This window comes from Salvelinus fontinalis, chromosome 35, assembly GCF_029448725.1.
Source record: "Salvelinus fontinalis isolate EN_2023a chromosome 35, ASM2944872v1, whole genome shotgun sequence".
NCBI lineage: Eukaryota > Metazoa > Chordata > Actinopteri > Salmoniformes > Salmonidae > Salvelinus > Salvelinus fontinalis.
In genome coordinates this window covers 29,190,514-29,319,292 of record NC_074699.1, presented here as the reverse complement: position 1 = coordinate 29,319,292, position 128,779 = coordinate 29,190,514, and the positions used below count along the sequence as shown (strand labels likewise).

The 128,779-nt window shown below is 43.4% G+C and overlaps 4 protein-coding genes across 5 annotated transcripts in view; all 4 read left to right on the top strand.

Annotated features, from left to right (window-relative positions):
• The window catches only part of LOC129834692 (collagen and calcium-binding EGF domain-containing protein 1-like), a 17,791-nt gene extending 9,632 nt beyond the window's left edge, over window positions 1-8,159 (top strand). The window contains exons 3-11 of the mRNA XM_055899910.1: window positions 3,233-3,285; window positions 3,635-3,766; window positions 3,973-4,110; window positions 4,370-4,503; window positions 4,736-4,856; window positions 5,014-5,153; window positions 5,328-5,363; window positions 5,597-5,632; window positions 6,245-8,159. Coding sequence (XP_055755885.1) covers window positions 3,233-3,285; window positions 3,635-3,766; window positions 3,973-4,110; window positions 4,370-4,503; window positions 4,736-4,856; window positions 5,014-5,153; window positions 5,328-5,363; window positions 5,597-5,632; window positions 6,245-6,433 — 979 coding nt within the window. The 3' untranslated portion in view covers window positions 6,434-8,159. The remainder of the gene's footprint in view (window positions 1-3,232; window positions 3,286-3,634; window positions 3,767-3,972; window positions 4,111-4,369; window positions 4,504-4,735; window positions 4,857-5,013; window positions 5,154-5,327; window positions 5,364-5,596; window positions 5,633-6,244) is intronic.
• Window positions 8,160-44,835: 36,676 nt separating this feature from the next.
• Window positions 44,836-48,853, top strand: LOC129834691 (cytochrome P450 1A1-like). Its single transcript, XM_055899909.1, has 7 exons — window positions 44,836-44,957; window positions 45,478-46,348; window positions 46,440-46,566; window positions 46,682-46,771; window positions 46,967-47,090; window positions 47,268-47,354; window positions 47,501-48,853. The coding sequence occupies exons 2-7, from the start codon at window positions 45,509-45,511 to the stop codon at window positions 47,799-47,801; spliced, it is 1,569 nt and encodes a 522-aa protein (XP_055755884.1). The 5' UTR covers window positions 44,836-44,957; window positions 45,478-45,508; the 3' UTR covers window positions 47,802-48,853.
• A 406-nt stretch (window positions 48,854-49,259) lies between these two features.
• On the top strand, window positions 49,260-85,095 carry LOC129834690 (enhancer of mRNA-decapping protein 3-like). The gene is made up of 7 exons (XM_055899908.1): window positions 49,260-49,383; window positions 49,984-50,158; window positions 50,411-50,604; window positions 63,026-63,394; window positions 72,340-72,493; window positions 80,227-80,444; window positions 81,682-85,095. Exons 2-7 carry the CDS (start codon window positions 49,995-49,997, stop codon window positions 82,014-82,016), a joined length of 1,434 nt encoding a protein of 477 aa, XP_055755883.1. The 5' UTR covers window positions 49,260-49,383; window positions 49,984-49,994; the 3' UTR covers window positions 82,017-85,095.
• A 528-nt stretch (window positions 85,096-85,623) lies between these two features.
• Window positions 85,624-125,386, top strand: LOC129834689 (tyrosine-protein kinase CSK-like). Of its 2 annotated transcripts, none has more exons than XM_055899906.1 (13): window positions 85,624-85,828; window positions 108,911-109,005; window positions 112,981-113,094; window positions 114,789-114,901; window positions 117,262-117,481; window positions 119,212-119,305; window positions 119,536-119,601; window positions 119,709-119,808; window positions 119,920-120,010; window positions 120,145-120,218; window positions 120,416-120,611; window positions 120,732-120,818; window positions 121,056-125,386. In XM_055899906.1, exons 2-13 carry the CDS (start codon window positions 108,991-108,993, stop codon window positions 121,236-121,238), a joined length of 1,353 nt encoding a protein of 450 aa, XP_055755881.1. In that variant the 5' UTR covers window positions 85,624-85,828; window positions 108,911-108,990; the 3' UTR covers window positions 121,239-125,386. The 2 variants fall into 2 exon arrangements, with proteins under 2 accessions (XP_055755881.1, XP_055755882.1); XM_055899907.1 differs by lacking the exon at window positions 85,624-85,828 and adding an exon at window positions 86,096-86,218.
• The last annotated feature ends 3,393 nt before the right edge of the window (window positions 125,387-128,779 follow it).

Sequence of the window (128,779 nt, the reverse complement as noted above, 5' to 3'; positions counted from 1 at the left end):
ACCCACACAAAGACATCAACATGACAGATATGTAAGAGCAGAAACACACACAGACACTGTGTCTCCTGTCCTGAAGTGTCGAGGGGTCCGTGACCTCCACCGAGGTCCACATCCTGTGTTTCTGACTCACAGAGCACCACATGAAGGACCATCAAGCACAAATGACACAAAAGCTACATCTCTCTTTCTTTCTCTCCTTCTCTCTCTCTCCCTCCATCCTCCTCCTCTCCTCGACGTGTCAACATCTCCCTGTCTCTTTTCCTCCTCGCAACGTTTCCTCCTCCATCGCCATAACAACCCCCTTAAGTCATCTCCCCTCTCTCTCTGACGAGTCTGGGAGTTGACAGAGTAAATATGACACATAATGTTGCGTCACAAGACGCCTAATGATACTGTTGTCTCTCTTCGCTATCTCCCCCATATCTAGAAACAGAAACGCTATCTGATGTCCAGGGAGCAATCCTGTACTGAGTGAGTGGAACTGTTAATACATAGTGACTTCAGTCTGGTTTATGGAAAGCATCCTTCCAGATTGGTCTCTGCTCTGCTGTCTCTGTGTAACCTCAGTGCTGTCTGTCCAGGCTGCAGACGGTTGGGGAGGTCTATAATGAATATCCAGTCTTTGTAGCGCATTCCTGCCACGAACGCACAAATAAATCACGCCAGCCTGGATGGAAAACAATAACATTGAGCTCTCCTCCCTGGAGGGAGACCCTTGCTAAAGTACATAATCTGGAGTGTAAAGTGATCCTGCTCTAGCCTGTACTCTGGATCCTGTCTTGCTATTTCTCCAGCGTCTCTGTGCTGTTTTTGGCAGCAGCATTGTAGTGTAGAGCCTGTGTAGGCCCTCGGTACGTCCCTCTCTCTGCAGCTAGTCACTGGGTCACCACCAGCACAAAGGAGGACCAGGGGGAGCACAGGGACAGGGATGTCCAGGAATGGTTCTCCTAAGATGGACTCGTAGCTGGGTGACTTGCATGGTCAGACGGACCTGGTGGGTCTGTAGGCACTATGTTAGAGTGTGGAGCATCAAGAGAAGCAGTGTCTAACAGCAGGAATACCCTCAGGGTGACACAGGGACTCCACTCATCTTCTGAAGAAACTTAATCAGACAATATGCTTGCACAAGACATGTTGATGCAGAATGTAGAAACACAGAAGAATCGAGTGGGCAAAAACACCATAGAATCCGACCATCAGTGTTGATAACCTGGGTGTAGAGAAAGATACACTCACTCGGTTCTTCAGCAGTACCCATATGATAACCCTTTTTGGTTACAGGTAGAACATTCTGTAGAAAGGGTTCAACATGGAACCTAAAAGAGTTCTACCTGGAACCAAAAAGGGTTCTTCAAAAGGTTCTCCTATGGGGACAGCCGAAAACTCTGTAAGGTTCTAGATATCACCTTTTTTTAAGAGTGTACTCTGCTAACCTTGTTAGTCACCTGACCTTGATGTTTGTCTGTATTGTGAAGAGTGCAGAGAACTGAAGGAAGAGCCTGGCCTGGGAGCTCTCTTCCTCAAGGCTGTGTTTAATAGTCCTGTCAGTGTCACACATCACTCTCACTAATAACCCCTGCCCTTGTTTCCTGACATGAACAAGATGCACCCAATTACTGACTGCTCTGGGCCTCAGACACACACACACGCACACACACGCACGCACACATGCACGGGGGGGAGCATGAGAAGCGGTTATCTCACTGTGGAGGACAGTGATGTAGCTTTAGTGGTTTGGTCTTTTCCCTTTAAGATCTGAGAACAGTGTTAATCAACAGAGACCCCTACATTCCCAAACATCAACAGACAGGTCATCACACTGTGTAACTAATAACCTGAGCAGTTTATACAGACCACTGAAGAGCATGTATCATCAATCAGAGACACCTCTAGCATTTCATTTGACATTTTAGTCCTTTAGCAGATGCTTTAATCCAGTTTGTGCATTCGTCTTAAGATAGCTAGGTGGGACAACCAAATCTCAGTCATAGTAACTACATATTTCCTCAATAAAGTAGCTATCAGCAAAGAGAGCTAGAAAGGGGGGGAAAGTAAAGTTAGCTCACAAAAGGCTTTTTTTTGTTGCAGGTCCCAGATCAGATCAGGGACAGTGTGGGGTCAGGTCTCTGTGTGACTGACAGGCTGTCTGTTGATGTTTGTTGAGCAGTTTAGCAGTGAACATTGAGAGCAGAGGTTGTGTGTTGATGTTATGAGTCGACACTCAGAGAGACCAGAGGCTGCCAGCCATAGCCTCCCCTTGCTGGCTGTACATCTTTAGCCCAGACAGACAGACAGACAGGGCCCACATCTGCTGTTCATTAGCCCAGCCTGGCCCTCTCCTCTCTGGGCACACTGACTGGAGGGACAGGAGGTGGCAGGCCTGGAGAGATATGTCCTTCGGGCCCCTGGCCAGAGCCCCCTAGCAGCCCCCCAGTACTGTCCCATCCCATCCCCAGCTCTCTCCATCACAACACAACACAGCTATGAGCCACAGATTAAAGCTCCAGTCCGTCATGTGGCTTTAATCAGGCCCTGGCCAGGCCCATAGTTTTGTAAGTTATTTATCATTCAAAAGAGGGAGTGGGGGAGGGTCTTAGAGGAGTGATTTAGGGTTATGTTGCATGGAGGTTGGAGAAGAATAAAAGCAAGTTGTCGTCTTGAGGGACCTTCAGTGAGGTACCATGCTAAATTCCCTCCATCAAGAGCGTGCAGTTTTCGGGGCAGGAGTTGTGTGTTCCCCCCTCCTCGTCTAGGGTCTGTGTTATTTGGGTTCTGTGATTCTATGAGTGTTCCAATATCCCTTTCCATCGTTTCTTATTCCGCAGTTCCATCCCTAATGCCTGTAACATGTGGTGTTTTGGTTTGCTGTGTGTGAGGATGATGCTCTTTGTTCAGCTGTCTCTTGACCATCTAGGCTAGTGCTGCTGGGATGTGGGGAGGGAGGTAAGGGATCTGGTGCTAATGAGGAGTTTTGGTTCTAAAGACAATTGATAGGCTGGGTGTTACCAGAGAGGAAGAGGCGAAGCGAGAGGGTTTACTCTTGTCAAAATCTGTCCACAATTAGCAGACTGATAAGCAGAGAGAAAAGCAGACTGCCTGCCTTCCCGCCTTTGGGACTACGACTCCCATTTAGTGGCTGTGTAGATCCGTTCAGTATGTGAAGGGAAGGATACAGCAGCTGGGAAATGAATTATTGGCTCATGCTACTGTCTGTCTGTGTGTTTATCCACAGGAGGAAATGCTGTGAGGGCTTCAGGTTGGTGATGGGCCAGTGCATACCTGAAAGTAGGTTTAAGAAATACAGCAGTTCTACTCACCCTAAGTCAGATACTTTACTCAGTGCCTGTAATTACACCTGGGCACCTGTACACAGACAGAATGCACATTACAACGCCAAATTAACCCATTACTGAACTGCAAATCGTTTCAAAAGTAAAATAGAATCTCATTCCATAAATTGTCAATACTCTACAATGACACACCATGACCAATAGAGGGCAACATTACACAGGAATACCCTTGAGGAATATTATTGGACATCCAGGGTTATTATTGAGCTGTTAGCTTTGCATGTAAGATCCTATCTGTGCATGTCCCTATTGAGGAACCAATCCCTCCTCTCTCTCTGCTCCAGATGTGGATGTGTGTTCTGGCTCCCCCTGTGAACAGCAGTGCACCGACAACTTTGGACGGGTTGTCTGCACCTGTTACCCCGGATACCGCTTTGATCGAGAGAGGCATCGCAACCACCAGACCTACTGTTTAGGTAAGTCCACTACCTGTTTATCTGCCAATCAGATTTTTATCAGCCTGTTTATCAGCCAATCAGCACTGTTTTCTTTTGTATAAATCTTAATTTAACATCCTGCATCAGAGCAACCGCTCTTTCTCCATCTCTCTGATTAGAGCAGCCTAAATGCAGCCTTAATCAGGTGTAAAGTAACAGCTGGTGTTGTGTCTCCCACACCACAGACATCGATGAGTGTGTGGAGTCCGACGGCAGTGTCTGTGATCACGACTGCGAGAACACCGTGGGCAGCTTCCTGTGTCGCTGTCGCAGGGGTTACATCCTGGCACCGGACAAGCACTCCTGTATACCCAGTCACAACCGTGGGTGTTGAGTATACTACTATACTTTACTCCTACTGTCTACATGAGGCTGGCTACCGCAGCTACACTACCTCTGGGCTTAGCTCACTAGTACCTTCCTGTGTGTCTTCAGCCTGAGGGTACAGAACTGTATATGTGTTTGAGAGGGTGAACATAGACTACTAGACTTTGTTTTTGTGTTACTTATTCTGTTGTGTTACTTACTCTGTGACAAGCCTGTCTCTCTGAGAGTCTCTTTGTCTCTGTGTCTTTCTATCAGTGAGCTCGTCAGGGAAGTCTGACACCCTGATGAGTGCTGGCTCCTGCTCCCTCACCTGTCAGGACTTTGTAAACATGAGGAACAGCCTGCTGCAGCTCAAACTGAGGCTGGGCAGCACTCAGTCACCTAACCAGGTACATCTACATCACAACACTAACTACTGCACATCTTACTTACACTGGTGTTCCATACAAACACAGAGATACACTAACCAGAGATACACTAACTGTAAACTAGCCTCGCCAGACTTGATGTCTCACAATGGAAGTCTGACCAAATTCCGACTACAGTGAGACATGTTGTTGTACTATACCACCTGTGTGTGTACCTGTGTGTGTACCTGTGTGTGTACCTGTGTGTGTATAGGTGTTGTCTCCTGGCCTGGCTAACGGCAGTGATAAGCCGTCTGCTGGGAGGTTGGGGAAAGGTCCTGACACCACCGCCCTCCCTAGTCCTCCTGGCTCTCCAGGATCCCGTGGGGTCCCAGGTAAGAGTTGTCTGCTCTTTCTCTGAATCTTTCTAACTCAATCTTTCTCTCTCTCTCTGTATCTCTCTGTTTACTGCCTATGTCAGCTGTTTGTTGGCTGACATTCCGAAGGTTATCTCCTTGGTTCCTCTTACATCCCTTTATTCTTGGATCTCAGGCCACTCAGGAGTGCCGGGGGAGAAGGGAAAGCCTGGAGAGAGAGGCCTGACCGGCCCCCAGGGGCCACGGGGAGACATCGGCCCTATGGGCCCCGAGCCTGACCTGGAGCACATCAAGAGGGGTCGCAGAGGAGCTGTGGTAATCTTATTATTGCTTCCCGGATAACATGCTGTTGGGTCTATTAGTCCAAGCAGACCTCAACACATCCATAGCTGCAGAGATACATCATTACAATAAATGTTGCATTAGAGGAGCTGTAGCTCCCGCTAAAAACATTTAAAACCATATTTCTGTTTCTCCTTTTTCCAACAGGGACCTCCTGGTGCACCAGGCAGAGATGGACTGAAGGTCAGTATAACAGTCTATCCATGTGTCTGTGGGTGTTTAGTACATGCGTGTGTGTGTACTGTATGTGTTTAAACTATCCTGTAAACTTTTCAAAGCTGTTAACTGGAACACTAACAGCAACACTTTTCACCCCACTCTGAGAGCTCTGAGCTGCCGATGTGGACTCTTATAGAAGTCTGTGTGAACGTTGGAAGTATGTAACTGGACGTTTCTGGATGTTTTTTTCTCTTTAGGGTGACAGGGGAACTCCTGGTCCCAGAGGTCTACCAGTGAGTCTGCTTTCTATATTTGCCAGCTAGGCTTTGAAGTATTTTTAAATGCATTATCATCATTGTCATCTTGTTCATCTATTTGTCACGAACCAGCTCAAAGCCCGTAACAAAAGGGAGACAACGTGGAGATAAGGAATAACAAAATATATTTATTAACTAAGTACAATATACAATGGTGTGTGTAATCAGTCATCAGTAGTGTAAGTGAGTGTTTAGCATGCATGAATGTGATAATGCAGGGTGTTGAAAGGTGCTAAAGCAAACAACCAAAAACCACCAAGATACACAACAAAATCTGTAAAGGTGTCTGCATGGAGAGAGTCTCCTCCATGAATGGGGAAGTGGTGTATTTATCCTGGGACACACTGGGCCCAGGTGTTTCCCATGTAGCTGACGACCCTCCCAACTCCGCCCACCGGCATCCTAATAAGGAAACAAGAACAAAGAGAGAATACGGCAGACAGTGGGAGGGTCGTCACATATTCTATGTAGTATCAGATTCCAAGCATACAATAAATCCACCCTAAAGCATGCAACATACCTTACAGATTGAAATCTAATTGACTGATGTGTGGACAGAGATATTAAAGCCTCCGTATCTTTCGCCAGGGACCTCCCGGCTCCTTTGACTTCCTCCTGGTCATGATGGCCGACATTCGCATTGACATCATCGAGCTGCAGGAGCAAGTGTTTGGGAAGAGGCGGGGCCTCTCCTTAGACAACCCGCCCCACTCCAGCGGAGAGACAGGGTTCGGAGAGTGGGGCTCCGGACAAGGAGAGCTCATGCTCAATACCTGAACTCCATAACCCTGCCCACGGCAACTGTCACTCAAAACGATAAGCCAAAAGGAACTAATTAATCAACTGGCTCTTGTAAAGCAGAGACATTGAACTGACTGAACTGACTCCTTTCCTCCAGTAAAACCTTGTCTCTAAAACCCAAATAGGACTGTATGAGGTGAGGAGATCAGCTCTCTCTCCTGTCAGAGACATAGACTATAAACAAATGGAGAGAGAGAGAGAGAATGGCAAAGATGGAACCACTGACCCTCCAAACCAAACTACTGCAAGCTTTGCCTTGCCGCCTTGATGTTTCCTTCTAGCCTGGCCTGGTCTGGTCTGACTGAGGAGAGGGGGTATGCCTTTGCGTGCGAGGCACAGGGGGGTGATGGTTGTAGCCCTGTGTGACTGTGTCTTTGTGTGCTCTGAGCTGAACAGCTTCAAACACAGCAGGGGCTTTATCGTCTGCATCTCTTCCTGTTCCTGTCAAATCTGTACAGTCCGAGGAGAGGAGACTCCGGTCAGTCGCTGCCTGACACTGCTTACCTGCCCTGCAGGGCCTAGAACCAGACTCAGGCCCCAGACTGCACCTGTCCATGCAACAACCCAAATCAACAGCTTTTATACTGCTGCCGCTACACTACAGAATATCTGAAGCATCTTTAGAGATTCAGTACATATACTACATTAGCAAAACTATGTGGATACCTGCTCATCCAACATCTCATTCCAAAATCATGGGCATTAATATGGGGTTAGTCCCCCCTTTGCTGCTATAACAGCCTCCATTCTTCTGGGCTTCAAGGCTTTCCACTACATGGTGGAACATTTCTGCGGGAACTTGCTTCCATTCAGCCACAAGAGCCTTAGTGATGTCGGGCGATTAGGCCTGGCTCGCAGTCGGCGTTCCAATTCATCCCAAATATGTTCAATGGGGTTGAGGTCAGGGCTCTGTGCAGGCCAGTCAAGTTCTACCACACCGATCTCGACAAACCATTTCTGTATGGACCTCACTTTGTGCACATGGGCATTGTCATGCTAAAACTGGAAAGGGCATTTCCTAAACTGTTGCCATAAAGTTGCAAGCACAGAATCATCTAGAATGTCATCGTATGCTCCAGAGATTTCCCTTCACTGGAACTAAGGGGCATAGCCCAAACCATGAAAAACAGCCCCAGACCATTATTCCTCCTGCACCAAACTTTACAGTTGGCACTATGCATTTTGGCAGGTGGCGTTCTCCTGGGATCCGCCAAACCCAGATTCGTCCAGAATCGTTCCTGATGGTGAAGTGTGATTCATCACTCCAGAGAACTTGTTTCCACTGGAAGTTTGGAACTTTTTAGTGAGTGTTACAACCGAAGACAGATGATTTTTACGCGCTAGGTGCTTCAGCACTCTGCAGTCTCATTCTGTGAGCTTGTGTGGCCTACCACTTCGCGGCTGAGCCGTTGTTGCTCCTAGACGTTTCCACTTCACAATAACAGCACTTACAGTTGACCGGGGCAGCACTAGCAAGGCAGAAATTTGACAAACTGACTTGTTTGGAAAGGTGGCATCCTATGACGGTGCCACGTTGAAAGTCACTGAGCTCTTCAGTAAGGCCATTCTACTGCCAATGTTTGTCGATGGCGATTGCACCTGTCAGCAACGGGTATGGCTGAAATAGCAGAATCCACTAATTTGAAGGGATGTCTACATATGTTTGTATATTTAGTGTAAATAAAAAAGGAACCATTTGAAAGTTTCAGAAAGTTCTTTGGATATGTTGGTAAACATACTCTTTTTTGTTGTCGTTAATGTTGAACTTCCCTACTCAAGATAGGTACATATATGGTGTGGAGAGGACTCTCTTATTGCTAGCTATTGGTCTACACCTTAGATCACCTTCTAAAGCATTATGTGTGTCTCTGCTTGTGTGTAAGTATGTATATAGTACACACCAGCACTTTCCCTAATGAAGTCAAGATTTTAGAGCACTGCAGGGCTTGGAAATATCTGCTAATCACAAATGGTATGCACCATTAAATCACAAATACCTAGAGTGTGGACTGTAGACAATCAAAAATAGCAAAAAATTACATAAAAAATGTAATGAATAAAAGGCCAGCTGCTTGGCCCTGGTTGAGGATGCAGGTTTCTATTCCTCTGGGTCTACACACTACAGCCAGTTACAATCACTCATGGGAACAACTCTAGACAATTTGTTTGTCTGTCGGCTTTCCTGCCTTTCAGTAAGTCTATTAGCACTTGTTGTCTCTGCAGGTATCCTATCTCCAGAGGTACTGTGTCATCTCCAGCAGAAGGAGCTAAGTCACAGATGGGGTTCAGCATCACCTAACGAGCTGTGTGTTACTAACACCACTATACGACACAGAGTAAATCATTTGTACATAATACAAAACACACAATGTGTCTGGCTTGGCAGGTAAAGATGGTGAACCATAGTGAGGTTCAGTGTAATTATGAGTGGTGTAGGTATCAGAGGTCAGGGTTCAAATGCTTTGGCAAAGACAGCTGGATGGGTAATTACAGACCCCCTGTGTTGTCAAGTCTCAACTCGTTCCCTAACTTAGCCTGTGATGAGAGTCCACATGGATGAGTTAAAAGTATGTTCTGTTCAGCCTGGGAAAATCCCCTGCACATCATGTTTGTTCTGTGGTAAAGAACACAGACTCCTTTCTGGTCTCTTTGATTCAGACACGTTGTACACTTGTCAGCTCTCTGGTGGTGATAGCACAGGTGGAAGGCTATGTGTGTGAGTGTGTGCGCGTGAGCATGCGCGCGTGCGTGACAAGCCTCCAAGCCTCTCATCTACCAGCTCCACCCCCTGCCGTGCAGCCATGGCTCACAGTAAAGACGTCGCTAGGCAACAAAGATCAGGAAAAACAACATGAAACAATTTAAGAACTATGTCAGAGAGAAAAGAGAGAGGGAGTGAGAGATTATCTCATTTCCTTCACTGCTTGTCATGCAATTGTAATGTATTTCCCCCGTTTGCCCTGTAGATGACAGCAGTGAGGAGTTCAACTGAGTTTATAATGGGTCAACAAAGTGCACTTCAGATGTGCAGTGCATACCGTACTAACCCTTATCTACCCTACCGCTGCCATATACAGGAGATGTTTAATGACATTGTGTCTAGGCTTTAGAAGTTCTCTCTACTGTGCACAATGTCATTATACTGACGAGAAAGGAAAGATGTATCATAATCTGTACTTACCTCTCTATCTCCTAGGTCTGCAGTATACTAACTATACAATGATCTTTTCCTTCCTATACATTTAATCTACCACTCATAAGTCAATGACTTTTAGAGAAATTGTATATTTCAAATATTTAGAATGATAACATTTCTATTTATTATATGTTGAAAGTTTTATTTCAATGCGGCACCTCCACCATTGTTGCACTACTGGGCGAGGTTGTTGCCACCCTAACTCAGCTATTCACTGGCAGCTGCAGTTCAGCACCAATATGTGGCAGATAAAGCTGTTCCAGAAATGCTCTCCAGGTAGCCTCAGATAGGAGAGTTATTCTCTCCCTGACACGCCATGCCCACCCAGACACACGTCTTGTCTGTGTGTGTGTGTGTGCACGTCCGTGCATGTGTGCGCGTGTGACCAAAGGCACGTAACACATGCCTAGGCAGAGGGCTCTGACATCAGGCCCGGCAGTGAGGTCACTGATGCAGGTTTGGACATACCCAGATAGATAGAAGTCTATGAAAGTGTTATATTTAATTATATTCCCACAGTGGCCTTGTAGTCAGGAATAGACACGGCACCTGGCATTCCAACAGCATAGCTAACATCCTCTCTGTTCATTCCTCAAAAGAGAAACTCAAATATGCTGGTTATCTTGTTGTCATCTGTCATTTCTGCGTTGACATCATCCAAGGGACTTTTATATCTTGGCAGGTGGGGCTGGCTACCCGAAAGGTCTGGATTTCTGACATTGTTTGATGTGCTCCATGGGTAAAGTAACTGTATTCAGCCAGGGAGAAGGGCTAACTGAATGCATGCCAGCGGCTTTTATGTCAGCATGTTGTCAGTGGTCATAACACTAAGCAGCCCAGTTCAACTCAGAGTCCAGAGTTTCCCTGTTCAGTTCATAGTTAACATAAATCCGGAACACTCAAATTAGTCTGATAAGATACATTTGGTATGGTTAAGGTAAAAATGAAAAGAGGTAAAAACAAAAGGAGGGTGGTTGGTCAGGGTAGATAGGTAGGCTTATTACGTGAACATCTAGGAACCAAAAGGTTGTGTGTTTGAATCTTATCACTGACAATTTTAGCATTTTAGCTAATTAGCAACTTTTCAACTACTTACTACTTTTTAGCAACTTTTCAACTACTTAGCACATTAGCTAACCCTTCCCCTAACCATAACAATGCCAGCTAGCTGACATTAACATTAGCCACCTAGCCACCTAGCTAACATTAGCCACAACAAAGTAATTCATAACATATCCTACAAATGGATGATGGACATTCACAAATTAATACATACCATGCAAAATGTAACATATCATACTAAATGGAGTGTCTCGGATTTACGTACAGAATAATATGAAATGCTCCGAGACCAGGTTGGTTCATGTGGTCAGTACAAAACCCTGGCCCTGAGTATTTTGTTGTTGCCAATGTGAATGAAAGCAGTAGCGGCAGAGAACAAATATAACTACCGGCCATCTTTCATCTGTCCACAGATCTACCCCTTGCTAATGAGTGGTTAGAGATGAGGAAGAGAAATGTCTTAAGTCAAAGTCTGTTATAATGACCTTAGTCTTGGTCTGTCTGCCCCGTGTATCAACACTTCCCCTGTGTGTCTCAGGTAGGGGAGAGAGATGCTCTGAGATGATACTAAACACTAAACCTGCTCTTCCTCTGTGTTGTTTACATAACCAGCCCCAACCTGTGTGTAGAGGTATAGAGGAAGAAGAGAGCTCCTCAGCGCGGCTCAGCCACTGAGGTGTTACATGACTCTGTCAATATTTAGGTGTTTCCAGGGCTGCACAGCCATTGGAGGCATTACAGATGTTGGATCTTAATTTGAGCTAGTTTGCTACAGCAGGAAATGTGAATTATTATGTGGATTATAATTAATGGACATTTTTTTAGAGGTTGGTACATTTTTCGTAGAAATTACAAACTTCAGATGCCTTTTGGAATCTCAAATTCACTGCAAGTTTTATATTTCCACCATTACAGGAAAGTCCTCCTGCAACAAGGTGATCAAATTAAGATCCTACATCTGAAAGTAAATCACAGGTGTCCATAACTGCTTGGGTATGCAGCTGCGTGCAGCAAATGAGAGAGAGAGTACACACAAGCACACACAGACAGACATGCTCTCTCTCACGCACACACAGTACACACAAGAGTTGCCGCACGAAACATAGGCATGCCACTGAACACCTGACAGGTGCAGGCGTGGTCTGTAGCGAGACACGCTATCTTGACACGCTAACTCATTCTTAAATCTGAGATACATGCCTCCGGCTGAAAACAGCACAGCTCGCTCTCTGAAGCTGAATCCCTCCTCCTCTTGCCACACCCCTTCCAATAGTACTACTGTCACTCTATTGAAGGGACTGTAAGCCTGAGACCTACCTGTACAGGTTTAGTGAATGAGTCAAGGGTCTGTTATACCTGTACACACTACATGTAAGTCTATGTCACGTTGGTCATCTGTCATCATTCCCTGTCTGTGAATGGCTACGCAACAGTTGACTTGACAATGACACAGAAAGTAACATTTTAAGTTTGAATAAGGACAATGTTTCATGATAATTAGGTTGTGTTGGATGGAGACAGATGTTGAAGTTGGTTAATGGATCGGCCTTGTCTGCCTATATGTCTGTCTTTTTATAACACAGTAGGCTACTTATTACTTCATGAAATAAACTGCTGTATGACCCCAAACTGAGGACATTGTGGGCCTATGACTATACCCATGCAGCAGGCCTTACAAATTGACAGCAGAGGTAATCAGAATTCATCTGAAAAAATTATAGGGATAAGAATAATTATTATAGGGTGACAAAAACATGATTGTAGGCCTACATGCATTATATACAATGTATGCTAAATTATGCATTTGCAATTCAATCTTTAATTCTGCACGCCAGTTACTCTTGTCAAAAGCACAATAGCAGCAACAGAATATATCTAATCTGTCAAGGGTGTAGGCTATGGGAAAAAGGGATCAGGGCCAAGAACCTTTGAATATTTTCTCAGGAAGGTTGCGCTTTATTGCCATCGTTATGTTAGGTCGGATAGAAAAATCAGAGAGGGCGGATAAATGTTAAGGTGTTGTGTAAACTCCCCTAGCCCCGGGCCCTTCTTCTCTACACCTCGGCTTCCTCTGTCATTGACAAGCTGTTCGCATGCACATTTGCAGCCAAGAACCAGGAACCGGCCGGACAGGTCTGGGGCATCTCAGTTTTTAGGAAAAGTGTGTTGCCTCTGGTTCCGAAATTGCTTGGCTTGCGTGAGGACAACTGCTTTATCATTTCATTCCCTACGACCTCTCAACCTGGCCTTTGGCGGCGGCATTTTTACGACTTTCTTTTTTCTACCCACCTTCTCATGGGCCCGCAAACAACCTATTGATGGTGACAGGTAATAATAGGCTGTCCTTCACTGCGCTGTTGTTGCTCTTTGTGCTGTCACCATGTTGAACATATACTGCTGTGGTCCATATGCCTCTGGACTAGATTCTGAAGCACAGGCATAGGCCTACTTGTGATATATTTTTGAATAAATACATTTTTCATGAATAGCCTAGCCCAGGTTATGTAACACTAAACACTGTCATGAAGTAGACAGGTTATGTCTAATTGTAAAAAACAAACACACCGTATTAGTGAAAGAATTAGCCTTGACATATCAAACAAGTAGTCTCCACGAACAAAAGGTCAACATCACACAAGTTGTCCATTTCATATTATATTACACAGCTGTTGCTGATCTGCAGTAGCCTAGGCCTCTACACTTCGTCCTTTACATAAATGCACTAATTTGACCTTTGCCAAGTTTAGAAATTGATTGTGTTCTCACACTAAGCTTTAAAATCATCCATCTGCATAATGGCTCTGTCTACTGAGTCAAGTGTTTTCCTGTGTCGGCTAAATAAGAGGACAACTTCCATGGGTTAAATAGTGGTACTGTAGTCTAATATAAATAAGCACTTTGATGAGTATCCCCTTACTGTCCTGACATTCAATATAGCAAACACAAGTTGTAACATGTAGGGGAGAGAGGGGTAAGTTGAGCCAAAGAGGGAAGTCGACCCACCCTGGTTTCTAGGAAACGTTTGACCAAATATTTAGGAAGAGGTCATCATTTCATGGAGTCTGTGAAGGAAGAAACCACATGCAAAAAAGTGGTAAGAAAGTTAGGTCCAAAAAACAGATTGTCACCAAGTCAAATTAATTTATTGTGTTAGAGGTTTCACAATGCTTGTATTTCAACCAAAATAGATCATTTAAAATTGTTCTATGCATCCGTAAGGCTCTCTATCAGCTTCTATATGAGGACCTAAAACTAGCATGAAAGTGCATCCTTGTAGAGGAATGAGCAAATAAAGTAAAAAACTTTGACTTGGGGTAAGTTGAGCTGATGGTCATGGGGTAAGTTGAGCTGATGGTCATGGGGTAAGTTGAGCTGATGGTCTTGGGGTAAGTTGAGCTGATGGTCATGGGGTAAGTTGAGCTGATGGTCATGGGGTAAGTTGAGCTGATGGTCATGGGGTAAGTTGAGCTGATGGTCATGGGGTAAGTTGAGCTGATGGTCATGGGGTAAGTTGAGCTGATGGTCATGGGGTAAGTTGAGCTGATGATCATGGGGTAAGTTGAGCTGATGGTCATGGGGTAAGTTGAGCTGATGGTCATGGGGTAAGTTGAGCTGATCGTCTTGGGGTAAGTTGAGCTGATGGTCATGGGGTAAGTTGAGCTGATGGTCATGGGGTAAGTTGAGCTGATGGTCTTGGGGTAAGTTGAGCTGATGGTCTTGGGGTAAGTTGAGCTGATGGTCATGGGGTAAGTTGAGCTGATGGTCATGGGGTAAGTTGAGCTGATGGTCATGGGGTAAGTTGAGCTGATGGTCATGGGGTAAGTTGAGCTGATGGTCATGGGGTAAGTTGAGCTGATGGTCATGGGGTAAGTTGAGCTGATGGTCATGGGGTAAGTTGAGCTGATGGTCATGGGGTAAGTTGAGCTGATGGTCATGGGGTAAGTTGAGCTGATGGTCTTGGGGTAAGTTGAGCTGATGGTCATGGGGTAAGTTGAGCTGATGGTCATGGGGTAAGTTGAGCTAATGGTTGAGCCAATGGCAGGTTGAGTAAATGTAAGTGTTTTCTTCCCAGTCATAATGCAAGGCATTATCACTGGGATATGCAACAACAACAGGGCCTGGCCTATGTTAAAAGTGTTTAACCATGATTTTAAAAAGGTAGCAGTAATATTTAATTTAGTACAGAAATTTGTCTTAACTTACCCTGTCCCACGTTATGCAAAGAGACAACTTTTTTGGACAAGCTATGTTTTCAAAATTGTTATGTTTACATGAATTCTGATTACTTCCAGGGATACACAACATCCTGAAATATATGTATATATCTTTGTTAGTATCGCTGCATTTACACAGGCAAGGCAATTCTGATATTTTTTCACTTTTGACCAATCAGATAAGCTCTGAAAAAGATTTAATGTGATTGGTCAAAAGACCAATTAGTGGAAAAAATATCAGAATTGGGCTGTCTGTGTATAAGCAGCCAAATAATACTATATTTCCATTGACAGAGTGATGCTGAATGTAAAAAATGACTCAACTTACCCCACTCTCCCATATTGTCAAAAGAGATCACACAATTTCAGCACCTGTCATATAAAATGGAAGTTATTTTGGGGCCAAGCCACAGTCAGGTGAATGACATGCAGTGGTGACATGCCTGAGAACCACTATCTATGCCACTAAATGAGGTTAGCCAAGTTCATGGTGTTTCCAGGCTCTTGATGCAGTCATACCGTCACAGGGCCCCTCATTATACTGAATACGTTTTATAATGCAACTGGTGCCATTCCCAGTTACCCCTGTTCTCTGTGTGTGTTTGTTCGCGTGCGCGTGGGTCTGTGTGTTTGTGTGTGTTCATGCTCCAACAGAATGGGTCATAATGAGTCGTGCAGGCCAGGGGTGTTTAAGTGGAGCTGGATGTGTGTATTATCCCCTTGGCTCCCACTGCCGGGCCCCGCTCAGTGTAATTGAATTATGGCCGAGGGCTGAGTGGCAGGCATTTTGAGTGTCTCTCCGTTCAGTCGCCCTGTTCAAACAGTACACCAGCCCAGGCTGACATTTTGGTCTGGGGAAAACAGGGCCTCCAACAAGGTGACATTTTGATCTGGGAAAACAGGGCCTCCAACAAAGTGACATTTTGATCTGGGGAAAACAAGGCCTCCAATAAAGTGACATTTTGATCTGGGAAAACAGGGCCTCCAACAAGGTGACATTTTGATCTGGGGAAACAGGGCCTCCAACAAAGTGACATTTTGATCTGGGGAAAACAAGGCCTCCAACAAGGTGACATTTTGATCTGGGAAAACAGGGCCTCCAACAAGGTGATATTTTGATCTGGGAAAACAGGGCCTCCAACAAGGTGACATTTTGATCTGGGAAAAACAGCGCCTCCAACAAGGTGACATTTTGATCTGGGAAAAACAGGGCCTCCAACAAGGTGACATTTTGATCTGGGAAAACAGGGCCTCCAACAAGGTGACATTTTGATCTGGGAAAACAGGGCCTCCAACAAGGTGACATTTTGATCTGGGAAAACAGGGCCTCCAACAAGGTGACATTTTGATCTGGGAAAACAGGGCCTCCAACAAGGTGACATTTTGATCTGGGAAAAACAGGGCCTCCAACAAGGTGACATTTTGATCTGGGAAAAACAGGGCCTCCAACAACATTTTTTTTTTTTTACTTTTAAGTCATTTAGCAGACGCTCTTATCCAGAGCGACTTACAAATTGGAAAGTTCATACATAATAATCCTGGTCCCCCCGTGGGGAATGAACCCACAACCCTGGCGTTGCAAGCGCCATGCTCTACCAACTGAGCCACACGGGACCACAAGGTGACATTTTGATCTGGGGAAAACAGGGCCTCCAACAACAGTGTGTGTATTCGGTCCTCTATTGAAGCTCGTTGGTAAATCTGTTTTCCTCTCTGTGTGTTTGGAGTGTGACGTCTATCAGCAGGTGCCTGGAGACTGGAGGTGAGGTGGGGATCAGGCTCAGGGAGAACAGCAAAGCTCACATAAAAATTATTGAGAGACAGTTGAAAGGCATTTTGATTTATTATCCATCATGGAAATGTTGGCAGGAGAACAGCCTCTGGTGGCGTTTCATCTAGTCTCTCTTTGATATAACTAAACCCCCTGGGGACATTGGGACATTTCCTCACCATTTTGATCTGTGAACTTCACTTCCCTACTGACAAAAAAAGTTAATAAACACACACTCATCAAACTGAAGAGCTGCAAAATGTTTAATGGTTTTGCAACAGAGAAATGTTTTGTTTCAAGATGTTGGTGGGATCTGTGGCATTTGGCTTTTTCATAGAGGGGTTGACATAACGATTGACAGAGGTCAGTGGAGGCTGCTGAGGGGAGAACGGCTCATAATAATAGCTGGAACGGAGTGAATGGAATGGCAGCAAACACATGGAAACCACATGTTTGATGTTGTTGATACCTTTCCACCCATTCCGCTCCAGCCATTACCACGTGCCCATCCTCCCCAATTAAGGTGCTACCAACCTCCTGTGAAAGAGGGGGGAAGGAGGGAAGGAGGAGTAGGGAGTCTAAGAAGATACGGTACACTCATAAAGAAGAAGCTATACCACTCCATACTGAATAATAATAGTAGTAGTGACAACACAAACCTGCTGTGCTCATAAAAGACCCAGTGACAAAGACACTAGAGGATGTAATTAAAGTCTGTGAGTGCTGCGACGTTCACAAGTATTTTCACTGAGTCTTCCTCTCTCAGTACACATAGCTAGGTTACATAACTTTGTGCAGTGGATCACACGCACACCTGGGACTCAGGTGAATGGGGGTTTCACAAGCACCTGCAAACACAGCCAGAAAATCTGTTAAGATGCCATGAAACAACCAGCCATAATGTAGGTCAAATCAAACATCAAGGTGCATCAAAGATGGCAATAGACCGATGGCAACAGACCGATGGCAATAGACTGATGGCAATAGACTGATGGCAACAGACCGATGGCAATAGACCGATGGCAACAGACCGATGGCAATAGACTGATGGCAATAGACTGATGGCAATATACGGATGGCAATAGACTGATGGCAATATACGGATGGCAATTTACCGATGGCAATAGACCGATGGCAATAGACTGATGGCAATAGACTGATGGCAATATACGGATGGCAATAGACTGATGGCAATATACGGATGGCAATAGACCGATGGCAATAGACCGATGGCAACAGACCGATGGCAACAGACCGATGGCAATAGACCGATGGCTATAGACTGATGGCAACAGACCGATGGCTATAGACTGATGGCAACAGACCGATGGCAACAGACCGATGGCAATAGACCGATGGCAACAGACCGATGGCAATAGACTGATGGCAACAGACTGATGGCAATATACGGATGGCAATAGACTGATGGCAATATACGGATGGCAATAGACCGATGGCAATAGACCGATGGCAACAGACCGATGGCAACAGACCGATGGCTATAGACTGATGGCAACAGACCGATGGCTATAGACTGATGGCAACAGACCGATGGCAACAGACCGATGGCAATAGACCGATGGCAACAGACCGATGGCAATAGACTGATGGCAACAGACCGATGGCAACAGACCGATGGCAACAGACCGATGGCAACAGACCGATGGCAATAGACCGATGGCAACAGACCGATGGCAATAGACCGATGGCAACAGACCGATGGCAATAGACCGATGGCAACAGACCGATGGCAATAGACCGATGGCAACAGACCGATGGCAATAGACCGATGGCAACAGACCGATGGCAATAGACCGATGGCAACAGACCGATGGAAATAGACCGATGGCAACAGACCGATGGAAATAGACCGATGGCAACAGACCGATGGCAATAGACCGATGGCAACAGACCGATGGCAATAGACCGATGGCAACAGACCGATGGCAACAGACCGATGGCAACAGACCGATGGCAATAGACCGATGGCAACAGACCGATGGCAACAGACCGATGGCAACAAACCGATGGCAACAGACCGATGGCAACAGACCGATGGCAACAGACCGATGGCAACAGACCGATGGCAATAGACCGATGGCAACAGACCGATGGCAACAGACCGATGGCAATAGACCGATGGCAATAGACCGATGGCAACAGACCGATGGCAATAGACCGATGGCAACAGGCCGATGGCAACAGACCGATGGCAACAGACCGATGGCAATAGACCGATGGCAACAGACCGATGGCAATAGACCGATGGCAACAGACCGATGGCAACAGACCGATGGCAACAGACCGATGGCAATAGACCGATGGCAATAGACCGATGGCAACAGACCGATGGCAACAGACCGATGGCAATAGACCGATGGCAACAGACCGATGGCAATAGACCGATGGCAACAGACCGATGGCAACAGACCGATGGCAACAGACCGATGGCAATAGACCGATGGCAATAGACCGATGGCAACAGACCGATGGCAATAGACCGATGGCAACAGACCGATGGCAATAGACCGATGGCAATAGACCGATGGCAACAGACCGATGGCAACAGACCGATGGCAACAGACCGATGGCAACAGACCGATAGCAATAGACCGATGGCAATAGACCGATGGCAATAGACCGATGGCAACAGACCGATGGCAATAGACCGATGGCAACAGACCGATGGCAATAGACCGATGGCAATAGACCGATGGGAACAGACCGATGGCAATAGACCGATGGCAACAGACCGATGGCAATAGACCGATGGCAATAGACCGATGGCAACAGACCGATGGCAACAGACCGATGGCAACAGACCGATGGCAACAGACCGATAGCAATAGACCGATGGCAATAGACCGATGGCAACAGACCGATGGCAACAGACCGATGGCAATAGACCGATGGCAACAGACCGATGGCAACAGACCGATGGCAATAGACCGATGGCAATAGACCGATGGCAACAGACCGATGGCAATAGACCGATGGCAACAGACCGATGGCAACAGACCGATGGCAACAGACCGATGGCAATAGACCGATGGCAACAGACCGATGGCAACAGACCGATGGCAACAGACCGATGGCAACAGACCGATGGCAATAGACCGATGGCAATAGACCGATGGCAACAGACCGATGGCAACAGACCGATGGCAATAGACCGATGGCAACAGACCGATGGCAACAGACCGATGGCAACAGACCGATGGCAATAGACCGATGGCAATAGACCGATGGCAACAGACCGATGGCAATAGACCGATGGCAACAGACCGATGGCAATAGACCGATGGCAATAGACCGATGTCAACAGACCAACCAAAGAACAAGCCTCCCAATGGGAACAGACGTCAGTTCAACATTTAGTTTTGATTTACATTTGGGTGAGTTGTCAACTTCACTTTGAGTTATCAAATTCACCAGGTCATTGGATTTAAGTTAAAAGTTGTGTGGAAAAAAGATACAATTCCCTGACGTTGCTGACTTTTTTCAAATTCAATCAGTTTTCCACGATAATTCAACATCATGAGATAGATTTTTTTGGGTTGAAATGACGTGGAAACAACATTGATTCAACCAGTGGGCTGTGGTCTTGGAAAAATGTCAGAAGCTTCTATGTGAGTGACTGTAATCCTTTCATGTTGACTTTAATCTGAGATACATTTCCAGAATTCACCGAGCACTTCCACTTCATCCTGATGTGGAGGCTATCTCAGGTTGCATTGAGATCAATGAAGCGTCACACGCTTGATTGGGGACACTGCCCTGTGTAGGGTGCTGTCTTTCGGATGGGACGTTAAACGGGTGTCCTGACTCTCTGAGGTCATTAAAAATCCCATGGCACTTATCGTAAGAGTAGGGGTGTTAACCCCGGTGTCCTGGCTAAATTCCCAATCTGGCCCTCAAACCATCATGGTCACCTAATAATCCCCAGTTTACAATTGGCTAATTCATCCCCCTCCTCTCCCCTGTAACTATTCCCCAGGTCGTTGCTGCAAATGAGAATGTGTTCTCAGTCAACTTACCTGGTAAAATAACGGTAAAATAAATAAAAAAATATAGGAGATCGTTATCTGATATTTCTTGGATACACACACACTTAAACACATTCTCTCCCCCTGAACATGCACCCTTCTTCTCTCTCTCTCTCTTTCCGTCTCTCTCTCCCTCACATGCACTGTCCTGCCCTCTGAGGTACGTGTAATGATGGATAGGTGATACAGTGGCGTAAGAAGCAGCTCCAAGATGCTCGCTCAAGACAGCACGTTCCTGGGTTGCAGGTAAGCTTTAAGCAGGCAATGGCGTTTTCGTACTTGTGTGTGTGTGTGTGCGTGCGTACGAGCGAGAGAGAGAGAGTTCCTCTTCCATCTCTCTTCTCTCCTATCTGCTGGACATGAACATGAACTTGTAGCTTCACACAATTCCCTGTTCCTGAGATGAACCCAACCACTGTAGTACTTCTCAACCTGACTTGCAGCTGGGCTGAGGTGGTTAGAGGGAGGAAAGAGAGAGCGAAAAAGAGATGCCATTGTCATTCACAAAAGTTAGCCTCTTTAGTGAATGGGAGTCTCCCTGAGGTTGTTTAGTCAGTACTGACTTTGAAGCACTTGTAAATTGGAACACAGACCACACACATTCTAAGTCTGAGTAACTACATTGAAAAAAGAGCATAAAGTACACAGACAAAATGGTGCATATCAGGAGCATTTCTGTACTACGTGTCAGGTATGATTTACAAGCCTGAAGGCATGAAACATCATTGAGTTTCTGCAGATGACAGTAAGAAACACTGACATAAGTCAAGGTACCATACATTTAATGGGGATTGTGTTGCAGTACATCCTGTAAAACCATATTAGGGCGATTCCATGCCAGCGGGAGCAGAAAATATTTTTGGTTCTTCTCAGATTGTTCTGGCAATTCTCACATAAAAACTTATTTGGGAGGAAGGATGTTTGAAATGATTTTTATATTTGTATCACAAACCATTTTTAGAAAATCATGATGAAAGTGGCAATTTCAGGCCCTTTTTAGACCTATACATGCCTCCTGTAAGACCCTATGATCTGTGAACTGTACATGATACAGACAACATATTGGTCTTGAGCTTATTGCCAATTTCATTATGATTTTCAAAAAATGTGTTTGTGATACAAATGTAGAAAACATGTTTAACATCCGTCCTCCCAATAAATTTACTATGCCAAAACAAGCTGAGATACCAAAATTATTTTGGGAATCGCCCATTACTCTTACACCTGATGTTGTAATATTCAAAGTAGAGACAAATAACAAAAAGGCGGTATAAGCTGAAATACTGATCGCCTCTTGTACCCCTCCTCCTAACCTGGAAATCCACAAGTCCTGTATCACATCAGAATCGCTTGATTATTATTATCATCATAATCACTGTAATTCAACTCACTTCCATCTCTTTTATGGGCTACCTTATACCACAGCTTAGCATTAGTCACAGCTAAGCATTATTTTGTGGACTGTTCAATGGCAGTGTTAGTCATGGTCCTGGCTATTACTCATGCTAGAGGAATCATCATGTAATGTAGCATACCTGTCCATTTACTCACTGCTCTCTCTCTTTCTCTCTCTCTCCCTCTTTCTCTCTCTCTTTCTCCCTCCATGTATACACCAAACAAGCTGGTCCACATGAAGTTAGCAAGGGGAGAGGTGGGGATGGTCAGTTCCCCACCCATGCATGTGTTTCATCTTCTTATCTTTTTTCCTCCTGTCTCCTCTCCTTTCACCACTCTCCTCTCCTCTTCCTTGACCACTCAACTCTCCCTTGACCACTCTCCTCTCCCTCCACCACTCCCCTCTCCCTTGACCACTCTCCTCTCCCTCCACCACTCTCCTCCCCCTCCACCACTCTCCTCTCCCTTGACCACTCTCCTCTCCCTCCACCACTCTCCTCTCCCTCCACTACTCTCCTCCCCCTCCACCACTCTCCTCTCCCTTGACCACTCTCCTCTCCTTCCACCACTCTCCTCTCCCTCCACTACTCTCCTCCCCCTCCACCACTCTCCTCTCCCTTGACCACTCTCCTCTCCCTCCACCACTCTCCTCTCCCGCCATCACTCTCCTCTCCCTCCACTACTCTCCTCTCCCCCACCACTCTTCTCTCCCTCCACCCCACCTTTCTCCTCCCCTCCACCCCTCTCCTCTCCTCCACCCCTCTCCTCTCCTCCATCACTCTACTCTTTCCTTCCACCACTCCTCTTCCCCTACTATTCTCCTCTCCCCCACCCCTCTCCTCTCCATCACCACTCTCCTCTCCTCCTACTACTCTCCTCTCCTCCATCACTCTCCTCTCTCCTTCCACCACTCTCCTCTCCCCCTACTACTCTCCTCCCCCTCCACCACTCTTCTCACCTTCCACCCCTCTCCTCTCCTTCCACCACTCCACTCTCCCCCTACTACTCTCCTCTCCCCCCACCACTCTTCTCACCCTCCACCACTCTCCTCTCCTCCATCACTCTCTCCTCTCCTTCCACCACTTTCCTCTCCCTCCACCACTCTCCTCTCCCACCACCACTCTCCTCTCCCTTGACCACTCTCCTCTCCCTCCACCACTCTCCTCTCCCTCCACCACTCTCCTCTCCCTTGACCACTCTCCACTCCCTCCACCACTCTCCTCTCCCTCCACCACACTCCTCTCCCTCCACCGCTCTCCTCTCCTCTCCCTCCACTACTCTCCTTTCCCCCCACCACTCTTCTCTCCCTCCACCACTCTTCACACCCTCCACCACTCTCCTCTCCCTCCACCGCTCTCCTCTCCCTCCACTACTTTCCTCTCACCCCACCACTTTCCTCTCCCTCCACCACCCTCCTCTCCTCTCCTCATCACTCTCCTCTCTCCTTCCACCACTCATCTCCTCCTACTATTCTCCTCTCCTCTCCCCCACCCCTCTCCTCTCCTACATCACTCTCCTCTCCTCCATCACTCTCCTCTCTCCTTCCACAACTCTCCTCTCCCCCTACTACTCTCCTCTCCCTCCACCACTCTTCTCACCCTCCACCCCTCTCCTCTCCTTCCACCACTCTCCTCTCCTCTTTTTCCACCACTCTCCTCACCCTCCACCCCTCTCCTCTCCTTCCACCACTCTCCTCTCCTTCCATCACTCTTCTCTCTTCTTTCTCCTTCCACCACTCTCCTCTCTCCCTACTACTCTCCTCTCCCCCACCACTCCTCTCACCCTCCACCACTCTCCTCTCCCTTCCCCACTCTCCTCTCCTCTCCCTCCACCACTCTCCTCTCCTCTCCTTCCACCACTCTCCTCTCTCCTTCTACCACTCTCCTCTCTCCTTCCACCACTCTCCTCTCTCCTTCCACCACTCTCCTCTCCCCCCACCACTCTACCTCTTCCCAGTTCAACACAATCACACACTTGATTTATGCAAATATATACAAAACGTTGTCGTGCCTTTGGCATCATCAAAGGTGAAGACTGTTATTTTCTCAAATCAATTCTCTGTCATTATTATTATGTGATTAAACTAAACATGTAAATGTAATTAACTCGGAAGTCGGGGCGACACGGAAATTCTTCAGATTACAAAGTTAGAATCTTCAGAATATAACTATTCAGATATTTTAATATCTGATCAATTAGTCTTCTATTAATGAATTATTCTTTACCTCACGTCAGTCTCATCTGAACGTCATAAATTATTGGTTATCTGCACGAACCCAGCTGTCACGTTCTGACCTTAGTTCCTTTTTTATGTCTTTGTGTTAGGTTGGTCAGGGCGTGAGTTGGGGTGGGTAGTCTATGTTCTTTTTTCTATGTTGTTATATTTTCTGTGTAGTGTCTGTTCACCTTGCAGAACTGTTTCGTTTTCTCCTCGTTGTTATTTTGTGTAGTGTTCTGTTTTCCATTAAATTATGACGAACACTTACCATGCTGCATTTTGGTCCTCTTCTCCTTCACCAGACGAGAACCGTTACACCAGCCTTTACTATAAATCATCCATACACCAATTGGCCTAATCATTTATTTACTAACTAACTAAATAATCACAGAAATGCATAAACAAACAAACAGTAGATATTGGTTACCAACAATGATAGGGAATATTCCCTAGTGGGCTAAACCAATATGGCGGCTTGGTGGGTAAAGGGAAGGGTGTGTGGACTGAGAAAGAGCGGGAAAGACAAAATGGATTCATTACACAGTCTATAATTAGATACATTGAAATGCTAATCCTTCGCACATGAATGGCCGCTCATTCGAGAATAATTGAAGTACATATTTATGTTGTATGTCATTGTTGTCTTTTCTGTTGGAATCCGGTCCGTCTGCTGGAGAGTTCATCCGAGTCGCTCTCTCTTTCTGTTTCCCTGAAGATCAAAGTCTTTCATGGTTAGAAAGGATACTTCAGAGTACCATTCAGAAAAGTTTGCATAGTATAGATGTTTAGGCGGTTGTCGGTATTCGCATCACAGGTTTACATAATTTCCAGCTGCAGACTAGTAATTAGTATCCAAGATTTGCTCTTAATCTGTAGGGATCAATAGTCTCAGAGTTTAACCATTTCCAGCCGTAGTAAATGCTCCACGTGGTTTGGTTAGGAATTCAACAACCATTGCAACCTTAGCTTACACTGAGGTTTTTGTGGTCTTAACTATTCGCAATCACAGCTCACGCTGTGGGTTTACTTAGTCTTGGTACGCAAACCTGTGCCACCTCAGCTTACACCGAGCTATGCATGGTCTTAACTATTCGCAATCACAGCTCACGCTGTGGGTTTACTTAGTCTTGGTACGCAAACCTGTGCCACCTCAGCTTACACCGAGCTATGCATGGTCTTAACTATTCGCAATCACAGCTCACGTTGTGGGTTTGCTTAGTCTGAAGAGGATTTTCTTAGGAGGGGCTTTTATTCGTAACAGTAGAAGAGGACTGTTCAATGATGCCTGATCATGTCTGTGCTCACTGGGATGGGCCAATGACTTAGTTAAACTTTAAAGGGAATACAATTCTCTCATATTAAAGGTTTAACGTCACATTACATCATTTTACAAATTGTTTAATCTTTACTCATTCATTTTATACAAGAATTAGATGCAAACATCATAATTGAGAAATGTACACATTCAGAGATATAGTTATGTGTTTCCTGTCCTCTCTGAGGTCACCAAATGAAACACACTCAACATAACTGTCCCTTAAGTGTCCACGGACCATTCCCACATCCTCACAAGTGGACATATAGTTTCATTTTCCCATTCTGGGGATTTAGGAGTTTGGCCACGTGAAATCCTTTGTTCACTCTGTGGTCTCTCTCTGCATGAAAAGGGGTAGAGAGTCTCCGCCAGGAATTTATGACCTGAGATAATAGAACCTGGTTGTAGGAGAGAGTGAGAGAGGGGGAAGCCACGATCTACACCCATAAAAATGGGCCACATCATGACAAAGTATTTCAGCAGATTTGGTGTGTTTTTGTGTGGCTTAATTCGTGTGAAAAGACAAAAAAATGTGAAAGTCTTAATTCGTAGGAAAATACACACATTTTTGTATGACTTCATTCATAGGGAAATAATTTTGGGGGGGGGGGGCAAATTTCGGAACAATCTTTTGAAAGCTGTTAGAGCAATGCATGATGGGCAATGGTGTCCCACATTTATTTATATATATATTAAAAAAAACATGTTAACAACCCAATATTGTTAATCAACCAGGTTGTCAACGTAATAATCAAAATATAATAGTAGCTACAAGTTGTTTTTTTGTTTTATTAATGCCAATGCTATTTTATATTCTTGTTTTCGCTTAATACTTTGGGATGCTGGTGAACTAGTAGTCAGAGAGGCCCTTTTTTTCGTGTTGGCAACAGTAGGCCTACACGATTTTCTTCATAATGCATTTCAAATTTCGTGGAGCCTACATTACCCAATTTTCTTTCATAATGCATTTCATACAAGGCTATTTCTAATTTTATGAGGGTTGCCAGTTTGTTTTTTTGTGGTACAATGAAGGTATTTTATTAGGGAACGGGGATACATTTTTATGATGGGAAATTATAATACACACCATAATATACACACACAAACACCTACACACATATACACACACTCACTTTGTTTGTACTGATGTTGTAGCAAACTCTTGACTTTTGTATTAATTATTTTTAATAACATATTTGTACATAGTTGTCATGTTATTTTAATTTTTTATTTAACTAGGCAAGTCAGTTAAGAAAAATTCTTAATTACAATGACGGCCTTCCCCGGCCAAATCTGGACGATGCTGGGCCAATTGTGCGCCACCCTATGGGACTCCCAATCACAGCCGGATGGGATTCAGCCTGTATACATTATCTTTAACTGGTTAAATGTTTGCAGTTTGCATGTTTCAGTAATGATTAACATGATTAAATAGTCATAAATCTCTGCTTGATTTAGCTTTGGTATATTTTGAATTTTATTTTATACATATTCTGTATTTCCACTGAAGAAAGCAATAATTAATCAACACACTACTATAAATAAATGGACAGGGCTGTCCAATGTCAGCAGCAATTTCCAGTGAGAAATGGTCAGTCTGAGGCCATTCGGCTATGGGTTTCACAGCCCTATACAGTGGCTTGCGAAATTATTCACCCCCGTAGCATTTTTCCTATTTTGTTGCATAACAACCTGGAATTAAAATTTGTTTTTGGGGGAGTTGTATCATTTGATTTACACAACATACCTACCACGTTGAAGATATGTTTTATTGTGAAACAAACAAGAAATACGACAAAAACAGAAAACTTGAGCGTGCATAACTATTCAAACGTGTTTGGTTATTTAAGGCACTGTAATAATGATACTAGTTATATCACTTTAAAAAGGGTATAACATGTTGGGCAAAGTGGAATAAGAGAGTCTGACATATAACGCCTAACTCAGTTAAGTAAAAATACTTTTAAGTACTACTTAAGTAGTTTTTTGGGGTATCTGTACTTTACTATTTATATTTTTGACTTTCACTTTCACTTTACTACATTCCTAAAGAAAATTATGTACTTTTTTACTCCAAACATTTTCTCTGACACCCAAAAGTACTCCTTACATTTTGAATGCTTAGCAAGACAGGAAAATTATCCAATTCACGCACTCAAGATAACATCCCTGGTCATCCCTATAGTCTCTTATTTGGTGGACTCACGAAACACAAATGCTTAGTTTGTAAATTATGTCTCAGTGTTGGAGTATGCTCCTGGCTATCCGTAAATTTAAAATAAAAAATTGTGCCGTCTGGTTAGCTTAATTGTAATGAACACGATGGGAGACAGAGAGCTGGTTTCAAGCGCAGGGCGCAGTAGATGTTTATTTGTAAAGGACCACAGGAGGAGGCAGGTAGCTGGGTCCAGGGGCAGGCAGAAAGCCATACACAGGGGGTCCAAAAAGGCAACAGTACAGGCAGGGAAAGGGCTAGTAACGTCGTCCGGGTGATCAGGCAATAGATAACAGGAAATCCGACAGGCTAAGGTAAAGGCAGGAAATAGGCAAAAGGCATCGTTAGTGAGGCAGGCAAAAACTATCATACACGGGAGGATTAAATTATGGGAAAAACAGATCACCGAATATAAGTGTGTCACAAAACAAACAATACCTCACAATGACGGGGTGCAAAGAACTGAACTAAATAGTGTGTGGTAATGACATACAGGTGTGTGAACAGGTGATCAGAATTCAGGTGATTGCGATCTGGAGAGTGAGCTGCGTTCAGGGGATCTATGTGTTTGAGAGTGTGAGCTGGAAAGTGGGCTGGAAAGTGAGCTGCGTTCAGGGGATCTATGTGTTTGAGAGTGTGAGCTGGAAAGTGGGCTGGAAAGTGAGCTGCGTTCAGGGGATCTACGTGTTTGGGAGTGTGAGTTGGAAGCAGACGTTACATTAATATAAGAAATGTTAAATAATTTATACTTTTACTCAAGTATATTTTAGCAATTGCATTTACTTTTTATACTTAGGTATATTTAAAACCAAATACTTTTAGACTTTTACTCAAGTAGTATTTTACTGGGTGACTTTCACTTTTACTTTAGTCATTTTCTATGAAGGTATCTTTACTTTTACTCAAGTATGAAAAAAAGGTACTTTTTCCACCACTGCCCTAACTTGACTTCAGTCTTCGCCAATGAGAACCAAGAGGGGCCTAGCTTTGTCCTTCATGACTGGAAAAGGTCTCGATTCTAGGCCTAGAAAATCTTATATCCATCTCATTAGATCAGAACAGGATGGATCAACAGTGATTCATATTATTGGTTTGCATCCTAAAAAAAGGATAACACACTTACATTATTTGTCTACCCATATGATGTGGATCATTGTCAGGTTATTAGACGTATATGCTTCAGTAACAACAGAACACCATGGTTGTAATAACACTTTAAACAGGTCCTTTGTAAATGTGTAGAATGTGTTTGTTTTGGGTCCACACTGGTAAATGAGACAGTCACAGAGGATTTTCTTCTGAATAACTGGTCAGGGCAGAGCACTTATCATTCAGCTTCAGGCAACTTTGATGTAAGGCTTGATCACACCTGTAGTGACTACTTCTATCCGTCACGCCCATTGCTGCTTATTCATTGTTCACTAGATATATCAATGTAATTACACCCAACACAATGTTGAAAAACAGAATGCTTCCCACCGCTAGATCACATAACTAGATGTGAGCTGGATGTGATTCCAACGCTGCCACCAACACAGCGGAAGAGAGTGAAATCTGCAACAGGCTCTAACCAGCGCTCATACGTGGCAAAGTGAGCTCTAACAGCTGTTGCCATGAAAGTAGGCCTCTGGGCAGAGACAGTAGGGCCTACAATGCTGGCGTATGTCGTGTTACAATAGTGTCACGGCTCCTCCTCTGCAGTGCAGGGGGCGGTTCCTCCTGCAGGCAGAGGAGGGTCGTTAAGTGATTGGAGCCACCTGGGCTCAGGGTATAAAACTGCTTACTAATCACCTCTCCCTCTCTTGCTCTCTCTCTCTCTCTGCTCCTCCAGGTATGCTCATGATTTGTTTGTTCCTTTTTAGTTTTGCATAGTTTTCACTCAGTCATGTTCACACACACATATTCATGCACCCATGCACTTTACATACACCTTACATTATGATACATCCACACCTCATTCCTTTTTCTTAGTTTAAGTTAATAGTTTGTTTAATAATAAAGAACACTTTTAAATTGGCCTATACCTGTTGTTCGTGTCCTCTCATTTGTCACAGGCTATGAGCCGGCTTGTGACAAGTGGGGGCTCATCCGGGATAGTAGTTAACTTGGGTGTTGGGGTTAGACCTCAGTTGCCAGTAGAGGGAGTACACATGATTTTGGGGAATGACTTGGCAGGTAGTAAGGTGTGGGCAGATGGCAAATTAAACATCTGTAAGAAGCAACCTTCAGTGTCCCCTGCAAGGGAATCTCCGGATCAGAACTGTGTGTCTCCTGAGGTATTTCCAGTTTGTGCGGTTACCCGCGCAGCCTCTCGTAAGGAGATTGAGAGTAGGCCAGAAAGTCTTGAGTTGCCAGTCAAACTCCAGACAGAACAGTTGACTAGTTCTAGAGATTCATTGATGGCTGAGCAAAAAGCCGATACTACTTTGGCTGATCTGTTTGATAAAGTGGTTCCTGATTCAGTGGTGAGGAATAGTGCTCAGTGTTATTTTCTTCTTGATGGGCTGTTGGTCAGGAAATGGGTTCCACACTATGATAAGGGTTTAGGAGAACCAGTCTTTCAAATAGTTGTACCTACTACTTTGCGAAATAAAGTGTTGCAAACTTCACATGGTGATGTGGCAGGTCATATGGGTGTTCGTAAAACTTATGATCGCATACTTCGTTATTTTTTCTGGCCACGTTTAAAGCGGGATGTATCTCAGTTTATTAAAACTTGTGATACGTGTCAGAGCACAAGCAAGCCAAATCAGGTTGTAAAGCCTGCACCGTTGTATCCAATACCAGCCGTAGGGCAACCTTTTGAGCATCTTATTATCGATTGTGTTGGGCCATTACTAAGGTCCAAATCAGGTCATAGCTACTTATTAACTGTTATGTGTCAAGCAACCAGATATCCGGCAGCTTTTTCCTTGCGTACCATAACTTCAAAATCAGTAGTTAAAGCTTTAACTCAATTTATTTCAACATTTGGGATTCCAAAAACCATCCAGTCAGATCAGGGGTCTAACTTTACCTCTCATTTATTTGCTCAGGTTCTCAAACAGCTTAAAGTTAAACACAACAAGTCTACTGCGTTCCATGCCCAGAGCCAGGGAGCTTTGGAACGTTTTCATCAAACTTTAAAATCCTTGCTTCGTGCATATTGTACGGAACTGTCTGCCGACTGGGAGGAGGGGTTACCTTGGCTGTTACTAGCTACTCGTGAAGTAGTGCAGGAAAGCACAGGGTTTAGCCCAAATGACTTAGTGTTTGGCCATAAGGTGCGTGGGCCTTTAGCAGTGTTGCAGGATGGTTGTTTGCCTGAGGAACCACCTCGGAACCTTATTGACTATGTAAATGGCTTTAGGTTGAAGTTGTATAGGGCTGGTGAACTAGCGAAAGAAAAACTAAAATGTTCTCAACGGAAAATGAAACTGAAATATGACGGACAGGCTGAGCTGCGTGAGTTTAGTCCCGGTGATCGGGTACTTGCTCTTCTGCCTCTTGTAAGTTCACCTTTTCAGGCAAAATACTGTGGTCCTTTCACTGTGTTGCGTAAAGTGTCAGATCTGAACTATCTTATTGAAACCCCTAGTCATAGGAAGTCCTCTAAATTATGCCATGTGAACCTGTTAAAATGTTATCACTCCCGTGATGTAAGCAAAGTTGAAGGCACTCCAGCAGTGAGGTCAGTGTTGACTGCTGCCCCAGTCCCTGCATCTTGTGGCTTTAATTTGGTGGAGGGGGGAGAAGAGGAAGTTAAAGTTTCAGATGAGGTCTTACAAGGACGGTTGAAAAACTCCCAGACTTTGCAAAACCTTGGTTTTGGTAGATCATTTAGACTCTGAGAAACGTGATGAATTGGTAGCTCTTATTAGAAACTACCCTGTTTTGTTTTCTGACACTCCATCGCAAACCCACTTAATTGAACATGATATAGACATCGGAGATGCTAAGCCTATCAAACAGAGATTTTATCGTGTGTCTGAGGAGAAGAGATTGAAACTGGAAACAGAGGTGCAGTATATGTTGGACAATGGTATTGCGGAGCCATGTTGTTCAAATTGGGCTTCACCCTGTCTATTGGTCAAAAAGTCTGATTCTACTTTCAGACCTTGCACTGATTATAGAAAAGTTAACAATGTTACTAAAGCAGACCTTTACCCTCTTCCTAGGATGGAGGACTGTATTGATCAAGTAGGGTCAGCAAAGTATGTTAGCAAATTTGATCTTTTAAAGGGATATTGGCAAGTACCCCTTACCAAAAGAGCTTGTGAGATTGCTGCCTTTATAACTCCATCTGGTTTGTTCTCTTTTAAAGTGATGCCTTTCGGCTTGCGGAATGCTCCAGCCACCTTCCAGAGGCTAATGAATCGGGTGGTCTCAGGTCTGGAAGGGTGTGCCGTGTATTTGGACGACGTGGTCGTCTACTCAGACTCCTGGGAGGAGCATGTTCGGAGAGTGCAAGGCCTGTTTGAAAGACTGGTGTGGGCCAGGTTGACTATTAATTTGGCAAAATGTGAGTTTGCCAAAGCTACAGTCACATACCTAGGCAAGGTTGTTGGTCAGGGATTTGTCTGTCCCGTAGAAGCCAAGGTTCAGGCTGTGAAGCAGTTCCCACAGCCCTCTACAAAGAACTGATGCGCTTCCTGGGAATGGCGGGGTACTACCGTGCTTTTTGTAAAAACTTTTCGGTAGTAGTGTCCCCACTGACCAATCTGTTGAAGGCCAAGGCTGAATTTATCTGGTCCACCCAGTGTCAAGAGGCATTTGATGCAGTTAAGACTCTTTTGTGTTTGGCACCTGTGTTGGCAGCACCAAATTTTGGGAAACCTTTCAAATTGCAGGTAGACGCCAGTCAAATCGGTGCTGGGGCTGTGCTTCTCCAGGAGAATGACGACAAGGTTGAGTGTCCAGTCGGTTTCTTCTCCCGAAAATTTAATAAGTATCAGAAAAACTATTCTGTAATTGAAAAGGAGGCTTTAGGTCTCATTTGGGCTTTACAGCACTTCGAGGTCTATGTTGGTTCTGGTTTGACCCCTTTAACTGTGTTCACTGACCACAACCCACTTGTTTTTCTGAGGTCTCTGCAAAACCCAAACCAGCGCCTGATGCGTTGGGCTTTGTTCTTGCAACCTTTCAACCTTGATATTAGACACATTAGTGGTAAGGATAATATCATTGCTGATGCTCTGTCCCGTGCTCCTTTAACCTAGCTTGTAGCTTTTCTCTGCTGACCCCTACGGGCTGTCTGCGCCTCTTTTCTCTTAAATTGCTCCCCAGGTACCAGGGCTGCTGAGTTTGAGGGGCGGACAGTCAACTGGGGGACACGGGGCTACTGCTAGGAGCCGGGATTGGTATTTTTGTTGTTTATTTGTTTTTTGGGGAAATTTGAATTATTTTGAATATGTTGGGTTGAGGGTGGGACCCTCATTTTAAGGAGGGGGGTGTCACGGCTCCTCCTCTGCAGTGCAGGGGGCGGTTCCTCCTGCAGGCAGAGGAGGGTCGTTAAGTGATTGGAGCCACCTGGGCTCAGGGTATAAAACTGCTTACTAATCACCTCTCCCTCTCTTGCTCTCTCTCTCTCTCTCTGCTCCTCCAGGTATGCTCATGATTTGTTTGTTCCTTTTTAGTTTTGCATAGTTTTCACTCAGTCATGTTCACACACACATATTCATGCACCCATGCACTTTACATACACCTTACATTATGATACATCCACACCTCATTCCTTTTTCTTAGTTTAAGTTAATAGTTTGTTTAATAATAAAGAACACTTTTAAATTGGCCTATACCTGTTGTTCGTGTCCTCTCATTTGTCACAGGCTATGAGCCGGCTTGTGACAATAGCCTAAGTATATAACATGATTGACACGAGCGTAATAATCATCATGAAACAGCATTGGAAGTGCCATAAGTGTAAGGCAACATAATTCATTATTTTACATTAACCTGTTTAACTGCATTGATATGGCTTAATTGATCATAGTCCAGACTCGTTATAGTTGCAAATAGCATACAGTTGCACCAGGGAATTTTTGCAGGTCTTCTGTTTCCCCACATATATTAATTAATTAATTTCCCATCATGAAAATGTATCCCCATTCCCCAAACAAATACCTTCATCAATACCACAAAAAAAACAGCCAAATCAGCTTTTTACTCCAATCTTGCAACCCTCATAAAATCTGACAAAAGCGAAAACAAGCAGAGAACACTGAGAACAGAGAGGGGTATGTCTGTGCATGCCACTCTGATATTTCCTGCCCATATCTCCTGTACCATCTTGTCCTGCATGCAGGATTTAACACTACTACGTACCTACGTACCATGCATGCCCCTCCTGTGGCTGGAGAGAGAGGGGGGAGGGGGGGTAAAGGGAGAGAGGGTGGGAAGAGAGAGAGAGAAGAAAGCAAAAACAAATGTCACAGTATCCCCAGGCAAGCTGAGGCTGAACAGTAGCACATGGGCATTTATTTTTTTGCAAGTGTTATAATTACAGCTGCTTTTATTTGGTAGGTGGCGGTTGGGAGCTGGCTGAGAATCAAATGGGAATAAACTGTTCACACCTGACAGGCAAAGTAATAGGGCTGTTGGCAGATTGATTTGTAGCCCAGTTTGATGGGACACTGGAAGGCAACATCTGAGAACTGAGAGTCCAGGGGCTTTCTACTCCATCACAATAGATACCTAATCACATATCTATACTACAGTGTAGTTAAAGGGGGTTTACTCTGCCCTGTAACCATTATAAAGGGGTACGCTCTGCCCTGCACCTATCATGTTCCTCCATACGGCCCATCCCTCAGTCAGTCGTTAACTAACTAAACATAACAACAATACTTACTTTTACTTTATATAATCAAACTACTGATTTGCTGCCATTCTTCAGCGGGTTGATACAGGGCCAGGACAGAGAACACTGGTTTGACTGAGTGTATTCATCTCCTCTCAGGAGCAGGAGGCCTGCAGGGGGTAAAGTGAGGGGATGGTGCCAAGCAGTTAGTTAGACAGACAAACATAACGTTGCCTCCCTGTATATGTTACTGTATAAGCTACTGGAGGAGGAGGAGGTGGAGGTTGTTTTTCTGTTTGGGATGCTTGCCTTGTAGCCCCTGAGTCAGAGAGCTGAGGTGGGGTGGGTGGATGGGGAACACCAGGGCCCTGCGGGGACAGGTGTTTATTCAGGACAGGTAACACCCATGGGCATACACAAGCACACCAAAGCAGGGAGAGTCTATATGTTTACCACTTTCTGACTGTCACTCCCTTCCTCTCACACGCATACACATACCTACATCAGCTACCATACATAAACACACACACAGGAACACACACACACAAACACTCAGTAAAGGCTGGGTATTGCTCCATCGCCATGTGTACCATTGACCTTGTGGCATGGTGCCCTCAGAGGTCGTGACCCGCGGTGCTGTGTCTCCTTGGTGGTTCCTTATCACAGTCAGCATCTTTAATCTCCTGCTGTGTGGGGCGGTAGAGGCTCACAGGCCACCGGATTATAGTTTCTCCTTCACACAGCACAGGCAGGATAGCGACTGCACTGCAGTCAATATCACTCTCTCTCACACACTCTCTCTGTCTTTATCTCTCTCTCTGTCTCTCTCCCAATCTTTTTTTCTCCCACACAATTATGCAAAAAAATAAATCTGAGCATACACAGAAAGATATAAAGAAAGTGTCAACCCAACATGCACGTGATCAGTTGAGATCAGGAATATTGTCAAAGAAAACCCTTCCCAAGTAAACCACATGATTGTCCAAACCTGTGTAGCTTTGTAGTAATCACACACAGCATTAGCACCTATCAGGTCATTAAGCTTATATTTTCCCTCTGCGTGTAATGAATCCAATGTTTCTAAGTCTTGGCATGCACAAATGATTAACTGGTGGTGAACACAACTGATTAAAAGATAAAGCCTTAGCACACAATGACTTTCAGCACTACATATGGTGTGTAGTACCTGAGAGACCAGGCCTCCTCACGCAAAGAAGATATTTACCTTTTCAGTTAACCCTCTTACATCCTCACACACAGATCTCCCACATTGCACCTCCTACAAAGGCTAAATGTGGAAAAGAAAATGTGATGTCATGATGTGTGTGTGTCACAATTACATGGGTTACAATGGTAAATGTAAATTTAATTTAAGTTCAATGAATGCTAAAGCTGAACCTATAAACATTTTGCGTGCTGTTGTACCTTGTTTGTTCACAACAAGTGTAACGTCCTGACCAGAGTTCGCATGTGTTTTGCTTGTTTAGTGTTGGTCAGGACGTGAGCTGGGTGAGAATTCTATGTTGTGTGTCTAGTTTGTCTGTTTCTATGTTGGGTTAAATGTGTTGCCTGATATGGTTCTCAATTAGAGGCAGGTGTTTGACGTTTCCTCTGATTGAGAACCATATTAAGTTAGGCTGTTCTCACTGTTTGTTTGTGGGTGATTGTTCCTGTGTCAGTGTTGGTGCTACACGGGACTGTGACGGTTAGTGTGTTTTGTCAGTTTGTATAGTGTCTTGTTTTGTTTAATTAAATTCATTATGTCTAATTACCACGCTGCACATTGGTCCTCTGATCCTTCTCGCCTCTCCTCGTCCGAGGAGGAGGAAGAGCTAGACTGCCGTTACAACAAGTTAAACAGAGTAAGCCGGGCGAAGGACCACAAACCACAGCGGTTATGAGAACTTTGGATCAGAAACATATGAAACCGAGAGGTGTGAGTGAGGGGCAAAATGAGTGTTGAATTTCACAAGTGGTAACTGGAAAGCAGTGAAAAACTATCACAAAATTCTTGTGTGAGGTGAGAAAATAATCAGTAAAACAATAAACTCATATTGCTGAGGATAACAGTCAGGACTATTGTCAGGACTCCTCCTATATCTAACGTTACTGCAATCTATAGCTGCTCACCCTGGGGCCACATCCTCAGAGCTGGTGTTGGGGGACCCATAGAGGAAAGCTGCAGCCCCAGCCACAGTATAACGGATGTCAGGGGTTCTGACACAATACCCAATACTATTAAACCACATGCAATGACTCAGAAGACTGGCCTTGATGATGGATTTAGTCACTTTGATACCGCTGACTCTTGCTATAGGAAGTGTTCCATTGCACACATTATTACTGATTGATCCCTTTGACAAGTAGAGCTAGACCTAGTCTCTTGTGACTTATTTGGTTGTGGGTGCAGAGATGAATCTACAACAACATTGCGAGTCAACCCCCCAAACAGTCATAGTAGTGATAACACACGTGTGTGAGTGTGTAGGCTGCTCACTGCTCGCACACATCCACCCACTCAGTAGCCAGTGGTGTCAGACATCCTGTCTCAGTAGGGTGAAAGGTATTGTTATGCTTGAACCCGGGTTCAGTCCATTACTCAACATGGCCCTGGGGATAAGTCTTCTGTGCTGTCCAAGAAAAACACTGCATGGTGCAGATAGATGCCTGGCCACAACACAACACTCTCTCTTCCACACACCGTCCCACAGACTAACAGAATGCACACAAGATGAAACAACTCAGACAAGAGATTGTTTTGATCATCCTGTCTCTGTAGTATCACTCTTTTGGCAAAGCAAGAATGTTGAAATTATTCTAGGTCATTTAGTACATTTTTTGTGAGAGTAAATCTGCACATGGCACAGACCTTGACAAATATTAACACTTAAAGTGTAGGCCTAATACTACAAATATTAACACTTAAAGTGTAGGCCTAATACTACAAATATTAACACTTAAAGTGTAGGCCTAATACTACAAATATTAGGCATATTGAGCATTTGTGCTTCTAATATTAGTTAATCTATTTGTTTAGAAATATCCCTTTTTATTTGCTATTTATACAAAAAACACAATTGAAGAATGTAGGGAGATCTTTCTGTAGGCCTACTTCAATATCTTACGATTTTTTGGTAAATATTTAATGTCAGTTTCTTTTATGGCCAAACACTGATGGAAATATGCATTATAATGCACTGGTTTCTATAGAGGAAATCCATATTTGAGTCTGGCCAATCTCTGCAAACTGTTCTATTTACACAACAGTAGCGTGCTTGCCAAAAAACGGTCGGTGACTGTTTTGATCAAAGGGGTGACCCGCGAGGTTGGCTGATGCCTCCCCTGCTCTCTCTGTACACAACCTCGCGACCTTTGGCACAGCCAGAGCAAACACAGTCTGCACGCAATGCCGGGTCTGTGGCACAATGATTAACCCGTAAATGTGCTGTCAATCCGCTCCGTAGCCTGCAAAGCCCACTGAGAGAATTGGAGGGGGGCAGACGAGGTTCATTTGTTTCATGGCTCGTGTTGCGTGTCAAGCATATCCATATCTTCTTTCACTATGTGGTTGTATGTCTGTCTTTGTACACGCGTTTCATATTTTCCTTTATGATATGTCCTCTTTATTTTTTTCGCTCCCACAGTTTGAGTCAGCGTAAAAAAGCGCATGGCACCTTCGTGCGTGACAGAAAGATGGATGACCGAGATATTTCCGCACGCAACTATTGTTTTTCCCGGTGAGTATTTTGAACTTTGGCTTGCATAAGGACAGAGAGAGACCAGGACTGTTAGCTCAGTTACTAATCTGGTATTCACTCCAATCCGTGAGGGGAAGGCGATACAATATGGGGACCTGCCCCCTCCTCTCCCTGTTCCTAAACCCTGCATGCCTGTTTGTGCACTTCGAGCCGGCCGCGGGAGCGAGCGAGGCAGAATGTTGCTCAATTACAGTTTGTGTATAAAGTAAGTGATTGCGTGTTGACATACTCAAGCCAGAGGGGGTTTGTATGAGGTCACAGTCACACATTCATGAGTAGTGTCATGGCCTACATTCGTAGAAAAAAAGGTTCCAAATGGGTTCTTTGTAGATGGATAGCGTTCTACCAAGAACCTTTTACATCTGAAGAATGAACCCTTTTTGGAAGACAAGGGTTCTTTGTTAGGCAAAGAGTTAAACCTAGAACCCTTTTCATTATAAGAGCCGATTTTGGAAGAAATGGTTCTTTGATGATTCTTTGGAAGGCAAGAAGTGTTCTACATAGAAGCCTTCTGAATCTGTAGAAGCTATTTTATTGTATTTTTTCATTATTTTAAATTGTGCCTGAGCAATAATGTTTGGAGTAACGTAAACCAGTTTTTAATCTTCAACATCAGGAGTTTGAGTAATCAGCTAAATTTTAAAAGATAGCTGTGAGAATAGTTGTAACTGTATATGGTAATATTTATGCATGTACTGTATCTGGTATTCCCTTAATCATTTTACATATACAGTACTGACATAGTTGATATCTTTGCCATGATTTCTGGTTTTCAAATGAGTATTTTCTGTGAATTTATTGAGCAGAAAGTAGGAGAATAGAAGGGAGTATGAGTGAACCAGCAATGTATAGTATGGTACACAGCAAATTGGCCAGTTTTACCTAGTGTTGATTTTTCAGTGTAAAATGTCTAGTGTTGATTCAGGAGTTACATTCGACACTCTGTAATGTAAAAGAACCCTGTGTTGGTATTAATAAACAGAGTTGAGTGTGATTGTCATTTTTATCTGTGTGGAGTAAAACACTCAAAAACACACCCATCATTATCATATTTCCCAGCATGCTCTATTTCAAGTTGATTTTCAGAATTGTTTGTTTCAATGTCTGTATTTTGGCATGCACATTGATTGGTTGATTAAACTTATGCTACACAAAGATAAATAACATACATTTTATAAACTAATCCAATCTGTTAGTATTTGTACTTACTGCACCTGTTACTGAGATGGTTGTCCTAGTTTATCCAGAGTGACTTACAGTAGTGAGTGCATATATTTTTTTATTTTTGGTGTTGGTCCCCATGGGAATCGAACCCACAACCCTTGCGTTGCAAGTAGCGTGCTCTACCAACTCAGCCACACGGCTGATTTCCCACTTTCCCACTGATCGATGCATCGCTCCCCGCACTTAAAAATAACTACACATTCTTCCTTCTTAGAGTTTGGGCTATCTTCAAGTCAAAAGAAAAGACGGAGGCAAACCCTCTCAGGTGATCATCCCTAAAACCTAAAACATCTGCATAGTAGGAGGTGTCATTAGCTTTTTCAGGGTAACAAGTACTGCCCTAGGGGTTTACGTTACTCCATAGAATTGGTAATAACAAAAGTGGTAATAACACAGTAATAACATGATAATAAAACACAGTAATAACATAGTATAAAAAGTAATACCATGTTAATAAATAAGTGTTGTGTGCTTTGGCATTATGTGTATGAACAATGGTGATATTGACTCTCTCTCCCCTCCTGTCTCTGTTCATGCATGTTTTATTTTGCTGAGAGTTCAAAGAAGACACTTCCAAATCTCTGGTAGCACAGACTGTTCTGTCTGGTGTTTACAGACTAGAATAAAAGACTGAGAGATGAGTGCACCAACCTGACCTGTCACCTGAGTGGTTAATTGCTCTAACTACCAGTCTGTGTACAGGGGTTAGTTGACCTCCTCCATAACATTCACACACAACCACACGCCCTCACACACATGCAAACCCACTCACGAAAAATTCCCTCACACTCACACACACATACCTGGTTTGAAGGTGTGTGACAGGTGTTTGGTTGTTGCGTGCCAAAGGACTGAAGACTTCAGCTGCCTTTACAGTCATTACTCAGAAAGGGAGATTCTTCAAGGGAATTTCAATTTGCTGTGGGCTAAACAGTGTTTTGGTTATGATGTGAGCTCTGTAAATGGACATCATGGATGTATGTGTGTGACCCTAACGTGACTAAATAACAGACTACTTGAACATTTCCTATTGATATTTGTCACGTTATTGTCCTCAATGGCTGCCCTATAGACTTGGAATCACTGGCCACTTTAATAATAGAACACTAGTCACTTTAATAATGTTTAAATAATGTTTACATACTGCTTTACTCATCTCATATGTACAGGATATACTGTATTATATTCTACTGTATTTTAGTCAATGCCACTCCGACATTGCTTGATCTAATATTTATATATTTCTTAATTCCATTATTTTACTTTTAGATTTGTGTGTATTGTTGTTAACTGTTAGATACTACTGCACTGTTGAAGCTAGGAACACAAGCATTTCGCTACAACCGCAATAACATAAATATGTGTATGTGACCAATAAAATTTGATTTGATTTGAATTTACTCCCATGTAATTGCAAAGGGGATTGTTAGATAACCGAACCTGCGTGGCAATAAGAGGTCATACCAATTGTTGGAGGTCATTGATCAAGTCACTAATGCTGAGCAGGGAGTGGCGTGTTAGCCATAGCCATATGAACAGAAGCCTATTTCAAACGGGTGTGATCCTGGTGATGTTTACGTTGAATGCTGGACTTGTATGGAATGTCCGTCCCATGGCCTCTCGCGCTATCGTCTCCCTCTCCTCTCACAAAGCTGTGCGTAATGCTTAGTGTGATTATATACTTCATGTGTATGCTTAATAAATCAGACTTTGACTGTGTCATGCTGTACCAGTGAACATTCTCATTTGGAGAACGTGACTTTGTTTTTAAACAGCTCTTTGAAATGGCATAAAATGTTTTCCAAGTTCGTACGTGAAGGTTATGCAGGTCAATTGGTATTTGGTGGATTTAAGCAGTTGACTTCAGCCAGCCAGTTGCATGCCTGCGTGAAGCCTGAGTGGTAGATCGCATGACTCCAAAGGCCAAGATCCTCGCATTTACAGAAGCTATAGCGCGCGAATATGTGCACCTCCGTGACCCTTGTGTCTTTCCAGGTGCTGCTGCCTTCGCTTGACTGACCAAGCAGATTTAGGATTGTCCCGAAGACCAAGCCCACCCCTCCATGCCGGAGCTCCGCTTTCTCACGCGAACTGCGGGAGCAGGGACGAGTGGGCGAAAGCCCAGCGACTGGCATTATCCATCATATTGAGCATAGTAGGCCTATCTCGGAGGATAAAAAAATAAACGATTTAGAGCGTCTCTCAATAATGTTCATATGCCTCAAACAGTGGAAAAGTAGCCTATTGTTTTCCAGAATTTAAATTACACGTTGGCGTCTTTTAACTTGGCTTTGGAGTTACACTTCACTTTCCTCAAAAGCCTGCACATTTTGGGTTGCCTACTAGTTGTAATCCAGGATTCCAGGAATGATCATCCAAATGTTTAACTAATTAGGAAACTAATGGTGAGGCTCTCTAATAGCCATACACTGAAATCTGCACTTAAATGTCTTGAGACATCTTCAAGTTGAATTATGCTAATTATTTAAATTGAATAATAAAGTTAACTCATTGTGAATGATACAGTCCTACTGTATAACACATTAGGTCTTGGAAGTTGAAATACAAGACAAAAAAAATAGAGGCATATTGTCAAGTAGACAAAAGCCAATTAATATAAATCCATGTACATGATGAAAATTATGATATAGAGAACAACTTAAATAAAACAACAAAGAGATACGCGAATGCTTAAAATATAGCCTAATTAACCATAACTGTCTTCAATAAAAACGTAATTAAACATCCATGCCTTTTCTATGGCCTATGCCTACAAACCAATAGTAAACCATTTCAGCGTGTTTATTTGTATATGGACAGGCCATTGTGGCCCGAATGATAGAGATATTCGTGGATAAAAACGCATGTCTGCGCGTAAATCCTGCATTGATAGGAGATTTGGTTAAATGTCTAATTATGCATGTGGATATTAAGTTGGGAATTTGTCGAGTGAGATTTCTCAGCAACAAGTTCTGTTTATCAATCAAAGCATATAGGCTAACAGCCAGGCTAATATGATGCTGGTTAACAGGAAAAGCTTATATGCATCCAAAATACGTTGTTGAAATAATATAATTTCATTCTGAGTCGATAGGCTCACTACCGCTGTTTCAGTCCATGGTCCAACTATGTTGGAAATCCCTCGTATTGCTGTGCAGAGTCGATATATATTCACTGTCAGTGGGCTATCTGGAATAGGATGTACATTTCCTAAAAGAAGAGAGACTGTAAGGGTAATGAACTCATTCACCCTTTCACCCCTGCAGTGCTGACAGAATACTCCCCCACCCCCCAGCATCCTTAACCAAGGGCTGGGGGAGGCGAGGGCTTGGCCAAAACGCTCTCACGCAACTTGGCCAATCTTTAACTTGACTGCTAACAGGTACACGCACGCGATGGCATTTGCCTGTTTTTATCATGACTTGTTTCAAAACAGACCCCGCTCAGAATGGTGTGTTGTAGATGGTGAGGTCTAGAAGACTATATTCTAGGTTTTAATACATATACCTTACATTTGAGTAAGTTCCAATTGGGATATTGATTAACACAACAGGGATCCGAAGTCAAACACTTTGGAAAGCTTACACAAGCAGACAAGACAATATAGTCTCTTATCTCAATCGAATGTTTTATCCTCCATGACACACTTGATAAGTAGGCTACATTTGTTTCCTATAAGTTAATAAGACGCACACGTCTTCCCATTGTCCTTATATGCACCACCGTTATACTGTTGACAGGTTGGTTGAGTGAGATGTATCAAACTGCCAAAGACGAGTCTCTTGATTAAAAGTACTTCGGGGCTGTAAGTTCTCCCGCTTGGGATAGGCTACACCTTTGCACGCTATCGAAATCTGTTGCAATGAGTAGGCCTAAAGGAAAGATTGCCAAAGGGTTTATGACTTAATAACCAATGCTTAACAGTTTCCTGTTAATTAATTTATGGAACAAGTATTTAAAGAAGAAATGTTGATGTTTGCTAATAATAACATGTAAAAAGGAATACCACTGGAAACAGATTAGACACTGATGGTACATTTACTTTTGAAATTATTGTGGGCCCAAAGTGATTAAGCTTATGTCCTTAAATTAGTTGTGGAAGAGTTCATGTTCAATAGATCATTGAGAATAAATATTTGGATCAGCCCTAAAGTACTGTCATCCTTATACAATGTGCTTTATATAACTGTTTTCATGAATATGTTCCATATATTTTTAAGATAAATAGTTCATAACATGATAAGGAGTGGACGAATTGCCTTTTTTTCAATATGGCTTATTAGCCTACTGCCTACCATAGCCTGCAATATTAGGCCCAATACCATAACATTCATGGTAATAAATTAATAATAAAATACATATAAATATTTAGGCCTAAACAAATAAATTAAACAAAATATACCAATATAATTACCACATCTATAACATTATAAGTAAGATGTGTAGTATGATGAATAGGTATGATAGTGATTATAGGTCTACATCTACATGGTTGTGCTTATGATTATGATGATATAATATGATTAAAAGTTAAGCTGATTGTATTATTGTATTGTTATTACACAATAACACATTTAACACGCTCTACGTCAATTGCAAATATCATTGGTGATCATTCCACAAATCAATATATTCCTCTTACCTGACTGGCTTCTTCTATATAGTCTGTTTTATAACTCCCTCCAACAGGCTAATGAACATCTGAAAAGCGACTCATCCAATCATTATGATATGAACCTAAAATCATATCTAAAAATGTTTAAAAATTAAAAATGTAAAAAAAAGTCATCTGAACGTCGAATAGCCTACTGAGAACCAATTGTTCGAAATTAAACAAGCAGTCTATTAAATTTCTCTACGGTTAGACATTCTAAAATATTTTTATAACAAACTATATGAAATTGTATGTATATATTTTTTCAATAGGGCCCATCACTGATATATCAGTGAAAGCATGCACTCTTAGAAAAAAATATCTTACTCCTTAGACGTTTCTTTTTATAATAAAGGCAAGCTTACATTGTATATACACTACTCATTGATGTTTCCGCTTGATATTTTATTACACCTCTCCTTTCTGAGACAGCCGCTGCTGCTGGCAAGCCAAGAGAGAGCGAGAGATTACGTCACTCAGACATCAGCCAATGGAGCTGAGAAGCGCTCTATAAAAGAAGTTCCCATTCTTACTTTTAAGTACAGAGAAACGGAGTTCTCTTATAGCAAGAGAAAAAGCTTTGTATAAATATAACATCACCTGCAAACTTTTTCGATCTCCCTGCAAGACGGCTCATTTGGCTCATAACGGAAGGTAATAAAAATGACAAATTCTGCATGTAATATATTTACATTTAACGTAAGAACAAGTAAACGTATGTTGGAATAGCAGGTGTCTTTTTGTTGTGAATGAAGTGTCGAAATAACATTTATTAACTAGTTTGCACATAATATTAGTACAGTTTTTTTTTTTTTTTTTTTTTTTTTTTTACAATATAACAAGCTCCAACACGCATTATATATTGTTATCTTGTACCGTTTATTATTGAGTCTTCTTTTTAGTATAATCTATTCGAAAAAATGTACGTACGTGTAGGCAATATAACAGTTAAGTCTTCCATTTTTTTTAACACTATACAGCCTTTTCTGTAGCCTATGTTTAATGGTACGAGACTGGTAGAGTAGGGTGGTTTGCAAAAGCGTGAAAGGTGTGACTGCACCATGCGTACAATTCATGTAATTTTCGAACAATGTTTTCGAGCAATGTTTATTACTCAGCTGGAGTATCTTTCTCGCTCAATATTAATCTCTAAAACATCTACCTCTCCTTACAGATTGTGCAGAAGCCACAAAAAAAACATACAAATGGTTCTCATGATACTACCCATTATTGGCTCAGTCTCTGTGTCTGAGGGGCTGGTGACCATGGTAACACTATGCCTGTTGTACATGATCATGAAGTACATGCACACAGAGATCCCAGAGGGACTCAAAAGGCTCCCAGGACCAAAGCCCCTGCCCATCATCGGGAATGTGCTGGAGATGCACAACAACCCTCACCTCAGCCTGACTGCCATGAGCGAGCGCTACGGCTCAGTCTTCCAGATCCAGATAGGGATGCGGCCTGTGGTTGTTCTGAGTGGCAGCGAGACAGTCCGCCAGGCTCTTATCAAGCAAGGGGAAGACTTCGCCGGGAGGCCCGATCTATACAGCTTCAAGTTCATCAACGACGGCAAGAGCTTGGCCTTTAGCACCGACAAGGCTGGGGTGTGGCGCGCCCGCCGAAAGCTAGCTATGAGCGCCCTTCGCTCTTTCGCCACCCTGGAGGGATCAACCCCAGAGTACTCCTGTGCCCTGGAGGAGCACGTCTGCAAGGAGGGAGAGTACTTGGTAAAACAGCTGACCTCCGTCATGGATGTCAGTGGCAGCTTTGACCCCTTCCGCCATATTGTTGTATCGGTGGCCAACGTCATCTGTGGAATGTGCTTCGGCCGGCGCTACAGCCATGATGACCAGGAGCTGTTGGGCTTGGTGAACCTGAGTGATGAATTTGGGCAGGTGGTGGGCAGCGGCAACCCTGCAGACTTCATTCCCATCCTTCGTTACCTACCAAACCGCACCATGAAGAGGTTTATGGATATCAATGACCGTTTCAATACCTTTGTGCAGAAGATTGTCAGTGAGCACTATGAAAGCTATGACAAGGTAAATAATACATTGCATCATGTTTCAAAAAATATTTGATCTATTGCTGTTTGTTGTCTGTGGTACTGATTGTCCATTGTTCTGTTTTCAGGACAACATCCGTGACATCACTGACTCCCTCATTGACCACTGTGAGGACAGGAAACTAGATGAGAACGCCAACATCCAGGTTTCTGATGAGAAGATTGTGGGCATTGTCAATGATCTGTTTGGGGCAGGTCAGTTGAGTTAAAATAACGCAACAGTTATGCTGAGTCACGCCATATCATTGAAACATTTTTACATTTGTAGGATGTTTTAATTATGCAATGCGGCTTCTGTCTCCCTCTCAAGGTTTTGACACCATCAGCACAGCTTTGTCATGGGCTGTTGTGTACCTTGTGGCTTACCCAGAGATCCAGGAAAGACTGCATCGGGAACTGAGTAAGTTGAAACTTGTTAGTTTTAACAGATAGTTCTGTTGCCTAATTTAAATGAGTCATTCACAGAGAGATCCTATAAATCAGTTCTATATGTAATTCTATGGAGTCATGATTCAAAATATTGTGGCTTACTAACCTGTCACTACGTGTCCCATTTTTTTTTGATAACCAATGTTCTCTATTGTCCTCCCAACAGAGGAAAAGGTGGGAATGATTCGCACTCCCCGTCTCTCAGACAAAACCAACTTACCTCTGCTGGAAGCCTTCATCCTGGAGATCTTCCGGCACTCTTCCTTCCTGCCGTTCACCATCCCACACTGGTGAGTTGCACTTGCACCTGCTAGAAACACAAATTTACAATATCAGCCAAACAGACATTTACAATATCAACCAAACACACATTTGCAATGTTAGCCAAACAGACATTTACAATATCAGTTACACATTATAGACACATATGGCATGGTCTGACTCTGGTATTGTCAATATTTTTTCAGCACAGTCAAGGATACATCGCTCAATGGCTACTTCATTCCCAAGGACACCTGTGTCTTTATCAACCAGTGGCAGGTCAACCATGACCCGTGAGTAGTATTTTTAAACTAAAACTTCTCAACTCCATTACTATGCAACTACTGTGCAACAACAGTGTTGTTACTGTAGTAATTACAGTGTTACTACACAGGTATAACACGAACCTAATGTAAAATGTTACCTTTGTGCTCTTCAGGGAGCTGTGGAAGGAGCCTTCTTCATTCAACCCTGACCGTTTCCTGAGTGCTGATGGCACAGAACTCAACAAACTGGAGGGGGAAAAGGTGCTCGTATTTGGCATGGGCAAGCGCCGCTGCATCGGTGAGGCCATCGGACGCAATGAGGTCTACCTCTTTTTGGCCATCCTGCTGCAAAGGCTGTGCTTCCAGGAGAAACCTGGGCACCCGCTGGACATGACCCCAGAGTACGGCCTCACCATGAAGCACAAACGCTGTCAGCTGAAGGCTAGCCTGCGGCCATGGGGGCAGGAGGAGTGAGGGCTATGGTCACATTTATGATTCTCAACATCACTATAACTGATTTATAGTTAGCCCTACATACTTGATGGCATGAGCTGAGTTCAGATATAAAAGCCAGAGGGTACATTTTCTCTCTAGGAAAGACTGGGCTTGACACCTCTCTTGATTCATAGGAGAATTAACAGTGAGGGAAAACTGAGTCAAATTGTAGACAATTTGAAATCGATAAAATTATAATCTGAAACACGGTTTGTAGAGGGATTCCAAACAAGTGTTGAATTGGATAAAGGACCTTCACAAACTCATAGAGTTGATTGGTTTCTATGACCAGCATACTACAGGCCCTTCTAGAGTTTGTCAGGTGTTTTTTCAGGAGATATTAGGAGAGATTATAGCTGTTTAGCTGCCTTTTTGTCTACATCATTGTGTTTTACTTCTCCTCTTGCCTTGATCACAGCTCATATACTGTATCAGATTGCTTTAAAGAGGATGAATCTATAAAACATACACATAACCCCATGGTGGGGTGTTAAAGAGCATTGTTCTATGTTTGGGTAAAACATTTTGCTACATATTTTTTTGTGGCAAAAATGTTACAACCTACATGATAAAGTACCTGTTCTTGTACTTTTGAGTTATTGTTCAGGTGGTCATAGATCACAGACAGAGTTGAATGGATGTATACTCCCATTTCTAAGCTAGATATTTTTATTCCACTGAATAAATCAGTCAAACGTGGACACAACACACTGAAGCTATGTTTGTATGCCACCAACATGTGATTGATTGTTTGTGTACATATTTAAGCCTAGATGTATTTTGGAAAGTCCTTTTGTGAAATGTGCCTAAAATGTGTATATATTGTGGTGACTTATTATGGTGGCTTTGTATGACTTCATCAGAATACTAAAATACGTATGTATTACTGACTGTGTTATAAATGTCAACATTTTATAATGTAACGAAGGACTCTTGTAAACTAAAGCCCAAACTGTATACACTATGCATTGTGTTGTTGGTAGCTATCTAGGTAGCTACTGAAATAAAAGCTGAAAATGATAGAAAATCAATTAACTTGTGCTCTCTTTTCTTGGGTGTGTTGGCCTATCTCATTGGCAACCCATGCAACCATTCACAAGCTAATATACACTGGCCAACCATTAGGAGGACGTCGGTATTTGGCTGACCAAAGAGTAAATCTGTGACACTACTAGCTAGATAAGATAGGGTTGGATATCATCACTGACCTGTGTACAAGACTTGGACTTCTACTATAAAAACAATCAGCACACAAACTGAGCACGTTTTATGAGTAAATAAGCTATAAACTTGCCATTGGTGCAATGATTTAAAACAACATTTGTTGGCATTATATATAATGACTTAATTGTTTATAATAAGTGCATTTACCTTAATACACTTTTGCAACAACATGTGCCCTCATTGGTGCCCCCCGCATAAACAATCAATGAACGCTGGTGGGGAAAGCTAAGGAAGTGACGCTGTGAACAGGAAACAACACGGAATCTTCGAGTTCAGAAAGTGTTGTTAGCAAACTAGAAAATTCATCACAAAAAACTCTATCATACACAAAAACAAGGTATATTATTTTCAATTTTACCAGACAGCGTTTAATGAATAACAAAATGGTGGAGAGGATGGCTATATTAATAACCGACGTTAGCCGTGATCTCTGATTTAGCTACGCTAACGTTATTTAGTTAACGTTAGCGTTCACAGCAATTTGGCAGTAGCTAGCTATTTAGTTAGCTAGGTAGCGTTAGCTAGCCATCTTTTCGAATGGAACAGCTAGCCAATTACGTTATTACGTTATTTGGTTAGTTAGCTAGACACAGTGATAACTAACTACTTTAACACAGTGATATCTAACTAGGGTATTTGACAGCTACATTTTTTGTTTGTTTCCTACCTAGCTAGCTAGCTAGCTAACGACGTAATTGCCAGAGTAGGTAAGTGATGAGTGAGTAGCCAGTTTACGTTAGATAGCTAACATTAGTAGTAATCTACAAAGTGCGGTGGTTACCCCCTGCTGTTAGCCCATTGTATATTCAATGTAACTGTGATGGAACTCATATTTTAGACCTGTAACTAAGTCCTTAGACTGTTCCACCATTAATGTCCCATTGTTCAGAAAGTTATAATGTATTGGTGAAGTTGACTGTCTTCCATATATGCCTAGATCCAGAGAGAATGGCTGCAGACTGGCTCGGCAGTCTGGTGTCAATAAACTGTGGACCAACCCTGGGCATGTACCAGGGAGAAGTGTCATCTGTGGACCAGACTAGTCAGACCATCTCTCTCAGACAACCTTTCCACAATGGGGTCAGGTGCCCTGTCCCTGAGGTCACCTTCAGGTAAGGCTTTCACATGGCGAAGTACAGAAAGATTAGCCTGCATCACAGATTTCAGGAAATAATTTGCGGTGACAATGACATAGGAGAGGAGTTGGCATTTGGCAAGATGGCACAAACAGATCTGAGACTCGTGCTACAGACATACTAGTTACATTCTGTGCATTGATCTAGTTATTTCACAAAGACATAGGGGCATACTTATTTGTTTTAAGCAATCTGCTGTTAACATTTCAATGTTTACATTCTGTGCAGTGCTATGGACATCAGAGAGCTCAAGTTCCTGGATATCCAAACACAAAGTGGTGTCAGCAGAGCCAGTGCTGGACAGGGGATCTTGTCTGATCCAGGCGTCATTTCTTCAGGGCAGAGTGGTCAGAATAGCAGAGGTGGTTACCCTGCCAACAACACCCATTCCACCACCGCTCCTATTACCATTTTACGCAAAGGTGAGATGAGAGGACTAGTTTGGGAGTTTTATTTTTCAAACTGGTTGCAAGGCCCTGACGCAACATCCCCTCAGGTAACAACAATTGGGCTGGGGGACTTTTTATACACTGATAGTGGATCACCACCTTCTATCAGCAGTTCTCCAGAAGCCACAAAGAGTGCTGTCTGACTGAGTGCATTTGAAAAGGCCACGGGCTTCTTCAGTGTATTCTGCAATGGCCACAGCCTTTCTTCTTATGCACAGTGCAATCGGGAAGTATTCAGACCCCTTGACATTTTCCACATTTTGTTACGTTACAGCATTATAAAATGGATATTAAAAAAAATCTACACACAATGTCAAAGCAAAAACTGTTTTTTAGACATTTTTGCAAATGTATTAAATATCAGAAATAACTTATTTAAGTATTCAGACCCTTTGCTATGACTCAAAATTGAGCTTCGGTGCATCCTGTTTCCATAGACCCCCCCCCCCCCCCAGTCTAAACTGAGCTATCGGGGGAGAAGGGCCTTGGTCAGGGAGGTGACCAAGAACCCAATGGTCACTCTGATAGAGCTCCAGAGTTCCTCTGTGGACACTCCACCAATCAGGCCTTTACAGGTGTGCCAAGCTTGTAGCATCACACCTAAGAAGACTTGAGGCTGTAATCGCTGCCAAAGGTGCTTCAAAAAAGTACTGAGTAAAGGGTCTGAATACTTCTGTAAATGGTATATTTCTGTATGAAATAAACGTTCAGGTGATGGGAGAAGGGCACAACGGCCACTGGCCGCAAAAGGCATGGATTGCGAAAGAACAAAGGAGAGCTCATGCCTTTCAAGCAACTTTTTTTCAAATCATCATTAGAGTCGCATCGTGCAATGTATTAAAAATCAAAACATATAGCCCAACGTTTGTAGAACATTCTTATGGCTGCAGTCCCATTAACGGGATCGATATGACAACAGCCAGTGAAAGTGCAGGGCGCCAAATTCAAACAGAAATCTCATAATTAAAATTCCTCAAACATACATGTATCTCATACCATTTTAAAGGTAATCTTGTTGTTAATCCCACCAAAGTGTCCAATTTCAAATAGGCTTTTCAGCGAAAGCACCACAAACGATTATGTTAGGTCACCACCAACTCACAGAAAAAGTAGTCACAAAAAGCACAAATAGAGATAAAATTAATCACTAACCTTTGATGATCTTCATCAGATGACACTCATAGGACTTCATGTTACACAATACATATGTCTTGTTCGATTAAGTTCATATTTATATCCAAAAACCTCTGTTTACATTGGCGCCATGTTCAGAAATGCCTCCAAAATATCCGGAGAAATTGCAGAGAACCACGTCAAATAACAGAAATACTCATCATATACTTTGATGAAAGATACATGTTTTACATAGAATTAAAGATACACTTGTTCTTTTTTTTTTTTGGGGGGGGGGGGGGGGAGTGGATCAGCTTAATATTGCGGAAAGAATGTTGCTTCCAATGTAATTGTCTGCATCATTTCCAATCCCCCATATTTTTTGGGGTAAATATATATATCCATTCACGTATGCATACATATACACATATATACATACACATACCTACATAGACATACATACTTTTTTTAAAGAGTATACCTTTATTATTATTCCCCGCAAACCCTACCACCGATCCCCCAATTGGAGTAAACTGATAAACATTTCTGTTTTTACCTTCAATTTATACATCTTATACACATTTTACAGACACAGTCTACTTTATAATAGTTCTCTCTTGTTTGTTCTTAGTCCTTCCTCTATTTCTGTTGTCCATCCAGTTTGATTTCCACTTGTAACTGTGCTATTTCACAATAGCTCCGCACCTATACACATTTCACAGATCCCGTATGCCCTACATTGTTTATCTTGTTATTAGTCCCACCCTTCAGCTCCACTCAACCTTTCCCATCTATCTTCCAACATCATCCATTTCGGATTTTTATTTGCCATATATTTTTCAACTGTGCTGTGATGCTTCACAAAAGATTTGAATCTTCCTATTCTCATAGCTTCCACGGATTGTAAATTAAAAATAAACATTTTTGCTAAAATAATTATTATATTATTGATTGATTGACTATGGCTTTTCAAATCCCCCAGTATTGCTATCTGTAGCGTTAGTTCTACGCAAATGTTGCGATTCTTCAACCATTCCTGGACCTGTGACCAAAAACGAGCTACATGAGGACAATACCAAAATAAATGGTCTAATGACTCTGCCTCCTCACAGCAGAATCTACAGAGCTGGGAAGATTGTATCCCCCATATATATAACATTCTATTAGTTGCAAGAATTTTGTACAATAATTTAAATTGAAAAATTCGAAGTTTTGAATCCGGCGTTGTTTTGCGTATCAATTTATAAACCATGTGTCATGGAATGGGTACATCGAAAATCTCTTCCCAACTATTTTGCAATTTATATGGCACAGCTGTAAGTTTTTTGGTCCTTAAATGAAATTGGTATATGTTTTTATTTATCACACTTTTCTTTAACCATTTATGTTCTTTAATATAAGGCCGACATACAAGTTCCTGACTTTTATCCCCTTCTACCTGCCTCTTCCATTTTTGTGGTAATGCTGCAATTAATTGGTTGTAATTTTGGGTAGAGCAGACATTTCCATATGTCTGTGTTAGCTGCATGTGTGACATAACTCCACCAGTCCTATTTATGATATCATTCACAAATTATACTTTTTTTTAAACATTTCTTCGATAAATACAGTTTTTTTAACAATTACTGTATTTGAATTTAACCACAAGATTTGTTGTACTGTTTGTTCCGTCCTTTCTGGTGGATTAAACTGAAATTGCAACCAACTTTCTAAGGCTTGTTTAAAAAATAAAGATATTTTGGAGATTATTTCCTTTTCAAGCAACCGAAAGTGAGCAGGTGTAATCTGAATAAATGGAAAAAGGCCCTTCTTGAACATAGGATGAGACATTCGTACCAATCTACTAGAGAACCAGTTTGGATTTAAGTATAACTTTTGTATGACTGATGCCTTTAGTGAGAGGTCTAATACTTTAATATTTAATAATTTCTGCCCTCCGAATTCATATTTGTTATATAAATAGGCCCTTTTAATTTTATCTGGCTTGCCGTTCCAAATAAAATGGAATATTTTTTGTTCATATAATTTAAAAAGCAGGTCACTAGGTGTAGGCAAAACCATAAGCAAATTGGTAAACTGTGATATGATTAAAGAGTTAATCAGGGTGATTTTCTCACAAATAGACAGGTATTTTCCTTTCCATGGTAGCAAGATCCTATCTATTTTTGCTAACTTTCTATAAAAATGTATTGGAGTGAGATCATTTCTTTCTTTTGGGATTTGTATACCGAGTATGTCCACATCTCCGTCAGACCATTTAATTGGTAAACTACATGGCAATGTAAAATGTGTATTTTTTAGTGATCCAATACGTAATATGGTACATTTATCATAATTTGGTTTTAATCCAGAGAGGATAGCAAATGTATCTAGATCCTCTAAGAGGCCGTGGAGAGATTCTAGTTGTGGTTTTAAAAGAAAACATGAATCATCAGCGTACAATGACACCTTAGTTTTTAGGCCCTGGATTTCTAATCCCTTAATATTAATGTTTGATCTAATTTTAACAGCTAACATTTCGATGGCAATAATAAATAGATATGCCGATAGTGGACAACCTTGTTTTACTCCTCTAGATAGTTTAAAACTTTCTGAGATGTAGCCATTATTTACTATTTTACACCTAGGGTTACTATACATAATTTTTACCCATTTTATAAGAGATTCCCCAAAATTGAAATATTCTAGGCATTTATATATAAACTCCAGTCGTACTTTATCAAAATCCTTTTCAAAATCAGCTATGAAAACCAGGCCTGGTGTCCCCGATATTTCATAGTGTTCTATTGTTTCCAGTACTTGCCTTATATTATCTCCAATGAATCGTCCATGTAAAAACCTGTCTGATTAGGATGAATAATATCTGACAAAACTTTTTTTATTCTATGCGCCAAGCATTTTGCTAGGATTTTTGCATCACAACACTGAAGTGTAAGAGGTCTCCAATTTTTTAAATGGACTGGATCTTTATATATACCACTTGGGTCCTGTTTCAGTAATAATGATATCACACCTTCTTGTTGCGTGTCTGATAATCTATCATTTATATAGGAGTGGTTAAAACAAGCTAATAATGGTCCTTTGAGTTTATCAAAAAAAAAAATGTATACTTCCACTGGTATGCCATCCAGTCCTGGAGTTTTCCCATCCTTAAAGGCCCCAATTGCATCAAGTAGTTCCTCCTCTGTAATTAGGCCTTCACATGAGTCTTTCTGTACAGATGTTAATTTTACATTATTATTAGGGAAAAAATCCATACAATTAGTTTCAGTTAGTGGAGATGGAGGAGCCTGAAACGAAAACATATTCTTAAAGTACTTTACTTCCTCTTTCAAAATATCATTTGGTGAATCATACGTGACTCCATCCTTTGTAACAAGTTTTAATACGTTTTTTTTGGTAGCATTTCTATATATTTTTATTTTATTTTTTATTTTACCGTTATCTTATTGAAGATTTTATTGAAGATTGAAAAAGAATTTGGTGCATTTTTCCCCATATTCCATCCAGTTCGCTTTATTTTTATAATATATTACACTGGAACTTGTTCTTAATGCAACCGCTGTGTCAGATTTCAAAAAGCTTTACGGCAAAACACAATATTCAATAATCTGAAAACAGTGTTCCGCCACAAAGGCAAGCCGTACAGTTACCCGCCAAATTGTGCAGTCAACAAAACTCATAAAAAGCATTATAAATCTTCACTTACCTTTGCTGATCTTCGTCGGAATGCACTCCCAGGACTCCCACAATATTTTTTTTTTCTTTTCGGTAATGTCCATCATTTATGTTCAAATAGCTATTTTTGAAGCGTGTTTGGTAATCAAATCCAACGTCAGGGAAACGTGTTCACTAAAACCTGACGAAATGTCCAAAAGTTCCGTAACAGTCCGTAGAAACATGTCAAACGATGTATTGAATCAATCTTTATAATGTTTTTGACATATCTTGAATAATGTTCCAACCGGAGAATTACATTGACTTCAGATGAGCGATGAAACAGAGCTCCCTCTCATGTGAACGCGCATGGTCAAAGAATGGTCAGGTCATGGCAGACCTGACTAATTCCCCTCTCATTCGGCCCCCCTTCACAGTAGAGGCATCAGACAAGGTTCTACAGACTGTCGACATCTAGTGGAAGCCGTAGGAAGTGAAAACCCATCCATATCTCGATGTGATTTCAATGGGCTCTTGGTTGAAAATCGACCAGCCTCAGAATTTCCACTTCTTGTTTGGATTTTTTCTCAGGTTTTTGCCTGCCATATGAGTTCTGTTATACTCCCAGACATAATTCAAACAGTTTTAGAAACTTCAGAGTGTTTTCTATCTAATACTACTAATAATATGCATATATTAGCAACTATGACTGAGGAGCAGGCCGTTTACTCTGGGAACCTCTATGCACCTTTCATCCAAGCTACTCAATACTGCCCCTGCAGCCATAAGAAGTTAATAACTCTAAATTAAGCATATAGGAGTAGCTATGTTAACCGCTCAACACAGAATAGCTGCACTTGCGCACTCCCTCAAATCATTTGGAGAAAATATTTATATTTTATTCAGCTATGTTGAATTGTATTCTTCATACTATAAAATAATGGCACAGAATTCTAAGAAAATCTTGTTGCTAAATGAACTAGTGTAGACTACAGCTATTTGGCATAGCCAGATCAGGGCCTAACATAAGGACAACTCAGAGTATGCTATTCTGTTCTTCTGAAATTAACTACTTTTTTATTCATATCATGCTTCTTTAGACTTGTCTAAAATAAATAATAGATTTATTGTGAAGGTGTAGGCTATATTACATGGATTTATTAGACTTTTTCTAATATAGATATTCCAAAGGTCTGCATCGGTGGCTTGTAGGCTATGTGTGGAAGCCAGGAGATGCTAAATGTGTTTGTTAGTTAACGGTCAATTACCGTGAGACCGGCCAGTTATTTGCTTGACAATCACCGGCTGATTAAATTTCATGACCGCTACAGTCCTAGTAATGTAACAAAATGTGGAAAAAGTCAAGGGGTCTGAATACTTTCTGAATGCACTATATATTGCACCAGACTCTTACACCATTTATTTAACCTTTTTATTTAACCATCACACTCAATGACTACATAACTTTTTATCTCTGCCTCTGTTGCTTATGTGTGCTAGATGTAGGCTAATACATTTGACCTGCACTATATTTAGCCACTTCATGTGTTTACTCATTGAATTTGGTGCCAACTGTAACAGTTAATCCCATTTAGAAAGTACACTCAACACATTATCACATTGGGAACGAGGCTATTTCTCAATTATGACATGTTTATATAAGATAGTTTAAGCACAGTCATGAACATATTTCTCACAATCTGACTGTGGTTATAGAGCAGAAAGTTCTCATTGTTGATCTTTTTCCTTATTCAGTGACAGGAGGAAATGTGAAACTACAAGAATCAGTGTCACATGTAAATCCACTCCCTAATCTCTAGGCTCTGCACAGTTTGTCAGCAGTCATTGAAGCCAAGCCAACACATTGCTTCACCTGGCATTTTTTTCTGTTTTTGATCATAGTAACATTGATGCACTTGTCTTTTCTGAGAGACACCTAGGCTCTGTGGGTAGGAAGGGAAAGGTTACACTGTTTTCCTGACCGGCACATTCATACATTAAGGGCTTCTGTTTCTTTTGTTTGGTCCCTGCTCTGTTATTTCTGTTTATCAGACACAGAAATCTCTGTTTTGGCACAAATGTTTTAGTAAATTATTAACCTCGGATGTACTATGAGAATACTTTTCTGTAACTTCTGCCTGGTAAAATAACCACAACCCATAATCAAATCAAATTTTATTTGTCACAATCGCCAAATACAACCTTACAGTGAAATGCTTACTTACGAGCCCTTAACCAACAATGCAGTTAAAAAAAATATGGATAAGAAATAAAGTAACAAGTAATTAAAGATCAGCAGTAAAATAACAATAGCGAGACCATATATAGGGGGGTACCGGTACAGAGTCAATGCGCGGGGGCACCGGTTAGTTGAGGTAATATGTACATGTAGGTAGAGTTATTAAAGTGACTATGCATACATGATAACAACAGAGAGTAGCAGCGGCGTAAAAGGGGGGGACAATGCAAATAGTCTGGGTGCCATTTGGTTAGATGTTCAGGAGTCTTATGGCTTGGGGGTAGAAGCTGTTGAGAAGCCGTTGAGAAGCCTCTTAGACCTAGACTTGGCGCTCCGGTACCGCTTGCCGTGCGGTAGCAGAGAGAACAGTTTATGACTAGGGTGGCTGGAGTCTTGGACAATTTTTAGTGCCTTACTTTGACACCGCCTTGTATAGCGGTCCTGGGTGGCAGGAAGCTTGGCCCCAGTGATGTACTGGGCCGTTCACACTACCCTCTGTAGTGCCTTGCGGTCGGATGCCAGGCAGTTGCCATACCAGGCAGTGATGCGACCAGTCAGGATGCTCTCGATGGTGCAGCTGTAGAATCTTTTGAGGATCTGAGGACCCATGCCAAATCTTTTCAGTCTCCTGAGGGGGAATAGGTTTTGTCGTGCCCTCTTCACGACTGTCTTGGTGTGCTTGGAGCATGTAAGTTTGTTGGTGATGTGGACGCCAAGGAACTTGAAGCTCTCAACCTGCTCCACTGCAGCCCCGTCGATGAGAATGGGGGCATGCTCGGTCCTGTTTTTCCTTTAGTCCGCAATCATCTCCTTTGTCTTGATCACGTTGAGGGAGAGGGTGTTGTCCTGGCACCACACGGCCAGGTCTCTGACCTCCTCCCCATAGGCTGCCTCGTCGGTGTTGTGTCATCGGAAAACTTAATGATGGTGTTGGAGTCGTGCTTGGCCGTGCAGTCATGAGTGAACAGGGAGTGCAGGAGTTGACTGAGCACGCACCCCTGAGGGGCCCCTGTGTTGAGGATCAGCATGGCGGATGTATTGTTACCTACCCTTACTACCTGGGGGCGGCCCATCAGGAAGTCTAGGATCCAATTGCGGAGGGAGGTGTTTAGTCCCAGGGTCCTTAGCTTATTGATGAGCTTTGAGGGCACTATGGTGTTGAACGCTGAGCTGTAGTCAATGAATAGCATTCTCACATAGATGTTCATTTTGTCCAGGTGGGAAAGGGCAGTGTGAAGTGCAAATGAGATTGCATCATCTGTGGATATGTTGGGGCACTATGGAAATTGGAGTGGATCTAGGGTTTCTGGGATAATGGTGTTGATGTGAGCCATGACCAGCTTTTCAAAGCACTTCATGGCTACAGACGTGAGTGCTACGGGTCGGTAGTCATTTAGGCAGGTTACCTTAGTGTTCTTGGGCACAGGCACTATGGTGGTCTGCTTAAAACATGTTGGTTTTACAGACTTGGACAGGGAGAGGTTGAAAATGTCATTGAAGTCAGTTGGTCAGCACATGCTCAAAGTACACGTCCTGGTAATCCGTCTGGCCCTGCGGCCTTGTGAATGTTGACCTGTTTAAAGGTCTTACTCACATCGGCTGCGGAAAGCATGATCGCACAGTCTTTCGGAACAGCTGGTGCTCGCATGCATGTTTCAGTGTTATTTGCTTCGAAGCGAGCATAGAAGTGGTTTAGCTTGTCTGGTAGGCTTGTGTCACTGGGCAACTCTCGGCTGTGCTTCCCTTTGTAGTCTGTAATGGTTTACAAGCCCTGCCACATCCGACGAGCGTCAGAGCCGGTGTAGTACAATTCAGTCTTAGTCCTGTATTGATGCTTTGCCTGTTTGATGGTTCGTCGGAGGGCATAGCGGGATTTCTTATAAGCTTCCGGGTTGGAGTCTGCTCCTTGAAAGCGGCAGTTATAGCCTTTAGCTCAGTGGGAATGTTGCCTGTAATCCATGGCTTCTGGTTGGGGTATGTACTACGGTCACTGTGGGGACGATGTCATCGATGCACTTATTGATGATGCCAATGACTGATGTGGTGTACTCCTCAATGCCATTGGAGGAATCCCGGAACTTATTCCAGTCTGTGCTAGCAAAACAGTCCTGTAGCTTAGCATCTGCTTCATCTGACCACTTTTTTTATTGATCTAGTCACAGGTGCTTCCTGCTTTCATTTTTGCTTGTAAGCAGGAATCAGCAGGATATAATTATGGTCAGATTTGCCAAATGGAGGGTGAGGGAGAGCTTTGTTATGCGTCTCTGTGTGTGGAGTAAAGGTGGTCCAGAGTTTTTTCCCCTATGGTTGCACATTTAACATGCTGATAGAAATTTGGTAAAACGGATTTAAGTTTCCCTGCATTAAAGTCCCCAGACACTAGGAGTGCTGCCTCTGGGTGAGCGTTTTCTTGTTTGCGTATGGCGGAATACAGCTCCTTCAATGCTGTCTTAGTGCCAGCCTCAGTCTGTGGTGGTATGTAAAGAGCTACGAAAAATACAGATAAACTCTCTAGGTAGATAGTGTAATCTACAGCTTGTCGTGAGATACTCTACCTCAAGTGAGCAATAGCTCGAGACTTCCTTAGATATTTACAAAAATACATAGTCTGCCGCCCCTTGTCTTACCAGATGCCGCAGGCCTGTCCTGCCGGTACAGTTTATAACCAGCCAGCTGTATGTTGATTGTCGTCGTTCAGCCACGACTCCGTTGAGCATAAGATATTACAGTTTTAAATGTCCCGTTGGTAGTTTAATCTTCCGCGTTGGTCATCGATTTTATTCTACAAAGATTGCACGTTTGCTAGCAGAATGGCAGGAAGTGGGGGTTTATTCGATCGCCTACGAATTCTCAGGAGGCAGCCCGCCCTCTGGCCACTATGTGTCAGCCTCTTCTTCACACAAATCACGGTTATCTGGGCTTGTTCCCGAGAAAGCAGAAAATCATTCACGTCGGGCTCCTCAGACTCGTTAAAAGAAAAAAAGGATTCTGGTGAGTAATCGCAGTCCTGATGTCCAGAAGTTATTTTCGGTCATAAGAGACGGTAGCGACAACATTATGTACAAAATAAGTTTTAAATGAACAAAAAAACACAATCGGTTGGGGACATGTAAAACGTTTGCCTTCTTCTCCGGCTCCATTGTTACAGAAAGCAGCGACCCTTTTAAAATAGCTACTTAATAGTTATCTGCTTAATCAGTCTAGTTTATTTCTGTCTGTCTGGTGAACCGGTGTCCTTTCCTCTAGTCTATGGTTTCACTAGGTTACTGTTAACAAGCCTGTGCGTTGAAGCAGCCAGGCACTGTTTGCAATGCTGTGACTTCCCCAGATTCCCATAGCGTGCAAAAGGCTTGTACCAAAGTTCCTCTTTACAATACGTGTGTGACTAAGATCAATAAACATTCCCCCCTCGCTGTGCCTTATCCTAAAGAGGAGGTTATGCAAGGCCTGGCTTACGTGCCCTTCTGTTCTCAGTCTCCTCACCCTCCCTCTCTCCTGCTCAGAACAGGACCTCCCCACAGGAAGCCATGTTGTCCCAGTGGCAGTATGCTTGGAAGGGGCCAGGCCATATCAATTGTGGAAGCACTGTTTACTTTTGGATTTTTTATTTTAATCTCAAGATTCTTGGGCCAACAGCCAAGGGAGCTAATGCACAAATTGCAGGAGCCTGAAGTGCTGAGTGGCCGGGGTTGGGCTAACCCTTTCACATCAATGCCATGCCCCTAACCAGCCCCTTAGCAGGGGGCCATAGAAAGAAAGGGAGGTGGGGTTACAGACTACTTATGCAAGAACATGGGCTATACAAATGATTTGTAATTATCTGACAATATTCTGGGAGATTTAGGATGGGAATGTAGTAATGAAATGAATTATGCATAGTCCTCTGCAAATCAAGTGGATTATCTTGGATCCAAACAGACCGTGATAAATTAAGAGGGTAATTGGGGGGGGTAAATAGATTAAAAAAAGAAATCCATATAAACATGTTCCTATACATGCTATCAGTCCTTTGTTTTTCCTGTGCCCCTGGTACATACCATTAAGTGTCCAGTAAAGCTCTTCCTTCCTGTTCTTGATTGGACTGTCTCTCTCTCTCTCTCTCTCTCACACACACACATATACACACACACACAAACACACACACAAACACACACACACACACACACACACACACACACACACACACACACACACACACACACACACACACACGGAGTTGTTGCGGCTGACTGACATTGTTTTCCTTCTGTCAGTCTTACCTTGCATGTGAAGACATTTCTCTCCAGGTAACACAGCAACATGTTGACAAGCCTCACACGCTGTCACAGCACGCTGTCACTCACTGCAGTTTTGCGCCTGTGTGTGATTCATTTTTCTGTTAGAGTATTGGCCAACATTTGCTTGTAACATGTGTAATATGGGTCATGTTTAATCATTCTTTGAAATGTAGTTCACCGTGTAGTTTCAGTCAATTATTTTTCACATGGCTCAAGTTCATGTTTTGTTCAAATATCTCAGCTGTCATTGAACCTAAGATTCTTACAGCTCACATTTTCACATTGCTTCTATCAGACACTAGTACTAACTTGGTGTTCATTATTCTCTGCTTGACTTGGAGCGTTGCCCAGTGCATTCAGGCATCTGATTCACTGAGATTTACAATAGACCTGTAGGTAATTATACTCTGTGTGGTCTCATTGTAAAATGTTTACCTATGTTGAAAAGCCAATGCACACATATGAACAGATTTTTTTAATGCAGTCCCTCACTCCCCTCCATTGTCGAAAATACATTGATATAGTAGCAGGTCTCAGATCAGTCGGTGTGATCGGGTGACAACGCCATTGTGACAACAGTAGTGTGTACGTGACTTGACTGAGAGTCTTGGTGTGTATCTTGCGTGAGAGCCTAAAGTACCTAGCTGTCAGAGTGACACTTGCGTGCGGCTGTGCCTCTCTCTCTCTCTCTCTCTAGGTTAGCGTGAGACCTCATCACGGTGAGGGTTGAACACCCGGTTTTTCCAGTTATTTTTTTTCTCCAGTTGGTTCTTTTTGATTTGTTAGTGCGCCATGCATGTATCTAAACGTTGTGTGTTGAGGATTGTGTGTTGATATTAAACTACTAGCCTGTATTATTAATGTGCTATTGATGTTGCTTGTTATGTAACTGTAGCTCCTGATACAGCCATAGGATAAGATCAGTATTGGCGACACATTAGAGAGCAGACTGGAGTCCTGACAGAGATTTATGGACTCCAGTCTGAAATATTACCCTCTTAACTGGGATTAATATGCACCATAATTGCTAGTCAGGCTATAGGCATATGTATTGTAAAAATAATTTGGAGTTAATCATCCTCCTAATGTCTTGATTCATATTCTTCAGGTCCTCCAGCATCATCTAGTAACCGAGGGCCAAAACAGGCCACGCCGAAGAAGAACGGAGTGAAGAACGGAGTAGGAGGAGGTGGAGGGCAGATGAGGCTCAGGGACGACGAGTGTTTTGGTGCTGACATGGACGAGGGTCTGGACACAGACTTTGACTTTGAGGCAAACCTGGCACTGTTCGACAAAGCAGCCGTGTTCTCGCAGATTGACGGCACAGATTGCAATGGGGCACGTTCCCGTGGTACGCCCGGTGGCGAACGCGGTACACCCACACGTTACCGTCACGACGAGAACATCCTGGAGGTCAAACCAGTCGTCTACCGGCAGATCACGGTCCCACAACACGGGGGCAAGGAGTACTGCACTGGTAAGAGAGAGAGACAACACAACACCCTCCATTGGCTCCATTCACATTCACCATGGGAGAGAGAGCGAGCACACTCCTCCATTCACATATATCACACATCCACATCTAGAAACCTGCTGCCCTGAGGGTTAGACTGATAGAGCACTCTCCATTCACATCTGTCATCACACATTCACTTCCAGAGGCCTGTCTGCCAGTGCCCTTAGGCCCTGAGTGTCTCTCACCCCAGCCACTGGATCTATTGAGGCTACAGTAGACCCATGGGTTTGGCTAAGCGAGCCAGACTAGTGGAGAGACAGGACATTGTGTACAGGTCTAAAATAGGCCTTAAACTAACAGGCAAGAAGAAAATTGCCCCAGTAATTGGACGCAACCGTGAGGAATTACAACAGTGTCGGTATTCTCAGTGAAGACCATCGGGCTGGAGATGTGATGGGGGAGAGATATTGGTTCCGGTCACAGCCCAGCCCATGTGCAGCGTGCGGTGAAGAGGCTGAGCCTCTCCCTCTCAGTAATCACTGCTGGCTTCTCCCTAAGGAGTGACACACCCACCGTGCACACACACCCACCGTGCACACACACACCTAATGAGCTAGTCTTCTCTGTCCATACAGATACTAGAATGTTTTTTGTGTAGCTCAGAGATGGGAAAACGACTGTAGATTGGTGACCCATTCAACCAAAGAATCGGGATTTACCATGAAAAATATATATTTTTTGTCCCTCTAAAATTCATAGAATTGATGACCGACACAACAAGTTCTACCCTCAGGATGTTTTCTGTTGCATGCGTGTCTTGCGGACCGGTGATAATGAGTGTAGTGTTTCCTTTGGAAACGAGTTGAATTCCCCCTCCATGTCAGTGTTGACTTTAGACAGGAATAGTGTAAGTTCTCAGAGTGACAGTGTGGGTCTAATGTAGACCTACCTCTTGTGCTTCTGCGACGCAACACTGAAACGCTTTGCTGGGTGTGGGTTTGACTGTCTCCTATAGGCCAGAGAGGGCCACCTCCCACTTCCGCAATGTGCTGGGCTGGCTGGGATCCTACTCTGGTTGCTCTTTTGATTGGGGCAGCAGGTGACTTTTGAGCTCACTGCCCCACCACACCATGCAGTCCCAGTCCATCTCTGGGAAGAGGAGCTGCTCTTCCACACCTCAACAACACTCTTTATATGTGTGTTACATAATTGGTTTCATACAGGAGATAAGTGAATGGCACACTATGCTAGGCCCCTGGCCTGGATTCCAAGGTGTGACAAGAAGAGCAACACCTATCACTCTGGCTCTGCTGGACCAATCACTACTCTGTAGGGATAGGGGATCAGTACCAGTCAAATCTGGTTTCTGGTGTTGGCATAAAGTGATATAGGTCTAAGTGGAACACAAGCACACACACGCTCACACACACACTCACACACATGCTCGATCTCTCATTAGGGAAAAGAGGATAGCGATGCCAATACCATCGCTATTAGTCATAGAATGCATTCTGTGCCCCCATGGAGATAAGAGTGTTATGCTTCTGTTGCCAGCTGACTAAATACTCCCAGACGAAGATACTACACTGATACACCTCGCTGGATAACTTAATCCACTACATGAAATGACTCACTACATGAATGTGAGCCCTAGCCTCAAATAGCCCGCTACACTATAGTACATACTGTACCGACATACAGGTATGTGCAAAGTGCAGCAGTTCTTAGAAAGGGTTATGACGTTGGCACTTTTAGCCAACGTAGCCTAACATGGCCGCCAGCCAGTGTTATCATGGCGACAGCAGTGCGGTGACTATGAAGACAACAATGCGGGCCAGGCGGCCATTAAAAGCCTTGCCCCTGGTGCTGAGAACTGGGAGCTGAATGTGGACGCTTTTGTCTTTTTTTAACCAAACGGGCTGGGCAGGTCTGCTACCTCTGCCTCTTTCTGCCTGAATGCTGTCATGCTAAGCCCCATCTTCTGTACCTTGTAATTATCAGACCGCTCTGAGCTTTACATAAACAGCACCTCTCATAGTCACACACAGGTTACCACTCAAATGGCACCCTATATAGTGCTCTACTTTTGCTAAGGGCCCATAGGGAATAGGGTGCCACTTGGGATGCAACCACACTACAAGTTGAACAAACCCTTACCCTACTCCAGGCTGCTCTCACCTGAATCCATTCCTATCCACTGTAAACATTTAAATCAACAACATGAGACAACAGAAAAGGGGCTAGGAAAACAAATGTTTGGCGTTGGGATAACATATTGTCTGTCTGCACGTAGACAAGTCTGCATCATTGGCCTTATTATTCTGTTTCGGTGGAAAAGGCACAGGTCTACTCCTTTGCTAATTCCTATGTGTGTTAAACCACTCCTCATCTACACGTTGGCACCTTAGTTCGGGAGGACGGGCACGTGGTAATGGCTGGAATGGAAAAAGTGGAAATGTATCAACAACATCAGACACATACAGTTTCCAGCCATTATTATGAGCCTTCCTCCCCTCAGCAGCATCCACTGCTACACATGTACTCAAATCTCGTCACTGCAAACACACTAAAGCCACAGAACAAATCACTGCCCTGCAAACTACCTTTGATTTAGAGGACGAGGACGAGTATGTTATTCACAACTATTGATTCCCCTGGTCCGGTGGCATGAGAGCAAATGGAACTTAAATTTACATTTTTTTACCTTTTTCTCCCCAATTTCGATTTTGTCTCATTGCTACAGAGCGTGATGAGCCAAGTAAAGCCCCAAACCCTCCCCTAACCCGGACGACGCTGGGCCAATTGTGTGCCGCCCTGTGGGGACTCCCGGTTGTGACACAACCTGGGATGCAGTGCCTTAGAACGCTGCGCCACCCAGGAGGCCCTCAAATAGAACTTTCTAATCAATTGACCTGCATTATTCTTAGTTATGAGGGCTGAGGTTATGGAGTGTCTGGAGTGTTAGAGGCTCGCAGCCCCTTGGTACTGCAGCAGTAACAGGCCTGTAGTCTGGAGGAGCCTTGTGAAACTTCACTCCTTGTTCTCTCTCTCTCTCCCCCCTCCCTCTCTCAGCGCCAGCCCTAATCACCCATGGCCCGCTTCCACCCTGCGTGTGTGTATTGATTTCAGCTTCAATGTTCTCGTTGTCATGCTTGAAGGATTGCTTCCAGCTGAGTTTTTTTTATTGCCGCTGTGTGCTCCTGGCTACCCGGTTGAGCATTGTGTGTGTGTGTGTGTGTGTGTGTGTGTGTGTGTGTGTGTGTGTGTGTGTGTGTGTGTGTGTGTGTGTGTGTGTGAGAGAGAGTACACAGGATCGGGGTGGGGTGCTCTAGCAGGGGAATTCCTTACAAACACATCTAGCTGGGGGGATGGTCAAAAGGCAATTAGATCATAGTGCAACTCCCACCTCTCCCGTTCCCTCTCCTCAGTGGCAGGTTGCATGACAAGGAGCAGTTAACTTTGCTGTGTGCTTATCGCTCACGTGATTGTCCGAGGAACGGCGCAGCAGAGTAGACTGGGTTTCTCCCACCCCACTGTAACATATTACCTGTCTTTGTACTGGAACAGTGGGAGGGATGTGGAGATACGAACAGGGAAGAGATGAGGTTAATTTCACCCAGGCACGACATCCGTCTATCTGCTGTTTGCAGGTGTGTGTTTGCTTGCATGTCACACTGCGTGTGTTCTGCCTTGAGTGATATGCCTGTGTGTTTCTGATAGCTGCATGCGTGCCTGCATGCACACAATACATGAGGAGCGAGGCCACGCTGAGCACTCAAATGCCAGGCCAGCGCTTTGGAACAGGCTGTTAAGGTCTTACCTGCTTCACTATCAAAGGGATATTGAGCCGTGCAGCCCCTCCAACTTGTCTTTGTTCCTCTCTAGACTAATGTGCCATGTGCTATAGGTAGAGATTAGCACAGGGCTCTCTAAAGGGCTCCGTGAGCAGCTACCAGAATAATGACATGGTTGTGGCAGTACCTAGGAACCATGTTCCCTGGGCTGGTCTTTCCTAGATATCCTCTACTGTGTTGACACACAGACCTGACCAGAGCAGTAGAGATATAGATAGATATATCTATATAAACACACACACACACACACACACACACACACACACACACACACACACACACACACACACGAGTGTATTCGGAAAGTATTCAAACCCCTTGACTTTTTCCACAGCCTTATTCTAAAATTGATTAAATATTGTTTTTCCTCAATCTACACGCGATACCCCACAATGACAAAGCAAAAACAGGTTTTTAGAAATGTTTGCTAATTTAAAAAAATTGAAATATTACATTTACATAAGTATTTAGACCCTTTACTCAGTACTTTGTTGAAGCACCTTTGGCAGCGATTACAGCGTTGAGTCTTCTTGGGTATGACGCTACAAGCTTGACACACCTGTATTTGGTGAGTTTCTCGCATTTTTCTCTGGGCTTTGGCTGGGCCAGTCAAAGACATTCAGAGACTTGTCCCGATCCACTCCTTCATTCTCTTGGCTGTGTGCTTAGGGTCGTTGCCCTGATGGAAGGTGAACCTTCAACCCCAGTCTGAGGTCCTGAGTGCTCTGGAGCAGGTTTTCATCAAGAATCTCTCTGTACTTTGCTCCGTTCATCTTTGCCTCGATCCTGACTAGTCTCCCAGTCCCTGCTGCTGAAAAACATCTGCACAGTATGATGCTGCCACCACCATGCTTCACTGTAGGGATGGTGCCAGGTTTCCTCCAGATGTGACGCTTGGCATTCATGCCAAAGAGTTGTTGGTCATCGGGTTGTTGGTCACCTCCCTGACCAAGGGCCTTCTCCCCCAATTGTTCAGTTTGGCCGGGCGGGCAGCTCTAGGAAGAGTCTTGGTTTTTCCAAACTTCTTCCGTTTAAGAATGATGGAGGCCACTGTGTTCTTGGGGACCTTCAATGCTGCAGACATTTTTTGGTACCCTTCCCCAGATCTGTGCCTCGACACAATCCTGTCTCGGAGCTCTACGGACAATTCCTTTGACCTCATGGCTTGGTTTTTTCTCTAACATGCACTGTCAACTGTGGGACCTTATAAAGACAGGTGTGTGCCTTTCCGAATCATGTCCAATCAATTTCATTTTCCATAGGTGGACTCCAATCAAGTTGTAGAAACATCTCAAGGATCATCAATGGAAACAGGATCCACCTGTACCAATCAAAGGTTTGGACACACCTACTGATTCCAGGGTTTTTCTTTATTTTTACTATTTTCTACATTGTAGAATAATAGTGAAGACATCAAAACTATGAAATAACACACATGGGATCATGTAGTAACCAAAAAAGTGTTAAACAAATCAAAATATATTTTATATTTTAAGATTCTTCAAAGTAGCCACCTTTTACCTTAATGACAGCTTTGCACACTTGGCATTCTCTCAACCAGTTTCTTGAGGTAGTCACCTGGAATGCATTTTTCATTTTTTAATTGAACCTTTAACTAGGCAAGTCAGTTAAGAATAAATTCTTATTTACAATGACGGCTTACCCCGGCCAAACCCGGATGACACTGGATAAATTTTGCGCCGCTCTATGGGACTGCCAATCACATCACGGCCGGATGTGATACAGCCTGGATTTGAACTAGGGTGTTTGTAGTGACGCCTCAAGCACTGAGATGCAGTGCCTTAGACCGCTGTGCCACTCAGGAGCCCAATTAACAAGTGTGCCTTGTTAAAAGGTAATTTGTGGAATTTCTTTCCTCCTTAATGCGTTTGAGACAATAAGTTGTGTTGTGACAAGGTAGGGGTGTATACAGAAGATAGCCCTGTTTGGTAAAAGACCAATTCCATATTATGGCAAGAACAGCTCAAATAAGCAAAGAGAAACGACAGTCCGTCATTACTTTAAGACATGAAGGTCAGTCAATCTGGAACATTTCAAGAACTTTGATAGTTTCTTCAATGGCAGTCGCAAAAACCATCAAGCACTATGATGAAACTGGCTCTCACGAGGAATGCCACAAGAAAGGAAGACCCAGAGTTACATCTGCTGCAGAGGATAAGTTCATTAGAGAACAGCCTCAGAAATTGCAGCCCAAATAAATGCTTCACAGAGTTCAAGTAACAGACACATTTTAACATCAACAGTTCAGAGGAGACTGTGAATCAAGCCTTCATGGTCAAATTGCTGCAAAGAAACCACTACTAAAGGACACCAATAAGAAGAAGCTTAGGCAAAGAAACAAGAGCAATGGACATTAGACTGGTAGAAATCTGTCCTTTTGAGATTTTTGGTTCCAAACGCCATGTCTTTGTGAGATGCAGAGTAGGTGAATGGATGATCTCCGCATGTGTGGTTCCCACCGGGAAGAAGAGAATTCAAGGAAAAGCAGCCAACAAGTACTCAGTCTATGTGGGAACTCAAAGACTGTTGGAAAAGCATTCCAGTTGACTACCTCATGAAGCTGGTTGAGAAAATGCCAATTGTGTGCAAAGGTGTCATCAAGGCAAAGGCTGGCTACTTTGAAGAATCTGACATCTAAAATATATTTTGATTTGTTTAACACTTTCTTTTATTTACTACATGTTTCCACTTGTGTTATTTCATAGTTTTTATACCTTCACTATTATTCTACAATGTAGTAAATAGTAGGAATGTCCAAACTTTTGACAAGTACTGTGTGTGTATTAATGTGTGTGTGTGTGTGTGTGTGTGTGTGTGTATATATAGTCTGAAGTTTACATACACTTAGGTTGGAGTCATTAAAACTAGTTTTTCAACCACTCCACACATTTCTTGTGAACAAACTATAGTTTTGGCAAGTCGGTTAGGACATCTACTTTGCATGACACAAGTCATTTTTACAACAATTGTTTACAGACAGATTATTTCACTTATAATTCACTGTATCACAATTCCAGTGGGTCAGAAGTTTACATACACAAAGTTGACTGTGCCTTTAAACAGCTTGGACGATTCCAGAAAATTATGTCATGGCTTTAGAAGCTTCTGATAGGCTCATTGACATCATTTGAGTCAATTGGAGGTTTACCTGTGGATGTATTTCAAGGCCTTCAAATTCAGTTCCTCTTTGCTTGACATCATGGGAAAATCAAAAGAAATCAGCCAAGACCTTAGAAAAAAATTGTGGACCTCCACAAGTCTGGTTCATCCTTGGGAGCAATTTCCAAACACCTGAAGGTACCACTTTCATCTGTACAAACAATAGTATGCAAGTATAAACACCATGGGACCACGCAGCCATCATACCGCTCAAGAAGGAGACGCGTTCTGTCTCCTAGAGATGAACGTACTTTGGTGCGAAAAGTGAAAATCAATCCCAGAACAACAGTAAAGGACCTTGTGAAGATGCTGGAGGAAACGGGTACAAAAGTATCTATATCCACAGTAAAACTCGTCCTATATCGACATAACCTGAAAATCCTCTCAGCAAGGAAGAAGACACTGCTCCAAAACCACTATAAAAAAGCCAGACTACGGTTTGCAACTGCACATGGGGACAAAGATCATACTTTTTGGAGAAATGTCCTCTAGTCTGATGAAACAAAAATAGAACTGTTTGGCCATAATGACCATCGTTATGTTTGGAGGAAAAAGGGGGAGGCTTGCAAGCCGAAGAAAATAGATGGCATTATGCGGATATATTGAAGAAATTTCTCAAGACATCAGTCAGGAGGTTGAAGCTTGGTCGCAAATGGGTTTTCCAAATGGACAATGACCCCAAGCATACTTCCAAAGTTGTGGCAAAATGGCTTAAGGACAACAAAGCCCTGACGTCAATCCTATAGAAAATTTGTGGGCAGAACTGAAAAAGCGTGTGCGAGCAAGGAGGCCTACAAACCTGACTCAGTTACACCAGCTCTGTCGGGAGGAATGGGCCAAATTTCACCCAACTTATTGTGGGAAGCTTGTGGAAGGTTACCTGAAACGTTTGACCCAAGTTTAACAATTTAAAGGCAATGCTACCAAATACTAATTGAGTGTATGTAAACTTCTGACCCACTGGGAATGTGATGAAAGAAATATATGCTGAAATAAATCATTCTCTCTACTATTATTCTGACATTTCACATTCTTAAAATAAAGTGGTGATCCGAACTGACCTAAGACAGGGAATTTTAACTCTGATTAAATGTCAGAAATTGTGAAAAAATGAGTTTAAATGTTTTTGGCTAAGGTGTATGTAACCTTCTGACTTCAACTGTGTGTGTATATGTGTGTATGGGTGTGTGTGTCTGTATGTTCTTGGAACTGAGTTTTCACTCAAGTCAAGCTGCAACTCTCCCACACACGCTAGCCATCATCATTGCACACAGGTGTACCAACGAGTACACCTTTAACCACCTGTTTTCAAGTTTCCCCTTTGTCATGGTACCCTTATGTTTTGGTGGCGTTCTCTGTGAGGTGTGGCGGTAATGTCTGTGGGCCCGGGGGGCTGCTGCCGGTGTCTTTCTCAGCCAAAAGCTGTGGTTATGGGGGATGCTGAGGGAGCTCAGCAGGGATGAGCTGGAGCGTGTGAACCCAGCCCCTCCAGAAGGCCGTGGGGGATAGCTAGGAGAGGCAGTTCACAGTTTGCATCCTTATGTTTGTCATATTTTGTAAAGGGCTGCCAATCTGTTTGTTGTTGCGTCAGACAACAGTGAAAAATGAGAGGGGAAGAAAGGAATCCTCCCTCTGTGATGGGAAAGAGATCAGGTAAAGGGAAGAGGCTTTCCCAAGGGAACTGGCTCCTCACGTGAGGTGATGTGCTGCTTTTACATAAACTCCTACTCCTTGAAGAGTTCCTGTGTGTGATTATGAGGATTCTATACAGTTCTATTTGTACCATTTCCATATATTTTTGGGAAAAATCTGTAACTTTTTAAAAACTTCCAGTCTCTCTCTTATCATAGCTACATATATTATAATCTGGCACAATAACAACTAATACATGTTTATTTTCCCCTGTTGTCTCTCTCGCTCCTCTGACTGTAGACTCTGGCCTGGTTGTCCCCAGTGTGTCCTACGAGCTTCACAAGTGTCTTCTGGCCTCAGCGGAGCGGCATGGCCTGTCTCTGGAGCGGAGGCTGGAGATGACTGGTGTGTGTGCCAGCCAGATGGCCCTCACTTTACTGGGGGGCCCCAACCGGTGAGTGGCTGGGTGGGCTCCCTCTACGGTGGTCACATCACATGCAACAGGCTTCATTGATATCAGAGTTGTGTTCAATAGGCACGAAACTAAAGAAAATGGTTTGAAATGGGGAGGTACAACAATATCTGAACTTGCCCAATAAGAGATGTTAGTTTTTCCTTCAGTTCCAAGGCATTTTGCCCTAATGAACACGACCCAGGTTCATACAAACATGCCTTTGTTCTCCTATTTTTTTTCTACATTGTTTCTTGTATTGTTGCCATGGTGATAAACTGTAGTGAGGTGTTTTAAACAGGCAAATAACCTTGGGGTGCTCCCTGTAAAACACTGATCAATGAAACTCTGAATGTATTGGCCAATTAGAGGTTTTGAAGCCACCGGTCGGACATATTGGTAGTCCTCAGAAGAAGCAGTCCTCCATAGGAATGAATGGAATTATATGTATTTTGGGAATGGGCAGAAAGCCAAATAATGCTTAGATTTTTTTTATGTTCAAAAGCTTGAATAAGTAGCTACTGGTCATCCAATGTGATGCAGCCGTAACAATATTGCACCTTTAGCTTTCGCTGAGAACCCCTCTATTCATTGGTTTTAATTTTACTGTTGGGTCGGATTTTGTGCTGCTCGTAATGAGGGACTTGTTTCCGTCTGTGAGGAGGCAGTGCTCAGGGATATTCTAACGGGTAGTGGTATGATAGCTAGCTAGCTTACAGACCTGAGGGACAAACAACCTGACCCAGCAGCAGCTACTCCTCCTTCTAAGCCAAAGAAACTGAGAACTTTGGAGAGCTGACAGGCGAAAAGGGAAAACGATAGAGCCCGGGCCAAGACTAGAGTAAACCTCGGATTTGCGTTCACACAGTGGAGAGAACAATGAGAGTTGAAGGGATTCAAAACCGACAGTTTGCATTTTTTCTACTGAAAAGGTAAGACATTGTTAGGTAGATAATACGTCTTTCTAGATATAAAGTGAAATGATGGTTTTGCTATTTAGTTATAAATATGTATGCAAGTGTTTATTTTGGATTACTTATTTTGATTGTTGTTTTCAAGCCACGCATCCAATAGTTTGTAAACTCAGCAAAAAAAGAAACATCCCTTTTTCAGGACCAAGACATTGTTAGGTAGATAATACATCTTTCTAGATATTAAGTGAAATTATGGTTTTGCTATTTAGTTATAAATATGTATGCAAGTGTTTATTTTGGATTACTTATTTTGATTGTTGTTTTCAAGCCACGCATCCAATAGTTTGTAAACTCAGCAAAAAAAGAAACATCCCTTTTTCAGGACCCTGTCTTTCAAAGATAATTCGTAAAAATACAAATAACTTCACAGATCTTCATTGTAAAGGGTTTAAACACTGTTTCCCATGCTTGTTCAATGAACCATAAACAATTAATGAACATGCGCCTGCGGAACGGTCGTTAAGACACTAACAGCTTACAGACGGTAGGCAATTAAGGTCCTAAGTTATGAAAACTTAGGACACTAAAGAGCCTTTCTACTGAAAAACACCAAAAGAAAGATGCCCAGGGTCCCTGCTCATCTGCGTGAACGTGCTTTAGGCATGCTGCAAGGAGGCATGAGGACTGCAGATGTGGCCAGGGTAATAAATTGCAATGTCCATACTGTGAGACGCCTAAGACAGCTCTACAGGGAGACAGGACGGACAGCTGATCATACTCGCAGTTGCAGACCACGTGTAACAACACCTGCACAGGTTCGGTATATCCGAAAATCACACCTGCGGGACAGGTACAGGATGGCAACAAAACCTGCCCGAGTTACACCAGGAATGCACAATCTCTCCATCAGTGCTCAGACTGTCCGCAATAGGCTGAGAGAGGCTGGACTGAGGGTTTGTAGGCCTGTTGTAAGGCAGGTCCTCACCAGATATCACCGGCAACAACGTTGCCTATGGGCACAATCCCACCGTCGCTGGACCAGACAGGACTGGCAAAAAGTGCTCTTCACTGACGAGTCACTGTTTTGTCTCACCAGGGGTGATGGTCGGATTCACGTTTATCGTCAAAGGAATGAGTGTTACACCGAGGCCTGTACTCTGGAGCGGGATCGATTTGGAGGTGGAGGGTCCGTCGTGTTCTGGGGTGGTGTGTCACAGCATCATCGGACTGCGCTTGTTGTCATTGCAGGCAATGTCAACGCTGTGCGTTATAGGGAAGACATCCTCCCCCCTCATGTGGTACCCTTCCTTTAGGCTCATCCTGACATGACCCTCCAGCATGACAATACCACCAGCCATACTGCTCGTTCTGTGCATGATATCCTGCAAGACAGGAATGTCAGTGTTCTGTCCGGATCTCAATCCCATTGAGCAAGTCTGGGACCTGTTGGATCGGAGGGTCAGGGCTAGGGCCATTCCCCCCAGAAATGTCCGGGAACTTGCAGGTGCCTTGGTGGAAGAGTGGGGTAACATCTCACAGGAAGAACTGGCAAATCTGGTGTAGTCCATGAAGAGGAGATGCACTGCAGTACTTGGTGAGCACACAAGATACTGACTGTTACTTTTGATCCCCCCCCCCCTCCTTTGTTCAGGGACACATTATTCAATTTCTGTTAGTCACATGTCTGTGGAACTTGTTCAGTTTATGTTTCAGTTGTTGAATCTTGTTATGTTCATACAAATATTTACACATGTTAAGTTTGCTTAAGATAAACGCAGTTGACTGTGAGAGGACGTTTCTTTTTTTGCTGAGTTTATTAGCTTGTGCAGCTTATTAGCTGACTTTGACATTATTATTTTTTTTCATTTGAATATAACATTTAGCTTCACTAGTTAGTCCTAACTAGCTACCTAATTTATGTGTGTAATGTTGCTTGACCTTGTGTTATATTTCTGTGGTCTGAAAGTCACGCTGTGATATTAGCTAGCTAGCTATTTCACACACTACTCTACTGGCACGGAGTAGCCATGATCATAAAGTTAATTTCAGATACACAAGTTGAGACACAATGGAACGGTTTGTTTGATCAGAAGGATCTAGTTTTAGAACCTGTCATTTCGTCGGCTGGATTTTCCAAGATTCATTGACGAAACGGTGTCAACTTCACGTCTCTTCTTCTTGATCTGAATGCCCTGTCTTTAGTCAGCTGTTGTACAATACAACAATTTAAAATTAGCTAGTTTTGTCTGCTGTTGGCTGTTGTATCTGAACTGGACTTCATTGCTTGACATCAAAGCTCTTGAAAATATCTTTAAACCTGAAATATTATTTTTCAGTCATGAAAGGAATAAATTGCCATCAACACCTAGCGGGCCTGTTTCCAGCCCCACCATCGTTGAGTATTGAATCAGAATCAGATCGGTAAGCACAGACTTTAGCTAAATATTTTTCACCATGTTGTCTGTTCCATCATGTTGTTTCCCCTAGCTAGCTAAGAACAATAAGTAGCATATTTTAATGCTATGCATCTATCTAGCTAAGCTGTTTAGGAAAATGAACTGCACAGGATTGACTTTGATTATTGATGACATTCTAGCCCAACATTATCCTACTGCATAGAGATGTTACTATGTTATTCCCCGTTTGAGCTGTCTGGCTGAGATGTAAACAGACAGCCCAAAATATATACATGCATTGAGTGTAAGACTGTAACATTACATAAAATGACTGGAAACATTAAGTCCTCATTCTGTCTAATAGCCTACTTCTCCCATTAATGTATTTACTCTGAATATCTAAGACTGATGGTTATCAAAGGCAATTCTTTCATAGTTGTCATATGGTAAAATCGTATTCCAAATTGGGATTGATGGGGAATGTTTTATTTGATGTCTGTCTAGGTCAGGGATGGGCAACTCCAGTGCTCTGGGGCTTGATTGGTGACACACTTTTGCCCCAATCCCAGCTGACACACCGGACTCCAATAATCATGGTCCTTAGTTTAGAATGCAATTTGTTGAATCAGGTGTGATTATTATAGGACTGGGGGAAGGTGTGAAACCAATCAGGCCCCCGAGGATGGGAGTTGCCGTCTTAACTCATTTCTACCAGTCACGTGCAACTAGAGGCGAAAAACTCTAGACCACCTTTACTCCAGACACTGAGACACATATAAAGCTCTTCCTCGCCTTCCATTTGCCAAATCTGACCATTACTCTATCCTCCAGATTCCTGGTTAGAAGAAAAAACTCAAACACGAAGTACCAGTGACATGCTCAATACAAAAGTGCACCGATGAAGCGGATGCTAAGCTACAGGACTGTTTCGTTAGCACAGACTGGAATAGGTTACGGGACTCATCCGATGGCATTGAGGAGTTTACCACATCAGTGCATTGATGATGTCGTCCCCACAGTGACTGTATGTACATATCCCATCTAGAAGCCATGGATTACAGGCAACATCCGCATCCGCACTGAGCTAAAGGCTAGAGCTGCCGCTTTCCAGGAGCGGAACACTAACCTGGAAGTTTATAAGAAATCCCGCTACGCCCTCTGGCGAATCATCAAACAGGCAAATTGTCAATACAGGACTAAGATCGAATCCTGCTACACTGGCTCTGACGCTCCTTGGATGTGGCAGGGCTTGCAAAACAGATCTGCGTTCCTACAAACATGAATGCATATCTTTTAAGCAGGAGAATGGAGTTATGGTCTGATTTGCCCAAGGGAGGACATTGTATGTGGAGTAAAGGTGATCTAGAGTTTTGTTGCACGCTACAGTTCTGCAATGATGGTAATGAAAATCTATAGACAAAATACTCACCAAATATTATTCTGTCTTTCAGCTAAAGGAGACTCTACAATAAGCCTTGAAGGTGGAGTGTCTACGCATTGAAAACTGCACAGGACTGCACTTACATCCCTGAACTTCAGGGAGCAGTGTTAAGAACACTGGGCTCTCAATTGTGGCTATCAAGGGGAATGATACTGAGATCCGATGATCCAAGACCCCCTGAAGTGCCACCAACAACGGATGACCTGCTACAACTTCAAGGAGACGTCGACATGCAACACAGGATGCAGTTAGCAAAGCTTTGAGCGGGGAAGGACCTGAGCTTTCGGTTTTGTCAGACTTGGTCGTTCCCGGGAAGTGTGAAAACCTATGGAGTACTTAGAAATGTTGTTGAAAGAGTTGGGCCTACAACCAAACATATATAAATCATATAAATAAGGGATGTTAATGTGGGCAACAAACTTGTGTGAGAAACAACATTTGTGCATTCTTTATTTTGCAAATTGGTGTCATTATTCTATTTTTGGAATGGTTTTAGAATTATTTACTTAACTGTTCTGTTTTCCTGGATATCTATGCACTTGTCGGTTTTCACTTCAAATTAGCAGACCCACAGGTGGGTAGATGTCCAGAAAGATGGCTGGACCACAGTGGTGTAAATACAGTACAAAACTAGTCGGTCTGATTACACAGATCAGGTCAAATAAAGTTTTATTAGGGAGATGAACAAAAATACAAGGTAGTATCTTTAAACTTCTTGAAATAACAAAAGCACTGTGTCATGAAAACATTCTGATAAAGTACTGAACTGATGTCACCCAGACCAAGGACAACATTTAAAAAAGATTTCTAAAAATGTCACCAAATTTAGTTTTTTTCTTAATTGGGATCCAAATGAATAATAAAGTACAGTGTTGTCATGGAAAGTGTTCAACTGTTATGTAAACATACTTGGTAATAAATAACTGAAATAGTGCAGTTGTGAGATGGCAGCAGGTTGTTTTGTACGGTGCAGGAGTCTCCCTGCAATTCAGGAAGTTGCACCAGCAAGATTGTCCGCAATGTGGGATGTCTGGAGATCCTAGGATAGCTCTCCGGTACTCCATGTTAACAAAAACAATTCCAGTTAAACTGGAAGCATGAACTTAATTACAGCGTGCAGCCAAAATTTGTGTGATATGTTGTGAAACAGGTGAACAGTGCCACAAGTGAAAGGTTTTTACTAACCTTCATCTCGGGCAGCCTCTCTTCTTGTAGTCGGGCAGATCTTTTCAAGTTCTTTTTGTCCAATTCTTTCTGCAGCCCTGCCTGTGCCCCTGGACAGGCTGTGGCTCTTCAAAACTGGAATCCTACAGAAAAAGACATGTACACAACACTATTAGGATTGTAATGTTTACTACATTTTCACGCAGAAGGGTCGAGTATCACACTTCTGCAATCACTGCACAACATCTTCATATGTAGCAATAGCTCTCGAGAATCAAGGGGCCATCCCAATAATGTTATTAGCTCGCTAGTATAGGAGTCCGAAGGGCAATGGACTAAATGCATACAAATCCAAGATTATTTTACATGAATGCAGGTCTATGAAAACAAAAACATTTGACACTGCTTTTTGTAAGTTAGCTTGCTAGCTATCATCAGATTGCTATTTAATATTGTACCAGGCAGGGAAATTCACGGTAACTATTCTCAACCTGCTAGCTACCTTGACATTGCTAACATTGCCTTTCTGACTGAAACAACAATAATATTTTTTATTCGAATATAAAACCGAGGATTATAGTCGGCATATTAAAAGCCCCCTAGTGGGCCCAGGACAGAGTTTGGGAAACCCTGCACTAGATAACACAGGAGGTTGGTGGCACCTTAATTGGGGAGAACGGGCTCGTGGTAACGACTGGAGCAGAATCATTGGAATTGTATCCAATGCATCAATCACATGGTTTACAGGTCTTGGATGCCAGTCCATTTTTTCCGTTCCAGCCATTATTATGAGCCGTTCTCCCCTCAGCAGCCTCCCCTGCTTGATAACACCGCCACAGCGGATGTTGATGCTAAGTCATCCCATCTGTGACTACCGATGAGTACTGGGGTTAACATCTTGAAAGAATACAGCATTCTTGCCAGAAGGGTCTCCAAAAACATCTGTACACACAGTTACGCAGTAAAGAAAAAAGTATTTTTTTTTATTTTTGTGGTGGGGACAATAACATTATTACTTTCTAAAAATGATACTTTACAGAAATGTTTATATATATATTATTTTCTGTGTGTTTTTGTTTAGCTCACAAAATATAATAAAAAAATTATAGAATAAACATTGTAAAAACAAATGTAGACATTAAGAAATTATTTACATTTTTTACAATGTTGGGGGAGCACCAAAATGGAAGCGTGGCTTCAAAACAGCGCCCCCCCTGTTCGTCATCTAGTGTATCTAAAAATTCATTCTCACTGTTAATTCAAGAATGTCTGACAGGCTGTGAATCTTCCATTTCCCCTCTGCTTTAGGCTTTTTTCTTTGTGCGTGTGAAGGAGTCAATGCAAATGCCATATTTATGATGAATAGACAGTAGCTTTAGCAATTAATCATGACAGAAAGCCAATACTTTGCATGGAAAGGTGTAGCAGCCTATTGAAAGCGTGAGGTGTTTATGATCGACATAGGACACAATGCTCCACTGATCTTGATTACAATGACTGCAGATAAAGGCTTCCTCTGGTGTTTATGCTGTAGTTGAAGAAGTGTGTTTTTATAAGAAAGAGAAACCCTTGCATAACAACCAGTTTATTACCCATGCAGTCCTGAGGTGATGATAATGCTCCTTTGTTTGCTGTGTGTGGAAACTGCATGATGTTCAGATCAGTCATGATTGTATTCTGCACAATTAATTATCTCAATGAGGACAAAGTTTGTCTAATCCATCAGTAATCACATATCCCCGGCATTGGCTAGTACTATTTGTATTGATAAGAAATCAAAATAAGACAACAAAATCACAGTTGTCTCTTGGATGTCCCCAGGCTGACACCTAAGAATAATCACCAGCGTCCCACGGTGGCCCTGCTGTGTGGCCCCCATGTCCAGGGGGCCCAGGGCATCAGCTGTGGACGGCACCTGGCCAACCACGAGGTGGAGGTCATCCTCTTCCTTCCCAACTTCGTCAAGATGCAGGAGTCCATCACTAACGAGCTCGCCCTCTACAGCAAGACCAGCGGCAAGCAGGTGGCCAGCATCAAAGGTACCGACTTATCCTGACTTACAGATTTGTTCTCTGTCCACAGATATTATCAGCTTTTGAAATCATTAGATGTGATGAGACTGTAGATGGAAAGGTAAATGGACTGTAGATAGTGAAGATGGTGAATCCACTTCCTTGTAGTGTGTTTTCTTGTTTGCATGAGCTGTATAAAAAGACCATTGTTTTCTAATCTAGAGTAGACTGTTATATACTGAACAAAAAATATAAACACAACATGCAATAATTTAAAAGATTTTACTGTTTATATAAGTAAATAAGTTCATTGAAATAAATTCATTAGGCCCTAATCTATGGATTTCACATGACTGGTCCAGAGCATCCCAAACATGGGTGACCTGTCTGAGTGTGCAGGCCATGGAAGAACTGGGACATTTTCAGATTCCAGGAAGTGTCTACAGATCCTTGGGACATGGAACATCATCATCATGCTGAAACATGAGGTGATGGCGGCGGATGAATGGCACGACAATGGGACTCGTCATGGTAACTCTGGACATTCCAAATGCCATCGATAAAATGCTGTGTTCGTTGTCCGCACCTTATGCCTGCCCATATCATAACCCCACCGCCACCATGAGGCACTCTGTTCACGACGTTGACGTCAGTAAACCACTCGTCCACACACCAAATTCTCAAAAAAACGTTTGAGACAGTTTATGGTAGAGAGATTAACATTACATTCTCTGGCAACAGCTCTGGTGGACATTCCTGCAGTCAGCATGCCATTTGCACGTTCCCTCAACTTGACATCTGTGGCATTGTGTTGTGACAACACTGCACATTTTAGAGTGGCCTTTTGTCCCCAGCACAAGGTCTAGCTGAGTAATGATCATGCTGTTTAATAAGCTTCTTGATATGCCACACCTGTCAGGTGGATGTATTTTCTTGGCAAAGGAGAAATGCTCACTAACAGGGATGTAAACAAATGTGTGCCCAAAATTTGAGATAAATACGCTTTTCTTTTGCGTACGGAATATTTCTGGGATGTTTTATTTCAGCTCATGAAACATGGGACCAACACTTTACATGTTGCATTTATATTTCCGTTCAGTATAGTTAGACACAAGGCAAAATTAGCTAGACACTGTCAAATCTGTGCTGCTTGTCTGCTTTTAACAGCGGTACACACTGAAACGATGTTGCCCTCTGCTGGAGGTCTAGCTACTCAGAAGCTTTCAGTTCAAACCCTGATCTCTATCCCTCTCTCTCCTCCCAGACCTGCCGGTCAGCCCAGTGGACCTGGTCATTAACTGTCTGGACTGCCATGAGAACGGTTTCCTAAGGGACCAGGCCTGGTACCTGGCGGCTGCGGACTGGGCCAACCAAAACAGGGCTCCGGTGCTCAGCATTGACCCTCCCGTGAATGGCCAGAAGCAGGCCGTGGAGGCCAAGTGGACCCTGTCTTTGGGCTTGCCCCTGCCTATAGATGGTGGGGAGGCTAGGGTCTACCTGTGTGACATCGGGGTGCCCAAGCAGGTGTTCCAGGAAGTGGGCATCAACTACCATTCGCCCTTCGGCTGCAAATTCGTTATTCCTTTACACTCTGCATAGCAGGACCTGCTACAACCTATCAGCCCTGGCTGTGAACAGGATTGTGTTGTCATTCTAGTGAAATACAGAAGGCCTTCTTAGGGGGTGATGTGTACACTTACTGAAAAAAGGTTATGGGGGGATTTCAGAATGTGCACTTAATTGTATTGCTGGTTGGTATATGTTTTTCCTTTGCTCCCGGTAAAGGGAGAAGGGTAAAGCTCCAAGAGGAGGGCTTCCTGATAAGGGCTAAGTGTGTGTATTGCCCTCCTCTAATAGCCCGTCTGAGTATGTTATGTTTACAGAGAGCTGACTAACCACTAGGAGTCAGTCTCTATCTATGACCCCTGACCGTGTGACCAGCCCTGGGCCTGAGACATACTTCCTGTTTCCTACTGTAGATTGTGTGGACTGGAGACCACAGGACCTGGCTGACCCAGTGCCCCACAGCAGAGCTCAATCTCTCTCGCCTTTCTGGGATAAACCCTATGATCTGAATTGGAGATTTTGGTTGAAATGCCATATTCTCACAAAATTCAATTGGTGTGTTTTTCTTAAATGCCACTTTTTCGATTGTAGCGATTTTCAATTGAAATGTGTAATTTAGCTAGCACTAGTATCAACTCGAAACAAACCAATTTGTTTGTACTCTTTTATCTAAGAAGAAAATGTTTAAGAATTTGTCTGTTTTTGATAAATAGGGAAAATATTTTGGATTTGTTTGAGTGCATATATTTTCTAAGCTGCATCTGGGCTATATTTTTAACAACACTGCAATGAAAGATGTAAAGTGGTGCTCAACACTTTTGTTTCAGTGTATTTGTGTTATCGTACAAACAAATAGTTTCTCGTTTTTTTGCCCTTCTCATATGAAATCTCATCTTTGTTTGACACCTGTCAGATAAGGCCACATACAGTCTTATAATAGTTTACAAGGGTATGCATATGTATCTGTTAAGTAGCTATACACAGTAGAAAGGTACACATGCTCTACCTCTGCTGCCGTGACTGTCTTCTTGCTTCAGGTTTTGTAAACATGTCATTTGCCAAGCAGTACCATTTAGTTTACACTGAGTATTACAGCATTTGTCAAGAAACAAAAAATGTAAGTTAGTTTTCCTAGTAGTAGCCATTGTACCATTTTTAATTCACTTTCAGATAGGCTTGGGTTTGTATTTAATTTGTGTTGGCAATATGCCATTTCAATTCTGAACACAAGTGTTAGATGTGAAGCTAAACTGAGGGGCCACAGTAGATAAGACTAGGATTTTTTTTTGCAATAATTTTGAAAGCGGATCTTTAAATTCGCTTTAGCCAGACTTGGATTTGTGTGAGACATTCGGTGGTTGTGTAAACAGATCTGTGATTGCAGACCTGTTTGGTCACATACTGGCCAGGATGTCTGAATTATGTTTGCAAACAATTAGCAATTTTTGCAAACTCTCGGTGCATCTTAGTATGGTCTTAGTATGGAGTGCAGACATTGTGTTTTAGGGAGCTTTTGTGAATGGGTTAGATTTAGGTTTGGCTATGTTTCTCCAAGGGCAGTTTTAAATCACTGGGCAGTCATTGAGGCTGACTGCTTTCTTAAACTGTATTATACACTTTTTTATTCTAAATACAATTATTGGTGTGTTTGCACATGTTTATTTTCATGGGTAGTCGATGAGGATTGATCTAAATTGATCGGGTTACAACTTTGCAAACATTCATATGACTTGGAAGTACTGTCTTGTCTGTGTATCTGCTCTACATTTCCAAACGACTAAATCAGACTATTGTTAATAGTGCATACAGTTCATGTAATACAGTGAATCAATGGCATCTGTTGCCAATTGTGTTCTAGCTGGTAAGACTCTTTGAGTTTTCTTTTATTTTTGTTTATCTCTGGTAATGTTGCTCAACAATGTCGTACAATGAGCTTTCTCACTTATTACAAGTGTATGTAGCCTATTTTTGTAAATGTATGCCATCTTACTTGCAGTATCTGTAGTTGGCACCGCAGTATTGACATAACATGTTATGATGTGAGAATATAACAACACAATGTATCTTTATAAAGTATCCAAATCACTTATTTTAGCCTAGTTGTTGGGCTCCTTGAGGCTGCTGCAGTTGTCAGCTTTGAGAGGAATGTCATCAGATGGCCTGTTCCTGCATGCGATGCCAGAGAGTTATGGATGATGAGGTGAGAAGTCTTACAGGAGATTTTTTGTCACCTAAAAGTTCTACTTTCAGAAATATTTCCCAGGGAAATGATGGTCTTGTATTGTGACACTCCAGCCCAGACAGATTTATTTTTAAGTGATTTATGGTCATATTGTTACAAAAGATTTGCCAGAAAACAGGCCATGTTTTCACACAGCCAGTTAGTCATACTCTTAAGGACTCTTTAGAATTGTTTTTGGGAAGTGTCCTCTTGGTAGCTAGCAATGGGATAGTGGTTAACCTCATATGATGTCATGATGGAGGAACTAAACCATTTTTGTTTGATCATATCATTACAGATTTCATCAGTTTTTTTTCTTCTTTTGTTTCCTTAAGTTTATTTTGGGAGGAATTGGTGTGTAAACTGTAATAATAAACGTTCTCCTTTATCATAAAGGAATTTCAGCAAGGCAGATTTAGCATGTTACACAAGTATTTGTAACTGTATGCAGGTCTGATCCAAGTTGACAATGTTCTGTATACTGAGATCAAGCTTGAGAATTCTTGACTGATAAACATTAAATGTGACACTGCATAGAAAATATTCAATTTTTTAAAGGGACTCAATTTTTCAATTGCTGTTAACCTGTCTGTTGTAATAAAGACCACTTCATCCATTTTTATATAGAAAATACAGAGGGGCAAAATGTGCCACATGCACTACTTTTGTAGGAATTGAATCTTGAGAGCACATTTGATTTATTTTATTTGAGCTATAGCTAACCCACAGACCACAGCTACAATTTTGTTTTGGGTGGAAAAACGTTTGTCACAAGATCATGCGTGGGAGTATGTATAGTAATTGTTAAAGTTCTCCAAGTCACACTTTTTATTTAGCTGCAGCAAATGTACAGTCTTTTTGTTTATTAAATGGTCATGTGGCTACTCTGCATGTTTGTGTTCACATTATTTGTATGGTGGAGTACTGAGGATGCATTTTCACAGGTTGTCCACCAGATGGTTCTATATAGCCACAACCTGAGGAAGCTACAAGGTAGCCTATGTGCTGTGCTGGGGTGATTGGGCGATGTCAAAAGTTTGCCTGTTTCTCTTTTTACATTTATAATGGGAAATCCAGACATTTTTAATAATGCTTAGTGCTGGCAGCTTTGAGATGAATGCAATAGGTGGCAAAAGTCATCAGAATTGATACTGCCTTGTGGAAGATCAAGCATTTCATTCAAATGGAGAAAAAAAAAACAGAGTTAATGACATATCAGTAGTGGAGGACCATAGCATTAGGTATTCTTCTCTCTCGATATATTTTTCCTACAAACTGCAACTTGGCCGCATTCTGTTGGAGATATTATTTTTGCTTCCACATCACTGGTTTGACCACAAGGTCGTGCTAACAGATCACACTTCTTCAGTCAGCTGAAATTCCCTTGTGTGTTGCTGCCAATAAATTAGCGCATGCGTATTGCTGCTGGTTGGAAGGAGGGGGAGGCCATCCATTTCATTTACGAGGCCTGCGCGAACTCGGCATAGAGAGAGCGTCCAAACGTCAAATTGGGATATTCTTCTTTTTACTTCAGACAAACTGGATGCTCGCAATAACATACATCTTCATGGCCTGCCGCGTTAAGTTGTAAAGACATCTGGTCAACATAAAGCGATAGCTTACGGTGAGTTGATGTACACTCAAGCAGTGTCTCTATCGCTGTGCTGCAATACCATCTCAGCCCGGAAAGCTTCCCAATAATTTGAAAGAAAATGTTTGTATTTTTGTAATTAGTTTCTTACCGCCGTTATAACTACATCTATTAGCTTAATATAATTCCAAGTGGTTTTTAATGGCTCAACAAACGGCTCAACCCATATAACCGGTGCTATTAGCTAGCTACATTAGCGACCTCCGCGTTCCTTCGATCAGTCGCATTGACTGACTGGTGCCCGGACGTGAAGGGTCAGCCAATTGATGGAACCAACGGGTTATTTGACGGGTAGTTTGTCTGAGTTTTCTGTGTTGTGGCCGCTGACAGCTCAGCATTAACGACAAGCAAGACAGGAAGTGGGTATGTTACTGTCCGTAAGGCAAAATGTTACTGCATGCCTGAATTATATTGTTAATCGCCTGGCCTCGTGCACAGCTCAATCTAGTTACACTGTTGTGGGTGACTGGTTCTGTGTTCCAAACTAATATCTGTCAATTCGGGATTTGTTCATTGTTGTGATTTAGGATGTTGTGGTAATCAATCCTCTATCTACACATGTTTTGTAACATTGTTGTCCCTAAATGTTGCAATGTAACCACATGTTATCGCTTACTGTGGCACGCCTGTCTGAAACCATGTAGCCTCAACTTGTTGTGCCACACTTCGCTACAACCTTGTCTAAGTTATTATGAGCCGTAGCGATAATCAGAAGCTATAGCATTTGGTTATTTCCAGTTGTTTTGATTGTCTCTTGTGGCATTAGTTAGGCTGTAGGCTTACATGACATTGAAAGTATAATATTGTGAATGTGACAAAGCACCAGAATCTCGTTGTACTTGGCATGATGTGCTGTCAGTTACATTTTAAAGAAACAGGCGTCAAAAGCCTATAATGAATGCAGTGTGAAATATTTGGTTTACTTTTTAGGGGTCATGGGCGGTCACATGAACAATTTTGGCATCACAGAGGAGTAATTAACAAAATCACTTCTCTGCCTAACAAATGCCCTATCTTCACTATCTGGTTATTAAGTGCAAAGTGTAATGTAGCATGCTACTGTAGCTTTGGGTTTTCCATTAGAGAAAAATCTGTTATCAAGATGGTGGGAGGAGATGATCCTGGCATTCATTATCCTCCAATGTATTTGGAAACCAGACTGGAACATGTTTGGGATCTGTATGTTGTCTGAGCTGGGCCTTCTGCAGCCTTTTTGGGGTGTCCACGTGGTGCATGGAGGCTGAGTAAGTGTTTGCGTCCCATTTATCCCAAAGTGTGCTCTTGTGCACTCTGCTCCTCAAGGTAAGTGAACAAGTGTGCACTTATGGCATAAGGATAGGCTGTAGAATTGTTATGCAGTGAGTGAAGACAAGGCTGTCCTCCTCTCTAGCTGTAAAGGCAAGCAGACCATCTACTGATACCCTGATGAAGGCAGTTGTCGAAAGGCATTGTTTTTAAAAAGTTTGCTTGTAAACTTCTATTGTGCTACCCAGAGTTGCAGAATAGATAGGTTAGCTGACAACGTCATGACGTGCACGCTTCCATGAGGCAGAAGTCAGCGTGTTGTGATTATGGATGGCCAGATTGCTTGCAAGAATGACAAGAAATGACCATGTGGGAATTGTAAGTGGCTCATTTCATCTTACTGATCCCATGTCTTTGTTTTGAGGTGTTTTAACTGATTTTATGTTGGTGCTAATATGGCTGAAATTCTTTAGCTAGTTAACCAACAACTGTAGCAATGTATTTGAGACAAGTGCTCATTGTGTAATTATTTTATAAACATTGGACCCAAAATATACACTGTCTACAATCTAAGCCAACCCTGTCTGTTTGGCTCCATAGTTGAGCACTCCTCGGGTTTTGTTCCTAAACAACCAACCAGTCTGTCTTTCACTTTGCTCCAGTGTTCATGCACCTTGGTTTGATAGTGAGCTATTGACAAAGAGCAGAGGAAGGTGTATTGGTGGTTAGTGTGGTCGATGTATTCCGTACCTGCATGGGTCTACCTCAGGGACAGACCCCATCTACTGAGGCAGACCCATGCAGGTACGGAATACATCGACCACACTAACCACCAATACACCTTCCTCTGCTCTTTGTCAATAGCTCACTCTGCAGTATTGATTGACTGATGGTAAATTGCATTAGCCACTGAGCAGGGCAGGCTGAAGAAGACTAGAGGTGTCAGCTGAAGCTAATTTCTGCTGTCCCTTGTCTCTATGAAGTATTTAGTATCTCAGAGCTCAGCTTACACACTCAGCAGGAAGGGAGGCTGCTGCTCCTCTGTCTGCTGCACACGCTCTCATTAGACATCTTAAGACTGGCCAACAGGCCAAGGACCCTGACCTTTAAACAATTACCACATTCTATTTTTTTTTTTCTCCTCCCAAATGTATCTTCCTCCCAAATGCATGTTTGTTTTTGTTTTGTAGATTTGTGTAGTCCTCAATTGAAAGTGGCATTAACATGATCTGGTGGGCACTAGACTAGCGTACCTAGATGTTTGTGTTTTTATTCCCTTTTACCTCTATTATCCTCAGTCAGTTTAAGCTGGCTTGGCAAAGTTGTTTTTAGAGGAGCAATGACATTTTGAGATTAATGAGTTGGTTAGTTGTTGCTTGTCTGAGCAGTGCCTGTGCGGGTTGTTAGTGGCCGGGAAGGAAAATAAATTGCCCCACGCCCCCTGTTGTTTCGTTCAACAAGGCACTTCAGGGGCATGCATTTGAGCTACATTCTGTTTCTTGAATATCTAGCAGTAAGATGGTGAGAGAAGTAGCCTAGGCCTAGATGGTGTTTGACATGCACTCTGACCCTTGGCTTCTGTATGTGGTGGATCATGCTAGGATCAATTTAAGTTATCCAATCAGAACCATGTCATACTAACAACACGTTTTAGTAGCACCACCATAAGTGTACTACAATGCACTATAATTATTTTCACACACTGCAGTCAGTGTGCAGCTTTCAAAGAGCCTGGCCTTGTAGCCATTCAGCTTCATATTATTCAGCTTCATATTATTCTATGTCATTAAAACAACCCTGTCACTGTGGTCTCTATGTAACATGGGAGTAGAGGTGGCAGAGCCATATTAGCCCTGCTCTCTCTTTTCCTCTGTTGCTCCTATGTCTCCTTCTCTGTCCAGCAGCTGTGGAAGGAAGGAGCAGTGTTGTGTTGGGGCCCACCGGGAGGGCGAGACCCCTCCGGCCCTGCCTACCGCCCAGCAGAATGGGGGCATTGTGGTGGCGGTCTGAGGCACAAACACAGTGGGCGAGCATCTCCATCTGGGCAGCGGCTGGCAAGGCAGGCTGCTCATTGAGAGATGGGCATGGATTTCCTGCTACTGGACCTGCTGGACAGCCACAGGGACCTTCACACTTCTAAGGAGAGCACAGCCGCTGGCCTGACACACACACACTGAGACCCAGTGAGACTCACTCCCTGCTGAGAATCATTTTACACCAATCTGACCCTAAACCCAGATTAGAATAACTGCTTAAGGTGCTATTTGTCTAATTGAGTTTTTACGTTGTTGTGTGAAAGCACACATCTTCTTTACTTCTATAAAAGTTCCTACACAGATTTTGGTAGTGTGGTTATTGTTTTAAGACACAGGTGCACTGACTAAGAATCACATTCACACCACTATTTTCAGTAACTGTTGCCTTCCCAGGTCAACCGTTGTGTGTATGTCACCGAGAAAGGGTGACATGGTGAGAATGCCCCCAGAGGTGAGGGTAGTTAACTTGACAAGCCGACAGCAGCACTGCCTGCCATATCTGAGACCTGCTGCAACCCACACTTTTTTATCTCAGTAATCACTCTCAACAGGAAGTGATGCTTTAAAGACAGCACTGAGAGACATTCCAAAGCTCAGTATAGTTGACAGATTTATAGGAGAGGTGATTGAAGTTCAGTCACTGAATGCCATCTATCCCTTGTTGCCTTTCTCTCCTATGTTTCCAACCTGTTTTAAGACAAACTTGTTTTAGAAAACCATTGCAACCCCCTATTGTGTGAACTGTCAGGTGGCCACAGTTAATTATTCAAATGTTTGGCTTTGGAAGGCATTAGTCAGGGTTTTGTGTTTGTGGGAGCTGATTTGAATTAATGAGCAAAAGATAAATGTTGAGCCGATGGGAACATAAGGTCACTTCCTCCTCCAGACGGAGCCATGCAGAAGGGCTCACATTAAGACACTATGTTGGTACGTACTGGGCTGACTAACCTGACTGACTGGCTGTTAAACTGATGAGGATGATGGCTGACCCTTGTTTGGCATCATGGACTCTGATCGTGGCATTTGATCTGGGAACGGGCATATTATTGAAATGTTATCAGTAGCTAGGCCTAGCCTGCACGTCAGCCATATTGAGTGTTTTTGTCAAATTGCTCTGGTCTGGGGGGGCTTTGCCTGTTTTAGTCATTCTATTTCTGTTGGGAATGTGGTATTAATAAGTGACCCTCATTGTCTTGTCCACACAGGGCTGAGGTTGTTCTGGCCCTGTGGTGACCAAGCTAGCAGGAAGTGTTGTGAAGTCACTGCAGGGAAGAGATATATGCTGCTTGCCTGTCCTGTATTTTAGCCTGGGGTTTCCCCTGCTTTCCCCGCACTTCCCTACGAGCAGCTCTATGGTAGATGCGTAACTTTGGATTTGAGGAGCCCTCAATGAAAGGGAGAGAATATGATGTTGGTGGTTATGTAACTGATGGGGCTGTGGGGGGGTAGACTCATATAGCCTAACTATACTGTTGTTGTTGTTGAGACTGACCTGTTTGTATGGAACACGGAATAAGTCCTAGATGATACATCTGTCTGTGGGGAAGCCATCTACTTTCATCTGCTGTTTGATGGATTTCAGGCCAACTTGTACAAGCTAACTTCAAATAACAACCAGCATCAAAGACAGTGGAATTCTCAACAATGGATCAGTAGATGCTTATAAAAGTCTAGATTTTAATTCTTTTAATAGTTTTACTTGACACGCTCTTTGATACTGATGCAGGTTACAGGCTAGGTTTACTTCCTGAAAGCAGATAGGCCTATTTGTCCTGATATGATTTCAACAAAGGATTTTATCAGCTTACAAGTCACCTCTGAACTTGATGTAGCACGTTTGACTCAACAGCAGTCCAATCAGGCTGAAGGCAGCCCTCATCCAAGGGCTAGCTGGCCAATCAGGATGAACCAAGACAAGAGCTCAAACATGAGAACGGTTTCTGGGAAAACAAGGAGAACTTGCAGCAGCTATTGATTAATACAAAAGGAGGACCGTTGCTCTGGTAGTCCGAGCATGATTAGTGATGTGCTTGTCTGCAGTCTATCTTTTAGACTACTCTGCTATGGTGGCGGGCTGGTCATGTTCTCTGTGAAAACCTACCACTGTACAGCCACGTTGTGTTATCACCCATATTACTAAGAAAAGCAGCACTAGTTTAATTCTCTCAAAGCTCTCTTCAGTCCTTGACTGGGGTACTGAGTGTGTCAACTAGCAGTGTCATTGACACCTCAAATGGCTATAATTACTATTTGCAGTAATTGTTACTATTTCAAATGCAACTCCTGAAACGTCTTCAATTTTGAGAGTGCTAATTTTGTTTCCTGTGTCTAAACAAAATTTGCTTCAGGAAATGAGTTGACTGTCAGACACTGCTCTTGTAGTGGTTTATGTCTGGTATTGGACAGTCCACCTAGCTGGGGTGGAGAGCTGATGTCCAGTTTGAACAGTGCTGCTCTGCTATTTACACACACACACACACCACACACACACACACACACACACACACAGCATTCTGCTGACAGGCTGCCTAGCTGCTACATCTTTCCAGGCCTTTGCATTACTTTATCAGGGTCAGCTTTGGGGAAAATAAACCCCTGCCATCGCCAGTTTCTCCCCAAACAACTCCTCTGAGCCTCTGGGAAATGTTATAATGTGCCGGACAGTCATTCTGCGTGTTTTGACCCTGGTAGATGTTGGTTGGTTTGTTTTACAGCATTAACCTCATTGGGGTGAGGCAAGGACTCAGGTAGAGTTTGGGTAAATGTTAAAGCTCACACACTGGTAGGATTGTCAAACGTTTGCCTGTCGACAGCACTTAGCATCTCTGAACAGTGTGTCGGCGGTCAATCCCTTTTTTTTGTGTTCACACAGCAAAGACCTTGGAATTCGTCAGCCACTCAGCCTTGTTAAAATACTCTAAACCAGAAGGTTGCAGTAGCATTGTTTGGCAATTCCTATCCGTGCTTATGGTCTAGATTCCAAGCTCTGCGCTAATGTTGCTTTTTTGGTAAAAATCCCTTGTTGATACTAGCCACATGGCCACAGCTAGATAACTACCTAGCAAGATAATGACGAAACAATTTAATTCACGCTCCATAATCCCAAACTGCCAGTGCCAGCCCATAACCAAATGTTTTGCTAGCTAATGTTAGCATATTCGCTAGCTAGCACATCAGTGCAGTGTCCTTATTAACTAGCTAACATGGGCAGCTGTTTAATGGGAACAGGCTAATCCATTGTGAATTAATTACGTCAGTGCTAAACTCAACAAAAAAAGAAACGACCCTGTCTTTCAAAGAGAATTCGTACAAATCCAAATAACAATTCTTCATTGTAAAGGGTTTAAACACTGTTTCCCATGCTTGTTCAATGAACCATAAACAATTAATGAACATGCACCTGTGGAACGGTCGTTAAAACACTAACAGCTTACAGACGGAAGGCAATTAAGGTCACGGTTATGAAAACGTAGGACACTAAAGAGGGCTTTCTACTGACTCTGAAACGCACCAAAAGAAAGATGCCCAGGGTCCCTGCTCATCTGCGTGAATGTGCCTTAGGCATGCTGCAAGGAGGCATGAGGGCTGCAGATGTGGCCAGGGCAATAACTTGCAATGTCTGTACTGTGAGACGCCTAAGACAGCGCTACAGGGAGACAGAACGGACAGCTGATCGTCCTCAGTGGCAGACCACGTGTAACAACACCTGCACAGGATCGGTACATCACACCTGCGAGACAGGTACAGGATGGCAACAACAACTGCCCGAGTTACACCAGGAATGCACAATCTCTCCATCAGTGCTCAGACTGTCCGCAATAGGCTGAGAGAGGCTGGATTGAGGGCTTGTAGGCCTGTTGTAAGGCAGGTTCTCACCAGACATCACCGGCAACAACGTCACAAACCCACTGTCGCTGGACCAGAGAGGACTGGCAAAAAGTGCACTTCACTGACGAGTTGCGGTTTTGTCTCACCAGGGGTGATGGTCGGATTCGTGTTTTATCGTCGAAGGAATGAGCGTTACACCGAGGCCTGTACTCTGGAGCGGGATCGATTTGGAGGTGTAGCGTCTGTTATGGTCCGGGGCGGTGTGTCACAGCATCATTGGACTGAGCTTGTTGTCATTGCAGGCAGGCAATCTCAATGCTGTTCATTACAGGGAAGACATCCTCCTCCCTCGTGTGGTACCCTTCCTGCAGGCTCATCCTGACATGACCCTCCAGCATGACAATGCCACCATGCACAGAATGAGCAGTATGGCTGATTTCCTGCAAGACAGTACTGTCAGTGTTCTGCCATGGCCAGCGAAGAGCCCAGATCTCAATCCCATTGAGCACGTCTGGGACCTGTTGGATGTGAGGGCTAGGGCCATTCCACCCCCAGAAATGTCCGGGAACTTGCAGGTACCTTGGTGGAAGAGGAGGGTAACATCTCACAGGATCAACTGGCAAATATGGTGCAGTCCATGCGGAGGAGATGCACTGCAGTTCTCAATGCAGCTGGTGGCCACACCAGATACTGACTGTTACTTTTGATTTGGACCCTCCCACTTTTGTTCAGAGACACATTATTCCATGTCTGTAGAACTTGTTCAATTTGTCTCAGTTGTTGAATTTGGTATGTTCATACAAATATTTACACGTGAAGTTTGCCTAAAATAAACGCAGTTGACAGTGAGAGGACGTTTCTTTTTTTGCTGAGTTTAGCTACAGCGGTTAGCTAGCTTGAAGTTGGTAGTGTTTTGTTCATTGTGTCTGTGGATTTAGCTAGCTACCATCCTATGGCCTACATTGTATATGAAGTGTGACTGTCTCATCTGTAGACGTATGGGGGAAAAATTATCTTTTTGTTGGATTTTTACCCTAGATCCACTTCAATTTGCTTACTGCCCCAATGGGTCCACAGACAATGCAATCGCCATCACACTGCCCTATCCCATCTGGATGAGGAATACCTATGTAAGAATGGTGTTCATTGGCTACAGCTCAGCATTCAACACCATAGGACCCTCCATACTCGTCATTAAGCTTGAGACCCTGGGTCTTGACCCCGCCCTGTGCAACTGGGTCCTGGACTTCCTGATGGGCCGTCCCGAGGTGGTGAAGGTAGGAAACAACAACATCTCCGCTGATCCTCAACACTTGGGCCCAACAAGGGTGCGTTCTCAGCCCCCTCCTGTACTCCCTGTTCACCCACGACTGCATGGCCATGCACGCCTCCAACTCAATCACTCAATCAAATTTGCAGACGACACTACAGTGGTAGTCTTAATTACCAACAATGACAAGACAGCCTACAGGGAGGAGGTGAGGGCTCTGTGTGGTGTCAGCAAAACAAAATAGATGATTGTGGACTTCAGGAAATAGCAGAGGGAGCATCCCCCTATCCACATCAACGGGACAGTAGTGGAGAAGGTGGAAAGTTTTAAGTTCCTCGGCATACACATCACTGACAAACTGAAATGGTCCACCCACACAGACAGTGTGGTGAAGAAGGCACAACAGCGCCTCTTAAACCTCAGGAGGCTGAACAAATTTGGCTTGTCATCTCAAACCCTCAATAACTTTTTCAGGTGTACAATCGAGATCATCCTGTCGGGCTGTATCACAGCCTGGTACGGCAACTGCATCTCCCACAAACGCAGGGCTCTCCAGAGGGTGGTGCGGTCTGCACAGTGCATCACCGGGGGCAAACTACCTGCCCTCCAGGATAGCTACAACACCCAACGTCACAGGAAGGCAAAAAATATCATCAAGGACAACAACCACCCGAGCCACTGCCTGTTCACCCCTCTTCCATCCAGAAGGTGAGGTCCGTACAGGTGTATCAAAGCTGGGACAGAGAAGCTGTTTTTCTATCTATCTCAAGGCCATCAGATTGTTCAACAGCCATCTTTAACACAGAGAGGAGGCTGCCTACTTTCAAACTTGATATCATTGGCCACTTTTTAATAAATGGAACACTAGTCACTTTTTAATAACGACACTTTTAAGAATGTTTACATATCTCACATTACTCATCTCATGTGTATACTGCATCCGACACGATCTATTGCATCTTAGCCGCTCTCACTGCTCATCCACATATTTTATATTTATATATTCTTATCCCATTCTTTTACTAGATTGTGTGTTAGGTTTTGTTGTGGAATTGTTGATATTACATGTTAGATACTGCTGCTCTGTCGGATCTAGCAGCATAAGCATTTCGCTACACTCGCAGTAACATCTAAGAATTTGTTCTTAACTCAATTGCATAGATAAAGGTTAAATAAAAAAATCTGCCAACCATGTGAATGTGATTTTATTTCATTTAACCGCAGTGCTTTGTCTTAACTGTCATGCATTGCAAAGCATATAGCTAAGTCTACCTATGCTTCCATTGTAGACATGGAAATGCCAGTGGCCTATGTTTATGTTAAGTCTGGACCAGTGTTTGTGCATAAGGTTATCTTCACCCACAGTATGTGAGACTATTGTGCAGTCATAAATAGAGGATGACCGATTATGATTTTTCAACACCGATACGATTATTGGAGGACCAAAAAAGCCGATGCCGAATGTTTTTATTTATTTTTTGTTGTTGTTGTAATAATGACAATTACAACAATACTGAATGAACACTTAATACACTGCTCAAAAAAATAAAGGCAACACTTAAACAACACAATGTAACTCCAAGTCAATCACACTTCTGTGAAATCAAACTGTCCACTTAGGAAGCAACACTGATTGACAATACATTTCACATGCTGTTGTGCAAATGGAATAGACAAAAGGTGGAAATTATAGGCAATTAGCAAGACACCCCCAATAAAGGAGTGATTCTGCAGGTGGTGACCACAGACCACTTCTCAGTTCCTATGCTTCCTGGCTGATGTTTTGGTCACTTTTGAATGCTGGCGGTGCTCTCACTCTAGTGGTAGCATGAGACGGAGTCTACAACCCACACAAGTGGATCAGGTAGTGGAGCTCATCCAGGATGGCACATCAATGCGAGCTGTGGCAAAAAGGTTTGTTGTGTCTGTCAGCGTGGTGTCCAGAGCATGGAGGCGCTACCAGGAGACAGGCCAGTACATCAGGAGACGTGGAGGAGGCCGTAGGAGGGCAACAACCCAGCAGCAGGACCGCTACCTCCGCCTTTGTGCAAGGAGGAGCACTACCAGAGCCCTGCAAAATGACCTCATAGACTTCATAGACTTAATTATAACATAATAACACACAAATACGAGCCTTAGGTCATTAATATGGTCGAATCCGGAAACTATAATCTCAAAAACAAAACGTTTATTCTTTCAGTGAAATATGGAACCGTTCCGTATTTTATCTAACGGGTGGCATCCATGAGTCTAAATATTCCTGTTACATTGCACAACCTTCAATATTATGTCATAATTACGTAAAATTCTGGCAAATTAGTTCGCAAAGAGCCAGGCGGCCCAAACTGTTGCATATACCCTGACTCTGCGTGCAATGAACGCAATAGAAGTGACACAATTTCACCTGGTTAATATTGCCTGCTAACCTGGATTTCTGTTAGCTAAATATGCAAGTTCAAAAATATATACTTCTGTGTATTGATTTTAAGAAAGGCATTGATGTTTATGGTTAGGTACACGTTGGAGCAACGACAGTCCTTTTTCGCGAATGCGGTACTGCATCGATTATATGCAACGCAGGACACGCTAGATAAACTAGTAATATCATCAACCATGTGTAGTTATAACTAGTGATTATGATTGTTTTTTATAATATACGTTTAATGCTAGCTAGCAACTTACCTTGGCTTCTTACTGCATTCGCGTAACAGGCAGGCTTCTAGTGAGGCAGGTGGTTAGAGCGTCGGACTAGTTAACCGTAAGGTTGCAAGATTGAATCTCTGAGCTGACAAGGTAAAAATCTGTCGTTCTGCCCCTGAACAAGGCAGTTAGCCTAGGAACGGTGGGTTGTCATTGAAAATAAGAATGTGTTCTTAACTGACTTGCCTAGTTAAATAAAGGTGTAAAAAAAGAAGCAAAATCGGCGTCCAAAATTACCGATTTCCGATTGTTATGAAAACTTGAAATCGGCCCTAATTAATCGGCCATTCCGATTTAATCGGTCGACCTCTAGTCATAAACAACCTGTTGGCCTTGCAGGTTACTTTGCAGAAATCCTCTAAGCATCTCTCACTAGGCTTATGATCTCAGATTTTCACACACACCTTCTCTGATGGCCTCTTTTTATGCAGGTCAGACAAAACCAGGCCTCAGTGCAGCACGCACTCCATTTCTCAGCCTGGGGGATCTCATGTAGCCTATCCCTCTTCTCTTAATGGGATCAATTCTGCCTGCCACACAAGTCACTTTAATACAGTCATTGGGTGTAAGATTGCTTTCATTTTACTACCTTTGGGCATGTTTTAAGTTCTCTCCAACCCTACCTGTCTTCACACCATTGAGCATTGAGACATCTGCTTGCTTTTTTTCCCCCTAATATTGTTATTTGTTTCTCTTAATGTTGGTTGCTTGAGATTCAAATGAAGACTTGTCCACACATTGCTTGGCGTCTTGGCACCTCTGTGTGAGGAGACTGCATGCAGCCCCGTGGGGTATAATAATGTAATTGAGAGAAGGATTCTTTATATCAGTAATGATGAATGGTTTGCCTCTGAGATGAGCTCTTCACAGCTCCGCTCATACAAAGTCAGTATTAAGAAAATAACTGAATACCAAAGCATACGATGCTCGCGTGTCTGTTCTGGTATATCTTTGTGTGCATCTTTCTGGCTGTGTGACAGTATGTTGAGTGTGATGTGACTTGATGTGGGCTTTGAATCTAGGCCATATGTAGAGACTAGAGGAGATATAACACACTTCAGCACACTGTCCTGACCTGGAGCTCAAGGACTTGCAGTCTTGCACTCACTAAACCCTAATGTCTGCACCATTTGACCATTTTCATTTCCCTATCAATAATGCGTTGCCTTCATTACAATGAAGCATGTTTATTCATTCTGATATTCATTTGTTGAATATCTTTATTGACATTATCTTTGTCTCACAAAGATTTATATTAGATGTATTGTAGCCTACCACAATTAACTTTTATCTCATCAGGAGCCTAGTCTGTCTTTTTAAAGAGGATATATGAGGAAGAGAATTCAATTCCACTCTGTGAGTGTGCATGTGAGTCTCTGTGGAGGGTGCTAATGGAAGTCTGTTTAGGGATTCATTATTCACAGGCTAGCTGTGGGGGTGTGGCTCCATTATTCATGTTTAGTGTCAGAGTGAAACAACTCTCACGGGACCAGTACAGAAAAGTATGAATATGTACGCACTCACTACTGTAAATCGCTCTGGATTAGAGCCTTTGCTAAATTACTAAAATGTTAAGGACTCACTGTCACTGCAGCCCTGAAGCCTTTACCACAGCAGCATGGGATAGGCCTTCACCCCACAACCTCTCTTCTCTGTACATCTTCCTCACTTCCTCTGTATCTCCTGTCACTCTTCTTCCCTCACTCTCCCCTGCCACAGTCTGTCAGTTGGAGATGAGTGATTTGCGTTGTATCAGGGCCCTGCTCTGCTGAACCCTCTCATTGCTGTGTGTGATGAGGCTCTTTGTCACCTATTACTCTGGCTTCTCCTGTAGATGGAGTCGGGAGCTGTGCAGTGAGGCACATTGACTGAGGCAGGCAGACTGCTTCTCTGCGTGTTTAAGACACTGCAGCAGTCTATTTGGCTGCTAGTGCCGGTACCCTTCTGTCAGAACCGAGCGCAGTCATTTCTCTCTCTCACTCGCTCTCACACTGTCTCAGCCTCCCAAATCCCCTTTCATGGCTCAAGCTCCTTCTGCCTCGATTTGTCTCTGTTCAATGAACTCCTTCGTCACCCTCTCCTTAGCGTGCATTCCTCCCCTTTCCTCTGCCTCCATGCTGCTTGACAACTAGGGGTTCCAGCCCCCACCCCCTCCAGCTGTCTGCCCACCTTCCCCAGAATAATTTCCTTTGTAGCATCTCTGTCAGTCTGTGGGTGGAGAGAATCCCCTCATACGTACACACACACACCTAATGTATGCAATTATGAAAATGAATGCAGTCTCACTTTTCCTGGATATGCAGAGGCTATAAATAGAATGAGATTAGCAAATTGCCTGCATGTGCTGAGTTTAAGACCACAGCTAAGAGAGCTGCTGTGGCGGCTCTGCTGCTGCTAACACAATAGACGGTCTCTCGTCTGCAGCTTCTGAAGGGAACGGGTTTCTTGCTGCCTTTCACCTTCTATGACTGTGCTGTCAAAATAGGCTACACATTTACTCAGATCAACCCCCTCCATTTCTTCTGCATGACATACTGTACTGAACTCAAGTGCATACTGCTGCCTACATGTCGTTCCTGTGAGACTTTCTGACACGCTCACTCTACACCATGTTTTTCTACAAATGGAATAGAGGATGGGGAATTTTATTAGTGATGGGGGGGGCGGGTTGATATACAGCTCCTTAACGATATATTGATACTTTGACTCCGTGTGTGTAGCCTAGGCTAAATAAATAATACAAATAAAATGTTTTTTTTTTTTTGTAAGGTAGAGCTAGTCGGCTGTACCGCTGCCAAAATTCTGGTATGTTGAATCCTATGGCTTGTTCTCCATAATATTTTAAAATGGGGAATCAACATGTTTTCAGCACTTGTATTTCCATGACAGATCAAAACTGTCTCATGCGGTCTCTTGTTTCTCTGCAGCAGTGAGCAATATGTTTGGAACATCAAATCGCACTATTGAATTGCAATACATATAGAATCGCAATACATATCGCATCGGTACCTAAGTATGGTGATAATATTGTGAGTTCCCTGGCAATTCCGCCTTGGAATTTATGGTGTTATATTGGAGGTATTAAATGCCCAGTGCAGACATAAACATGATTTTGCTATTTTATATAGTTGAAGTCGGGAACTTTACATACACTTTAGCCAAATACATTTAAACTCAGTTTTTCACAATTCCTGACATTTAATCCTAGTTCCCTGTCTTATGTCAGTTACGAACACCACTTTATTTTAAGAATGTGAAATGTCAGAATAATAGTAGAGTGATTTATTTCAGCTTTTATTTCTTTCATCACATTCCCAGTGGGTCAGAAGTTTACATGCACTCAATTAGTATTTGGTAGCATTGCCTTTAAATTGTTTAACTTGGGCCAAACGTTTCGGGTAACCTTCCACAAGCTTCCCACAATAAGTTGGGTGAATTTTGGTCCATTCCTTCCGACAGAGCTGGTGTAATTGAGTCAGGTTTGTAGGCCTCCTTGCTCGCACACACTTTTTCAGTTCTGCTCACAAATCTTCTATGGGATTGAGGTCAGAGCTTTGTGATGGCCACTCCAATACCTTGACTTTGTTGTCAAGCCATTTTGCCACAACTTTGGAAGTATGCTTGGGGTCATTGTCCATTTGGAAGACCCATTTGCAACCAAGCTTTAACTTCCTGACTGATGTCTTGATGTTGCTTCAATATATCCACAATTTTCCCTCATGATGCCATCTATTTTGTGAAGTGCACCAGTCCCTCCTGCAGCAAAGCACCCCAACACCATGATGCTGCCACCCCCGTGCCTCAAGGTTGGGATGGTGTTCTTCGGCTTGCACGCCTCCCTCTTTTTCCTCCAAACATAACGATGGTCATTATGGCCAATCAGTTCAATATTTGTTTCATCAGACCAGAGGACATCTCTCAAAAGTACGATCTTTACGGTCTGCAACTGCACGTAAGGATAGTCTGGCTTTTTTATGGCGGTTTTTGAGCAGTGGCTTCTTCCTTGCTGAGTGGCCTTTCAGGTTATGTGGATATAGATACTTTTGTACCTATTTCCTCCAGCATCTTCACAAGGTCCTTTGCTGCTGTTCTGGGATTGATTTTCTCACAAGTACGTTGATCTCTAGGAGACAGAACGCGTCTCCTTCCTGAGCGGTATGACGGCTGCGTGGTCCCATGGTGTTTGTACTTGCGTACTATTGTTTGTACAGATGAATGTGGTACCTTCAGGCATTTGGAAATTGCTCCCAAGGATGAACCAGACTTGTGGAGGTCTACAATTTTCTTGGCTGATTTCTTTTTTATTTCCCATGGTTTCAAGCAAAGAGGCACTGAGTTTGAAGGTAGGCTTTGAAATACATCCACAGGTACACCTCCAATTGACTCAAATTATGTCAATTAGTCTAAAGTATGACATTTTCTGGAATTTTCCAAGTTCTTTAAAGGCACAGTCAACTTAGTGTATGTGAACTTCTGACCCACTGGAATTGTGATACAGTGAAATAATCTGTCTAAACAATTGTTGGAAAATTGACTTGTCATGCACGAAGTTGATGTCCTAACCGACTTGGCGAAACTATAGTTTGTTAACAAGAAATGTGTGACGTGGTTGAAACACTTAGTTTGGGAGTCATTAAAACCCGTTTATGTAAACTTCCAACTTTAACTATCTACTGTATATTGCCACACTGAGATTGGAGTAATACTAAAAGGGTGAATGTCCTTTTTAGTGTAAGAGCTGTTTGAAAATACCGCCTACATGTCTGTCCGTTTTGATGGGATGGAGTTTTGGCCTGCCTGGTTACATCACCAGGCAGTAAAGTAGTTAATAGACCAATAAGAAAGCATTCCAAACCTCTCTGCCAGTAACAGCTAGTTTTTTTTCCCTCCCCACTCGGAATACTCCCAGACAGTCCTAGCAAAATCTTGCTTGAGAAATTGGTCTCTGCTAAGAAGCTATTTTAGTTTGTTTAACACAATGGTCAAAAATAATCACAGTAAGGTACATAGTTGTTACCCAGAAATGATTTTGATATGGATATAAAAATGGCTGCTATGGGCCTTTAATACAACTACAGTACCTTAGGCTATTTGCTGAGTGTAGGTCTCATGCTCAGATGGCCACAAGAAAAGCATCAGCTCTCTTGTACTGTCTCAACCTTTAATCTGTGGGTAATAGTAATATGGTGAAGGTCTAGTAGTGAGTATTTGTATGGGCTTGGAATACCTAGCCTAGAGTACTGATGGGCCTAGATGAGATCCAGTCAGGCCAGGCTGACAGTTGAGCTGAAGACTGAAGCGGTCAGGTCAGGACCTCGGCAGTTTGAACACGAGCTCTCTACCTCTCCTCTCACATGTAGTCAGCCTGTTGTTGTTCATCTGTCTATCCCCCTGAAACGAAGAGTAGGAGAACAAGATAAACAACAGATGGGTCCAGCCGTTTCAGTGGGACTGCGAAGAACGGACCATGTCTAAAAACGAAGAGAATTGAGCGACGGAAAGGTGGCGTGCAGCAGATGGCAGAGCCAGGCGTGCTCTGTTTAATGAGGTGGAGGAGTGGAGTGGAGCACCACGAAGGGATGCCCACATACCTCCCTCTGTCTTTCTATTTTCCTGTAGGCCTCTCGCTCGCTCTCTCTACCATCTTTTCCTCTGTATTTTCCTTTCTCTCCCTCAGATGGCTTTCTCCTCCCATAGCTGCTCCACATGACTCTTGAACAGAGGAATTCAGATCTAGGCTGATCACTTCACTCAAATATAATCATTCTATTCTCGCTGTTGCGCTTGTTCTACTTTTAGCCTTGTGTATTCCCCACAATCAAAGGCTTGTGTATTCTATTTGTATACCGAAACTAACCCAATTGTAAGTATAGTGTGTCCCTTGTGGTGCCTTTATGTAGACGTTGACAAACACCTAGCCTGAGGAAGCTTGCCAGCTTTTAAAACAGTATTTTGCCAGAGAAATTGCCATGTGAGATATTCGGAGTCACCTGTGTCTGTCTTCTCTGTGCTAGGGGTGCTGACCTGGTCCTGTCGTGGAAGTGCCATGTTACTCATGAGCTCACGTTGTGTTTGTTCTCTCTGTGATGCTGGGGCAGTGGGACACAGGATTAGGGCAGACAGATGAAAAGAACAGAAGGGCATATTAGACTCTGGGAGCCAGGCTGCTTTATCTCAGGGCACATCGTGTCTCACTGCGCTAACACTAATTGTAGCCCACTTCCTGGTTCCTGCTATTAGGGACAGTAGGAGGGATGCAGCAGACAACACCGTGACAGCCAGGCATGTGCCTTGTCTGACTGGAGCAGTTTAGCACCCTGATACTGTCTGTCAGTGCCCTGCTTTAGAACCACCAACACTCGTAACAGAGCACAATGCCTCAAACTTCCACTGTGCACTCTGCTCTGCAAGGGAGGGTCCATGTTCAGTTCTCCTCACTCAGTAAGGCTAGTAGAATGTAGATGCTGTGAGGACACCAGTCATGACACTGGACACTGTGCTTCTCACCATAGGATTGTTTACACTATGCGTCTGTGCAAAGAGACTAATGATCTCTCACTTGTGTGCATAGCACTTGTGATTTCCATACTCTGTGCAATGACATGTTTTATAGTTAATTTATCTTGTGATTTTGCTGTGGTTAGGCTAATCAATAGTGAAAAGATTTTTTCACATTCAAAACTTATTGAGTCATCTGTTGTGAACAGTTATGCACTTGTTGTCTCGTCAACATCGGACCCCTCCACTGAGCTGTGAATGTGTGTACTGTAGTGTGAGCTGTTGCTCTGTATTTGCATAGTCAGGAGGTCACATTTCCATATTTCTCCCTGTACCTTTCTTTGCTGCCAGTAAACTCTACAATACCAACTCTGTGCTACAGGCCCAGCACACACCAACACACCTGCAACCTCTGAGCCTACCATGAAACTCCTCCCAACATAACATCAACATGTCACCAAATAATTGATTAAAACACACTGTTTTGCAATGAATTTCTACAGTAGCCTCAACAGCACCCTCTACGGTAGCACCATGGTGTAGCTGGAGGACAGCTGTTTTCCGTCCTCCTCTGGCTACATTGACTTAAACAACTAGTAGGCTCATGGTTCTCATCCCCTTCCATGGACTTGCACAGTAATTTTGACTTCTGAAGGAAGTCGTCCAAGCGATCAGACCCCTTGCAGTAAGAATTAACATCTTGTCCATCCAATCAAAGGATCAGGTTATGAATCTAGTACAGCTATAGCTCTAGCACTGTAGTGCATAAATTCTGGAGAGTAGTTGACTCAAAGATGATAGTTGAACAATTGTGAACAAATTAAGGAGATGCAGGGAGAGTGAGCGCTAGCTCTATATTTCTTAGTTTACCTTTTCATTTACCAACTAATGCAGTTTAATAAAGCTACTCGACAACCTGACTCTGAGCGGAATGCTATTTATGTTTGCTAGATGGCCAAGGCTTTCCAACACTGCAACTCTTCCAAGTGAAGCCAAGGTAAGCTTTCAGTTGTATTGCCACCAGGGCCTGCCGGTGTAACTGCTTGTTGTACTGTGTGATTGTCCACTTGGTTTTGACTGTGGGATTACTAACAGGTAAGTTCTTTTTGGTTGACTATAACGTTAATATGGTTACAACTAGGGCTGGGATGATACAAGTATTTAGATATCATTAGTATTGTGTTAAGGAAACTAAGTGGATTTAAATTGTGTACGATAGCTTGGAAAATGACTCTGGATGACAATGTTTTCCTAAAGAATTTAACATACAGCAGGTTTTTAATGGCCCAAAAGGTCAGGGGTGTATTCATTCTGCCAATTCTGCTGCAAAAATGTCTTAAATGGAAGCAAACGGAATAAAACTGGGAGGGACCTACCTGAATTTGTCCAAATGGAAACTCATTTTTGTTTTCATTTCAACTGTTTCGACTAATGACTACACCCCATATCAGCTAGATGCAGGCAAGAGTGTTCAAGACCGTATTGAATGTGTCACTGTCTCACCTTGATTACTCCAATTTTGTCTCTTGACCTGTGCACCTATGTTATGAACTTTCATTTGTAGGCTACGTTGTAGCAACCTCATGATGGGTAAAGGTTAAATTTAGAGTATCATTTAGTAGCCTAAACCTATCGACGTTACGTTGATATGGAATATGAAGGACAGGCAGCCAATATGCTTTAATAGAAATAAGGCCATGCTCAGTAAAAACAAAAGTTCCTCCCTAATCTTGAACGGCACCGACCGCCACTGCCAGACACTCGGGTCATGTAAGGTAGTTGAGTTCTGAAATGTGAACTCACCTCTGTGCACCATCCATTTCTACCTGGAGCAACCTGCATATGCTGTTGAGAAACAATAGCTTACTACTCAGAATAGAGTTTTCACAATGTGGTACACACGCAACACTGTCTCTCACTGACATAGTTGTTACATACTGTAGGCCTAATAATGGTTTTTGTGGTTGTTTTTGAAAGTGTGAATTACTGTTCACTTCCGACCAGCTGCAGCCATGGAGACTTCAGCCAGCACAGGAAAACAATCAGCACGCTGACTGCACAAGCAGAATGATCTCTCTCCACCTGAAGAAGACTTCACATGTAGCTGAAGCAATGCTATCCATCTGGGGAGGCTCTTCTGGCAAACATGTATACAGTACCTACTTGCTTAGTGCTTGTTGACCACACATAAGCATGACATGGTAGAAATAATAGATTTGCTGTGGATACTATGTCAGTGTTCATTCAACACTAGATGGCTAGAGAAGAGTACTGAGAGGTTTTGGATTGATGGCTTTACTTTCAGATATTTCTTTTTTTGTACACTTGCTGGAGAGTGGCGTAAAGTTTTTCCGACTAGTTGGCTCAGCAGAGCGCTGTGCTTGTAAAATGGAGTTTATTTCTGGTTGTCTGTAGTACGGTGTCGCTTTCTCAGCAGTATTTCTTGGCTCTGAATGAGTTGATGTAGACCTAGTGTGAATGGATTGATGTCAACCGGGCTAGACAATCTGGACCCTTTCTTTCAAAAATTATCTACTGAAATTGTTGCAACTCCTATTTACTAGCCTGTTCAACCTCTCTTTCGTGTCGTCTGTGAATACCAAAGATTGGAAAGCAGCTGCGGTCATCCCCCTTTTCAAAGGGGGGTCCCTCTTGACCCAAACTGCTACAGACCTATATCTATCCTACCCTGCCTTTCCAAGGTCTTCGAAAGCTAAGTCAACAAACAGATTACCGACCATTTCGAAGGTCCTAAACTTTCTTAACCGCCATCGTTAAGAAACAAAACATAGCAGCTCTGGGTATACCAGAGCTGCTATATTTGGCTCTGTCAGTTTGCATACAGATTTGCAATTAGCCAACTTCCTGTTTTAAAACAGGATGTAGGACTAGCAGTGCTCTGCTGTGCTGTGAGGTCATTGATACACTAGTGGTTGTATGGATGAGGCCAGCCAGCCCACCCAGGCCTTCTGGTCATGCATAGAATTCTACAGTACATTTATGGAGTTCCGAAAGCACTGGGTTACAATCAGTATCTGGCTGGATGGGGCTGCTGTTCATAACATTGACAGACTGGACACTACCACAGCCAAACAGCAGCACTATTAAAACAGGTTGACAGTGAATAGAGTCCCTGGTCACAGTGCCAGTGCCTCCCTTTTTTCTGTCTGTAGCGAGGTGGGGGGCACTGATTGCCCACCACACCAAGCCATCGGGGAAAATACGAGTCAGCCACTTCCCCTTCTCACTTCCTGTTCTCGGGCGGTCTGAAGTGAGGGGCGCGTTAGATGAGGCAGTGTGTTGACTGGTGAGCTACTATACTGGCCCTCCTGTGGTGAATTGACCATGCTGTGTGTGCCTTTGTCTGATGCAGCATGAACCATATGGCCTTGTTGTGTGCCTCCAGTATTTTCTCTGTCCTCCCCTTTCTCATCCTCAGGGACAGACCACCAAGACACCCTTCAGGCCAGGCATCTGCTGTGTTCTGCCTGCATACTGTAGCCTAGATCCAGCCAATACAGATCATACTGCTCACTACTGTAGCCTAGATCCAGCCAATACAGATCATACTGCTTACTACTGTAGATCAGATACAGATCATTCAGCTCTCACAGCACAGAGGCCTACCTGACACAGATGAGCTGAGATAGTGGTGGGTTTAGCTTTAGAGATCAGAGCAGTGGGCAACAGGCAGAGGAAGGCTTCATTTCCTTTGGGAGGATCAACTCTCCTGCATTCGCCTCACTCTGAAGGTCACGGTGGAGAGTAGAGGTCGACCGATTGTGATTTTTTTTCAACGCCGATACCGATTTATTGGAGGACAAAAAAAGCCGATACCGATTTAATCGGGCGATTTAAAAAAATATATATATAATTTTTTTAAATGATGTATTTATATATGTATCATTCACACACACACACATTTTTGTAAAAATGACAATTGCAACAATACTGAATGAACAATGAACACTTAATGTATTTTATTTATGTATTATATTAAGTTTAGTCTCAAATAACATGAGAACATATGTAAAAACGAACCACCATCTTTCATGGGTCTTCAATATTCCCAGTTAAGAAGTTTTAGGTTGTAGTGCAGAAAGCAGAGCTTGTCAGCATGGTCCCCTGTCAGTCTGCTCCTCCACAAAACACAGACCTTATTTGAAGTAGATCAAGACATTCTCTATGGAAGACATGAATGGTAAAATAACGAAGGAACCCCTTTCAAGTTCAGCCGAAAGTTATTACAGGAATTATAATGCGTCGACTATTTCTCTCTAAACCATATACCTTTGACTAATCCGGAAACTATCACCTCAAACAAAACGTTTATTCCGTTCCGTATTTTATCTAACGGGTGGCATCCATGAGTCTAAATATTCCTGTTACATTGCACAACCTTCAATGTTGTCATAATTACGTAAAATTCTGGCAAATTATTTCGTAAAGAGCCAGGCGGCCCAAACTGTTGCATATACCCTGACTCTGCGTGCATTGAACGCAAGAGAAATGACACAATTTCACCTGGTTAATATTGCCTGCTAACCTGGATTTCTTTTAGCTAAATATGCAGGTTTAAAAATATATACTTGTGTATTGATTTTAAGAAAGGCATTGATGTTTATGGTTAAGTACACATTGGAGCAATGACAGTCATTGATTTGTTTTTTATAAGATAAGTTTAATGCAAGCTAGCAACTTACCTTAGCTTACTGCATTCGCGTAACAGGCAGGCTCCTCGTGGAGTGCAATGTAATCAGTGTTAGAGCATTGGACTAGTTAACTGTAAGGTTGCAAGATTGGATCCCCCGAGCTGACAAGGTTAAAAATCTGTTCTGCCCCTGAAGAGGCAGAACGTTCCTAGGCCGTCATTGAAAATAAGAATGTGTTCTTAACTGACTTGCCTAGTTAAATAAAGATTAAATAAAGGTGTAAAAAAATTATAGCAAATCGGCGCCCAAATATACAGATTTTCCGATTTGTTATATGAACTTGAAATCGGCCCTAATTAATCGGTCGACCTCTAGTGGAGAGGCACAATTATTGGCACTTAGAAATGCTTATCTGCATAGAGCAGTCTTATTTTTTTTGTCCTATATTTCACTCATTCTAGTACGTAGGCTATTGCAGTCTATAACAGCACATTTAAGTGTGTTTTTTTTGTGCAGTAGATGAGGTTGTGCCAGTGTTCATGCACCTTGGTTGAAAAACAAGGTAGTGACAGTAGGCTATTTTTTTCCTCTGCATGTGAATCTTATTCACAGCGACTGAGTTGACATACAGTAAACTGCAGATTGAAGCTGTTTAACAGAACTAAGCAGAGTAACATTTTAAATCTGGTTCTCTTTTGTTTACTGACCAGACCACATGTGGTTGTCTACCAGGCTGAGCATGCATCCTGTTCCAGTGTGGTGTTAGTCTGTCAGAGGGAACCACAATACGTGGTGATTGACGATCTTCTCTTCTGTTGTCCTGCAGCTCTGATGGTACCAGCTGACCAGTGACACTTGCCCGAGGACACCTCACCCGCTGCCCCCCTCTCCCCCACCCCCTTTACCATGTCTGGGATCCAGGTGAGAGGAACACACCTACACACGCGTGCTAGTAGTGCACAAGTCAGCTGTTTGTTCACCCCTGCTTGCAATTGCTAATAACCCATCCGCAACCATCTGACTATATGTGAAAATCTAAAGCCCAATAACATTTTGCACATATTCTTGATGAACGTTAATAATCTCACTGGTTTGTGACCACACAAGCAACCAAAATAGTGCTGCTAATAGCTCTATATTGCAAATGTGGTTGAAGAAAAAAAATCTGCGATTTAAATGTATAATGTCATTTCTACACACTTTCTTACCTGGCCATTTACGTTTAGACTGGAGTATTTCTTCATAAATTATAACATTTATCTATTAGATTTCTTTTTTGGGGGGTGGACACCTACAACCCACTCACAACCACCCAACAGTTGAGAATCGCTGCCCTAGAAGACTAAATAAATCCTTGCTCACCATAATGTCTTAAATCGATAGAATGAATGCTTCAATCTAGTTGACATCGGTAAAGTTCTGTCATCCCTGCTTCTTTTGCGGAGAAAAGACATTTAGGGACCAGGTGAGGGATATAAAGTTAAATAAATTGAGATCTCGCTATCTACAGTGGGGAGAACAAGTATTTGATACACTGCCGATTTTGCAGGTTTTCCTACTTACAGAGCATGTAGAGGTCTGTAATTTCTATCATAGATACACTTCAACTGTGAGATGGAATCTAAAAGAAAAATCCAGAAAATCACATTGTATGATTTTTAAGTCATTAATTTGCATTTTATTGCATGACATAAGTATTTGATCACCTACCAACCAGTAACAATTCCGGCTCTCACAGACCTGTTCGTTTTTCTTTAAAAGCCCTCCTGTTCTCCACTCATTACCTGTATTAACTGCACCTGTCCACACACTCAATCAAACAGATTCCAACCTCTCCACAATGGCCAAGACCAGAGAGCTATGTAAGGACATCAGGGATAAAATTGTAGACCTGCACAAGGCTGGGATGGGCTACAGGACAATAGGCAAGCAGCTTGGTGAGAAGGCAACAACTGTTGGCGCAATTATTAGAAAATGGAAGTTCAAGATGACGGTCAATCACCCTCAGTCTGGGGCTCCATGCAAGATCTCACCTCGTGGGGCATCAATAATCATGAGGAAGGTGAGGGATCAGCCCAGAACTACACGGCAGGACCTGGTCAATGACCTGAAGAGAGCTGGGACCACAGTCTCAAAGAAAACCCATTAGTACCACACTACGCCGTCATGGATTAAAATCCTGCAGCGCACGCAAGGTCCCCCTGCTCAAGCCAGCGCATGTCCAGGCCCGTCTGAAGTTTGCCAATGACCATCTGGATGATCCAGAGGAGGAATGGGAGAAGGTCATGTGGTCTGATGAGACAAAAATAGAGCTTTTTGGTCTAAACTCCACTCGCCGTGTTTGGAGGAAGAAGGATGAGTACAACCCCAAGAACACCATCCCAAACGTGAAGCATGGAGGTGGAAACATCATTCTTTGGGGATGCTTTTCTGCAAAGGGGACAGGACGACTGCACCGTATTGAGGGGAGGATGGATGGGGCCATGTATCGCGAGATCTTGGCCAACAACCTCCTTCCCTCAGTAAGAGCATTGAAGATGGGTCGTGGCTGGGTCTTCCAGCATGACAACGACCAGAAACACACAGCCAGGGCAACTAAGGAGTGGCTCCGTAAGAAGCATCTCAAGGTCCTGGAGTGGCCTATCCAGTCTCCAGACCTGAACCCAATAGAAAATCTTTGGAGGGAGCTGAAAGTCCGTATTGCCCAGCGACAGCCCCGAAACCTGAAGGATCTGGAGAAGGTCTGTATGGAGGAGTGGGCCAAAATCCCTGCTGCAGTGTGTGCAAATCTGGTCAAGAACTACAGGAAACGTATGATCTCTGTAATTGCAAACAAAGGTTTCTGTACCAAATATTATACTGCTTTTCTGATGTATCAAATACTTATGTCATGCAATAAAATGCAAATTAATTACTTAAATCATACAATGTGATTTTGTGGATTTTTGTTTTAGATTCCGTCTCTCACAGTTGAAGTGTACCTATGATACAAAGCATGTAGAGGTCTGTAATTTTTTAAGTACGAAAACCTGCAAAATCGGCAGTGTATCAAATACTTGTTCTCCCCACTGTATATCTAAAAAGAACGGGGAAGATTTTCTGTGTAATGTTTCCAAATGACATCAGTTTGACTGGTTGTAAGGAAATAGAAAGCTATGAATACGACCCATTGTGTTTATGATCAGATTTAGTTCTGCTTGGGTGCATATTTTATGTGGTTGAAATACTATCTGCTTTTATGATTCCAATAAATATACCCCCTGTAGACGTGTGATCGAACTGCGCATTCGCTTAAGATGCTGAAAGAAAATCATATCTGCACTCCTGTTCCTGAGTAAAAATGTGGCCAACAATTGCATCATTTTACTGCAAGAAATGCTTACTTCTGCGGGAGTGCATATTAAGGCTATGAGAGGTTGTCGTGTCCAGATTTCAGTTTCCATTTAACCCATCTGAACAGTAGGCTACAGTTCCCTTGACGTGCCATAGGACTATTTGATGTCCCCATCTTCTGACTGTCGAATTTGTACAGATCCATCACACAACACTGCTATCATCCTCTTACCACTTCACAAAATCTTTCCCAAACATTACCTTTCTGGCCCTTACTTCTCTTTATTTTCTACTCTCCATTTCACAGCTTTTTTCTTATTGAATTAAACTCTAAGTTTCTCTGCCCGTTCTCGAAAGTATTTTGTGATTGGCGTGTAGGCTATTTGACACGCGTACAGCTGGGCCCTAAAGCTCAGGCTGACATGTTAATGCCATATAGCCTAAAATAATGAAAGGGAACCTCAATGTAGCCTATTGATATAAATTGCACAAGAATTCTATCTTTAAAAATAATTAAATAATTCTAAAGGTATTGTTTTCTCTTTCTTCAACCTGCCACCCTTCAGCCACGCAGATACAACCACAGGGACTGCAGGTTATGAGTCAAACCATGCATCACTAACGAACGCACGCATCCTACTTGCACACACATTCTAATGTGCACTGCCCCTTTCAGACGTGTCATATTTCCTGACTGACATTAGTGCGTCTGATTGTCATCTGCCAGCGGCTGCATAGCATGACTGGCATCCCCCGTCTTCACATTTGCTTATCAACCCAAATTATTTTAATCTTTGGCACACAGCAGTACATAACTCTCACATCGCTCCCTCTGTGACGCTTGTCTCTCTTTGACTCCTATCGGGAAATGATTGAGGGATGTGTGTCCTGATAATGATATCAGACACACACAGCTGTGTGTAGAGCGTTGCTTCAGGAATACACCAGGTTATATGAGGATAGTGGCTGCGTCCCACCCTATTCCCTGTGCACTACTTATGACCAGAGCCTCTAGGGAATAGGGTGACATTTTGGATGCACCTTGTCGGTCTCTCTCTCTCACACACACACACACACACACACACACACACACACACACACACACACACACACACACACACACACACACACACACACACACACACACACACACACACACACACACACACACACACCTGCTGCTTTGTACTGTCATTGCCTCTAACTGATAACATCTTCACAGGGGTCATGGTTGTATGTTATTTTACAACACTGATGCCACAACACCACCGGTTAGACGAACATCACCGGTTAGACGTGGGAGCCTCAGTTAATGCCTAAAGAATAGGCCCACATGCTATATGGTCTGAACAGTGTATAGGACAAACCAGCATAGCTACCTTTTGAATAGTAGACCTTTTATATGCTTGTAATAATGTGTTATTGTAACCCGATGGCAATTGAATTTTCTCCCTGGAGTGTCAATGACAAATGCAATTCACTCGTCCAAACTATGACTATCTGTAACCTTTTACTGTAGTCAATCTCAGTGTTTATAACAGCTCCTCTTCACTCGTGACCTAGGTGCCATGGTTGCCTGGCACAGAGTGTGTAGCCAAGTACAACTTCCAGTCGACGAATGACCAGGACCTGCCTTTCTGTAAAGGAGATGTGTTGACCATAATCGGAGTCACCAGGGTAAGCAAGGCTCACCTTTCTATACTGTGTAAAACCGTTATGGTGCTGGAATTGTGTAGTTATACAGCTGTGTTAAAAGCTTAAGGATTGGTCTCTTTTCTTCCAATTTTCACCTAAAATGACATAGATTTGGGTAATTCAAATCAAATTTGTTTATATAGCCCTTCGTACATCAGCTGATATCTCAGTGCTGTACAGAAACCCAGCCTAAAACCCCAAACAGCAAGCAATGCAGGTGTAGAAGCATGGTGGCTAGGAAAAACTCCCTAGAAAGGCCAAAGCCTAGGAAGAAACCTAGAGAGGAACCAGGCTATGAGGGGTGGCCAGTCCTCTTCTGGCTGTGCCGGGTGGAGATTATAACAGAACATGGCCAAGATGTTCATAAATGTTCAAATAATAATAATCACAGTAGTTATCGAGGGTGCAGCGAGTCAGCACCTCAGGAGTAAATGTCAGTTGGCTTTTTTAGCAGGTCCGGTGAACAGGTCAGGGTTCCATAGCCGCAGGCATAACAGTTGAAACTGGAGCAGCAGCAAGGCCAGGTGGACTGGGGACAGCAAGGAGTCATCATGCCAGGTGGTCCTGACGCATGGTCCTAGGGCTCAGGTCCTCCGAGAGAGAGAATTAGAGAGCATACTTAAATTCACACAGGACACCGGATAAGACAGGAAGTCCTCCAGATATAACAAACTGACCCTAGCCCCCCGACACATAAACTACTGCAGCATAAATACTAGAGGCTGAGACAGGAGGGGTCAGGAGACACTGTGGCCCCATCCGATGATACCCCCGGACAGGGTCAAACAGGAAGGATATAACCCCACCCACTTTGCCAAAGCACAGCCCCCACACCATGAGGGAAATCTTCAACCACCAACTTACCATCCTGAGACAAGGCCGAGTATAGCCCACAAAGATCTCCGCCACGGCACAAACCCAGACAGGAAGATCACGTCAGTGACTCAACCCACTCAAGTGACGCACCCCTCCTAGGTACGGCATGGAAGAGCACCAGTAAGCCAGTGATTCAGCCCCTGTAATGGGGTTAGAGGCAGAGAATCCCAGTGGAGAGAGGGGGTAACTGTTAGGTCAGGGGGTAACTGCCTGTAGCTCAGGACCTGAAGCAAAGATATGCATATTCTTGATACCATTTGTGAAAGGAAACACTTTGAAGTTTGTGGAAATGTGAAATAAATGTAGGTGAATATAACACTTTAGATCTGGTAAAAGATAACATGAAAAAAAATGCATGTTTTTTTGTTCCAACTTTGAAATGCAGGAGAGGCCATAATGTATTATTCCAGCCCAGGCGCAATTTAGATTTTGGCCACTAGATGGAAGCATTGTATGTGCAAAGTTTTAGACTGATCCAATGAACCATTGTATATCTGTTCAAAATGTATCAAGACTGCCCAAATGTGCATAATTGGATTATTAATACATTTTCATGTTCATAATTGTGCACTCTCCTCAAACAATAGCATGGTGTTCTTTTACTGTAAATTGGACAGTGTAGTTAGTTAGATGAACAAGAATTTAAGCTTTCTGCCCATATCAGATATGTCTATGTCCTGGGAAAATGTTTTTACTTACAGCCTCATGCTAATCACATTAGCCTACGTTAGCTCAACTGTCCCGTGGGGGAGACACTGATCCCGTAGAGGTTTTAAAGGGTGTTTCTGCTGCTATTTCAGGATCCCAACTGGTACAAAGCGAAGAACACAGTGGGCAGAGAGGGCACCATCCCAGCTAACTACGTCCAGAAAAGGGAAGGGGTCAAGTCAGGGGGAAAACTCAGTCTTATGCCGTAAGTACACGACAGTACCTTGCTGCTCTGTCACGTAAGATGTGCCCTTACCTGTGAAGTTCCCATGTTTCACTGTATAATAAAGGTATGAATATGGGGCTTAGTTCATTAGAGTTGGAGTGTTACAAAGGCCTGATAGGAGACGTTGGTAATTGATTTGTTATTTTTTGCCGCTTCTGTCTCCTCTGCTCTCTGGGTGGCTGCATGCCACTGTCGGTGGGTGGGGCTAACTGGCGCTGCGATTTGAATCGGGCTCTTTGAAGGGACAGCTATTTCAAAAGAGGGAGAAAAAAAAATGAGAAACTTATGCAAATGGTATAAAACTGGAGGCCAGGAGGAAATCAGAGTTCTCATATACACACACAGGACAAGGCTGAGGTTGCTGCACTCAAACTTGTTGGACCAAAACACACTGATAGGGGTGTGTGTCTCTCACACACACACACTGCAGACTCTCTCCCCCACCATCCCCATCTTCTGAGCTTAACCGCCCAGCTGAGCAGAGGAAAGCTCAAGCAGTGTGGGGAAGGGCGACTAGTCAAGTGTTACAAGGAAGGACAAAGGCAAGGCTACTCCACTGGACAGGGAACTGACTAGAGGGAGTGAGTGGGTTTGCTGTCCTTATGAAGTCGAGGTCAACAGTGGAGAGACTGGGCAGAGTCCACTGCCCTCATACTCTCCTTCAGCTGTAGGAGAGCCAACTCTGTAAATACAGCAATGATACATCAGCCCTGTGGATCCCCTCAGAGAGGAGTGGTTAGTGGTGTGAGTCCGAGGGGGGTTATGTTATTATGAATTGGTAACAGATGTCTTGGGGGAAACGCTCCCTGTTGGCTTATATAACTAACAGTCAGCTGTGTTCTTGGGTATGTTGGTCTCCACACCCTGAGAGATGCTGCTCTTTGACCTCGCAGCTCACTGCTTCCACCTGCTGGTAATCTTCTACTCTGTTGGTAAGGAGAGGGAATTATAGCACCACCCTAAAGAAGACTGTCAAAAGGCCTCAGTCCCCTCCTCACTGCAGTCTCTCCTACCTCCTTCCACACTGTCCTTCCTTACTCTATTTTCCCCTTACTTTTAGCAGCCTGTTTTCCGTTTCTCCCATCGTATGACTAATGAATAGCACAAACTGCAACAAATGACATATTACATGCCCTGCTTCCTCATTAAACGGTCTGACTGATTGCTCATGTGTGCTCCTCCTGTGTTTGACTGGTTGGTCATATGTTTGGCTGGTAGCTCCTGTGTGCTCCTCCTGTGTTTTGGCTGTTGGTTACTCAGTGTTTGGCTGGCTCACTGGCGCCTGCTCTCAGATTAATGGGAGTTAGGGAGGCTGCTGTCCATGGAGAAGCAGCTCCGCTGATCTAATCAACTCGATCCTCTCTCCGCATTAAGCCGCTTTGCACAGGCCCTGCTCTGTCTCTGTCTTGGTGCTGGGCAACAGAGGGAGGGAGGGAAGTGTGTAAATCAATTACACACTTTGATTACCCTTAACTCACCAGCCCCCAGAGAGACCCCTGTGGACCTCCTGCTGCTCCTGTTTCCATACTGCTGGGGGATTCTGTGTTCGGGTCTACTACAGATAAGAGATGAATGATCTTAAGGAAAAAGCCAAGAAAGGGGTGGAGTTTATCCAGTAGAAGCCTGTAGATCTTGTACATGAGTTGAGATGGAGGCCGTGTTTAATAGCTTGAGCAAAAACACAGAAGGGAACCGCGTGTGTTTTCCCTAAGAGAGCTTTTTAAGTCCAGTGTCCTGCAGCTTGCCTTGCGGTCAGCCGGGGGCAGGTTTCATAGACTGTGTTCTGAGGGGATGAGAGACTCTATGCTGCTCTCTCTAAAATCCTCCTCTCCTCAGTGAGGTCTCACCTCTCTGTGATAGAGGTCTGGCAGGCCCTGCTCTGTGTCTTGCCTTCCCTGTGCCGCTTTGCATTTTCCTGTTATTGCAGAGCCTGTGTGTCAGTTTCAGACTCTGCCTGCCTGTGTTTATTTGTCGGTGTTTCCTGTTTACGCCAAGGCACTTTCTCACTGGCTCCTTGAGAAACAGACAGGCTCACTGCTCTAAGCACAACTGTCTAGAAATGCCACTGCCTTACATTATGCTGATCTACTGCTGTTGTCCCCTTTACCTTGTCTATTGCTGATTTGTTTATCAACTCTTTTAATAGGGCTTTGTATGTGTGTTACATGGCCAACATTGCATGCTTGCAATAATAATAATAATGAGTAGATCTCCCCTCTACTTATAAATTTGTCTTTTTGCCCTTTTGATGACCTTGGTATGTTAATTTTCTGTAGTCCATTAAGTCTCTATGTCCTATCCCTCCCCCTCTCTCCTCTCCTCCTCGTGTCCATCCCCAGATGGTTCCATGGTAAGATAACGCGGGAGCAGGCAGAGTGCCTCCTCTACCCCCCAGAGACTGGTCTGTTCCTGGCGAGGGAGAGCACCAACTACCCCGGGGACTACACCCTGTGTGTCAGCTGTGACGGCAAGGTTGAGCACTACCGCATCATCTACCACAACGGCAAGCTCAGCATCGACGAGGAGGAGTTCTTCCAGAACCTCATGCAGCTGGTGGAGGTAAGGCGGTGTCAGCCTGTCAGTCCCAAACGCTCCCTATTTCTTACTGTTTAGGCTACTCCCTCCCACTCTGCCTATCCTGTATGGTGGTAAGGTACTCGTCAAGGATGCTTAGTCACATAGTTAGAGAAGGCGGTGGAGGTTATTGATGGGAGAGCGACCAATATTATTTTGGGAAATGTATTATATTGATACTTTGACTCTCAAGTATTGATTTAAGTTAACGTTAGCAAGCGCTAGTCGGCTATACCTGGTATTTTTTTCATCCTATAGCTTGTTCTGTCTTTTTAAATAGGGAGCCAACATGATTTCAGCACTTATTTCCATGACTGATCAAAACTCCTTTTCCTGAGCTCTCTCGTCTCTGCAGCAGACCTATAGTGAGCAATATGTTTGGAACATCAAATGGCAATACATATATAATCGGCACCTAAGTACCATGATATCGTTCGGTCCCTGTAATTTCCCAGTCCTAGTGGAGGTAGACCTCCGTCTACTGCGTGGTCTATTAGACAGCTTCTACTACAGCAGTAGGGCTGAGTCAGTGTGTTAAGGGAGGAAGGAGGCCATGGTGGGAAATGTCTCTTCCCCAGAGATAAGATGCTCCATCAGGCTTCTAGCTAGATTGTTTGCAATCACACTTTAATTAACGCTCATCTCTTTCCCAGAGGCGCTGCTGGGATCTAGGCATGAATCTGCACACTGGCATCGAGGACCATCTAACTGGCACACTCTATCTTATTATCACTCTACCACAATCCTCCGCTTATTCCTTCTGCGCTTTCTCGCTCTCGCCTTACACCCCCCCCCCCCCCCCCCCCCCCCCCCCGCTCTCTCTAATAGCGCCTGTGACTGGATCTCTCTCATTCTTGTGATTTTTTAGCTTGTTATTTTTCACCTTACTCTCACTAGCCTGTCACAACAGGCTCCATCCACATTGCTACACACAAGTTGTTCTTCCCTGTCAAAAGACCCACATTTGTGTTATTAACCACATAATGGAAATCAAACACTGTTGCATTTAAGGGATTAGTCAATCACATGTTAAGTACTTGGGTTGTTATGGATGGTGGGTACTTGTGTGGCGATTCAAGTGTGTATTCAGGCACATTGAGTATTTTTGTATTGTCCAAATATCAGTTATATAACCTTGGTTTCATGACTGCAAATATGCAGAAATGTGTTAATTTGATAATGGTTCTTTAAAGATCAAATACAGTGTTGACATGAATATATTTGTTTAGTAGCTTGTACAGAGGCAATAGTTCCTATACCATGCTGCCCTCTGGTGGTTGTGAATGCTGCTCACATGTAAAACAGACAGTGGCAGTCAGATTACACTCAATGACTGAGTGCTTCTCCATTGAGTAACAAACTAATCATAGGTCAAAAGGATGGCCGGTGTGTTTGACTGGTTAACCTGATCACATGTAGATCAGTTGGTGTCGACAGGATTATGTATCAAAAGTGAAGGTGTGGTTAGTGACCTCTCACCACCAAACACACAATCCCCATGCTTCTCCTGTTAATTAGCAGAGTCCCCTCTAGCCCTCCAATCCCAGCATCCTTTTTACCCCAGACTGCTGAGACCCTTCTTGACTCCCGCTCTTTGTTGTCTGGTCTTTGACATATGGTTGACATGCAGTTCTACCTCCTCAGTGTGACTATAGAACCTGTTAATATACACACTATCCAACTCACCATGTTCTCTCTCGCCTATCTCCATTCAGCACTACACTAAAGACGCCGACGGCCTCTGTACCAGACTCATCAAGCCAAAGCTGATGGAGGGAACGGTGGCTGCCCAGGATGAATTCTCCAGGAGTAAGAACACTTTACTAACCTTGTGTTTCCATTCTGAGTCACTCTTGGTCTGTAAGAATACACAGTGACTCAGTCTGTCTTCATCTTCTGTAGTACAGGAAACCTGGGCTTAATCACTTGAATTAGCAGTAAGTCTTTAACCTTGTGCTTTGCTCTGTCTGGGGAAGGATGATGTTTCATTAGTTCTGCTGGAACCAGAGTCTGACTTTCTCTCTGTTGCTGCTCCACAGGCGGCTGGGCCTTGAACAGAAAGGAACTCAAGCTCATCCAGACCATTGGCAAAGGGGAGTTTGGAGGTAAAGACCCTAACTGAGACCAATGCTGATAAAGAAGCGTCTCTTTCCATCCCCGTGTGAGGTCTGTGTGTCGTTGTCCAGTGTTACATCTATATGTATCTGTTCAGATGTGATGGTGGGGGACTACAGAGGGACCAAGGTGGCAGTGAAGTGCATCAAACACGACGCCACGGCCCAGGCGTTCATCGCTGAGGCCTCCGTCATGACGTAAGTCTCAACCATTCTGTTTTATGGTCTTACCCACTTAATCTAAAACCTTATGACTGTGTCTGTACACCTTAGTGCGTAGCTATGTCACTTAAACTCTCTTCCATGCAGGCAACTGAGGCACAACAACCTGGTTCAGCTGCTGGGGGTGATCGTAGAGGAGAGGGGCAGTCTCTACATCGTCACAGAGTACATGGCCAAGGTACTTCAGTCTAGTCTATTGCTGGACCAGGGACTACTCTATCTAGGCCGTGGGCTGGAGTCCACTGTCCCTTTATGATGGGGTCTGTTCCTACTTCCCAGTTTGACAGCCATCCCTCTCTCCCCCCACCACAGGGCAGTCTAGTGGACTACCTCCGTTCTCGAGGACGGACCGTGCTGGGAGGAGACTGTTTGCTCAAATTCTCACTGTAAGTCATCCTCAGGAACTTCTGCAGTATTGGATTTCTTTATTCAATTATAATGTGATTTCCCTGGAGAGGATGCCGGAAACCAAAGTATTTTAAATGGCTATTGGTATCACTTATCTACAATGAAATGAGTTATTTGTCTTAGCTGAGTGATACATTGTTTCTCTCTTTATCTGTCTCTCACATCTGCTGTGCAGTGACGTATGTGAAGCCATGGAATACCTGGAGGCCAATAACTTTGTGCACAGAGACCTGGCGGCCCGGAACGTGCTGGTGTCTGACGACAACATCGCCAAGGTCAGCGACTTTGGTCTGACCAAGGAGGCCTCGTCCACACAGGACACTGCCAAACTGCCCGTCAAATGGACCTCCCCCGAAGCCCTGCGAGAGAAGGTAAAGGTGGAAAAGAGGGGATTGGACGAAGGAGGGAGCATGTTTAAATGGTGTAGTCTATGCTTTGTCTGTGGTGTCTTGTGTAGTTGACCTCAGCCTCTCTCTCTGCTCCCTCCACAGAGGTTCTCCACTAAGTCAGACGTGTGGAGTTATGGTATCCTGCTATGGGAGATCTACTCCTTTGGGCGTGTGCCTTACCCCAGAATTGTAAGTATGACATTGTGAGGTGACTCCAGCAAGGGGCATCAGCCTTATCTGTATTGCTTTCTCCAATGCAAGGCAAAAGGGCTATCTTGATGAGTGATGTATTTCGTATCATTTAATAGCTGTGAAGCTTGTGCACAGGCAGATGGGTTGAGGCCACTGTTCAGACAGTGGAGGATGTTAGAACGTAATAGGAGAGTATGTCGTTGGGTTGATAACGCCCTCCCCTCCGCTCCTCAGCCCCTGAAGGAGGTGGTGCCGCGGGTGGAGAAGGGTTACAAGATGGACGCCCCCGACGGCTGCCCAGTGGTGGTTTACGACGTCATGAAGCAGTGCTGGACCCTGGACGTGGGGCTGCGGCCCTCCTTCCGCATGCTGAGAGACAAGCTGTCGCATATCAGAGCCAAGGAGCTCTACCTGTGAGGGGCAGGGAGGGAAGACACAGCAGACTAGAGCGGAGGGAGGGAGGGAGCGTCCAGGCTGGGGGAAACTAACTGGAGCAGGACCGGAACTCCTCATCCAGCCTCACCTGTAGACCACACCCTACCTGACCTGTACCTGTTTTCCTCTGGGACTGTAGTAAACCCTCCCCTGTGTTACCTTCCCTCTCTACTCTTCTGAAGGAAAGGAACAGAAGTCCTATTTGTTGTATAGCTTTCTGTCAGCTGGTTGTCTTCCTCCTCTGTCCAGCCCATCAGACTCCCTCTACCCCCTTCCTCCTCCTGTTCTCCCAGTCTCTCCACTGTGGCGTTGTCACCTCAAACTCTTCTTATTTTCTTCTCCAAAACGTGATGATAATGGGGGAGGCTGGCCTTTTCCTCCACATGTTTGTCAGGTGCTCTCAATCTCTCTCGGTCTGTCTCTCCGTGCCCTGATCATTCCTGTATCTGTGTTGGTTGGTAGTGTGGCGCTGCATGCTGTCTGTCCCTCACCCTCCTGTGTGGGGCCTTACTTGGGGCATTGGCTCTGTGCCAAAGTGCTTCCAGTATACAGAGCTCCAGACCCCCTCAGCTTCCAGAACCTACTCCTCCACTCGGACTATTCAGTTTTTATTCCTTTTTTTTAAAGAAATCTTTTTTTAAATAATTTTTCTGGTGGGAGGTTAGTTGTGCAGTTGTCTCCCTCCGGCTCCAGAACAGGTTCTTCTATGTCCGTTAAAGAGAACGTGAACATTTGAGAGGAAAAGAGGCCAGTACATAAAGAGCCTCCACTGGGAAGCGCCTATCTACAACTCCACACAGGACAGGGGAGGGAGGCGCACTTCTCAACATAGTCGATTCATCATATGTGGGGTTGTTTTATATTAAAATATAATTAAAGGATAAAAAAAGAACCAAATGAAGCCAAGGAAAGACAGACTGAAGGATATAAGAATGTTTTAGTGTAGCGAATGCTGGGGTTGGGTGTGTGCATGCCGTGCGAGAGGCCTTGGGTTTAACTGTCAGTGCGTTCAATGTTTATTATGCTACCATGATTATGAATAAATCATTCCATCTGAATAGTGTGGAAAGAACGTCAACAGTCCACACTGACATCACAGGGAGAGGGGGCTCCCCTCTGAAAGCACCTGGGTACTATTCAGTCATGTGAATGTCCTGGATGATAGAGGTAACAGCAGGGCAGTGGGCCACTAGGGATGCCCTGGGTGTTTGTTCCATATGAAGTGAACCTCTAGTCATTATGCTATTACACACACACACACACACACACATTCCCACACGGTAAATATTAATTTACACAGAGGTAATACAGCCATTCCACACACTTTACATACCCACTGTGTTCATACATACATTTGGGCCAATGAATCTTATTTGACTGAACTGTGAATAAGGTATTCTAACTGGATTGGTCCTGTGGTCTTCAAATCACATTTTTATTGGTCACATACACATGGTTAGCAGATGTTATTGCGAGTGTAGCGAAATGCATTTCAGAACCTGTGACTTCACAGATTGAGCCTAAAATAATTTCTCACACAGCTCTGTTTTAGAAGTGTTTATGAGGGTGTGATAACAGATATAGCTGACGTGCCAAAAGAGTCTTCAAGCTGCAGTGTTCTGTGTCAGCTGATCTGTTCCATTTCCAGTGGTTAGTCAAATAGACTAAAGCTCCTCATCATTTCATTCTCTTCTCCATTCTTTCCCCTGGAGTGGCTGTTCCTCCACTCGTCTCCAGTGATGTTCTGCTGCAAACAGGGCACACACAGAAGGACTGAGCAGAGCTCAAATAGAACAGCTTTAAGGGCCTTGTCTGTGTGACAGTGTATTTTTTTTGTTTTGTAAAGAAAGAAGAAAAAAAACATGATTCAATTATCTTCAGCTTTTGTCTCTTTCTTTCTGGCTCAATGCCTTCCTTTGCCCATGTGTCTTTCTGTTTCCATCCCTCATCCTATCTCGCCAGCCCTGTTGCTTCCTGCACATAAGGAGCCAACAGTTGTCCATGGCCCTGGCTGACTGGCTCAATTTGATTCCTGTGAATGTTAACGGCGTTGACAGTCCAGAGTGGTAACAATGGGCTGGTTACACAACACATGGCGCTCTCAGCCAAGACTGCGCCTCTGCTTAGCTGTCAGAACCCATCGTTACACTGGGCCGTCACTCCATCTCACATTTACAGTGCTGCTGAAAACACAGGAGGATCAATGCTGGAGAGGGACCTCTCAGATTTAGATGCATGTTTTGATGTGTCCTGTCTCTATGGCTTAGGCTACTATAAGATTGCAACAATTAATCTTACTCACCCAGTCATGTGATGGTTGTACCACTACCATGGATCAACACCAGCTGGCACCATGTAGTCTACTCCAGTAGAACTCATGGATGGAGATAAATATGTTACATCAGGCCTTCATTGTAAAGAAGAATTTGTTTTTAATCAATCTGCCTGGTAAAATACAATGCATCAATAAAAAGCCTGTGTGATATACTGCTAGTGTTATAGTGGTAACAACATAGTTAGTCACCCCTCTTGCGTGTTCAAATGTAGCCGCATTAGGCTACTTGTGAGTTATAGAGATGTCATCCTACCTTGGAAGGGTCATAGTTCATTCCAGGACTTTAGCGTATGATTCTCATCTCACACTGACACACACATTCACAATTAAATGCCACAATCCTGTCAACTACACACACACACAGTTCAGTGCGTGTTCTTCACTATCCCAGATGAGTGGAGGAGGATGCATCCTGTTTTATTCAGCTTTTGATACGTTGTCAGCAGAGATCCATAACTTATCTCCAAAGCCTGATATTTCTTGACAGCAACAAATTAAAACTCACCATGAATTAATCTGATTACACCAACAATTTTTGTTAAATCCAGGAGGATTCTGATGTTTGCAGGCTAGAGGCTAGTGTGGATTGTAGTGCCTGAGCCTCTGGGCCATTTGAAGTAGTTGAGTTGACAGATGTACATGTGACAGAATGTGGCCGAGGTCATCTTTCTTCTACTCCATGTACTGCAGCTGTCTGCTATGACAGGAAACCATATCATCATGGATACCTCATCCAATTCGACATGCTGCTGTGATCACAATCCAATTATTAACTGGGTGGTTTGACCCCTGAATGCTGATTGACTGAAAGCCATGGTATATCAGATCTTATACAACGGGTGGGTCTAATCCTGAATGCTGATTTGTTAAAACCGCGTTCAATCTGGTGTCTATACCACAAGTTACCACCGACTAAATCTATGACTTTAAAATGCCTATTCACTCTGTTCCATGTGACTGTGCAATCCACTGTTTTATCAGCCCAGCCAGGTAATTTATAAACTTGATCTCCACTATCAAAAACATCTAGACATTTTCTCACATTTCTTTTAGACTAACATTTAGTTTTCAACAGCGGAGAGTTGTATAAACCTTGCTGTCTGTCTCTGACATTTGCAGCATTGTTCCAATATTCTATTTCCAGCTGTCGCATAGTAATGGACGTGTCGGGATGAGACAGACAGGCAGGCAGCTTTTCTCAGCCATTCGAAATCATGAATCAGTATCATTTTTATAGATATATAAAAATAAATGTCAATAGAAAACAAGTCAAATGAAACAAAGTGCAGCTAGTTTGCGGTCTTTCCAGCTTCAGTGATTTGATATAGATCTGTTGTTGACTAGCTCCTGTAAGAAATTGTATTAGATATTGGTAACTTGTTTTAACAACTTCTCAACATTACCTATAAGTTGACACAACATACACACCCCCTCTTTCTCTTGGACATATGCTGGACACATAGGACATATACACGGCACCCACAATTCCCCTCCCCCATGACAATCACACAGACACACCCAACCCATGGTTGGACCTCAGGACAAAGAACTCTCAGGAACCAATGGAACGTGGACACCAGGCCTGATCAGGACTACCCAAGACCCAGATCGACCAACCGGAAGGCCGGACTCGCAGATCTACCTACTTTGCTTGTTGACTATATAGTACTGAACATTTCTGGAAACTGTCTCTTTTCCGGACGATTCACTAGGAGTCAGACTGAAAGAGCCTTGCTGCAAGATTTTACTAAGATATCTTTACATGTAATTAAACGGCCTTATTATAAAATATCCACCTCGTCCTATTGTCTCCTCTTGTTCTCCTGTCAACAGTAAACGTTTTACTAACAATATCCACCTCGTCCTATTGTCTCCTCTTGTTCTCCTGTCAACAGTAAACGTTTTACTAACACTCCTGAACAACAGTGTCCTGACATAGAGAGCACATTTTCTATGCTAGGTGAAGTCGTGCCTCTTTAGCTCATTGTTATGGATGTATCCAAATAAATGTCACTAGAGAACAGTTATTGCAAATGCAGCTACTTTGTTGTTATTCTGGCTGCACCGTTTGACGTGGTTGTAAGTTAGCCGTAGTTGGCAAGCTAGCAAGCAAGGGATAAGAACGTTGCCTGCCAGTATGGCAATATAACATTTAGAATGAATGACTGGGGAGCGCCCATAGATACAGAATGAATAAATTCATAAAAATAACATTTTTAATAAATGTGTAAATCATTATTTGAATATGTTGGTAACCCGTTGTATAAAAGTGATCATGCCCGAGAAGCCGGTGTTAGGAGGATATATTGGTACGGTTTGCCGGCACTCGACTTTGTCATGGGCCCGACAACACTCATGCCAATATATCCTCCTAACACCGGCTTCTCGGGCATTACCACTTAAGTATACCACGGTATGACAAAAAAAAGTAATTACATTGGTAACCAGTTTATAAATGCAATAAGGCAACTCAGGGATTTGTGGTATATCGCCAATATACCATGGCTAGGGCTGTATCCAGGCACTCCGCCGAGTTGTGTCCAGTTAATCTGTGTTGCATCGTGCATAAGAACAGCTCTTAGCCGTGGTATATTGGCCGTATACCACACCTCCTCTAGCCTTATTGCTTAATTATTTCACCTGATATGGTTGCCATAACTCTCAAGACTGGAGACACTGAACATGTTCTAGAACATAGAAATAGAAGCCCTAGATAAGATATATAATAATGCTATACTTTATACAGCACAGAGGAGGTTATTTTACTGGGAGAAATATGCAGAGAACAAAGACACTGATGCCAAAATGGGTTAATTTGTACTGGAACAGCAGCAGGACATGTGGGGGAGTTTTCCGATTCCAGCCCAATTCGGTGACAACAGGAACTTAGTGAGGTGATTGGTGCTGAAGGGAGTAGTCAGGCTGATGTCAGGCTGATGTGGCTGCGATGTGTGGCTGTCTCAGCTGTCCACATGGGCCAACTGTGCTCCCCACTCTGTTGCTCCCTGACAAATCCCCTTCCACAAAGCTCCATCAATTCCCTTCCTTCCCCTTCGTCTGCTCTGGTCTGGGATCAGATCTCTCGCTCTACTGAACAGCCCCTAAAAATAATCTGTTGCTTCAGTTGATGTCTCAGCAGCAATTAGCTTCTATTTGTGGCCATGCGTGCAGACATCTCAGATGGGACCACAGTGACACCCGTAGCTGACTGTCTGGCCGGGGCATTGTTTTGTGTCTGCGGACTGGGAGGTTTATGCCCAGTGGTCTATTGGCTCGGCAGCTTTTGCCTTTGTTATAGAAAGGCTTAATAACGCAGTTGTTGGTGTCTTTTGGCAGCCTTGGTTATTATTAGTTGGTCGTAGTAGTATGACAGCCTTGTGCCACATTAGTGAGTGCAGAATAATTTTTCTGTAATCACATTCTGAGGTGGTTGGATGGACTAATGGGCTGAGTAATATTCTGTAATGCTATTCAGTGGTTTGTTATTGTTGTAATTGTGCTCTTCAGTATGGGAATTTGTTCTTAACTGACTTGCCTAGTTAAATAAAAAAATGTATATTCTTAGTTCAAATCAAAATTTATTTGTCACATTCGTGAATACAACAGGTGTAGACCATACAGTGAAATGCTTACTTACAAGCCCTTAACCAACAATAGAGTTTCAAGAAAAATACATTAAGAAATAAAATAAACAAATAATGAAAGAGCAGCAGTAAAATAACAATAGAGAGGCTATATACAGGGGGTACTGGTACAGAGTCGGGGGGGGGGGGGGGGGCAGGCAATGTAAATAGTCTGGGTAGCCATTTGATTAGATGTTCCGTAGTCTTATGGCTTAGGGGTAGAAGCTGTTTAGAAGCCTCTTGGACCTAGACTTGGCGTTCTGGTACCACTTGCCGTGCGGTAGCAGAGAGAACAGTCTATGACTAGGGTGGCTGGAGTCTTTGACAATTTTTAGGGCCTTCCTCTGACACTGCCTGGTATAGAGGTCCTGGATGGCAGGATGGCAGGGACCTGGATGCTCAATATGCTGGATCTGATCTGAGCATACAGTATCGGAGATGACTAACAGGAGTCAGTGTGTAGTTGTTTTATCATCTCTACCACAACGAGACTCCAGATGGCCGACTTACATCTAACCCTAACCCATGTGTGTAGAGCTCCTCCTGGGAGACAGGTGTGTAGAGAGGGAGGGAGGTGGAGCTCTGAGCTGAAGAAGACGGATAACAGCAGCAACAAAGGGCTGTGATGATGTAATGCTAGCTGGGCTGTTTTTTTGGGACTCTTTTAAAAAATAACCCAATTGGAGCCCGGGGCACTGCATGGCTGATATGTTCGTTCGGCTTTGTGAAATTGCAAGGTTCTCAGAGTCAGAGAGAACATGTTTTCTGCACCAGTTGTCAGGCTGGATTTGCATTCCGTCTGTGACATTTCACCCTTCTGCCCCAAGCCCCGCGCCCACTGCCTGCCGGGGGGCGTGCGGTGCCAACACACATCTCTCTCCGAGCAGGGTGAGGGGCCCCTGGAACCATCATAGACCCCCTCCTCCTCTACCCAACCCCCTCTCCTGGATCACTTTATCCTCCATCCTCCCCTAGTTAGCCACCTGAAACATCAGTACATTAGATTCCATGGCATGACAGGCATAAAGAAGAGAAGAGCTAGATTTAATATATGAATACAAGGCGTAGCTGTGGCTGAGGCTGTGCAGATTAACTGATGCTTTAGTGAATCTAGATGGGTCAGTGCTTGACTCAACACCGAGGACTAGATTATGTTGCCCATGCAGCCCGCTGTCATCGACTAGTGGGTTCATGTTATCAGCCTGCTGACAGTCTCCCTGAACAAGCAGCTTCTGTAAGGCAAGCTTTTCTCACGTTCCATGTTGTGCTGCCACACATCTACAGACCACTTCAACTCCATAGCGGACACACACAGGGTACACACACACAGGGTGTACACACACACACAGCGTACACACACACACACACACAGCGTACACACACACACAGCGTACACACACACAGGGTACACACACAGCGCTTGACTTGGGCAGGAGCTCAAAATGTTCTGCTGCTTGAGCTCATGTTCCTCTTAAAGAATATTAGCTCAAAAGTATAGTGGAGCTCCTGCACATAAATATAAACAGTACCGGTGCCATGAATAATGTCAGTGGCTCATATTATGC

Excerpts from the sequence above, each read along its gene's own strand:
- LOC129834691 (XM_055899909.1), top strand. The coding sequence starts at position 45,509 with ATGGTTCTCATGATACTACCCATTATTGGCTCAGTCTCTGTGTCTGAG. Across the intron at positions 46,349-46,439 it reads ACTATGAAAGCTATGACAAG|GACAACATCCGTGACATCAC; the intron begins GTAAATAATACA and ends TTCTGTTTTCAG. Across the intron at positions 46,772-46,966 it reads AAGACTGCATCGGGAACTGA|AGGAAAAGGTGGGAATGATT; the intron begins GTAAGTTGAAAC and ends TCCTCCCAACAG.
- LOC129834690 (XM_055899908.1), top strand. The coding sequence starts at position 49,995 with ATGGCTGCAGACTGGCTCGGCAGTCTGGTGTCAATAAACTGTGGACCA. Across the intron at positions 72,494-80,226 it reads TTACTGGGGGGCCCCAACCG|GCTGACACCTAAGAATAATC; the intron begins GTGAGTGGCTGG and ends GGATGTCCCCAG. Across the intron at positions 80,445-81,681 it reads GCAGGTGGCCAGCATCAAAG|ACCTGCCGGTCAGCCCAGTG; the intron begins GTACCGACTTAT and ends CTCTCCTCCCAG.
- LOC129834689 (XM_055899906.1), top strand. Across the intron at positions 120,219-120,415 it reads TGTTTGCTCAAATTCTCACT|TGACGTATGTGAAGCCATGG; the intron begins GTAAGTCATCCT and ends TCTGCTGTGCAG. Across the intron at positions 120,612-120,731 it reads CCGAAGCCCTGCGAGAGAAG|AGGTTCTCCACTAAGTCAGA; the intron begins GTAAAGGTGGAA and ends CTCCCTCCACAG.